Here is a 143503-nt window from a genome sequence, read left to right as displayed (position 1 = left end):
TACCATAAATAAAATGCTATTGGTCTTAAAGGTGCCAGTGAACTTCAGTTTTGTGCTGTTCCTTCAAACCAACACAACTGCCCACCTGAACCTAATGCATTGATTACTGAATTTCCTACTTTGTCAATTGTACTGACTCACTATTTGCAATCCAGCTTGAGCGGACTACAAATAACAAATTTTTAAAAAAATTTAAGGTACCACAGCCTTGTCTTCTTAGCAAGCAGAAGAACATTCAGTGCCCTATACTAAAGGAAATACATGTCTTTCAACAGCAACAGAGAAATGCGTCAGCAAAAGTAGCTTTACATAAATAACACCGCTAAAAAAATAAAACCTCAATTTCTTTACTGGCCAATTCGCCTAAATATCGCAGGCTTCCACTGTATTTGACAACGGAGACAACTTTGTCCATGCGGGGTAAGTGGGGGACGGAATAATTTACATTTAAGTTGCTGAAACTGTTGCTTAACGAGGAAGAAGTTCAGATACCATCGTTCAGATTAGTGCAGCCGTTCTTTATCGGTACCGGAGCGTTAGAGAGTGAAACAAAGAGGGCTTCAAAATTCTAAGTACCTGAGCCCCAAATAAGATCATTTTCTCCTTTGAGGCGCAGGAACAAAACACCCATCACATATAGTCTCTCTGAGCTAGACATCTCTTCGCGCGAAAAATATCCCTCTTCTACTAGAAGCTACAGTCAGCAACGCTTCGACGCCTCTACAACAGCGCACTCGCTTTGCACCCCACATACGCTGCTTTACCCTGGATCTTTCCTTATAGCTACCCAATATAGTTCCCAGGGCGTGACTATCTTCATTACATGACCAGCTACTCTTCCGTTAGTCAAAAAGGGAAAATGGCGACTATCCTTCTTTCCCTCACTGACGCACAAGCGACTCAAACGACGTGATACAAAATGGCGGCTGTAGAGGCCCTGAACCTAGCATAGAATAGACTTTGTATAGCATGGAGGCGGGATCAGTGGCTAACAACCAATAGACAAAAGAACTGGGACCTCAGCTGTCCAATGGCCACGATGAGTGGTTTATAGTTTCTTAGGCTGTCCAATGGAACCTTATACTGGTGCTGATTGCGGGGCCTGCCCGCACGACTGTGGGCGGTACTGGGATAGGCGGGCGGGCGCTTAGACGGCCGTTTCCTGTCCTGGTGCATGGTGGTCGGACGGAGGAATTGTTGGAAAATTTCTCGGCGAGGTTCGTATATAAATGTGTTTTTACCCAGTGTGCCTTATTCTAACCGCCGCCATCTCCGGCTGGGATGCTTCACTTACGGGCACGGCCTGGCCTAGTCCATCCGTGGCACCCCTCGATGGGGGAAAAGAAAAGGGGGGAGCTGTGTCTGCGTCGCTGATCACATTAATAATAAAAGATGAGGCGAGGCGTCGTCGTACCCGCCGCCGCCTTGCACCGTCTCCCCCCCTCCCTCTACATATTCCCGCCTTCTAGGCCTCAGTGGTTCACGCTATTTTCTCGCACGATGCATTCGTCTTCGGGCTGAGACAACTGCCACATAAAATTAATTTTAACAGGTCAGGAAGGCCAGACGGAACGCGGAACATCACAGGCTGTTTTGGGGGCGTAGGAGGGGGGAGCTTCGCTCGGCGACTTTAGTGGCTGCGTCACTGGAAGGGGCTTGTTTCGCTATAGTGGAGCCCTGAGCGGAAATAATTATCGCCGCTGCACCCAGGTGTTGCATTCGCCCTTCCAGAGCTCAGTTCCGAGTGGCCGGGCTGCTAGCCTGAAGTGCTGCCGCGTTCTCTCTGTCTGGCAACGGAGTGTGGCGTGTAGCCTGCTCGGGACCGGGCGCCTGTGGCAAACTGCGCCGGGCTTACTTTGGCTAGAGCTTTAAATTACAATTTAGGTTAGGAGGGGCTCAGATGATGCACATCCCTGTTGCATCAAACCAGAGTCACTCTAGTCTACCATTCTGCTCCTTACTGTCGCCTAGCCGAGTATCCTGCAACCGATGATAAGTGTCTCTGAACATGGAGGTTCTGGTTGATCATGAAGAATAACAGCGACCACAGGACATAGTTCTGACATCTGTTTGTCAACTTGCATTTGTATAAGTTGCTGCCATTCATAGGTCTTACTTTAATCCAGTCTCAGCTGTACTTATTAGCCAGTTACTTATGCATCTTGACTAACTAGCCCTTCCTGGCAACTCACCCCCCCCCATGTAAGGCTTGAGGAAAATTGCAATGTATCTGAAGAAGTGTGGATGCACACAAAAGTTTATACCCAGAATTAAACTTAATTTGGTCTTAAAGGTGCCATTGGACTCAAACTGTATTCTAATTACGTATATGGCGTATGCTGGATGCAGCTCACAGAAGATTACTCCAGATTTAACATGAAGGGTTGTAAGGCTAGTTTATTATTATTCAGGCTATCCACTGACTAAAGTAGATAATGTTTTTGGTAGATAAATATGTAGGTGTATGTACATTTGAGCACACAGTATTAAAATATTTTATTAGATAAATACTTGTATTGCAGAAGGCACTAACTTGGGAAAAACTTTTCCTTTGTGCGTGAGAAGGCGGGATGTGTGTTCTTACACTTTTCTTAATTTTATGAGTACTTTTATTAAAAATCTGCTTAATTAGAGACATCCATTTATTTGATCAAAGTTATTTTAATCACTTAAGCAAATCTATTAATTGACGTTAGGAGGCCTACACTTATTTCACTACTGGTATTTCTTAAGCTTTTCTCCATTGTTCCTGTCTATATCTATGTTAACTTATTGCTGCCAAAGCCGCTAATTTCTGGTAAAAATTGATTTTGATTTTGATGATCGCTAATATGCTGTGGAGTACATGTACTACCACCCTTTAAAAAGACAATTTTGTGCATGTTTTCTGGAAAAACCCAGGTAACAGTGCATAGGATTGCAGCCATACATTCTCCTGCAGTATAATTCTAAACATTTACACCATTCTAAGTCGATCAGTGTTCCATTTCCCAACTGGTTTATTGAAATGCTGCTCATACAGCCTGCCACCTTTCAGATGACAGAAGCATCTTTGCCTAACCTCTGGAGCCCTTGAATGACAGAGTTATCTATCTGGATACAGCTCCTAACCAGTGAGGAAATGCTAATTGCTATTAACGGATCTAATTAATAGCCTTTGTCAAGGTCCCAACTTCTATCAGGTGTCCACTGTAGATAAACAGCATGGTAGGATGCATTCACAGTGACGATACAATGGTTATGATACTGTGGCAGAAATATAAACAATCCTGGGACATTTCTGTATAGCAGTCTGAATAATTCCTCTCTGGTTCTCTTCTCTCATAGAGCTTTGCAGTGTAGCAGATGTGATATTCTTGCAAGCCAGGGTTGACCACTTTCCTAGTGGCCTTGGTGTTCCTATGTACAAGGATTGTTTACATTTTTCTAAGGTTATCATTTCCTTGGTGCCCCTGGGTCTCCAAAATGGGTACTTGATGGCTGCAGATCTAGTTTATCTGCTGAAGGCTTGTAGATTCTCAAAATGTTCCTTGATGTGGTATCTTTGACTCTCAGTCTATCATATAACATCATTTCTTATCTATGGTATGAATTTGGAGTAGAATTGTATTATAGATTTACTTCTGCTAAAATTGTGTTAGCCTTGCATCACCCTTCTTGACTTAACCTATGAGTCCAGAGTATATAAATTGTCAAAGATTTATATCCTTTGGGTTGGCCACCAACAGCTCCTTTTGAGACCTTGGTGACTAATCCATAACATTATATATTTCTGAACAGGTTCATATATGTGCACTAAATCAATATTGGGTTTTTATGGAATTATGATATGCTGAATATTGAAATGTTATGGTTTCTGTCTTCAAAATTTATACTTGATGAAGTGCTTTATGTCCTAAAAACTTGTAATGGAATAAACTAGTTTTTTTAAATACAATTGTCTCTCTCTCTCTACTAAATTCAAGCCCCCTTGCCAGACTCCACCCAACCAATAAAATAACTAATAAAAATATAAGAGAAGTCACATTGGATCATGCCAATGGCCCATCCAGTCCAACTCTCTGTCACACAGTGGCCAAAAAAACCATGTGCCATCAGGAGGTCTATCAGTGGGACCAGGACACTAGAATCTCTCCTACTTTTGCCCTCCCAAGCACCAAGAATACAGAGCATCACTGCCCCAGACAGAGAATTCCATCTATACCCTGTGGCTAATAGCCACTGATGGGCCTCTGCGTCATATGCTTATCCAATCCCCTCTTGAAGCTGTCTATGTTTATAGCCACCGCCGCCTCCTGTGGCAGTGAATTCCATGTGTTAATCACCCTTTGGGTGAAGAAGTACTTCCCTTTATCCATTCTAACCTCATTGCTCAGCAATTTCATTGAGGGTCCACGAGTTCTTGTATCGTGAGAAAGGGAGAAAAGTACTTTATCTTCTCTATCCCATGCATAATCTTGTAAATCTCTATCATGTCACCCCTCAGTCGACATTTCTCCAAGCTAAAGAGCCCCAAGTGTTTTAACCTTTCTTTAGCGGGAAAGTGTTCCAACACTTTAATTATTCTAGTTGCCCTTTTCTGCACTTTTTCCAATGCTGCAATATCTTTTTTGAGTTGCGGTGACCAGAATTGTACACAGTATTTCAAATGAGGCCGCACTATAAATTTATACAGGGACATTATGATACTGGCTGATTGGCTTTTGGTTCCTTTCCTGATAATACCCAGCATGGTGTTGGCCTTTTTTATTGCAATCGCACACTGCCTTGACATTTTCAGTGAGTTATCTACCATGACCCCAAAATCTCTTGGTCAGTCTCTGCCAGTTCACATCCTATCAACTTGTATTTTAACTCAAGGAAATGGTAATATTCCTGGGTTCCAAAATCCCATTAACATAGCTATATTTTATTTATTTATTTTATTGGATTTATATCCTGCCCTCCCCACCGAAGCAGGCTCAGGGCGGCTCACAACACACAACTTACAATAATATTTGCATTAAAAGCATTAAAGAGTTTAAAATAATTTGGTGCTAATTTCTGACAAATTTAAGATGGCATTCAATTATCTTAGCATCCACTGGACCTAGCATCTTGGTGGTGGTCAGCATTTCAGTTAAACGCTAACTGAAACAGTGTCGTCTGACCTCAGGCAGTTGGTTCCACCAATGAGGGGCGGCAAATGAGTAGTCTCTTTCTCGCATTGTTTTCAGTCTTGCCTCTCTCGGCCCAGGGATCAGTAACAAGTTTTATGTTCCCAATCTAAGTACCCTCTGGGGAACGTGGGGAGAGACAGTCCCGAAGGTGAGCAGGTCCTTGGCCATATAGGGCTTTAAAGGTAAATAACCAGCACCTTGTAGCGAATCCAGTATAGCACTGGCAGCCAATGCAGTGTCTGCAGCTCAGGCTGTATGTTCTCCCGGATGGAGAGTCCCAAGAGCAACCTGGCTGCCACATTCTGCACCAACTGCAGTTTCCGGATTTGGGACAAGGGCAGCCCCATGTAGAGGGCATTGCAGTAGTCCAATCTCTAGGTGACTGTAGCATCGACCACAGTTGCCAAGCTCGAGGAAGGGAACCTTACCCACCTAAGCTAGAAAAAAGTGGATTTGGCAGTGGCTGCTATCTGGGTCTTCATTGTTAAGGAAGACTCCAGTAGCACTCCCAGGCTTCTGACCTTGGGTGCCATTGTAAGTGGCACTCTGTCAAAAGCCGGTAAAGGAATTTCCCTGCCAGAACTCAGGCAAAGGACCTCTGTCTTCGCCAGGTTCAGCCTTAGTCAACTCAGCCTAAGCCATCCTGCCACGGCTTGCAATGGCAGGTCCAGATTTTCTGGGACACAGTCAGACTGTCTGTCCATCAGTAGATAGAGCTGGGTGTCATCTGCATACTGATGGCAGCCCAACCCATAACTGGGCAATCTGGGTAAAGGGGCACATGTAGATGTTAAACAACATCGGGGGAAAGCACTACTCCCTGAGGCACACCACAATTAAGCAGATGTCTCTGGGATGACTGTCCCCCAATCGCCACCCTTTGTCCCCGACCTTGAAGGAAAGAGAAAAGCCATTGTAGAGCTAACCCTTGAATTCCTGTGTCAGCTAGGTGGTGGGTCAGTAGCTAATGGTTGACTGTATCAAATGCAGCCGACAGATCTTGATTACTTTAATGAAAGTGCAAGTACCAGTGCCCTTGGTTCCCTGGCTAATGCAAGAGGCCAGGATGTTTTTCCTGTTGCAGCTGCAGTTATTTATTTGTCATAGGAGCAGTGGAGGGCATTTCTTGCAGCACCTTACTTTTTGGCTGATGGTTCTGTCCAGACTGATTTTCTCTGGCCATAATGTTCTTCCTGGGTGGTAGGGGGTACATTTGTCCTAAGAGTTTTAGTCTGTGACTGGTGGCAGAGATCAGATTGACCTCTTCACTACTGAAAACTTACCGTATTTTTCACACCATAAGGCGCTCCGGAGGATAGGACGCACCTTCCTCCTGGGGGGCGATCCGCTGCCTCTTTCTCCGATCCGGCGCTTCCCCCGCGCCTGCCTGCCTGGCTCCATCTTCTTCAGGCAAGCACTGGGATCGCTCCACGTGGCCCCAGCACTTCGCAAGCGCTGGCTGCAGAGGGGGCAGCGTGCTTCCTCCTTGCCTGTGTGCTTGGCTTCAGCTGTGATGTTTAAAGCAAGCGCTGGGATCGGAGGGGGGAAAAGTGCGTCTTATAGTCCGAAAAATGCGGTAATTCAATTTGAATGTGAACTACTGTGGTGAAAGGCATTTAAACAAAGACTTTTGCCTTGACAATTTACTCTTGCATCCTTATCTTCCTAGGTAGGGGCACTTTTGTAAGAGGAAGAAAACTATTGTGATGAGAATTTCTCTTTCTGGTTAAAGTTGTCTTGTAAGAGTTGAACATGAGAGAATTACTTGCACAAAATGCAAATATTGCAGGAAATGCCTGTCTGGCATCAACACGTAACCCAGAAAAGTATTCAGCTTTCAAATTACACAGGTGATAGGCATGAATGTGAACAAAACTGTAAAAACATGTAAACTTGCTGATGTAATAAGTGGGGCACTGAGGAAGAAATTCTTATAGACAGCATTTCTTAAAACAGCAGAGTATTTTTAAAAAGTACAACACAGGAACATCCAGAGCAGGCACTGATGCAGAGCAGATTACCACCTTTGAGGATAGGTAATGTTTATTTCTGTATCTGATGTGATTTGGCATAATAAGGCCAGTTCAGATGAATAGCACAATTACTTCTCCTAGAAGAGGCTAATTGGTAAGAGACACCCTTCCTAGAAACTCAAATAAACCTTTAATGTATTTTGTTTTCATGGCACACTAGTGCATCTTGCAAGTTATTCCACTATACTTTGGGACATAGTTTGAGAATAACTGGTTTACATTTTGTACTGGATTGCCAATCCCAGACTTTGTCTCATACTTAAAAAAATAAAAACAGTTCTTTTTATTGATTCTTCTTTAAGGCACTTGTCTTTCGAGCTTTCCTCTTTAATGACTAGAATCTTTATAAAGAATTAGGGATATAAACATTTTTTAAACCTTTCATTTTACCAAACTTTCAAGCTTATTTTTCGCACGTATGTACAATAAGAGACTTTACGAAAGAAAAGAAAAAAACTGTTTCTTTTCCAAATATTCATAGAAATATTAGGTTAGATCCAGTCAGGGCTTTTATTTGTAGAAAAAGCCCAGCAGGAACTAATTTGCATATTAGGCCACACCCCCTGACAGCACCATTGTTTAGCACAGGATTTTTTTTATAAAAAGCCCAGCATGAATTTATTTGCATATTAGGCCACACCCCCTGATAGCAAGCCAGCTGGGACTGCGTTCCTGCTCAAAACAAGCCCAGTCAGTTCTATCTGTAAAAGGTTCTGGTGGTTAAACATAAGAACATAAGAGAAGCCATGTTGGATCAGGCCAAATGGCTAATCCAGTCACATAGTGGCCATAAATACCAAGTGCCTTCAGGAGGTCCACCAGTGGGACTAGAAGCCCTCCCACTGTGCCCCCCAAACACTAAGAATACAGAGCATCACTGCCCCAGACAGAGAGTTCCTTTTTTATTGCACACCGTCTTGACTTTTTCAGTGAGTTATCTACCACGACCCCAAGATCTCTCTCTTGGTCAGTCTCTGCCAGTTCACACCCCATCAACTTGTATTTATAGCTAGGATTTTTGGCCCCAATGTGCATTACTTTGCACTTGTCCACATTGAACCTCATCTGCCACGCTGACGCCCACTTGCCCAGCCTCGACAGATCCCTTTGGAGTGCCTCACAATCCTCTCTGGTTCTCACCACCCTGAACAATTTAGTGTCATCTGTAAACTTAGCCACATCACTGCTTACTCCCAACTCCAAATCATTAATGTAAGTTAAAAAGCATTGGACCCAGTACTGAGCCCTGCGGCATCCCACTGCTTACCATCCTCCACTTGTTGATCTTTTCCATGTTCTCCTTCTCCCATAGTCCCAATCTCAGGAATGTTGATTCCTGGGGTCACAGGATTCATGTGGGCTAATAACCATACACACAATAGTGTGTGTAAGTGCCATCAAATTGCTTCTGATTAATGATGACCCTATGAATTAACATTCTTCAAAACGTCTAGTTATTAAAAGCCTTGCTCAAGTCTTGCAAATTGAGGGTTGTGGCTTCCTTGACTGAGTCAATCCATCTCATGTTGGGTCTAACTCTTTTCCTGCTGTCTTCAACTTTTCCTAGCATTATTGACTTTTTCAGTGACTCTTGTCTTCTTAGAATGTGACCAAAGTAGTTTAGTCATTTTATCTCTTAGAGACAGTTCAAGCTTGATTTGATCTAGAACCCATTTATTTGTCTTTTTGGCAGTCCACAGTATCCATAAAACTCCTCCAATACCACGTTTCAAATCAATCAGTTTTCTTCCTGTCAGCTTTCTTTGTTGTCCAACTTTCACACCCATACCGAGAAATGGTGAATACTATGGCATGAGTTAATTTGATCTCTGTCACCAGCAACACATCCTTACACTTAAGGATTCTTTTCTAGCTCCTTTGTGGTTGCCCTTCCCAGTTTCCGTCCTTTTCTGATTTCTTGGTTGCAGTCTACCTTCTTTTTGATGATTCAGCCAAGGAATAAAAAATCTTGAACAATTTCAATGTCTTCTTTGCATAAATTGTGTAATTTCTCAGTAGTAATACTTTTGTCTTTTTGTTATTCAGCTGTACTCCTGCTTTGGCACTTTCTGCTTTATCCTTCAGCAGTAGTCATTTCAGGCCTTTATAGTTTTCTTCCAGTAATGTGGTATCATCTGCATATGTCGAATTTATACTCCTCCACCAGTTTGCATTCCACCTTCATAAAAATTTAATTAGTCTTTCCTTATGATATGGTTTAGGTTTTGTTAAATTTATACTCCACCCTCCCTGCTGAGGCAGGGTCAGAGTGACGTACAACAATTTAAAACAATTTAAAAACAGTTGGTGATATGTTGTGTATATAGATTGAAGTGATAGGGAGACACAATGTACCCTTGTCTCACACCTTTGCCAGCTGGAAACCATTCTGTTTCTCCATATTCTGTCCTAACAGTAACCTCTTGTCCAGAGTACAGGCTGTACATCAGAATGGTCAGATGCTGTGGTACACCCATTTTTTTAAAAACCACTTGTAGCTTTTTCTGATCCACACAGTTAAAAGCTTTGCTGTAATCTATGAAATACAAGCTGATTTCTTCTAAATTTCTTTCATATGCTTGAGTAGCAACCATAAATTTGCGATATATCTGGCGCCTCTTCCTTTTCTACTTCCAGCTTGAACATCTGACATTTCTTGTTCCATATGTAGTAACAATCTTTGTTATAAAGTTTTGAGCATCACTTTACCTGTGTGAGAAATTAATGTAATGGTCCAATAGTTGATGCAGTCTTTGACATCTTCTTTTGGGGGGGATTGGGATGTAAATTGAGTATTTCTAGTCTGTGGGCCACTGTTTTGTTTCCCATATTTGTTGGTACAGACTTGTTAAGATTTTGATGGACTATGTTTCTGTAGCTTAGAAGAGCTGTGTTGGTATCTAATCTAGTCCTCGTGATTTGTTTCTCCCAATTGGTCTCTGTGCGGCTTTCACTTCACTTTCTAAAACTGTGGGTTTCTCTTCAAAAGATTCTTCTTGGAAGGAATCTGTCATCCTTTAATCTCTTTTGTATAGTTCTTCATTGGATTGTTGCCATCATTTCTTTATTTTGTCCTGTTCAGTTAATGCTTTTCCATGTTGATCTTTCAGCATGCCTGACCATGCTTTAAATTTCCCTCTGATCTCTTATGGAACAGATCTCTTGTTCTTCCTTTTTTGTTGTTCTCTTCTATTTATTTTCACTGGTTATTATAATACTTTGTCTCTATGTGTGAGTCACTGGAATGCCACATTTAGACTTTTGATTCTGTTTCTGTTATCTTTTGCTTCTCATCTATCTTTAGGTATTTCAAGGGTTTCATCAGCCATCCATTGAGGCTTTTCATTTCTTTTGGCTCCAAGGAATAGTCTTTTAACATTTTTTCTCGATAATATCTCTTGTTTCAACCCATAGTTCTTCTGGCTCACATTCACTTGAAGTTAGCAATGCAAATCTGTTTTTTATATGGTATTTAAACTCCTCAGGAATGTTGTTTAGATTGTATTTCGGCACTATGAATAGGGTTTTTTCCAGCTTTGTTCTCATTTTTATGTTCATTTGTGGTCTGTATCACAGTTGGCTCCTGGTTTTGTTTTAGCAGAGAGAATGGAGTTTCTCCACGTTCTGTTTCCAATTATGTATATGATTTCTGTATTGGCCATCCAGTGTCGCCCATGTATGCAGTCATCTGTTTGGGTGCCTGAACATGTGGAGCCGAGTACAGGAAACTGAATTACTCTGTTTTAATGTTTTTAACTGTTTAACTATTTAACTGTTTTATATTTGAAATTGTTTAATTTTAAGTTTGATTAATTGTTGGAAGCCGCCCTGAGCCATTCGTGGGAAGGGCGGGATATAAATCCCAAATAAATAAATAAATAAATAAATAAATAAATAAATAAATGTGTTTGCAATGAATAAATTGTCTTCACAGAATTCTGTGAGTTGCTCTGCTGCTTGATTTCATGCTCCTAGCCCAAATCTTCCCACAGTATTTGATTCTGCTTTGTTTCCTACTTTTGTGTTCTAATCACCTATGATTATCAGCACTTCTTGTTTAGATATGTGACCAATTTCTTCCTGGAAACTTGCCTAAAAGCTTTCAATTTCTTCCTCATCAGCATCTGTAGTTGGGGCATAAACTTGAGTGATGGTTATATTCAGGGCTCACTTTGTAGCAGGAACTCCTTTGCATAATAGGCCACACTTCCCTGATGTAGCCAATCCTCCAAGTGTCACTCGCTGGGGTGCAGGCAGGGGGAGAGTCCAAGTCCAATCTGGGGTCTGTGTCAAAGAGCAGAACAGGAACCAAGAGAGCAAAGTCCAAGCACAAACTGAGAGTGGGGTCATTCGAAGCCAGAGGTCAAGAAGCTGAGGGATCAGTTTCAAAGTCAAGCCGAGGTGGACACGAGTCACAAGACAGACTTGTTGCTTCCACAGGGGACTTAGCCCGGAGCGGGGAGCTGAATGGCCCACCACTGTTGTTTCCAATTAGCAAACGGCAAGGCTCCTGTTAGAACTCCAGGTTGAGTGAGTGCCTAGCTCTCAACCACACCTCTCTACGTTGGGTCACCAAGTCTTGGCAGTCACTCCCTTACACGAGCCATCTGTGGAGCCGAGTCAGGAGGGCTTTCTGCGTCCAGCTGCTTAGGTGCAGGAAATGTGGGGAATGGTGGCCAACTGTCAGTTTCTGTGCCTTCAGAAGGTCCAGCTGCAGGCTCTGCCACAACTGGCAGCTCCCCTTCATCATCACCCATGACACCAAGAGCTTACAACAGGTCCTGTAAACTCTTGGAGGACTGGCTACATCAGGGGTGTGTTGCCTAATATGCAAAGGAGTTCCTACTACAAAGTGAGCCCTGGTTATATTGATAAGTTTTCCATTAAGTCTGATTGATTTTTTTTTGTCAGACTTTGCATTGTAGCCCCTGACTGCCTGTGCAACATCTCACTTCACTATTAGAGCAACTTAATTTCTTCTGTGTTTGTCTTCCTGTGATTAAAACACTTTGTAACTTTTTGACTGAAAATGTTCTAATCCAGTCTATTTTAGCTCACTCACTTCCAGGATTGCAATGTTTAAACATTCCCGTTCTTATTTTACGATTTTGAGCTTGGTTCGTATTTCTCATGTCCTATGTTCCTGTTATATGCATTGAACAGCTTTGGACTGTCCTTTTGCACCCATTCATATCAATAAGTGAACATCCTTTCAGCTTTAGTCCAATTACGTTGTTAAGAATAGCACTAGTTGTAGTTGACTTCTGCTCTTTCCCCAGAAGCTGATTGAGTGCCATCCAACCTGGTGGCTCCATCTTCCAGCATTATATCATTTCATTTTGGATGATCTCCTCAAAGGTTTAGCAGAAGTGGTTTACTGTTGCTTTCTTCTGCCTAGTACTAACCAGGGTTAGCTGAAGTGGCATTACCATTGTCTATGAAAGATCCTCCACCAGTGTCACCTTCCACAAAAGCCTCTTTTCTTTCTCTTTGCTGAGGCTCCTCCCTCTCCTGGTCCCCTGGGGAAAGAAGGAAAGAGACAACTTCCTTTGCTGAGTTTGCTGGATCCCATGGGAGAAATACAAAGAAAGCACCATTAAGAGCAACTAGTACTAATATTTTAAGCATGTTTTAAGTTTTTTAAATTGTTTAATTGTGTTTGTCTGTCTCCTTTATAAAGTTTATATCTCTGCTACCTAATCTTAAATAGGTACATACATGGCTCAGCCTGACATGGCCCTGCCCAACAAGGTCTCATTTATGTCAGATCCAACCCTTATAACAAATCAGTTTGACACCCCTGAGATAGACCATATGTAGAGCTATTTTTGGAGTGGGTTCTCTCACTAATAATGCAAAGGTCCAGTATCAGAAAGAAGACTCCAGATTTAAATAGTTAAAATGTTTACTTAAAAATATGTGCAGCAATACAGTCACACTTGAGCAATCAAAATATACACACACAAGAGGCTAGGAAAATTAGGGGTGAGGAATAGAGACTTTAAGGGATTATTACAGAGGTGATATGTACCTGTCCAGAAGTGCAGACATCCGTGTAGAGAAAAATGGAGATGGGGACTTGCACAATCAGCGTGACATGTCAAAGCAGACCAATTTCATAGAGTAATGGGCACAGAATTCACATTGGGGCCAACTTTGCCCTCATGTTTTATACTATTTGGAAGGGTGGTCCCTCCTCCTGGAATATGATTGAGTTAACAATAGTTGATGGACTTTCTTGGGTACCCTGAATAGATTCTCAGTTTGAGACAAAAGGTGAGAATGGGTCCCTGATGGGTGTCAGGAAGAGCCATAATGGTTTAATGTTTGAGATTAATTTTATCTCAGCACTCTGGGGAGGAGGCAGGAAGGAAAGGGGGTTTGTACAAGGGATTTGCACATTAGCATAGAACAACGCAATAGGTATCATGGTGGGGTATTGGGAAGCAAGGCAGGATTAGGCATATGTTGCCAGACACCTTTAGAAATGGAGATACTTCACCTGGTAGAACTAATTGATATAGACATTCCACTGCAGGATGGGGAGGGGAGGAAACTGGAATTAGCTTCAGGGATACAGTTTTGTAACATAGGCAGAAATTCCATTTTGAGAGCCTTGGCTGGTTTTTTTTGCACAAGCAGAGTGTGTTCTCACTTGACCTGTTTTTTGCAGGATTTCTGGTTCAAGTAAAAACATGGGGATTCTATTGAGTGTTGGGGTGCTTCCATCGGTCAGGCAGTGCCTCTTGGCTACAGGGAGGAAGTGTAGGAAAGGTCTACAGTCCATGCATCCATAAATCACTGGATCCTAGCCATTTCTTACTGTGAGAAACACTATTTTATTATATTTTTTCTTTACAAAAAAGTTGTTGGCTTGAATCCACCAGAGTATTTCTCTCAGAAGCAGCATTTCAGGGAGCATTTGGGGCTGTCGTGGGTGAGGGCAGGGGGAGCATGACCCCTCCACCCAACCCCCCCAACATGTATGGCCCCTTGTTTTCTCACCATGCAAGCGTTTGATTTGCCCCCCCCCCCCCGCACCACAGTTGTCACACGGGGTGGGGGCAGCACGGGGTGGGGGCGAGCGGAGCACCACAGGGGGCACCTGACTAGAGCGCTATTCACCCTAGAGCTGCTCCTGCCTCCATCCCCGCTGCTGCTCTTGCAGCCCAGCAGCCCCTTCACCAATTTTTTTCCTCTGAGGCCCCTCCACCAGAAATTTTCTGGCTATGGGCCTGGGTGAGGGTAGTGATCCACAGGCAGGAATCATTCTGGCCATAGGAATACTCTTGTAGATCCAAATACTATGCACAATCACAAAACCAAACTTTAGGGGGGAAATCTCTTTGGTAACCCAATGGGGGAAATTGTTTTTAAATTTAAAAAAAGGCATTGTAACTTGTATAGCTTATTTGTTACACATCAATTAAAATTTAAATACAGGGAAACCTGAATAGCAACAGAATCACTTGATTGATCCATAACCTTGAGAAAAACACAGGATTGGATCCTGCCAATTATTTCACCCAAGCTCACCCAATTCTCTTTATGACAGCCCCCATTCCATGTAACTTATATCTGTGCAGCTCCCATGATCCCTTGCATACTCTTTTTGGTGCTCAAAGGGGATTCCATCTTCCCTATCTCACCAGTGGAAAAGTTGGTTGGATCCAGCCCATAAAGTAGTATGTTGTTTTAATTCTAATACATCACAAAAAGTGCCCACTGAGACTTAACACCCACCCTTCTATAATATGTTAATTTGGATATCATTGCTCTGCTTCCAGTCCTTTAAAATCAGTCTGATATACAAGCTTTTTTGTTGTTCAGTCGCACAGTCGAGTCCGACTCTTTGCGACCCCATGGACAAAGTCATGCCAGGCCCTCCTGTCTTCCATCATCCTCTGAAGTCTATTGTCTTCCAAAAGGAGGCAAAATACTAGCAGCAGTAATTATGTTCCAAATGATTTCTCGTTCTTCCTTTATCCTTTGGGTAACTTCAAATAATTAATTTAGGGTCCTCTGTTAAGTTATATCTGGTCATGTCATTAGTTGATTTCAGTATTTCTTTTTAAAAATTGTATTGTTGATGGAGAATATGTAAGACGTCTGCTTTTGATCCCTGGCAGCACCAAGATATATGCAACATTTGATTACATATAAAGGAATACGACTTTGTAAAAACTTACTATTTCTGGGTAGGAATCTACTGGTATGAATTTTAATTTCTCTTTCTTTTTAGGTAGACAATGTTATTAGCTCAGATAAATCGAGATTCTCAGGGAATGACAGAATTTTCTGGAGGAGGGATGGAGGCTCAACATGTTACTCTGTGTTTGACAGAAGCTGTAGCAGTACAAGGTAAGCAGCCAAGTGAATATCCAAATTGTCTTAATTTTGTCATTCCAAAGATCCCATCTTAGTAAACTTACACTGTGCCACATGGATGTTTGAAATGTGCCATAGAAGTTTATATTTCTTTTCCTAGGCCTAGGTCCTACACAGACATGGTTCTTTCCCAGGGTTACCTTGCTTCTAATAACCCCCTGAGACCTCCAAAAAGTTGATAGTGGAGATTGTGGGACTCAGGTATATAAAAAGCCACATGGCCTAAGGGGCTGCTGTGAGGAGGGGGAATCAGCATGGCAGTGCTCCTGTGCCAACAGAATGTCTTGCATTAGTGGAAGCCTGCTGACAGAAGAGGAAGGGGAGCGCAATTTTTCCTGGGCCTCCTCTATACTCCAAACCTTGAGCTGCTTGGCTTATTGACTGTACAATTCCTGCAGTCTCCAGTATCACTACTTTGGAGGTCTCAGAGGGCTGCTACAGGATGTTAGAGTATTTTGCACGCAGCAGAAGAGCTGAAGGAGAGGGACAGGCAAAAACACAGGAATTAATAGACAAGAGAAACAGCTGTATTCAATGGTAGATATATTTACCAGGAAAGTATCCAATATTCAGAGTCGTTGCCAGGCCAAGGTCATACACAGTAATCAGTACACACTTCAGTAGATAACAGTATACAGCAGTAAGTATACACAGCACGATAGATAACAGTATACAGCAGTAAGTATACACAGCATGATCCAAGCACAGTAGCATAGGATCCAACACCAGCAGTGATCGCTGCCACCCAGATAGCGGGCCTCACAGAACCCACAATCCTTACAGGCAGACTGAGCAAGCTCACTGAGCTTCCCTAAGTACACGTACCAATCACCAGGGTTGCATCAGCTCTGTGAGTCAGCACAAAGCCTAATTACAGGTGAGGTCATCCCACCTTACCTCAGTAACAGGTAACAGCTGGATCATGATGCAGCATGACTCAGCATGACATTGCAGAAACAACATTACTATTACTAAGATGGAGTCAGTCAGCCATTTTAGGACTGAGTTCCAACACAGGAAGAAGCTGTGTCATTAGTGTCCCTATTTGAATTCTCCTTCTAATTCAAGCAGTTATGTTTAACTTCTGTTCTCAGCAGTCTATGCATTAGGGCAGAACTGTCAAACTCCTAGCTTGCAGGCTACACAGGACCCAACCAGGACTTCAATCAGGCCCATAGCAGTTCTCTCCCCGCTCCTCCTCCTCCTGTCCTCACCCTTTGAAGCTCTGAGGCTGCTGATGACATTCCTAGCTCCTTCTGCTTTGTCTTTGCTGGCTTCAGCTGGAAGCTCTTTTGGGCTTGCAAAGCTGCAAAGAAAATGCAGAATGGATTTTCCATTAAGGTCTGTGCACCCAGACAGGTTGGTTATCTGGGCCCAGAGACCTTAATGGAAAATCCATTCCATGTTTTCCATGCAACTTTGTGCTGCAATGTATTTCAATGGAGCAGAGCTAAAGCAGTTTCACTCTTGTAGCGTTTATGTCCAGTTGAAGCTCCTTGCAAATAAAGGGTTGATGCTTTAAGCCAGCTTGTCTCTGCTGAATGGACCTGAGAATTGATGCCTAATGTGTACTCTAACCTGCAGCCCACAGCCAAAGGGGGATATTACGCTGGAGAGCCATTGTCAATCTGAGTAGACCCGGGAGAGGATGGGGAAGAAGCTTGTAATGCCCAACCATTTCATGTTTTCCTAGATTTTTCCTATATTTTTAGTTCATATTTTTAGTTTCTGCCATGACCCTTCTGCATTTTCTTGATGTTTTATTATAAAAATTGCATTGCCTTCATGGTCAGGAACTCCATTGCCTCCAAACTCAAAAACCTGCCAACAGGTCACTCAGATCGCATCATGTCCATGCGCCTCCCACTTCAAAACAAGCAGCATGCAACACTCTTCAGTGTGTATGCCCCAACCCTTCAAGCAGATCCTGCAGAAAAGAACAAGTTCTATGCTGATCTACGCAACCTCGTACGGAAGACCCCTACAGAGGACAAGGTGATCATCCTTGGCGACTTCAATGCCAGAGTAGGTAAAGACTCAGAAGCCTGGAAAGGAGTACTTGGCAAACACGGCATTGGCAACTGCAATGATAACGGGCGCCTCCTGCTAGAATTCTGCACGGAGCACCAGTTCACCATCACTAACACTATCTTTCAGCAGAAGAACAGCCTGAAGACAACCTGGATGCACCCACGGTCCAAGCACAGGCACCTTATCGACTACATTCTGATGCGCCAGAGAGACCTTCGAGATGTCTTACACACCCGAGTAATGCCCAGTGCGGAATGTCATACAGATCATCGTCTTGTACGCTGCAATCTCTGTCTTCACTTTAAACCCACACCCAGGAGAGGAGGTATCCCTCAGAGGAAGCTTCAGGTTGGCAGCCTTCAGTCAGCCGAAGTTAAAGCTGCCTTCCAGGCAAAACTCCAGTCAAGAATTGAGGACCCCAGTTGCCCCACAGACCCTTCTCCAGAAGCACTCTGGGAACACCTAAAAACTACCATCCTGTCGAATTCTGAAGAAATCCTCGGGTTCTCCACAAGGAAGAACAAGGACTGGTTTGACGAGAACAATCAAGAGATCCAAGAATTACTAGCGAAAAAGAGATCTGCCTACCAAGCACATCTTGCTCAGCCCTCCTGTCCCGGGAAAAAAGCAATCTTTCGCGCTGCATGTAGCAACCTCCAGCGCAAGCTTCGAGACATTCAGAACGAGTGGTGGACCAAGCTTGCAGAGAGAACCCAGCTGTGTGCAGACACTGGTGATTTAAGAGGGTTCTACGAAGCCCTGAAGGCAGTATATGGCCCATCATATCAGGCTCAGAGTCCCTTGTGTAGTGCAGACGGCCAAGTGCTCCTCACAGACAAGGCATCCATACTGAACCGGTGGTCGGAGTATTTTCAGGTTCTCTTCAGTGCCAACAGCGTAGTTCAAGATTCAGCAATCCACCTCACCCCACTTCAACCAATGAAAACAGAGTTGGATGAGATCTCCACCCTAGAAGAGACTGTTAAAGCCATCAAGCAACTGAAAAGTGGCAAGGCAGCGGGAGTTGATGGAATCCCACCAGAGATCTGGAAGCATGGGGGCACAGTACTACATAGCACACTTCACAAAGTACTTGTCACCTGCTGGGAACAAGGCAAACTACCACAGGACTTTCGCGATGCAATCATCATCACTCTACACAAGAACAAAGGGGAAAAGTCAGACTGCTCCAACTACCGGGGGATAACCCTGCTCTCCATCGCAGGCAAAATCCTTGCCAGAATACTCCTGAACAGACTGGTGCCCACCATTGCAGAAGAACTCCTCCCAGAGAGCCAGTGCGGCTTCAGAGCTAACAGGAGCACCACCGACATGGTATTTGTTCTCAGGCAGCTCCAAGAGAAATGCAGGGAACAGAACAAGGGTCTATATGTGACTTTTGTTGACCTTACCAAAGCTTTCGATACCGTTAGCAGGAAAGGCCTGTGGCAAATCTTGGAACGTTTAGGATGTCCCCCAAGGTTCCTCAGCATGATCATCCAGCTACATGAAGACCAGCGAGGCCAAGTCAGACACTGCAACGACCTCTCAGAATCCTTCCCAATAGGCACAGGTGTAAAGCAAGGTTGCGTTCTCGCGCCAACTCTCTTTACGATCTTCTTTAGCATGATGCTTCAAAGAGCTGCAGTAGATCTAGATGATGACGATGGTGTCTACATCCGCTATCGCACCAATGGCAGCCTGTTCAACCTGAGGCGACTAAAGGCTCACTCCAAGACAATGGAAAAACTTATCCGAGAGCTACTGTTTGCTGATGATGCTGCACTCATCTCCCACTCGGTATCAGCTCTGCAGCATATGACGTCCTGCTTTGCAGAGGCTGCCAAGCTATTCGGCCTAGAAGTTAGTCTGAAGAAGACAGAAGTTCTCCACCAGCCTGCACCCCAGGAAGATTATCACCCTCCTTGCATCACTGTGGGTGAATCAGTTCTGAAGACAGACCAGCAGTTCAGCTACCTGGGGTGCATCATCTCCTCAGATGCCAAGATCAACAAGGAGATTGACAACAGGCTGGCAAAGGCAAACCGTGCATTTGGCCAACTGCACAAAAGAGTGTGGAGCAACAAGCATCTGAAAAAAGGCACAAAGATCAATGTTTACAAAGCGGTTGTGATGACAACCCTCATCTACGGCTCCGAATCGTGGGTTTTATACCGTCATCACCTGCGACTCCTTGAGTGCTTTCATCAGCACTGCCTTCGCACCATCCTCAACATGGAGTGACTTTGTGACCAACACTGAAGTCCTCAAGAGGGCGGAGGTTACAAGCATCGAGACACTGCTGTTGAAGACGCAGCTGCGCTGGGCAGGGCATATTTCTAGGATGGAAAACCACCGCCTTCCCAAGATTGCTCTGTATGGCGAACTTTCCACCGGCCATCGAAATAGAGGGGCACCAAAGAAGAGGTACAAGGACTCCTTGAAGAAATCCCTTGGCACCTGTCGCATCAACCATCACCAGTGGTCTGACCTAGCCTCAGATCGCAAAGCATGGAGGCACACCATCCACCAGGCTGTCTCTTCCTTTGAGAACGCACGCATAGCTGGTCTTGAGGACAAAAGGAGATTGAGGAAGAATTGCACTGCTACAGCACCAATCCCAAATCAGACTTTTCCCTGCAGCCACTGTGGCCGGATCTGCCTGTCCCGCATTGGTCTTGTCAGCCACCAGCGAGCCTGCAGCAGACGTGGACTACTGCACCCTTCTTAAATCTTCGTTCGTGAAGTCAAGCCAAGAGAGAGAGAGCATTGCCAAATCCCACTATTCCTTCACATTTCCATTTTAAACAAGATATCACAAGAGTTTGTATTTCAGGGTTGCCACTTTCTGGAAAGTCAGGGCAATGGAAATTGGTCTGAAGTCAGGGAAAGTCAGGGAAATTGTGATTAAAATATATTCAAGCAGTGGATTTTTGGCCTGCTGCTGCAAGAGCATGATCTGTTCTTGTGGCAACTGGAATAGAGAAGTAGCAGAATACAAGTAAAAGTTAATGATTCCCTTTCCCAGCTCCACCCCCAGCACTCAGCCTAATGTGTTTGTTGAGTGCTGTCCCTGCATGATTTCCAAGGTCTGCCTGTAGCATTTGCAAAGCAAGGCTAGTTTAAACGTTTATCTGTTTTCATCCTACCTGCTAGTATTGCATTTAATTTAAATATAACGATAAGCGTGTTTTTGGGTCATGCTTGTGTATGGAATGGACATGTTCTCTCCTGCTAAACCCAGCACAGAGTTGTAAATGAGTTTTGCTGCTGTTGGATTTCACAGACAACTATGCAAAGTACTTTCTACTCTGCACCATGCATAGTTAATTTTGCAAATGTGATTGCTTGTTCCTGCTGAAGTTTACAGAGTACCAGCTCTCTTATCCTCTTTCCTGACTTCTCCCATGCATAAAGGTTGCAAATGAGGGTTGTCTGCTTCTCTATATTGCAGAAAATCCACCTCCTTTCTTGCTGCTGATCTGCTCATTACACTTTCTGGAACTAGAAACAAATCTGCCAATATCTTGGTGTCAGGCAGGTGGTTCTGTGTATGGCTGTATTTGTAACCACATTTTGAAGATGGCTTCTTAGAGGACAGTTTTTAATATGCAGTGGCTGGATTTCAAAGTTCATCCTGACTTCGTTCCATGGCTATCACCAGTTGCTGGAGACAAATGCAAAGGTTATTGTAAAGTGTGCTACAAAACCGTTGAACTAAGTAATATGGGAATTGTAGCTGTGGAGGCTCATGCACAAGGACCTTTACATCAGAAGAACATGAAAATTAAATCAAGTCAACGGTCCATCACAATATGTTTAGGTTCAAAGCCAAGTACAAGTTCTGATAGTAAAACCAGAGAGGGTGAAGAGACAGCTCCTGCGAAAACTGGGAAACATGATCAGAGTGATTAAAATGGCAAAGAATTACCCAGCACAAAAACAAGTATGGCTGCCTATGTAATCAAGGACTGTGTCGGACAGCAGAGTGCCTGTGGGCTTTGCAAATGGTGATGAAGAAGATGTCATTTAACTCTTGTAATAACATCAGTGAGTTATTCAAGCAAATGTTCTCAGATAGCCAGATAGCTCATAGTTTCATCTCGGAAAAACAAAAGCAATGTATGTTGTTGCTTTTGGCTTGGCACCATATTTCTCTGATCTTTTACAATGCCAAACATTTGTTATCTGTTTTGATGAAGCTTTGAATAAGGTGGTTCAAAAGGGACAGATGGATTTAGTGGTTCATTTTTGGGATGATTACTGTCATAAAGTTTCCACATGATATTTAACGAGTGTTTTTCTTCAAACTGTTACTGTTGAAGACCTTCAGAAGTTTCAAGAAGGCATGTCGTCTTTATCAGTTGCAAAATTATACAAGTACTTATGGATGGGCCAAATGTAAATCACCTTTTTCTGAGAAAACTAAAAGAAGAAAATAAAACCAATCTTGACTGTAAAGAAGAAGGAAAATAATTGATTGACTTTGGAACTTGTAGGTTTCATGTTGTACTTGGGTCTTTTAAAACAGGATTGCAAGCAGTGAAATGGGACCTGAATTCAGTCTTGCGCAACATGTCTTATCTGTTCAAAAATTCCCCAGCTATGAGGACATCATACACTGCTATGACTGGAAGCATGCTATTTCCCTTGAAATTTTGCTCCACTAGGTGGTTGGAGAATGTTAAGTGCCTTGATAGAGCTATGACTGTTTTTGACAACACCAAGAAGTCTGTGGAAGAAGCAAAACTCCCCCACAGTAAACTCATGAAGTGCAAAATGGCTTTCATGAAAACGATTGCTTGAGATTGTGAGCCATTTCTACAAAGGTTTCAAAACCATTAGCACCTTTTTTGTATGAAGAACTCTGTAAGCTAATCAATAAGCTAATGAGTCGTTACATAGAATCAGAAACACGGCAAAATGTGTCTTCTGGTTCCCAGTTGTTATCATTTGACATGAAATTATCTGAAAACTTGCTTGACAGAAGCAAGATCGACATTGGCTTTGTAGCAAAGAAGCTGTTGAAAGAAACTAAATTGAGTGAACATCAAGTGGCCAAGTTTTGCCTAGGATGTTGAAACATGGTAGTAGCTGTCGTTGAAAAGTTGATTGAGAGAAGTCCTTTGAATTTCAAGATGATGCGTGGCCTATCAGCATTAGATCCTACTATCATTTTATACAAGTCAAATCTTGGAATCAGGGGCTGTTATTGAAGCTCTACATGCAGCAAATCAGATCAATGACACTGTAGCGGAAGAATCAAAGCAACAATACACTACTTTAACCACAGCTGCCCACAATGAGTTCAAGGCTCAATGTCAAGCATATGTTGCAAAACAAAATGATGAAGTTGGACTAGACACGTTTTACGGTGGTATTTTGATGTCCAACAAAAGTTTCTTGGACTTGTGGACTGTTGTCAAAATGTGCCTTATCCTGTCTCATGGTAATGCTTCTGTTGAAAGTGGATTTTCAGTTAATAAGAATGTTAATTTAAAGTTTGCATGAAGATACTGTTGTCTGTCAACGTTTACGATGCTGTCTTGAACTGTGGAGGACTTGAATCTGTTGTAATTGATAGGAATCTGTTGCAGTCAGTCAAGCATGCAGAACACTTGGAGGCTAAACCCCATAAGCAACAAGAAGAAATTCAGAAGAAAGAAGAAACTTGGGGACAAATTAACATATTGAAAATGCTAAAAAAAAGACTGAGAGAAGAAGGCAAAATGGAAGAGGAAACGACGAGAAACGAAAAGTTACAAAATAAAAGAGAAAACTGAGAAGTGATAGTTTTATGTCTTAAATCTTCATTCTTTAAAAACAGATTACTTGTATTATAATTTCTAACTTGATTCTTACTGCAATTTCAAAACTATACGTTTCGTAATGCGGCTTCAGAGATAGAATGTTTATATAATTTTTAGTCTACCTTTAAAACAATAACAAAAATGTCATTTGTTAGCATTCAGAGTTTACGTGAATTGAACTTTGTATCTTGGTGTAATTTTTGGTGCAATTGCAAAACAGATGTTGTTGCAGTTACTGTTGAAAGAAGCTGATATTAAATCTCTTACTTTGACAAATATTTTTGCAGTTGAGACTTGTGTAGTTGTAGAGTGGAACATTTAATTAAGTCTTGCATTAATGCAACACGGCCTATTCATTTTTTAACTTGTGGTTATATTTGAACGGTGGTCAAGGAGATTGACAAATGTTGGTCAGGGAAAGTCAGGGAAATTAAAAATAAAATTTTAGTGGCAACCCTGTATTTCAAGTTAAAAATAGTATCTCGAATTGTGTTCATCTGTAATTTATAAATTTTATGTCTCTACTACTTGGTATTACATTTTATGACATGCGTGGCTCGACCCCACAAAGTCCCATTTCTGTCAAATCTGACCCTTGTAACAAATGAGTTTGACACTCCTGCATTAGGGGCTTACTATGTATCAGAAAAACCCAAGCTGGTGTTATCAGGATAGGTTTGGGGTTTTGGATCATGGCTTAGGCTTTTGAGCTAAAGCTCTTCTATCGGGAGGTAGGAAAAATGTATTTGGTAAGAGCCTTACAAACCTAATAAACTTTAAACTAAAATCCTATGGGGGAGTGATGAAAATTCAAAGCCTAGTATGATGCTAATAACTGGAGATAAGAATCCTGAAGTTTTGTGGGGAGTGGCACATATGCTAGGTAACATTAACTTTCAGGTAAGTACAGAAACTAAAGCATCAGGGTTCATAAAAACATAGATTTCAGTGTCTCTGCACTAATGCACAGAGTATGGGAAACAAGCAGGAGGAATCTGAAGGCTTAATACGGAAAGGGGACTATGGGTCAAGCATGGTAAAATTCCATTGGTAATTGATTGTTTTAGGGTCACACTCAAAATGGGAATTTTAGGATTAAGGGGTACAACTTATTAAAAAGGGACAGACAAATAAGGAAGGGTGGATGAGTACCATTATATATGAAGGAGGTATATACTTGTGAGGAAATATGTGCATGTGAGCATGGAAGTTCAGTTGAAAGTCTCCAGGTAAAAATAAAAGGAGTAAGAAATAACAGTGATATTATGGTGGGGGTCTTCTATAGACCACCAAGCCAGGAAGAGGGCTTGAATGAGACTCTCCTAAAACAGATTACAAAGTTCTCAAAGAAATGGGACACAGTGGTAATGGAAGATTTTAGTTACCTGGATATCATTTAGAAGTCCAATTTGGTTAAAAAGGGTCAAATAAATTCCTGACTTGTCTTGCTGACAACTTCATTTTTCAGAGAGTGGAGAGGGAAACAAAGGGATCTGCTATCTTGGACTTGATTCTCACCAACAAGGAAGAACTGGTTGATGAGGTGAAAGTAGTGGGCACCCTGGGTAGTAGTGACCATGTGATTGTGGAATTTACAGTCTTGGGGAATGGAAAAGCTGTTTGTAGTCAGATGTATAGGTTGGACTTCAGGAAAGCAAAGTTTGACAAACTTAAAGTTTTGCTGAGTAGAATCGTATGGTCATAAATGCTTAAGGAGAAGGGAGTTTGAGAGGGATGGAACTTTCTTAAAGACAAAATAGCGAAGCCACAATCACAAACAATTCCTATGAGAAGGAAAAATGAGAGGAGCCTAAAGAAGCCAAGGTGGCTCCGCAAACAGCTCTCTAAAGACTTGAGAGAAAAAAAGACTAATTTAAGAAACGGAAGGAGGGCCTTATAACCAAGGATAAATATAAACAAATAGCCAGTGCTTGTAGAGAGAGAGTTAGGAAAGTTAAAGTTCAGTATGAGTTTAGGCTAGCAAGAGATGCTGAAAACACACAAAAAGGGTTATTTTCTTATGTTCAAAGTAAGAAAAAGAGCAAGTACATGGTAGGCCTATTGCAGGGAGAGGAAAGTGAAACAGGTGGTGAAGAGAGAGAAGAGCTGCTCAATTCCTACTTTTTCCCAGTCTTCTCTTGTGAGGGAAGTGGTGCTCAACATGGCAAAAACAGAACACATTATGAGGGAAGGGAGTTAAAGCTAGCATCGGCATAGGGGTATAAACACCTAGTTTCTTTAAATGAAACTAAGTCCTTGGGGCCAGATGAACTGCACCCAAGGGTACTAAAAGAACTTGTAGATGTAATTTCTGAGTCTCTATCCATTATTTGTGAGAATTCTTGGAGAACAGGTGAGATGCCAGAAGACTGGAGGCAGGCAAATGTTCCCATCTTCAAGAATGGGAAAAAGGAGGATCCAGATAACTACCAACCCATCAGCTTGATATCTGTATCTGGAAAAGTTTTAGAATCATCAAATCATCAGTCAGTCCTTGGCATTTAGAAAGAACAGCTGTGATTACTAAAAGCCATCATGAGTTTCTCAAGAGCAAGTAATGTCAGACTAACTTTATCTATTTTTTTTTAAGTTACTAGCTTGCTGGATCAGGGGAACATTGTAGACATAGTTTATCTTGATTTCAGTAAGGCTTTTGATGAGATTTCACATAGTATTCATGTTGAAAAGTTAATAAAATGTGGTTTGGATCCTATTGCTGTTAGGTAGAGCTGTAACTGGTTGACAGATTGCACCCAAAGAATACTTGTGAATGGTTCCTCATCCTCTTGGAGAGGAGTGACAAGTGAAGTGCCTCAAGGATCTGTGCTGGGAGCTGTTTTGCTTAATATTTTTATAAATGATTTGGATGAAGGAATACAGGGAATGCTTATTAAATTGGCAGATGATACTGAATCGGGAGGGGGAGCAAATATGACAGAAGACAGAGTCAGAATACAAAATGTCCTTGACAGACTGGAAATCTGCGCTAAAACAAAAAAAAAAATGAATTTTAACGGGGATAAATATAAAGTTCTGCATTTAGGTAGGAAAAACCAAATGTATCATTAGAGGATGGGAGAGTCTTGTCTTGGCAATAGTTTGTGCAGAGAGGATCTAGGAGTTTTAGCAGACTGTACACTGAACATGAGTCAATAGTGTGATACAGTAGCTAAAAGGCAAATGTGATTTTGGGCTGTATTAACACGTATATAGTGTCCAGATCACTCGAAGTGATGGTATTGCTTTACTCTGCTCTGGTCACCTACAGTATTGTGTTCAGTTTTGGGCACCACAATTTAAGAAGGATGTTGACAAACTGGAACATGTCCAGAGAAGGGCCACAAAGACGGTGAAGGGTCTGGAGACCAAGTCCTATGAGGAAAGGCTGAAGGAGCTAGGTATGTTTAGCCTGGAGAGGAGATTACTAAGAGGTGATATGATCACCATCTTCAAGTACTTGAAGGGGTGTTATATAGAAAATGGTGCTGAAATGTTTTTTGTTGCCCCAGAAGTTTGGAACAGAACCAATAGGTTGAAATTAAAAGACTTTCCAGCTAAACATTAGGAAGAATTTTGTGACACTTAGAGCAGTTCCTCAGTGGAACAGGCTTCCTTGGGAGGTGGTGGGCTCTCCTTCCTTGGAAGTTTTTGAACAGAGGCTAGATGGCCATCTCACAGCAATGCTGATTCTGTGAATTTAGGCAGATCGTGTGAAGGAGGGCAAGAAGAGCTGCATCAGTGCTTAGTTCTTGTGGCCCTCTCTTACATGTCCAGGGAAATGGTGATCAACACTTTTGGGTCAGGCAGCAATTTTTCTCCACGCCAATTTAGCTAGGGTTTCTGGAGGTTTGCCATCTTCTGGGCATGGAGCAGGGGTCACTGGGTGTATGTGGGGGGGAGGTATTTGTGATTTTCCTGCATTGCAGAGGGGGTTGGACTAGATGACCCTGGAGGTCCCTTCAAACTCTTTGATTCTAAGTAATGATACATGATTTTTTTTTGTTAGATGGAGATAACTTGGACAACATGGAAGGAGTAAGCTTACAAGCAGTTACACTTTCTGATGGTTCCACTGCCTATATACAACATAATTCTAAAGGTATATTGCAAATTTAAAATTACTGCAATAGAAAAGACTTTTAATCGAAAATCAAATAAACTCATAAGTTGGTAATTTGCTATGATGTCTATTTCTGCTGTATTTATAAATGTTGGTAGACAAGGACACACACTATTAGCTTGTACTTATTAATACAAGACAAGTATCAGCCATATGCCCATGTTCATGATTGTTGAAGTCTGGAACGGCTTCTTCATGCATAAACAGATTTTTACTGTCAGTGTATGTGTGTTCTGAAGGTGGCTGAGTTTGATGCCACACCATGTCATACAATTCTACAAGTCCGTTATTGTCACATTCTGCACCTGGACCCCCTTCTTGCAATCTGCCACCCTGCCTGGCAGGCTGCTTGTGTACTAAGGCCTCAGCTCTGGAAAAGGGAGGGAATTAATTTTTCCCAATCTCTTTTCACTTGAATTGATCCTCTGCTGCCTGGAGTGATGACTTGATTCATTCTCCTCAGCTTTTCTCTGGATTTTAAAGGCCAGCCTAAAAGGGGGTGGGTCCATCCATAGGTCCCTGGATCTCACAGTAGACTTTATCCTGAGAGCTGGAGAGGTGATTGGTCAGGTTCATCCTTCTGTACTTTTAACACTATCTCCTCTCATTTGGCAGGCAAAGACTCATCCCTGTCTATCAGCTGGATGGTATCTGTGTTGTTAGTGTTTCACTGAGGTGTGAATGGGGTTCCTATCATTGCTATGAAGTTCTCAACATGGCCATCTGCTAGCTAATTGACTGGTCCTCTGCGGGCTTACTCCCATACCTGATGGGAGTCAGAGGTACCCCCACTGTCACTTGTAGTCCCTGAGCCAAGGTATCAGTGGTCAGTGGATCTGCTGTATTTAAATAGTTATTATAAGATGCAAGAGTGCCAACCCTGTGCCACTATTTCAGTGCAGGAAAAATGGGGCAGAAAAGCACCTAGTACAGACTCATAAGCATCATGGAAAAGGTCTTTTACCTGTTTATGTCATTTGTAGTCCACCTTTTTCACTGAAATTCAAGACATATTACATAAAATGAGTCAATACTGTCAAGAGTTTGAGGAGATATCTAATAAACAATGTAATAGGACTGCGATTTCAGAAATCTGAAACATGGCGTAATGTATTAAAACAGTATGTTAAACAATGCAAGAAAGGTATTGCATGAAGGTATTACAAAATATAATTCAATGAGAGCAAGACAGAAACAGCAGCTGATAATGCATATTAGTATAGTCCACAGTCCCATTCTCTCTATTGACACTTCCTGCTGAATTTTTCTATTACAAAGCAGCCTTCTTCCTTTATAAAAATGCCGTCCTGAACAGTTCTTTTTTACATAGCTTGCAGAAAACCAAAAGCGTTGGAGCCTTTCTGACTTCCTCAGACCTGCCTATCTGTAGGTTGGGGGCCACTACAGAGAATTCACATGTATGGACAGTTGTTGACTTTGCCATTTGCAGGCTGAAGACCTGTGCAGATGAGCCTAGATGTTTTGGTACCAGCAGGGCATGCCTTGCACTGGGGAAAAAATGAGGCAATAAGTGTTTTACAGAGTATGTTTCCCTGCTTAGTCATATATGGGATGTTAGTCTAGCTGCTGTGGTGCATACACAGGGCCAGCGCTAGCGCCTCTAGTGCCCCAGGTCAGTGCCTGCCCTGCTACCTGCCCGCATCTGCCACGCCACTGCGGCAGGGGAGGCCTGGGCAGGCTCTGGTCAAGTGGTGCGTGCGCTCGGAGGCGCTCTGAGAGTGCTCTGCAGAGTGCACATGCACAGCTCGCCCAAAGCCCCCACTCAGCCTTCTCAGGCAGACCCGAGAAGGCTGGGTGAGGGCTGCGGGCAAGCCACACATGCGCTCTCGGAGCACCTCCAAGTGTCTCCGAGAGTACACGCGCTGTCCTCCCCTCTCAGCTTTCATGAGCCTGTGCAGACCTGGGAAGTCTGAGTAGGGGCAGTGGGTGGGTGGCAATGCATATGCTCGGAAGCTGCCTTAAAGAGAGAGCAGCCACTGAGCGCCCTATGGCCAGGTGGCGCGCAAGACATCTGGCCTACCCGGCCTACTCAGATGCACTGGCCATGTGCATACAGCAACTTGAGCTGATTCAGCTGCTATCAAATTTATGATCAAACACATACCTCTTCTGTATTTTAAGTCAAGTTTTTCAAAGCCTTGTGTTCAGCATTATTTATTTAATTAATTTATATTCCGCCCTTTCCTGAAACAGGCTCAGGATGGATGACAACTTAGATAAAATAACAATTAAAACTTACAATTAAAATCAAAACAATGTGAGACAGTACAATAAAACAACAGGCAAGTTCTAAACCATAGATGGTGGTTTCAATCAGGCACATTCTACAATTCCGTGAACTGGTCTAAAAATACAATGGATGAAGGTATAGCAATAAGATGGTATTGCAGCAAAGAAGGCCAGCCGATGGGATAGGATGCCTGTTGCCTCAACCAAAGGCTTGGTGGAATAGCTAGTTAAAATAATTATCTCTTATCTGAATCACTTCATTGAAAATGACAGTTTATTGTTTTGAATGATACTGGATGCAATCCAGAGGAAAATAGATGTGCTTACATCTCTTATGAATCTGGATCGAATTTGACAAAATGTGAGAGGGAAATGCAGGGTCTTGACTTAATTTGTTTTATTGGGAATAGCTGGGGAGGGTGTTCATATGATATGATCAGCAATAGGTTAAGGACAGAGCCTTTTCCATGTAGGGTGGGTTTTTTTTTATAACTGCTTGTTTCCTTGTAGGGGGAAAAAGCCCTATACCTTTTGCCATGCTGAGAGAAAAGCTTATGGAGACTTCTGAATGATCAGAAAGATTGTCTTCAGAGCTCCTCTCCCTGCTGCTGATCTAATCACATTCATAATCATCTATGGATCCATGCCAGTTTTTCTAAAAAGGGATGGGCATTTCTTATGTCTTCCATATCTTGTCTAGTTTGCCCTTGTAGATGTTGCAATATATAACTAAACAATTTAGGGACATTTGCTCTGTCAGAGCTAATCACACCAGTGATCTGCTTTGTTGTGTGTATGGTTTCAGTGCATACACATTCCAGGAGCTGAATTTGTAGACAGTGTACCTAGACCGTGTACATTGTTTGCATTAGGGTTGCCAAGTCTAATTCAGAAAATATCTGGGGACTTTGGGGGTGGAGCCAGGAGACTTTGGGGCAGAGCCAGACTTTCCCATTCCCAAAATAAATACATAAAAATACAGCAGTGCAGTTCACCTGAATAGTCATCATTTCCTCATCGTCCAATAGCTGCAATTCTATTAAATGAAAATGAATACACACAAAGCAGCCAAAATGCACAGAGTTTGCAGGCTTGCATTTCACTGGAGCTTTACTCACAGGAATTGCTGTTCTTCAGGCTAACACTGGCAAACAAAAAGAGAGAGAGGTGGAGTTTTCCTCCATCCCATAAACAGGTTCCTATACAAAGTCTCTGAAAACAATGCAAAACAAGCACAGAGACACACACACACCCTTGCTGTCTCTGCAAAGATTTCTGAAAAGTACAGGGGGCTTCTCTCTCTCTCTCTCTCTCTCACACACACACACACACACACAGAGGTTCCTCCACAAGGAGGTTTGAAAGGTACATGGGTTATGCTTCTATCTCTCTAACACCCACTCACACCCACCCACTTACTTGCTCTGAAACGAAAGCAAAACAAACGGAGGGGCTGTGCTCTGACAGGCTCTGCTACTGACCCTTCCCCATGAAGTACTTCCTGCTTCAGCTCAACTTTAAAGGCACACACACACACACACACACACACACTTTAAAACTGGACCTGTTTGCAGGTTTCTAAAGCTTCCAGAGGTCTAGAGGTACAGGGTGGCTGTGGGGGCGGGGCTTCCAAGTGCCAGCCAGCTGGCTGGAGGCGTGGGGAAGCCTGTAAAACCTGGGGATCTCCCACTGGGACCTGAGGATTGGGAAGCCTAGTTTGCATGGATACTGATATATAAATGAAAACTTGCTTCTGTACACTGATCGTTCTTGCTTGTTTTTGAATTTTAAACATTAATCTTGGTATGCGTATATTCCAGATGGTAAATTAATGGATGGCCAGGTGATTCAGCTGGAAGATGGTTCAGCAGCCTATGTCCAGCATGTTCCCATGTCTAAAAGTAGTAAGTATATTACACAGATACTTAAAAACTACTTTCAAGTTGTTGACTTGGAGACAAAATGATTTAATTATTACTAGTTTTATAAAATGTTGCTATCATTTGAAGTGTTAAAAAAGTGAATCAGTTTCCTGGTCTGTAGACAAAATCAAATCTCATAATTAATAAATGCATTATGTAAGTAAAATAATCTTTTCTTTATCTGGCACAGGAGATAGTCTTCGTCTAGAAGATGGTCAGGCAGTTCAGCTTGAAGATGGAACAACAGCTTTCATTCATCATACTTCAAAAGGTAAAGTACATTTTGACATCGTCTATTTTACACTAACCAAAATAATTTAATTTCCCTTTCAGTATATCAAGTTTGACTATGTTTAGTATATTCTCTTCTGTAGTACCTTGAATAGCCCAAGCTCGCCAGAAGCTAAGCAGGGTCAGCCATAGTTAGTTTTTAGAACTACAGGGAAGACAGGTCGCTATGCAGAGAAAGGCAATGGCAAACCACCTCCCTCTTGCTTTGAAAAGCCCATGGTTCTGGGATTGCCATGAGTCAGTTTTCATTTGATGGCACACAATTATGATTTTAGCCTCTTCTCTCTCCAGTTATCGGTATCCTCTTCTATCTGTACCAGGCTCCTTCTCTTCTGACCCCCTTCCATTCTGATTCTTCCTCTCTGCCACCTATTTCCTCCCCTTGGCAATGCTTGAACTGAGACTCCTGAATCTGGCCCCATCCCTGCCATACACCTGGGGTGGAAATCTGAATCTTGGCCTTACATGTGCCAACATGTCATCAAGGGTATAAAAGGTTTTGAGCACCCTGAAAGGGGTGGAGCAGCTTGGTATGCAGGCCTTGGCTTAACTCTGCACCACAATTTATTGCAATAAATTCTTTTTCCTTCTCACCTGGACTTTGGTTGCATGTGTTTTATTGGGCAAAGCAGTTCAGATTGCAGATTTGTGAAACACTATTGTGGCCCTGGAACACTTTTAACTGGCACCATCCTGGGTGGTCACTCTCTGCCAATCTTACCTTGGCTACTCCCCAACCCATCCTCGCCTGCCAAGCATTGGGCAGCACATCCTGTTCCTCACAAAGACATACCACTAATATTATTTTTCATATCTAGAAAGTTACAGGTTATGCCTCCCAATCCAGAGTAAAATGTCTGGCTGGAGAGTACTGGTCTATGTATGCCCATAAAATAGTCTGCCTTCTTAGGGAACAATGATATCTATAGTAATGACAAAGCTAACAAAATATATACAGTATGTATAAAACCCTATTCAAGGTCCTGTCTAAGATTCTGCACTTTAATTATCATGTAGATTATCTTTATGTAGAACATATTCCCACTTTTCTAGGGCACAATGATTTGAGTCTGTTCAGCTTTTTTCACAAGAGTGAATAAGTTTAAAAAAAAAATGGTCAGGGACCCTGACTCAAGGTATTTCTAGGAAATGTAAAGTGAATTTATGCAAGCCCTTCTTGTTCTAAGTAAAACATGAAGAAATTGTCAAGTTGTTTTTATACTTTAACCAGTGGACAGCATTTAAACTAAATTCAAATTAAAATGAATAGGCAGCTACATCAAAATGCAAACATAATTGGGAAGTGAAAAGAGGTTATGCTCCAGCATGAATTGCTTAATTGTGTCCAAAATTTTAAAGTAATATTCACAGCTTTTTTCCGTGTCTTAATGTTGTTTCTGTATAATTTGCAGACAATTATGACCAGAGTACACTACAGGCAGTGCAGCTGGAAGATGGAACCACTGCCTACATTCACCATACAGTTCAGGTACCCCAGTCAGATACCATCTTAGCAATTCAGGCTGATGGCACAGTGGCAGGTCTTCATACAGGAGATGCTACCATCGACCCAGATACAATCACTGCCTTGGAACAGTATGCAGCAAAGGTATATTTGGAACACACCTGAATTTTGTATAGTATTAGTATTATGTGACATAAGAATCTTAAGATCAAAGTATGTTTTCTTGGTCTGAAAACTGCTGAGATAAATTTGTATTAGGAGAAAATTATTTTTTCACAAAACACTGAAAGCCAGACTATTTGTATTTGAAAAGGAAACACTTTATATAATATTCCCACAATTGTGGGAATTTCTGCCTTCCCTACTTTGCCTAGTGTCCTGATTAAGGGTTACACCTTTAATTATGAATGCTGGCCAGGTTTCTATCATTAACCGTTTGAAGCTGATTGGTAAGCCTGATTAAGAGGGAAAATGGTTAGTGTTAGGGTTAAGGTTGATGCAGACATAGTTGCCAGGAGTTCTTATGTGAGAGTGGAGAGACTTGAGTAATGGAATACAAATTCCTGCAGTCTACTCCTGATTTTCTTAATTAAGTAGTGGATACGTTATGGATGACATATTTATGATGAATTCATAGAGGATCAGCAGCTGCCATGATGGTTCAATGAAACTTCCCTGCTTGGAAGTAGTGTGCCTTTGAATACGAGTTGCTGCAGGTTAACGGTGGGGGAGGACTATTCATGAAGTCTTCATGCCTTGTTTTATTCTTAGAGATTAATGTCTGGCCACTGTAGGAAGCAGGATGCTGGACTACTGGATCTTTGGTCTGATGCAGCAAGGCTGTTCTTGCTTTCCTAAGTCTTCTTATAATGCACTGAGCAGTTGAGATCGTTGCTAAGACACAAGTTCCTGTTAATTTCTATTCATGGTTGCACCATGAAAGACTATAGAACTTATCCATTCTTGAGATAAAAGGAGACCTGGAAGAACATTGTTGAAATAATTTGGAATGTTTTTCAGGAATGGCTTCCAGAGGACATGCTTGTAATTTTGTTGAAGTATGTGGACTAGTGGTGTAGAAGTCACTAGTAAATGCAAACATGTTAACTTGCAAAGCTATCCATGTCATAAAGTTCTGAAGGATCAAGCTGATTCTCTCAATACAATTTTTGTTTTCACAGATTTTGATATTTGAAAAACAAAATTATATTGGCTTAATAGCTGACAGGGGTGGATATTTTTTTCAGATGGAAGAGCAAAGTGAGAGCAACTAACCAATAAATATATTTAGAGTGACTCAATTTTTGTTATTCTTATGAGGTTTGATGGGCTATGGTTTATCATATATTACAATATATATTGTTTGTACATAAACTTCATTTCATTTGGTTCTAATTCAGCTGGAGTGAAACATAAAATATTTCAACATGTGTTTCTGCTTCTTTCTGTCTACTTTTTAGGTGTCTATTGATGGAAGTGACAATGTTAGTAGCACTGGGATGATAGGCGACAGTGAACAAGATAAAAAAATGCAGGTATGTAACATATAGTGTAAGTGATGCTGTAGTTCATACTGTCTTTTTCCTTATTAATTTTCTTGTGAAAGCAGTCACCCCAGAGTCGGAAATGACTGGTGCTTGCACAGGGGACTACCTTTACCTTTTTACTGGATGGAGACCAGGCTGACTAGATCTGAGACCTGGCTATCAAGTAGATTCCTCCAAAGTCTTCTGTTTCCATATTTTTAAAAAACAGAGTATGGAAAATATATTCATGAGTTTTTTTCCTTTTAAAAAAATCATTATACTCAAACCAAATTTTTTAAATAAACTGATATATTTTTTGCATTGGCTTTTGCTGTGAAAAATTAAGTTAACAAAACACAAGGCACTGCGATCTCTACGCAAGACAAAAGCAATGATAAGACCATTCAATTTGCAACAAACATACATATAAGTATATAATAATGTAGAACAGTAAGAAAATATTAATGTAGTTACAGTCCATGAATGGTGAAAAACCTTTTCAGTCCAAACAAGGTGTTCTACAGATGTAGTCCCAGGACCATACGAAGAATGAAACAGAGCAGGGTCTCCCAAACTTTTCTTTCCCGTGACCCGGTTATTTTTACACTTCTCCTTCATGGCCCACTAAAATTCGAGGGTGGAGCCAAGAGACTTTGGGGGTGGAGACAGGAGTTATGTCATTTCCTGTGGTGTCACTTCCAGGTCAAGGGCCAAGTGATGTCACTTCCAGGGCACACTGAACCAAAACTCCACCTTTTCCTGTGATGTCACTTCCAGGGCACTCCCCCAAACCTGCCTCTTCTTCTGAAGTAACTTTGTCTTCAGAAAAATCTCTCTGAAACTCATGCTAAGCCAAAATGGGAGTGGAAAGTGGGTGGTCTGCAACTTTTTCATACATTCCCAGGGTCCTCTCTTTCCACCCTCACACCTGCATGCACCTGTCTGTTTGTGTGTTCTTCTCCAGCTTGCAAGCACTCCTAATGCCCATGTTCAATTGCCTGCACCAGCTACACACCCCTTCCTCAACAGCACTGACCAGTGTATGCAGTTGGAAGTGCTGTTGCCATTGCTATCAGGAATGCCAGTGCTGTGTACCACCCACACTGGGCCCTGGCAGCTGCTGTACCTCAAAATATGCTGACACATTTAGTAGCCCCTTCCTTCAGCTGCTACTAATGGAACCCTGCCTCAAGCTACAACCAAGCTTGCTTGGTTTCAAGAAAATCTTTTGACGGCTATTTTTCATACTTTCCCTTGACTGAAACACTGGGAAATTGCTGTGAAAGAGAATTGTACTGCAATTAATGAATTAATTTCAAGTTATATAAAGTTCATACAAGCTTTTCTGCAGTTATCCCAAAAAGGATATTTATGAGGGGCTTGCAGCTTTTTACTGGCTGTGTTTCCCATGCCTTTAAAAGCAACCTGTTGTGCAGATATTTAGCCAGTGAACTTCTTTCATCCTTTTTAATATCTACAGGAGGAGTTTAATTTTGGTGTCAGACAGCTGTTAAAAGCAGGACCAGTAAAATGGTGCCACGTTCATAGTGCCATCACTTCCAGTGCTGTTGAGATATACAGCAGTAATCTCCAATAATCTCTTTCTGCCCCACACCTCTCACTTTCACTCACTCACACAGAAATCTCATAGAAAGGCCAGCTGGCTACAACTGGTGGTGCCAATTTTTCATTGACGGAGCTCCTATGTCTGCAACAACAGTATGATGAACAGAAAAGTTTCATCCAGTAAAAATGGAATGAAAGATAGGGAAAGAATGAAATTGAAGGAAAAGAAAAGAAAGACATGGAAAGAAAGAACATAAGAGAAGCCATGTTGGATCAGACCAGTGAACCATCCAGTCCAAAATTCTCTCATACAATGCCCAAGAAGCAGCAGAATGTCCACCAGTGGGGCCAGGACACTAGAAGCCCTCCCACTGTTGCTTCCCCCCTGCCCCAGCACCAAGAATACAGGCAGAGCATCCCTTGCAGACGGAAAAAGAAAGAAGGGGGGAAAAAAAGGGGAAAAAAGCCTTACCATCAGATGACCCCAGCCAGCAATAATTCTGCCCAGGGGTCGTTTGGTAAAAAAATAGCTATTGGAATGCCCACTCCCCACCCCTCCCAGCTGAAAAAAAACACCCTTCTTTGCCCCCCAGGCCTCCCGGGAAATCTCCCCAAAGGAACATAATGCAAGGCACATGAAAGCTCATACCTTGAAGAACACTTCATGGATCTAAAGTGCCAGTGGATGCCAGCTTTTCTCTCAAACACTGGGAGAGGGGGGGAAGGAAGGAGAGGCAGCCCAGCTCCTCTCTGAACAACATAGAGAGGGGGAAGGAAGGAAGCCAAATGGAGCTCAGGCTTTGCAGCCTGTGCCTGTGTCAGTCTTCAAGGCTAGCTTTTCTCTGCACAACACAGAGATGGGGGAAGGAAGGAAGCCAAATGGAGCTCAGGCTTTGCAGCCTGTGTCAGTCTTCAAGGCGAACTTTTCTCTGCACAACACAGAGATGGAGGAAGGAAGCAGAGCAGAAGTCATGCTTTGCTGGGGGTGGCGATAGCTTTGGTTTTTCTTGTGACCCGGTAGTGAGGCTTCCGTGGCCCGGTACTGGGTCCCGACCCTGCAAATGGGAAACAGTGGAATAGAGATCTTTCCTCCTTTCTTCCATTAGCCACTGGGACTTTTCTTGAACAAGATACAAGCTTCTAAACAGGAGAAAAGGATCCCTGAGCCTGACTTGCTATTCAAATATAAGCAGTTTTGTGTCTTCTTCAAGATCTCTGTCCTTTCTCATTAGTGTCTCAAACAAGTTTTCTTCTGATGGAACACAGTAGCCTCCAGCAATAACACAAGAGCATAAGCTTCACCAGTTTCCTTGGGCTATTTGTTCTTATATATGTATGTTTGTTGTAAATTGCATGGTCTTATCATTGCTTTTGTTGTGAAAAATTCAGTGACATGTTTTACTTTGAAGACAAACTTAGAGTGTGTCTCTCCAGATACTTGTCTATGGCATGTCTGCCTTAGCACTTTATTATATCCTTTTATCAGAAATTTGGTCTATGGAGTTGGAAGATTTTCTGGTTAGTTCATAAATGAGCATAAAATGCCTTGCAAAAAGTGATAGTCTGTCAGAAAGGATTTACTTAGTTCATTAAAGTTGCTTTTAACAGGAAATGGGACATTTAGATAAAATAATTAAAATGTACCGTATATTTCAGGTAAGATATAGAAGATTGTTGTAAATTGCAACAGAAATCCCCACAGTGAAATACAGGATATTCTCATCATAAGACACTGAATTACATCTTACTAACTACCAGTGAAATATACTCTGGATGTTTCCCACATCTCTCTTCCTCTGTTGACCATTGAAAAGTTTGTGCTGGATGATGCAAGATGACCAGTGGGTCGTGAACCAGCAGTGTGGAGGAAAAATTGTCCTCTAACATGCAGTGCCTGGCTAACACAAACTTAACTTGTTACTAAAAAGATTTTCAGAATCTGTTTACAAGTCCCTTGGTAATTCTTATTAAAATTATGCAAAATAATCAAAGGATAAGAAGTTTTACAAAAAATATATGAAAAAGTGTCTACTCTGAGGGGGGGTTGTATTTTTGTATTTTATTTAATGTATTTATCTTAAAGTGTGTTTGTATGCACACTTGGAAGTCATGGCAGCCTCTGATGACTGACCCCTACTGGGGCATGGAGGATATTGAGGTGACTAAATAAAGCCTGCCTTCATCTCCAGCTCTGGTATTCCAAGGAGGTGTCCCATCCAAGTACTTGCCAGAGTCGACCTTGCTTAGCTTCTGAGATCTGACAAGATCAGGCTTGCCTGGACTATCCAGATTGGAGCTTAAAAAGTGCCTACTTTACTATGGCTGAATAAAATGATGCCCTTTGTGCTTGATCTGCCTACTACAGCTAGCATTTATATTTAACGTTTATTTAATCGGGACGCTATAAAATACAAATGGTACTACTATTGCCGTTGTATTTCACCCACAGATAAACATTTAAAGTGTTTATTAGAGTTACAGATCTTCCCATATTATGTTGAGAGTTGAAATTTGTAAAACTATTACCAATAACATTTGCTCACATCTTTCTCCTAAATTAATTGTTGTTCTATACTAAATTATTTGCTGTTCTATACTAGAAAAAGTATCTTTCTTTTTTATGTTGTTTTTTATCAGCTCTTTCCAAAATAAAGAGACTTCCTAAATGTATATAGGGACTAAGGTTTTGAACTTTGAAATACTGAAACCAAAATGGCATACATCCTTACCATCTAAACCTAATTAATATTGTATGATAAAACTGCCATTTATCATAATACTTCTAAATGCATAAGTATTGGGTTGGATCCCATAGTTATATGAGAGAGACATACACATGGTAGTAAGTCTTTCAAGCTTGCAGCCTTTGAGCAGGGCCAGATCTGGGGGGAGGGGCAGAAGGGGTCACTTGCCCTGGGTGCCACCTGGCGGGGTGCCAAATCGGATGCTTTTGGGAGGAGGAGCAAACCAGCAGCCCTGCAGCCCCGATCTGCCTCCCTCCCCATTTAAAGATCCCAGCTGGCCGGTGCGGTCTTTAAATGGGGAGGGAGGCAGATCTGCTGCTTCTTTCGCTGCCTCTGCACTTCACGAGGCACAGAGGTGGCAAAACAAGTAGCCGCACTTCCCAGATCTACCTCCCCCCACCATTTAAAGGCCCTGCCAGCCACTGGCCAGCATGGTCTTTAAATGGGGAGGGAGGCAAATCTGCTGCTTCTTTCCTCACCTCTCAGCAAAGCGCAGAGGCAGAGCAGCCCCACATTCCAGATCTGCCTCCCGGCCAGGGTCTTTAAACGGGGTGGGGGGCAGATCTCCTGCTTCTTTCCCCACCTCTTTACCTCATGGAGAGGTGGCGAAAGCAGCCTCAGATTCCCAATCTGCCTCCCTCCACATTTAAGGACTCTGACCAGCGAAGTCTTTAAATGAGGGGCAGGCAGATTGGCTGCTTTCATCCCTCTCCACAAGGCAAAGAGATGCGAAAGCAGCCTCAAAGTTCCCCCCTGGGTGGGGGAAGACAACACTCTAGTGCTGATGCTGCTCCCTCCCCCCCATTTGAGTTGGGGCGCAGAACCTATCTACCCCATTAAATTTTGTCATAGGATTTCCACACAATGTAATCTAGTTGCTTCTGGAGTTCTGGATGACTGTCTTGATGCGATGCTTTATTAAATAAACATATTGTGCAGTCTTTAAGAAGACTTCAGATTTTATCTCCATTTTATTATTTTAAGTATATTCAGCCGGCCTTATGTTCATTAAAGTTATATGAGAAAAAACAGATGTCACATTGCTTAGTTGTAGTAATTTCAGCCTCTTCTTTAAGAGAGTTTCGCCCACAGACAAATACAAAAGAGTATTTGTTTAAATACTAAATCTGACCTTCAGTAGTATTTCAGAGAACAAAAGGAAAACTGCATAAATGCATCTCAGGTAGCATAATTCCTTTTCAGAGTAAGCATGGCCATATGCTCATAGCAAAGATAATGGGATATACTTGACAAAATATTGCTGAACAGATTTCTTGCTTTGGGGTCTTTTGCTGTGTTAACTGCTCAAGCTGCAATGTTAGACATTTAACAGAAAATATTTTGATGATATTTATGATTTATAAAGCACAATTCTAGACAGACTTATTGAACATAATGGGACTTGCTTCCAAAGTATACCTACATAGAATTGCAGGTAAATATATGATGTTTCATTGTCAAAATTACATCAAAAATTGATGTCTAGGAAACCAAATAAATAATAGAAATCATTCTAGCAAATCTTAGGAAAATGTTTGCAATCAAGCAAAAGTACAGTCTCCTGATAATTCAGAACTTGGTTTGCCAGGTCTTATCTGGCTGCTGGCAGGTGACGTCAATGCATTGGGCACTTGGCAGCATGCTGGTGCTTTTTGGGAGTGAAGCACCCCAGTTCCATGGCGGTGGGTTGGAGGCCCCATATTGGGGGAAACCCCGTTCCTCGCAGGGGGAATGGGGACCCTTTTCAGAACTGTTATTGTTGTTATATGAAGACTTGTTCCATTGATCAGTGATTGCTCTTCAGAGTGCCCTGTGATGCCAGATGAATTGTCTTCTCTAATTCTATTTAAACTAAGTGTATATGAACAATTACAGTGTTTAACAAGCAGACATGTGGAGGGGGATCTTATTCTCCCCACTATATCCCCTTTCCCTTCCCTGAAAGCTGCTACAGCCTCTCTCTTTTTCCTGTTTCCTTATCTCCTTTCCACCATCCAACCTACCTTTTTCTGCCCCCCTTTCCTTTGTCTCCTTCCCCTGATAGCCAGGAAAACTCTGTCCCTATTGCACAGTGCTGGTCTCCAGGCAGAATTGTGTTGTGGGGTACCCACGTGGACTTGTGGGGGGCACTTCAGTGTCCCCCTTTCCACACTATTTCGACTTTCCTTACTCCTGGCAGCCTTCATATCCTCTCTTCTTTCCCTGCTTCCTGCTCTCCTTTCCATCTACCTTTTATCTGCATATCATATTCAGCTATATTTTTAATTTATTTACATCATTGATACTCCATATAGGGTTGCCAGGTCCAACTCAGAAAAAATCTGGGGAATTCCCTAAAATAAATAAAAATGCAGCAGTGCAGTTCTCCTGAATACAGACTTCATTTTCTCATCCCCCAGCAGCTGAACTTCCACTAAATGAAAGTGAACACACACATACACACTCACAAAGCAGCCAAAATAAATGCAATTTACAAGCACACACTTTTGAGATCTTACATTTTACTCACAGGAGTTGTTGAGTGTAACCATCTGCTATATTTCAACCAACTTCAAACTGACAGGGAAATGAAAAGAGAGCAGCCTAGGGAGTGGAGTTTTCCTTTATTCCATAATCAGGTTCTGTTTTACTCCATTTTAAAGTACACGACTTCTGAAACTAATGCAAAACAGAGGGGCTGCACTGGCTTCTCTTCTTTTCTCATATGGTTCACACACTCACCCACGTGGGAAGAGCGACGTGGCTCTGCTTGCTCACCCCACCCATGCAGCTTTCTTCCAGCTGAGATTTAAAGGCACGCACAGTCCAAAATGTAAGCAGTTTGCAAAGTTCTTTTAAGCCTGTCAAGGTTGAAAGGCACATCATGGCTAGCACAGGAAGGAACCTGAAAAATCAAGGGATCCTCTGCCAGGACCTGGGGGCTGGCAAGCCTAACTCCATCTTTCCCCACCATGGGGATCCAAAGCAGTTTACATGGTTCTTCTCTTATCCATTTTATCCTCACAAGAATCCTGTGAGATAAGTTAGGCTGAGAGTGTGTGACTGACCCAAAGTCACCTAGTAAGCTTCCACAGAGTGGGAATTTGTACTTGGGCCTTCCACATCCTAGTCTGAAACTCTAATCACTACACCACACTGGCTTTCATCGCGGCAGCTGCTGAACAGTAGCAAGCAGCCAGGTTTGGGTGAGTAATGCTAGACACATGGGAGCAAGGATCCTATTGCTAGGCCCTTCCTCAAATGACGGAACAGCTCTGAAAAGGGCCCTGTCCCCCCCCCCCCTTGCCTTTTACTGACAGAAACAGAAGCTTGAAGGCTGGCAGTACTGTTGAGGTTGCATACCAACAACCACAGAGGGCATTTATTTCTTAAAGCTACAGGTACAGCTTCTATGGGGGGGTTAGCCCCCATATATATCTTTAAATTTTCCTGCAAACCTGGGGCTTTCCTCAGGTTTGTAGAAAGAGCTCTCTTGTCTGTTCATGGCCCTCATCCTCTGCATTTAAGTATCCAGATGGGGCCATGTTGAGAATTAGATACATTGATAATGATGTTTTCAGTATCTTTTGATTTGCCAGTTAAATTTAATCACCGCTTTCTTGTCTCTGAATGGCAAGCTGTTACTGATAGAGTCAAAGATAACACAGACATGCTCAGCTCAGAAATTACAGGAGGAAATTATATATAACTTCAGGTGTGATGGCCAATGAGGACACTTACACTAGTCAGAAGATGAGTGGAAATGTATGTTAGCTGAATATTGAATAAGACTAAGTACTTTCTAACAGAATAAGCAGTTTCAATTTGAAACTCATTCCACAGTAAACTTTGGTTTTTAGCATTTTAACATGCACACACACACAAGCACACACACAATACCAAAAACCCCTTTGGAAGGAACCCTTTGTTTTTGGTAACCCAGCTGCTCTTCTCTAACTTGATGCTTCATTTCCTCATAGATTGTTTTGCAAAGCCATAGCACAAGAGTGACAGCTAAATCACAGCCAAGTGGAGACAAGGCTTTTCGATGTGACTATGATGGCTGTGGAAAATTGTACACCACTGCACATCATCTAAAGGTAATCACAAAATAAATAATCTAGTTGTTCTTTGCAATAAGATACTGGGCAGAAAGTACTGGAGATGTATGGAAAAATCAGACAGATGGTAGTTTAAATTTCTAAATTTAATATATGATGTATGTAGCATTTTGTGTGGCCCACGTTCTTCAAGATACACCTTATAATTAACATCATGACTTTTTATATCAGTTCCCATTTCATTGTCAACTAGAAAAGCAGACTTCTAGTTCAAATAGAAGCATGTTAATTAAATTATATTTTCAGAGTGCATGCATCTAGTGATAAAACTTCAGCTAATACACACAATAGCACATAAAGGAGAGCTCCAAGAACTTATAAGGGAAAGGAAATTGCATTCCACCTGCCCTCAGTATGGTCTTTGCTGCTCCTCCTGTGGTTTCATCTCCTGTTTATTTTTCTTTCTTTATTTATTTTTGTTAATTTGTATTCCACCCTTTCCCACAAGCAGGCTCAGAGTGGATCTGGCCTCATTTTTCAGATTTGTTTTAATCCTCAAAGTGGCCAGCCATTGGTTATGAGATGCAAGGAAATATTTCAGCTCAAAGATGCAATTACCATAATGAGACAAAAGCAAGTTGTTGTAACCTTGATGATACACATTTTATTTTTAATGTGATCTGTCCAGAGAAGGTTTCATTCTTGGTTTCAGGCACAGCCAAATTGCATTTTGCTCTCATTTCCCACGCCTCTGTCCATAAGGTACTTGCACTGTATTTATGCAAGCATGTTAGTAATAATAATAAACTTTTATTTATATCCCGCCCTCCCCGCCAAGGCAGGCTCAGGCAAGCTCAGTTCTTTAAGAACCCCACACCTCTCTCTCTCTCTCTCTCTCACACACACACACACACAGAGTCTTCTTCTTTCTCCAGGGCTGCTACTCCTGTTCTGGGGAGGAAGGGAGAGGGAGGAGAGAGGGAGAGAGAGAGGGAGAACACAAAGTTTGGAGTCCCATGGTAGCTTTAAGACCAGTAGCGTTTTATTCCAGGTATAAGTTTTTGTGTGCAAACACACTTTGGCCCTTTTCACATTTACCATTCTAAACCAGAAAGCAATCATTAGTGGGTCATCAGGGAGTAATCTGGTACAGGGATGGGCATTTCAGACAAGAGATTTTCCTTCCGGTCTCTGAAATGTGCCATTTTACATAGTTCCACTTTCCTTTTAGCTTGCAGGAATGATAGTTGTTTTTGTTCCCTTCTTCACTGAGTGGCACATGATCTCTCCTCTTTTTTTTAAATGTTTGTTTAAGAGTGCTATGACACTGAAATGGAACAACAAAACAGTGCAACAGTGCCGCCATTGGGATGCTTGGATCCCATTGAAATGCATGTCCCATTTCAGCATCATAGTGCTCTTAAACGAATATTCCCCCCCCCCCCCCAAAAGAGGAGAGATTGCGCACTGTCTGGCAAAGAACGGCACAAAAATAAACATTGTTCCTGAAAGCGCTATAGGGCATTTCACACAGCTTGTGGTAGTGATTCTGATCTGGAAAGAGGGGTTGAAAACTGGATGGAAGCAGCTTTTGTCAGCAATGCCTTAGGCATGCCTACCCATTGGGACAGCTGCAGGATTGTCTGAAAATGTGAAAGTATTCTGGTAGCAGCGAGTTACTAAAACAGTTCTGTCTGAAATGACAGAAGAAACCCATTACTGGCCAGTTGGCATACCAGAATACTTAGGCTGTATGAAAAAAACTTCTTGGGAGGGAGGGAGTATGGATGGATGGATGGATTCTTCTGAGAAGCACAGTGTACACTGAGGAAATTACTGGCTTATTCTGAAAAGTTGTTTTAAAAAAGATTGGATTTCTCTAGATCTATTTTTTTGCAAAAAGACCTTTAGAAATTAGAATGTTTGGATTGGTCCTTATAATTTGGGGAGTGGAGTGATTTCAGATGACAAATGATAATAGCCCACATTGGTATTGAGTCAGGAAACATAAGTCTCAGTGAAAATCTGGAGGATGCATTGTCTTGAGCTCCATTATCAGTTGCAATTTAGCAACTTTCTAATCTCCCATTGAAATTCCTTTGTAAGAGAACTGCTACTCTTTGGATGTTCTCCCACTGTTTTTTTAATGCTGTGGTTTCTAATATTGGACTTATGTGCATTTATTCTTTGCATCCTCCTTGACTGAATCCTATGGGGTGGAATTGAGACCTAGGTTTCCTATCTCATTACCAGTGCTGGTATCCCATACCTACTACCCCTCTGCATATCACACCTAATTCTATCAAGCCCGCTATTGCCTTTTGACATCTGAAATCTCCTTTATAAAGTTTATATCTCTTGTACTTCATTTTACATTTTATGGCAGACATGACCTGGCCCAACAAAGTGACATTTATGTCAGATCCATCCCTCATAACAAATGAGTTTGACACCTCTGTCTTAACAGGTACATGAAAGATCGCACACAGGAGATCGGCCATACCAGTGTGAACATCCAGGTTGTGGCAAAGCATTTGCAACAGGTAAGACCCTGGAGTTTCTTAATATGTCTTTGTTGTTTTATAAGTATGTACAACCTTCCTCTTTATTGACCATCTTTATATTAATAAAAAGGAATAATAAGAAAAAAATCTGGGATTCCAAGAAGAGGTAACATACTGTTGCACTTCCTCTCTGTTACATTACCTTGCTCTGTCTATTTGCCTAGCTCCATTTGTGGACAAAAAATACGTAAGATGGTATGTATTTGTTCTTGGATAAAGATCTGTGCTGTAAGACTATATTCATTCAACTATGCTGCTGTGCACTTGTAAGGGAAGTATAATTCAAAACAAAAGCCCATTCCAAACAAGAACAGGAGGGGTGCTAGAGAAATAAAGCCATTAAATTTTCAGGGGATGGTTTAACTTATATGTAGCACTATAGTATATTATGGTGGATTGCTCTGGTCTTCAGCTAATGAGATTTGCTGGCAGTAAAGGTTAGGCATGATCCAAGGTCTCAATAGAAAAGTTAAAAGGAGAGAAAAAAGACTCTTATTTATTTTTTGTTGTTTTTACCTTACTGGTTTTAATGTTGTAAGCTGCCACAAGAGCCTTTGGGTGAGGGGCCACTAAAACATCTAATAAAATAATGTGTGAGGATCATACATTCATAATGTTTTGTACAGGTGTATACATTATTTTCAAGCTGGTATAAATCCATGTAAGTAGTGAACCATCATATTTGTTGTTCAGTCGCACAGTCGAGTCCGACTCTTTGTGACCCCATGGACAAAGTCACGCCAGGCCCTCCTGTCTTCCACCATCCTCCAAAGTCTGCTCAAATTCATGTTAGTTACATCAGTAATGCTGTCCAGCCATCTCCTCTTTTGCCGTCCCCTTCTTCTTTTGCCTCCTGTCTTTCCCAGCATCAGGGTCTTCTCCAGTGAGTGCGCCCTTCTCATTTGGCGGCCAAAGTATTTGAGCTTCAGCTTCAGCATCTGACCTTCCAGGGAACAGCCTGGGTTGATTTCCCTTAGGACTGACTGATTTGATCTTCTTGCAGTCCAAGGGACACTCAAGATTCTTCTCCAACACCACATCTCAATAGCATCTATTCTTCTGCGCTCAGACTTCCTTATGGTTCAGCTCTCACAGCCATACATTACTACTGGGAATACGATCGCTTTGACTATACAGACTTTTGTTGGCAGGGTGATGCCTCTACTTTTTATTATACTGCCCAGGTTCGCCATAGCTGTCCTCCCAAGGAGCAAACGTCTTTTAATTTCATGGCTACAGTCACCATCTGCAGTGATCTTGGATCCCAGAAATGTGAAGTCTGTCACTACTTCCATGTCTTCCCCTTCTATTTGCCAAGGTGTGATGGGGCTGGATGCCATGATCTTAGTTTTTTTGATGTTGAGTTTCAAGCCTACTTTTGTGCTCTCCTCTTTCACTCTCAACAAGAGGTTCTTTAGGTCGTCCTCACTTTCTGCCATTAGAGTGGTGTCATCTGCATATCTGAGGTTGTTGATGTTTTTCCCGGCAATCTTAATTCCAGCTTCTGCTTCATCCAGGCCAGCATTCTGCATTATGTACTCTGCATATAAATTACATCCTTGTCGAACGCCTTTTCCTATTCTAAACCAATCAGTTGTTTCATATCCTGTTCTGACAGTTGCTTCTTAACCCTTATACAGGTTTCTCAGGAGACATGTGAGGTGGTCAGGTACTCCCATCTCTTTAAAGACTTGCCACAGTTTGTTGTGATCCACACAATGAAAGGCTTTAGTGTAGTCAATGAAGCAGAAATAGATGTTTTTCTGATACTCCCGTGCTTTCTCCATAATCCATTTAATGTTGACAATTTGATCTCTAGTTCTTCTACCTCTCCAAAACCCAGCTTGAACTTCTGGCAGTTCCCGATCTACATACTGCTGAAGCCTAGCTTGTAGGATCTTTAACATGACCTTGCTGGCATGTGAAAGGAGTGCAATGGTGCAATAGTTCGAACATTCTTTGGCATTACCCTTCTTTGGGATTGGAACCATCATATATGAAGAAGCAATTACACGGTCTTACTTTAGAATATTTACTCAGCCCAGACTTATTTGCAGATCTCATTCCTGTCCCAGTAGGGGGCAGACAGAAAAGGGAAGGGTCAACATCGCACAACCTATGTCATGGTCCAGTCTCAAGAAGACTGAAAGGACAAAAAATGTATCTGAGGGGGAAGAACACTCTAGATCAAGTGTGCAACTCTGAGAGTAATCATAAACAATAGTACTTATTCTTAGAAAGTATTCTTAGGATTGCAGTCTTGTTCCTCATCGAATCATAGAGTTGGAAGGAGCCATACAGACCATCTAGTCCAATCAGGATCAGCCTAAAGCAGGGGTGTCAAACCCATTTGGGCCTGATCTGACATAAATGAGACCTGGTTGGGCTGAGCCATGATGGGCCGAGCCATGTGCTTACCTATTTAAGATTAGGTAGCAGAGATATAAATTTTATAAAGAACACAGACAAACAAAAATATATATTTAAAAAATTTAAAACATGCTTAAAACGTTAGCACTCATTGGTCTTAAAGATGCTTTCTTTGTATTTCTCCCATGGGATCCAGGGAACTTGGCAAAGGAAGCTCTGGCTCTTTCCTTCCTTCCTCAGAGGACCAGGAGGGGAAGGAGCCTCAGCCAATGGAGAAAATAGAGGGTTTGCTCTGTAGCTCCTGTGCAATTGAGCAAGCCTTGCAGAACAAGCTGTTATGCTGAAGGAAGCAAGATATAGGGAAAAGGAAGCAGATGACAGCCAGTTGCTCAGGGGCCTAATAGGAGACCTCTGTAGGCCTGATTCAGCCCCCGAACTGCATGTTTGACACTCCTGGCCTAAAGCATCTCCGACAAATTATCATCCAGCCATGTTTTGAAGACTGGAAATGAAGAATGGGAAAGGGTATAAGAGTCCCAGACTGTTAAGGACTTTAAAGGTTAGCACTAGTACCAGCACCTTAAATTGGATCCAGGACTAGGTGGTAGCCAGTGTAGCTGCTACAGAGCTGATCATGATGTTCCAGTCAGCAACCTGGTAGCTGCGTTCTGGGCTACCTGCAATCTCTGAAGCATTTTCAAGGCTAGCCCTGCATAGAGCAAATTGCAGTAGTCTGGTCTGGAGGTGATTATTGCATGGATCAATGTGGCAGGGTCTGACCCAGAAAACAATAGAGCCAGCTGGTGGGCCTGGCACAGGTGAAAAAATGCTGACCATGCTACCATGGACACTTGTTTATCTAATGATAGCACAGAATTCAACCACACCCTGAGGCTCTTTACAGTGTATACAGTTGTCAGCTGGACACTATTGAGTCTTGGGATGGATCCTTCAGCTAGCATCTCAGTTTTTCCCAGACATGTAACCTCCTACTTGGATAGATTCAGCTTCAGCCAGCAACCATGGGACAATTCCATCCAGGCACTGGGACCTGCCACCAGATGCTTATACAACAGGAGGAAGAGCTGAGTGTCCTTTGCATATTGATGGCACCCAACTCCAAACCTCCAGAGAGAGGATCAGCCACCATTGGATCATACAATTCAGGTCTCATCAGGAAAACCTCTTTTCCCTGATAGCAACCCTCTGAGAGCATCCCTGGAAGAAGAAGGAGAAACAACTAAGGGGAGTGCCTCTTATCCCCAGAGAGGCAAGGCAGTCAATCAGAACTAAGGGTGTGCAAAACAAAAATCAGCACTTTCCAGGTTCAGGTACATTGAACCTGGAAAATACCAGTATTTTCTGATATTCCCGAATCCCAATATTGATATGGCATTGGGATTTGGGAATTTATTTGGAAAACCTGAATTTTTTTTACTCCATTATACCCTAAGGGGGGAGGGAACAATTGTTCTGGGCTGAGAAAAATGAAAAAAACTGGTCAAAGAAAAGTTTAAAAACATATAAGGATCCAATGAAAGCCTTGTTAACAAATACAAATGATATGTACATAAACAACAATTATTGTGACCTATCACATTTCAACCCAATCAGGCATTTTTCAGAGGTCAAACAATATGAGGTACATATAGGCACACATTACAAAGAAATAACAAAGAATATGTCAATACTGGACCAAACAAGAAATGTTCCAAAATGAAATAAATAGACAGAAGACAGGAATGTTTATGAGACCTCTTATGATTAAATCCTTTGTCCAGGGCTTATGCACAGGTGGTAAATGGTGTTACTTTTGTGTATCTTCCAATTGTGGTCCAAAGTAACAATGTTTTAAGAGCCAAATGTCCTCAATGTCGAAGAAAAGGGAATTAACTGGGCCTGCACACCATCATTCTTTGGGATGGAACTGAGATTAGAAGAGCTGAGCATTTCCGTATCTTGCCACCCTTTGTGAAATCTCCCACCACTGTACCTCTTCCTCCCATCTTACACAAATAGCCCAGCCAACAGGATACAACATGGACAGCAAGGAAGCACTCCTAGACACGTGTTTGTTCCCTCACCCAAGGTTCCAAGACAACCAGTGTAATTGTAATTGTGGGAACTTTCCTTGATTTCCACCTTGCAACAGACCTGGTACTCTTTTGGTTTGTGTATCCAACTCTCAGCCTTGGACGGTGCTGTTTTAGTGCCGATCCAACAGGTGAAGAGCTTGGGAGTGATTCTGGATGCCTCTCTTTCTATGAAGGCCCAGGTCACGACAGCTGCCAGGTCAGCCTTCTACCATCTACTGCAGATCAGGCAACTAGCACCATATCTATCCCCCCAAGACATAGCCACAGTGATCCATGCCATGCTCACTTCCAGGCTGGACTACTGTAACTCGCTGTATACTGGCTTGTCCTTGAAGCTGATCCAGAAACTGCAGCGGGTGCAGAATGAGGCAGCTAACCTGCTAACTGCATCATCTGTATGGGTGAGCATACAGCCCACGCTCTGCAGCCTGCACTGGCTGCCAATAGAGTACTGGGTCTGTTTCAAGGTGTTAGTTTTGACTTTTAAAGCCATGTGCGGCCTGGGACCAACATACCTGTGGGACCGTCTCTCCCCATATACACCCCAGAGGTCGTTTTGTTCAGCCTCCTGAGATCTTTTGACTGTCCCCGGCCCAAAAGATGCCCGTCTTGCCTCTACCGGGGCCAGGATCTTTTCGGTCCTGGCCCCGACCTGGTGGAATCAGCTCCTTATGGAGATCCAGGCCTTACCTGGCTTGTTAGCCTTTTGTAGGGACTGTAAAATGGAGCTGTTGCATCAGGCTTTTGGATGAGGCAGTTGGCATCTACTTGTTAGATCGGTTGGCCTCCCCCGCTGTACCATTATGCCGTATCATCTTGCTATACCATCCTGCTGTACTATTAACTAAATATTATAACTGGTTTTTATTGTGTTTTTTTGTGATTCTATTGTGATTTTATTACTACCTATATTGATGTACTCCACTCTGAGCCCCTATGGGGGAATGGGCGGAATATAAATAAACTAATAATGATGATAATAATAATATAGACATATATATTTGCTTAGGTTCCATCCTTCCGAGGTTGGTAAAATGAGTACCCAGTTTGCTGGGGGTAAAGTGTAGATGACTGGGGAAGGCAATGGCAAACCACCCCGTAAAAAGTCTGCAGTGAACACGTCATGATGCGACATCACCCCAGAGTTGGAAACGACTCGTGCTTGCACAGAGGACTACCTTTACCTTTAGGGTTAAAAAAACAGCAACCCTATAATTGTTCTCTAAAACACAACAGAACTTTCCCATGTCTGGTACTTTGAGCTCCTCTTGAGTGGAAGGGGCAGAATGCAAACATACTGATAATAAAAGAAGGTAGATGGAAACCAATGGCTCTGGACATCTAAGAACATAAGTTTACTTGCATAATTATCAGAACATGTCTATTTGGTGAGAAAATAAGTGAGAAAAAGAAAGATTTCCCAATGTAAAATATATTGATTAAAGTGGTTGATAGAAAAAAACAAATAGAAATAGAATAAAGAATACATGTTCTGATATTGTGACAAGATTTATTAATGTTTAAATGTAAAGCTGTTTGTAAAATGTATTTCAAGGTTATGGACTAAAAAGCCATGTCCGAACCCACACTGGAGAGAAGCCATATCGGTGTTCAGAAGAGAACTGCACAAAGTCATTTAAGACTTCAGGAGATCTACAGAAACATATCCGAACACACACAGGTACATTGCATACTTATTGCATCCAGTGCCTATTACGTTTATAGCAATATATTTTGTACAGACAAAGTAGTGTTTTGAAAGGTTCTGTTTGGCTATAGGATGGTTTCTGTTTTTTACTTCATGGTAAGCATTTTCTCCCAAATTTCTACTGTTCCATAACTTACTTTTGAAGCCTGAATTGCTTTTATACATTAATATTTTGAAACTACAGTTATCATCATGTTAATATTAGTTTAATTCCTATTATGTAAGAGAGCACAGTGTCTTCCCATATTAACAAATTATGCCATCTTTTTAGTTCTAATACATGATATGTGTGTAATGCTACCACAGTCACCAGAGAACAATTAATCTCATCTGGGCAAGTCTCAGTGTACTGCTTCCCTTGTGTAGGTAACTCTTTGAGTAACTTTTATTGACTTTCTGCTTAGCAGCTTTCAGGTGCATGAGGCAGCTGGTGTTTGTATCTGACTGTGTAAAATCCAATGCTTCTCCCATACAGTCTTCCCTTTTACCCCCCCCCCCCCTTCTGTCAGGACAAAGAGATCATCATTGCTGGCTAAATTACAGATCACCTAAAGTGTTCTTTTTGTCTTTGAAACACAAAGTGAGAAAGTTGGAGAGACTAGAGTAAGACTGGAGAACCCAAATCACTCAGATAGCCATGTCTGTATTTTTTGGGAGTTGGTAGGGCTGCATTGACATGCAGTGTGTACTCTTTTCTTCTCACTCTGCATTTTATAACACACACTTTCACTCAAATTTCTGTTTTCTTCAGATAACATCTGACCAATTCCCATCTGTTTGTAAATATAAACATGCTCCCAAGTACATCCACTGTCCACCTTTTTTACCAATACTGAGTGAACCTTCATGCATGCATTATGTCACAGCAGTAGTACTAGGCTTGCCAATCCCCAGGTCCCAGCGGGGGTTCTTCCGCTTTCCCAGGCTCCTTCCCACCCCCAGTCATCTGGCCGGCGGGGGGAAGCCCTGCCCCCAAAGCCACCATGTGACTTTCCCCCTCTGGAGGCTCCAGTCTCCAATTGAAAGGCTTCCTCTTGGGATGGGGTGTCTGTGTTACTTGGAAGAAGTTGGCTGCAACTCGTGAGTAGAGAGGCCAATCCCCCTTCAGAGTCGCCAGAAACCGGGGTGGGGGTGGGGGTAAACGTCTGCTGAGCACTTCATTATTCCCTATGTGGAGATCGATTCTCATAGGGTATAATGAGGAATTTATCTGGAGGTTTCGGGGGCTCTGGGGGGGCTGTTTTTTGAGGTAGAGGCACCAAATTTTCAGTATAGTATCTAGTGCCTCTCCCCAAAGTACCCCCCAAGTTTCAAAACAATTGGACGATGGGGGTCCAATTCTATGAGCCCCAACAGAAGGTGCCCCTATCCTTCATTATTTCCTATGGAAGACATTTAAAAAGGTGTGCTGTCCCTTTAAATGTGATGGCCAGAACTCCCTTGGAGTTCTATTTTGCTTTTCACACCCTTGTTCCTGGCTCTGCCCCCAATGTCTCCTGGCTCCACCCCCAAAGTCCCCAGATATTTCTTGAATTGGACTTGACAACCCTAAGTAGTACTCACTGGAAGCTGTCCTTAGTTCCAGCTCCCTAGTGAGTGTAATTGTATAATCATGTGTCTGAAAGCATGCTGATCGTGTTAATACATTACACTTTTATGTTTACTTATAAAACTTTATATAATTGTACCTTAATGCCATGTGACAGTAATACATGTGTGTGCTAGAATGTGGGCCATTCAGGTTTGCCACTTTCTGGAAAGTCAGAGAAATGGAAATTGGTCAGGGAAAGGGAAATTGGTCTGAAGTCAGAGAAAGTGTGATTAAATATATTCATGCAGTGGATTTTTGGCCTGCTGCTGCAAGAGCGTGATCTGTTCTTGTAGCAACTGGAATAGAGAAGTAGCAGAATACAAGTAAAACTTAATGATTCCCTTTCCCAGCTCCACCTTTTTCTCAGCTCCACCCCCAGCAACCAGCCTAATGTGTTTGTTGAGGTCTGTCCCTGCATGATTTCCAAGGTCTGCCTGTAGCATTTGCAAAGCAAGGCTAGTTTAAACATTTAGCAATATACAAACTTTAAACATCAAACTGTTTTCATCCCTACCTGCTAGTTCTGTATTTAACTTACATATAAAGATAAGCATGTTTTTGGGTCATGCTTGTGTATGGAATGGACTTTTGTCTCCTGCTAAACCCAGCACAGAGTTGTAAATGAGTTTTGCCACTATTGGATTTCACAGACGACTAGCACTTTCTACTCTGCACCATGCAAAGTTAATTTTGCAAATGTGATTGCTTGTTCCTGCTGAAGTTTACAGAGTACCAGCTCTCTCGCCCTCTTTTCTGACTTCTCCCATGCATAAGGGTTGCAATTGAGGGTTGTCCGCTTCTCTAGATTGCAGAATTTTGCCTCCTTTCTTGCTGCTGATCTGCTCATTACACTTTCTGGAACCAGACAGTGCAAGTGAAACTTTCCCAGCTTTGGAAAGTTCCTACTTGTTAGCATTCAGAGCTTACTTGAATTGAAGTTTGTATCTTGGTGTAATCATTGGTGCAATTGCAAATCAGATGTTGCTGCAGTTAATGTTGAAAGAAGCTGATATTAAATCTCTTACTTTGACAAATATTTTTTCAGTTGAGACTTGTGTAGTTGTAGAGTGGAACATTTCATTAAGAAGAAGAAGACTGCAGATTTATATCCCACCCTTGCATTAAACCTTTTATTAATGCAACGTGACCTATTCATTTTTTAACTTGTGGTTATACTTGAATGGTGGTCAGGGAAATTGACAAATGTTGGCCAGGGAAAGTTAGGGAAATGAAAAATGAAATTTTAGTGGCAACCCTGTCATTTCCCACCGCCACCCATTGCCATTTTTCTCCCAACAGAGCTTTTGGATTTGGAGCACCACCAGGAAAAAGTGGATTGGCAGAGGGAGTTTTTTTTAAAAGTGGGAAGAGTGAGAATGTTCAAGTACCCCACTACTACTTCTTTTTAAATTTCCCCAAAACAAACAGACACATGCACATATTTTAATCTATTTCAATGTAGTGCAGGACTCTGGTTGAAAACTGGTAGACATTTGAAGCAGTGGAATATCTTTGGCAAGTCCAAGAGGGCTTCTGGTAATGAAAAACATAACTGTGCTTTTCCAGAATCTTGTCTATCTAATGTAAAAAATAACCAGATTCTAGCTATGTGCTTTCTGAAAAAGAAAAAAAGTTAAAACCACTAAGGGTGGAGTTTACAAACAGGTTGTGTGACATTCTTGCAGACATTCCATTCCTTGTGTTTGAATTAAAGACTGGCTTTGAAGAAAGGCTGTTGCTGGGTGGATCCAAGTGCAATTCAGTTATTTTCTGCCAGTAATATGATCATAGAATCAAATAAAGATTATAGAAACTATAGCAACATGCCACTGTAGTTTGTACACTTAAAAACTCATATGTCTTTCTGGCAGAAAACTGACAACTTTGCTAAGGAGTGATTTGCAGTTTCCTTTACTGATAAGCTAATAGTTGCCTGTCTGAAAGATCTGTTTTAAGGAATTTAATTATAATGGTAATGAGCTGTCTAATAAGTAGCTTAGTAATACATTAAATTATAAAAATTCTGCTTTCACCCATCCCTCTTAGGCTTCTCTCTGTGGCATGACAGTATACAGGGACTCGACAGTTCTTAGCAAAAGCAAATGAGAAAATTCAGCACAACAGCATCAGGGTACGCCAGCAATATAACATTAATTGTAGGGTTTTAACTATTGATCCATATAGGTGTATTTAAGATAGTTGTATGCAAGTTAAACCAGGGACAGATATATTTTCTTAACATTACCGCACACATATTTGGTATTCTGTAGTTTACCATTTAGAGATGGATAACTTATTTCCATGGCCACAGTCTGAAGAATTATGCTGTTAACTCAATGTGCCTTTATTAGTGACAAATGTTCCCTCTAAGCTGCAGAGGCTTGTGAGCAAAGATTCTACTTTGTGAGCTACTGGCATTAAAGTTTTGAGCTACTGCATAAATTATTATGCTCTGAGGTCATCATTCCTGAGCTAAGACAAAAATGTGTGAGCTGGAGGCTAAAAATCTGTGAGCTAGCTCACACTAACTCAGCTTAGAGGGAACACTTCAATTTCAGTAGTGACTGCAATTTCTCAAGCAGCAGTTCCTGATTCTGCATGACACACCATGTTTGAACTGTGGGGGGGGGGGAGGTATTCAGAAGTGGGGAAGGGTAAGAGGGTCTACTGATTTAAGAAAAGAAGTCAAAAGTTCTTTTAGGAGTTCTCTAACATGAGCTTACTGCAGTACAGTCCTAAACACAGTTAAACTTGGTTTAAGATTGTACTATTAAAATAGTTCTCTGGGCTGTGGTCCTTATCTTAAAAAATTGCTCCTTGATTTAAGAAGTATACTGAAATAGCAGAAACAACAAAGTCTGCCAAATAGAACATTTATACATTGCATAACATTTAGATGCTTACATGAATGTTTTTTGTTTTCTATTTTTTTAAACAAGGCATATGTGGGTACCAAAATTATTGCTTTTGAGAATTACCTCTTCTGCATCAACCCAATGAACTATATAGTTATGTGTAATTATAAATTAAAAAAAATACATCAGATGGGTAGGAAAAGTCCTTAAAACTATATTGGGTTGGGTCCTGCCAGTTTTTCCACTGGTACAAGCAGGTGTGAAATTCTAGCAGGAGCTTCTTTGCATATTAGGCCACACACCCCTGATGTAGCCAATCCTCCAAGAGCTTACAAGGCTCTTTTTTGTAAGCTCTTGGAGGATTGGCTACATCAGGGTTGTGTGGCCTAATATGCAAAGGATCTCCTGCTAGAATTCTACCCCTGGGTACAAGAGAAGAAGGGCCAGTGTGCCAATTCCCCTTCTTACTGCAGATGGTATCCCATATGACTTTTTGTCTGTGTGGATACTACAGTCTGTAGGAGAGCCCTTTTACTGATCAAAAGGGTCTTTCCTCCTTGTGTTATTAGAAAAACTGGGAGGAGCAAATATTTTTAAATTGTGTTTTTCTCTAGCTTTCCAAACAATTATTATTATTTGTTTAAAATGTAAATAACACTAATATTCAAAACACACATGAAACTGACTTATACTTAGGGTTGCCAGCTCTGGATTGGGAAGTACCTGGAGATTTTGGGGATGGAGCCTGAAGAGAAGAAGGTTCTTAGCAGGGTATAATGCCATGGAGTCCACCTTCCAAAGCAGCCATTTTCTCCAGGGGAACTGATCTTGGTCAGCTGGAGATAAATTGTAATAGTGGGAGATTTCACATCACATGGCCTAGTCCTTTTAACTGGAGTTGCCTGGGATTGAACCTGGGACCTTCTATATACAAAGAAGAAGCTCTTCCACTGACCCGCAACCCCTCGCCTTAAATAATTTCAGAAGAGTTTTGAAAAATACAAATAACATTTCCATTTCAATACAAACATTCCTTGGGAAGTGAATTTTTTTCTAAGCTGAGTTCTGCCTGCTGCTTCTCTCTCTTTCTTTAGCCACAATGCATTGAGGGGAATAACAGACATGCAAGAAATATCCTAGGCATACATTCAGGTTATTCAGTCTGAACTTGTACACAAGCAACTCATTGTATTGAACCTTCAAACCACATTGGAAGTTTCCTGAGTTTCAGCAATATTTTTTTTTGGAAGGGGATGACTTTCAAGATTGAATTGCTGAAGAGTAAGTAGATTCAAAACCCCTCTATGCAGGCTGTTCTGGTGGATAGGTGCCTAAGAATCAAAACATTGATGTTCACCTGCAGTAAATATACCAGCAACGGGCTCCTGTGTTTAGGATTGCAGCTATAATCAGCTTTGTAACTTAGTTTAAATGCAGCCACTAGTTAGGCATTAGAAATGGCAGTTCATCTGACACTAACAGAAGGCTAGTATATTCAGAATAAAAAGAAGAAAGTTGAAGAAATTTGCAAACTTGGTAGCAGAATTGTCGAGTGTAAACCAAGTGATGGAAGTACTGCATCTTAAAATGTGTACTGATTAACCTACCTTTTAAAATTTTCTAGGTGAAAGACCATTCAAATGTCCTTTTGAAGGATGTGGGAGGTCGTTCACAACATCTAATATTAGAAAAGTTCACATCAGGACGCATACAGGAGAAAGACCCTATTATTGTACAGAGCCAGGATGTGGAAGAGCCTTTGCCAGTGCAACTAATTACAAGAACCATGTGAGAATACATACAGGTATTTGAGTTTTGCTTTATAGAATTTTGCTTCTAATAATCAGGTTTTGTCCATCTTCTCCATGGTTTGTGTGAGGTATTATATAAAACAGCTCTGAACAAAGCTGAATTCATTGGAGGCGGGGTGGGGGGTGGGGGAGAGATTCCCACTTAATCTAGCTGTCTTTGGGATAGCCCTGTACTTCTAACAGAGAAATTCCATTTGTATTGTGTTACACTGTAAAGTGCAAGACTTAAAACCCTAAACAGCCATAGTCCTAGTTTTGAACAGAGGTGTTATACTTGCTTGTTATGAGGGCTGGATCTGGCATAAATGTCACATTGTCAGGTCAGGCCACATGTGCCATTAAATGTAACGCCAGGTACCAGAGATATTTTACCACTGACCATGACCCATACTCATGACCCTCAGCAGAGCTCGAAGCCAAACCAGCCTACCACTTATGGTTGCCAACTCTGGGTTTGGCAATCCCTGGAGATCTGGGGGAAGACTCTGAGGAGGGCCTGCATTTGTGGAAGGGATGGATTTCAACAGGGGGTGTAATACTCTAATAAAGGCCCTTCCTTTCCACATTTGAACTGGTTTCCCCCCAGTTGCTTGTGAGCTGGATAACAGCTTTGGACAGGCTGCTCCCTCCCCAGGGCCATATGTTTGACATGTCTGGTTTAAAATATCCTTGCTCAGTTCCTTGTATGCTTTTTAAAACAAAGGTTTTTGAAATAAGGTTCATGTATGAGTTGTGAGCGTGGAGTTTGGGCTCGAACTAATAATCTCATCCATTCTTGTAAGAATGAGCCCACAGTCTCTTGAGTCCTAGTTCCTAGCCACCTTCAACATTTCTGGGGTTCAAGAATATTTCTCCAACTTTGAAGTGGCAGGCAAGCAGCTCAAACATATTTTGTGTTACACTGAGTTAGGGGAATAACATGTGACTGAGAATGAGTACTGAGAACTGCAATTCACAAGTCTGAGGATATGAACCATGCTGTGAAAATATATATATATATACAATTATAATACTGATAATAATTGTCAATGATAATAGAAGTATGTCAGCATGTTTCTACAATCTGAATTGCTATATATATATATATAGCAATAGCATATATATATATATATATATATGCTAATATTTTGTCAGTGACTGATTGGAGCTGAGCTGTCAAAGACTGGGACTCCCATTGGTTAAGGGATCTAAAGGATGCTCATTGTTGTTTGTTGAGCTGTCCTGATTTTATGTTTACTGTTGGTTGAATTGTTCTTACCCTATGAAAAGACAGAGAAGCCAGCAAGTCCTAGAGAAGGAAAGGGTAGAGGAAACCGGGCTCTAAGAAAGGAATGCTGGAAGAGGGTTATTCTAGAAGAGTAGTTTGTGTGGGGAAGGAAAAGAACATGTGTCCTGGAACAGCAGAAGTTAAATAAGTTGAAGTTCACATCTTTTGAAATATTATTTGGCTTTTACTACATTTGAATGTATAATTTCAAGTAAAGAAGGAAGGTTGGTTGCTGTGAATTTTCAAATTGTGACCATCCCACAGCATAGATCCCGAAAGCATCTTTGTTGGTTCTCCTGGTCTCTTGTTGGCTTTAAATAACATTGATCATGGTATTGCCTGGATGAGTTAGGTCTGAATGGCACTGTTTTGCCGTTGCTTAATTCCTTCCTTTAGGATAATTCCCAGAAGGTGATGTTAGAACATGACTGCTTTACTATGTGATCTTTGTCTTAAAGGAATAAATGGCTTATGGCCACAATACCCAGTGATTTGTTCCTCTCTGACTTTCTGCTCTGTAAAATGAGCCCTTTTTTAGATTGTCATCTGGCAGGACATTTCTGTTCTGTCTTTGGAAACTGGATATATGGCACTTCGGCTGTTTCTTAATTTTATTTTGTTTATATATTTTAATCTAATGCAAACTACCCCAAGGATCCATTTCAGGATGAAAGAGCAGGAATAAATACTCTTGATAAATAAATGGCTATTTTTATCAGTTGTCTCTCTTTGTTCCAAGGAATGTAGGAGAGATACCTTGTATTTGCATGTATTGGGGCATATTTGAACCACTGTCATTTTTAATATATAATTTTCCATGATTACAAATCCTACCATACAAAGTAACTGTTACCTGTTAAACAGCTTTTGCACATTATATACAAAGGGCAAAAATAGTCACTGAGACTGCTAAACTAAATTGCACTGTGATTCAGAACAGTTCTTTACAATTATAATACTGATAATAATTTTCAATTATAATAGAAGTATGTCAGCATGTTTCTGCTATCTGAATTGTTAGCACATCACATCCAGTTTTCCTCACTGCCTGTATTTTTCTATCTAGGGGAGAAGCCTTATGTATGTACGGTCCCTGGCTGTGACAAACGCTTTACAGAATATTCCAGTTTATATAAACACCATGTGGTACATACGCATTCCAAACCATATAACTGTAATCACTGTGGAAAAACATATAAACAAATTTCTACACTTGCAATGCACAAGCGGACAGCACACAATGATACAGAGCCAATAGAAGAGGAACAAGAAGCATTTTTTGAGCCACCTCCAGGTATGTAGTTAATGTTTGCTACCCGCTGAATTTTCTATAATATTAGCAACAGGGTTTTGTTTTTTTTGCAGGAACTCCTTTGCATATTAGGCCACATGCCCCTGATGTAGCCAATTCTCCTGAAGCTTACAGTAGGTCCTGTACTAAGAGCCCTGTAAGCTCTTAGAGGATTGGCTACATCAGGCGTGTGTGGCCTAATATGCAAAGGAATTCCTGCTACAACCTCACCTGATTAGCAACCTCACCTATTATATCTTACTGATAAATTAATGTATCTTAACAGTGACAACTAAAGTACCATCCACAGAACCACAGATTAATTAAAATTACTTTATTTGCACTGCCTGACAGTAAGTATAGAGTCCAGTGACTATCAAAGCAGAACATTTGGATATCATATATAATAATTACCTAATAGTGGTGGCCAAATGGAGTACTCCCATTGGCTGACAGGTGCACTCAACAAACCATTGGCCCATCATGCATCAGTCACCACCTTTGGGTTCCTATTGGGTGACTCCCCTGCCCCCACCTACTGCAGGCTCGGGAACACTGAACAAAGCATAAAAAAGTCTTACCTCAGAGACAGACACATCTCCGATGCTTCTCTGTGTCCTCTCCATTAGCCGGTCTCAGAAAGGGCTGCTGCTCTGTGGCCTCATAAAGCATTTCCTCAGAGGCCATGGCAGTTGCCTCTTTCCTTCACTCCCTCCCTCCTCCCCTTAACTTCGCCCCAGGAGCCACTGGGGAAGCTGCTAGACAGAGGCTATTGCTTGGCAACCAAAGATGCTTCTGTCAGTAAAGGGAGAGTTCTCAGCTGAATATAATTCCATAGTGTCCACCCTCCAGAGTAGTTATTTTCTCCAGGGGGAGAGAGATCTGTTGTCTGGAGTTTAGTTGTCATCCCAGGAGATCTTCAGGCTCCACCTGGAAGTTGGCTGCGCTACGCCTGGCAGCATCCTCTGGATAACTTGATGCCACTTGACTTAAATAGGCCTGACTGCTTGCACTTGTTCAGCAGCAGCCACCCTATGACAGCCAGTGTGACTTAGCAGTTGCCAACTCCAGGTTGGAAAATTTATGGAGATTTGAGGGGTAGAGCCTGGAGAGGGTGAGGTTTGAGGAGAGGTGGGACCTCAGACAGGTACAGTGCCATACACTCCACCCTCCAAACCAGCTCTTTCCTCTTGGGGAACCGCTGCTGACAATCTCCAGGTGAGGACTGGAGATCACTCAGAATTACAATTGTTTTCCCTTGAGTGGGTGGGAAGACAGCAAGGGTGGGGGGGCACTCACCCAAAGCCTCTTTCTACAGCCTGTTATATTTTTCTCCATAACTGGCCTTATTCCTAGCAAAGACATAGATCTCCATATAATGATTAGTTTTGTAAACCTCTACCATGTCTCCACAATAATTTTTCCCTAACCTGAAAAAGCCTATTAAAAGGAACATGCTCCAGCACCTTGTCCTTTCCTGACTATTATGTCCTTGTGATGGGGTGATCAGAATTGTACTTATTATTCCAATATAAAAGTATTATACTATCCATTATAAGCTTATATGAGTATTTGTTTAACATGAACATTGCAAAGAAATAAATAAAATAATGAGGACTTTTTTTATCCTGCTGTGCATGAATTTACTGTAGTGAGGAGAAGGGACGTGGCCCATAGCTGATAGAGATGGTATACAATGAAGCCCTTTTAAAGTAAATTGCTAGTTCTAAGGGCTATTTATGAAAGAAAGATTAGGATGAATGTTGAACATTACTTAAGATACTACACTATTTCATCACTATCACACAGTAGGGAGCCTCTTTTTCTTTCAAAGAATGGAGACAGTTGATAAAGAGAAATTTTTCTCCCCCTTCCAAAATACTAGAATTTGAGGGCATCCAATAAAGCTTTTGTTCAAGATAAACAAAAGGAAAGAACACTTTACACAGAGAGGGTGATTAAAATATGGAATTCGCTACTGGAGGATGTAGTGGTGGCCATAGGAATAAACAGCTTTAAAGGGGCAATTTGATAGATTAATGGAGACTATGAGCCATAGTGGCTGAGTGGAACCCCCACATTCAGAGGTACTAATCCTCTGAATCCTAGAACCAGGAGACAACATCAGGGGGAAGACTTCTATGGCCTCTATGACCTGTTGGCCCTCCAGAGGAACTGGTTAGCCACTGTGTGAGACAGGATGCTGGATTAGTTGAAACCATTTTTAATAAGCCATTGATGATGTTTATAGTCAAATGTTAGTAGAAAAAGATTAATAGAAACTAAATTGCAGTTTTCTTTTATTTTAGTTTATAACTTCTACAAACATAGTATGAATATCAGAATATGTATTTTTATACCCATAACATAGTTCCTACATGTAGGATTAATTTTTTCTTTATTAGCATAATTTTGGCTACAAGTAAACTGTTCTTCCTCTAATCAAATAGGTCAAGGTGAAGATGTTCTCAAAGGATCGCAAATAACATATGTAACGGGGGTAGAAGGAGATGATGTTGTTTCTGCACAGGTTGCTACAGTGACTCAAACAGGGCTCAGTCAGCAAGTGGCACTTATTTCCCAAGATGGAACTCAGCATGTAAGTATTCAGTAAGTCAAAGCCATCCCTGCAAAATGGGTTTCAAAATTTGAAATACTGTTTATATTTAGTTATGCCATTTGTTCACATATAGAAATATTGGAATCAATAAAGTTTAGCTTTGCAGGGTCAGAAATAATTACCACTCGCTTGACAAAATCTAACTAATATTGTCGATATTGTCCTGCAGAAAGATAAGTTACATATGCATGGTGGTTCCAAAATTTCTTTTTCCAATTTCTTTCTGCCTACTTACTGCAACTATTAGGATAGACTTTCAGTCGGGTTAGGGAGAAAAGGAGATAAAACCTTAGTTAATGGATCCTAAGGTGCTTTTGCATGAATTGCAATTTCTTCCACTGGTCTGCACTTCTAGTGGATTTCTCATTCAATCTACAGCCCCTCCATGCTGTAGCCCACAATTTTTCTGATAGTCTCCTGATCCTGATGAACTTGGTGCTATAGAGGCTGCATAAATTCCTCCAGTATCTTTTTTTCCCCTTTTGACTATTAGATATTGAATTAGCAGTCAGTATTGCAATAAAGATTTTTAAAACTGTCTAAAATAATACATATGGAACATTTTTAATAAGTAAAACCTCTGCCAGAAGGTTCTTAGTTATGAAACCAGCCTAATATAGAGAGTTTAGTAAAGTTACTTTGAAGTTTTGACTCTTATTTTGTCCTTGTTCTCAAATATCTTCTAACAGCTATTTAGGTTTTTAATATATTTTAGGGTTATCTGTGTTGTTACTTTGATAGTTTAACTGAACATGTGGTGGCTGAAAACAAATAATGGCTTGAATCGAGCAAAGCATTTCCATGAACAAAAGGATTTCCGCTCATGCAGCACAAATCTTTCACCTGTCCTCTCCAGCTGCAGCTTAAAATGCTCCCCCCGTGGGGTACAGGGGGAGACAAGAACATTGAGCTCCATAAGGTGAAATCATTCCATCCCAGCTAGTGTGATAAAAGCCTCGGGCACAAATGTAGTATTTGTTAGACTGATTAACAATTTATGTTCTATTTCAGGTTAACATATCTCAGGCTGACATGCAGGCCATTGGAAATACAATCACTATGGTAACACAAGATGGCACTACCATCACAGTCCCTGCCCATGATGCAGTTATTTCTTCTGCAGGGACACATTCTGTTGCAATGGTTACAGCAGAAGGCACTGAAGGACAGCAGGTAAAAAGCCGGTAAATATATTTGTACATAGAAAAAGCACAAGGTGGTGTTATCTATGTAATCTGTCTCACAGAATATTTAAGAGAATTTTGCAGCTTGTCCAGTTAAATTTGCAAATTTAGTAACTATAATATACTTTTTTAGCTCTGTAGAAATTTAAATTATGAAGCTCCATAAGTGGTGCCAATCCACAGAACTATGATATTATTCTCTCCCTCCCCTCTACCCTTATCTCAAAGTTTCTGTGGTGGCCTACAAACATCAAGCAATAATAAAAACAGCAACAGAATCATAAACATTTGAGTTTGCAAACAATTTGTTATTTTTTATAGTTGGCTGATTTTTTAATAGATTTTCCCACTCTGCTTTGGGTTGGCTAAGAACATCCTCCCGCCCTTGTTGCTGTGAATCATTAAGAGCCTTAAAAATAACCAGCACATTGTTCTCAGAAGGAAATTGCTTCTGGTTTAATTCTTTTGCAACTGGTGATATTGTGTCTTTGGTACTTTATGCCAGTTTGCCATTTCGTTGTCACACATAGCACTCTTTGAAGCTTCTGTATAGTCTTCAAAAACAGCCCCATGACTGGGATAGTCTAATCTGTATGTGACCAGAACATGGACAGAGGAGTGCCACAGAGGAGATCTGAAAATCCATCTACAGATGCAGATCTAATAATACCTACCCCCAAGCTGCAAATCTTTATTTTATTTAATTGTTTAAAACATTTGTATCCTACCATTTTGCATAGTTAAGTCCTGCAAGGCAGAACCTTCTCTTTCAAAGGAAGTGAATCCCCATCCAGAACATGCCAATGATTGTCAACATTATTTATTTATTTATTTATTTATTTCGATTTACTTTAATCTGTATTAAGTTTCAGTTCATTTGTCCTTATCTAGTCCTTTACTGCCTCCCAAAGAATCAGCTCAGAACATCCACAGCTTTGTCCAATTCATCTGAAAAAGAGCTGGATATCATCAGCATATTAATGACGTCTTATTTCAGATCTCTTGGTTTCATGTTGTAGTTAGATCACTATGGGACACCATAGCACAGATTCCATGGATCCAAACAGCTGTCCCATTCCCCCAACCCATGCCACCCTCTGATACATCAGCCAAGTAAGAACAGGACCACCAGAGTGTGGTATGCTGGATACCAATTTTGCCTATCAGTGTAGAAGGATATTCTAGTTGATGGGTATAAAAATGTACTTCTGTGCCTTTTTCATGTTAAAGCTGGTCAATCAGGGAGGCCAAACATATTTCAGAACAAAAGCTGGAACTTCAAGAACTGGCAAAAGGCTGTTGTGACATTTATGTCATGAACAGCTGCCAGGTAGGGAAAAGGAGCCCAGGATCAGTATGGATGTCCCCTTCTGACTGGGGAGGGGCTGTTTGTGGACAGATATGCCAGGTGTACGCCATTCTTGCCAGGTGAGGTAGGCTTACTCCCTTTACGGTAAATCTTATTGCCTCTCTATAGAATATTAATAATGATTCATGGCTGAAATACTTTCAAAGGTTTAGATTTTCAAGATGTAGCTTTGTGTGTTTATTATGAAGGTTGCCATTGTGGCTCAAGATTTAGCAGCCTTCCATAGTGCTTCACCAGAAATTGGACATCAGCAACATGGGCATCATTTAGTTACAGCAGAATCTAGACCTGTTACGTTGCTGGCTACATCCAATGGGACACAGATTGCAGTGCAGGTAAGTAGAACAAGTAGGCTTGGTAGCATGCGATTTCTTAGAAATTCAGCTGTTTCATGTTTTCAATATTTAAATCTGTGCTTCTGCTCCCAGTTATGTATGCTTGATTTGCAATATGATCATGTATATTCCTTTTTGTGTATTGTTATCTGTGTAAACATACATGACATGGTCTATGGGGCTGCACTTTTGCACTTACTGACAACCGCTATAGTCTGTTCTAGTACAGTCTTACAGTTGGGATAAATCTGCTAAAGTCAACTGAGCATCATGTCCCTGTTGTGTTAGGACACTGTGCAATATAGCAGTGAGCTGGCTTTGACTCAAAAGAGGAGCCTGAGGTGCTAGACCATGGCTTGAGGGAGAGTAGGGAACTCCAGGAGACGGCCACATGGTAGATGCCCTGGGCATATAGGTTCCTGAGGCTGAACCTGAGGAGCCTGCAGTTGGAGCTCCTCCATAAGAACTTCTCACTATTTCTAAGGTCCTGGAGCAACTAAGCACCTGCACAGGGCCCAGCCCACAAGCCCAGTAGGGCAGCGGAGACAGTGGGATTGTGCTGAAACAGCCAAGGCAGAGACACAGTGCCAGGCCTGCAGTCTGTGGTCCACCTCCTGAGCCAGACCATTTTATTTAGAATTTAGAACCATGGTTCTGGTTGGGTGTGATCAGGGCTTTTTTTTTATAGAAAAAGCCCAGCAGGAACTCATTTACATATTAGGCCACACCCCCTGATATCAAGCCCTGCATTCCTGCTCAAAAAAAAGCCCTGTATGTGATCCTTTTGCAGAATTCTGGCCCCAGTTAAGCCTGGACAAGATAAGTCCCAAGTGTTGCTTCCAGAGCAGATGAAGTGGCTTCCCTCTCAGCCTATTTAAGCCAGGGGCTGGGAGGGGAGGCTTGCTGGATCAATTGGTCCACCAGCTCCAGCTCTTCAAGCCTGGCCATCTCGAGGGCCAAGGTTCTGGTACCACTCAAGGGAATCTGACTGCAGAGTATAGAACAGCTACTATCTTTATACCATGTACCTATCTTATATCCCCTGCGGGAATCAATGCTGGCTGCTGTTGAGAGAGGAAACGAGAGGTGTATTGTTATTGCATCCGCAGTTGGAGGAGTGGTGAATCAATGGTGGTGTTTGTGCCTTGGTAGAGTGCCTGTAAGGATTCTGAGCAGACCAATGTTTGCAGTATTCTGTAACAGTGTTTGTGCTACTTCTTGGCTGTATGTACAAGGTGTTTGCTTTTTGCACAGCACCATTTCTCTGGAGTTCCATCACCATAAATTCACGTATGTTCAAAGGGTACTTTAACTTTAGCATGTTCTTAAATCAGAGGTTTCCCTATATTGCATTTACCAGTATTTTAAACATTCTAGGCCTAAGGCCAGATAAGGTACATGCCTTGAACACTATCAGTTGAGATATGAGCAGGGCTGTAGCCAGGATTTAAAATTTGGTGGGGCACATAGCAAGGGTTTTTATGGGGGGGCACTGGAGGGAGGCCCAGTTGCAAGGAGAGGCTGCAAGGCTTTGGAGTCCCTCCTTCCCCTGTGCAGTGAGCCAAGGATGGCCACCGAAAAGCCCTCTCCTTGGAAGCCCAGTACCTCATCTTGCCCCCGACCCTCCCAGGTCCCACTTCCTCCAACTAGGGGAAGAGGAACAAGCAGCCAGGGGAAGAGGAACGAGGAACCACGATTGCTACAGCATGCACAGCAGGGGCCATTCCCTTGAGTGGTCCCAAGGAGGCCTGGGCCAGGTCAACAGCAAGTGAGGTGGCTACAATTCAACCTGATGGGCAGCACCTGGGAGAAGGATAGCTATTCTGCTGGGCGAGCTACAGCCAGACACAGCTGCAACTTCTCTCCTGTGCATCAGCCTCCCATCCAACCCCACATCCTCCAGTGGGTGAAAGAAGTTGGAGGAGAGTTGACTTGCCTCTCCCCCTGGCTGGGCTCAAGTGTCAGGCTTCCCCTCCAGGCTACCAATGTGGAGAGGACATGGCGGGGGGAGATGTGGAGGACCAGAAGAAGTTGCAAGGACTGGCAAGGGGAAGCAGAGCCTGTAGGGCTGGCAGCTGCAGAGGTGCCTTTGAAAGAATGGGGAGGGGGTGGCCTGCGAGCACCAGCAGCTCCTTTCCCCATCCCAGCCCCCGTGAGCCTGCCTTCCTGGTGCCCAACGAAGCCTGTGTGTGCAAAGAGAGTGGCTGAGCCAAGGCTTCAGTGTGCATACAAGCACAGGACGGGGGTGGCAGATCAATGGCGCCATGGGGAGTGGCATTGGTGGGCTTGAAGGAGGAGATAACGTGCATCCATGAGGCCACATCCACGGAGCCATCAGGCGGTGGGCAAGAGGGGGGCTGGTGACAGCAGGGGAAGACCAAGGAAGGAGGGGCCAAAAAGATAACAGAGGGGTCTGGACCCCCAGGACTCCACCATAGCTATGGGCCTGGATATGGGCATTCTGAATAGAGTTTATGCAGTGCTCAATTTGGCTGCAGACTTAGTTGGTATCGTAAGTTGCACCATTGCTCTGGAGGCACTCTGTAGGCTCTGTACAAGAGAGCTTGTTTTTCACTCCCATTGAGTATTTAAACTTACAGCAGAATTTTGTCAGCATAACTTTACCCTAGCACTAAAAGCAGGATGCAGGCTGAGGGAGCATAGGGTGCTACATCCCACTTCTTCCCCAATATGCCCATTTATTGCCCCTATAGTGGTACAGCTTTGCTGGCATGGGGGTTACACCAGTGCAGCATTGATGAAATGCTGCACCATCGTATCTCCATGAGATATCAATTTACGGGGTTAGTTATTGTCCTTAGCAGTTTCAAGAGTAACTTTAGGATTGCACCCTAATGGTACCATCCTGAGCAGATAGTTTCATAGGGTAGTCATGTTTGTCTGCAGTAGAACAGCTAGATTTCAGTCTGGTAGTCCTTTTGAAACCAACTAGATTGGGGAGGGGGTATGAACTTTTGAGTGGCAGAGCTTCCTATGTCTGATATCTAAGCAGAGTTGAACAGCCTTATGAGTTCATTGACATTAATAGGCTTAGAAAGATGTGGCACAGTAAGTCAGTACAGTATGTACAAGAATGCTTTTAAAAGTTCTTAAACTTATAACATGGTACTTTAATTTTAGTATGTTCTTAATATAGAGGTTTTCCTGTATTGCAGTTACTAGCATTTTAAACATTCCGGTATTTTAAAAATAATTGTATTCTTATCTGTTTCTTTATGACGGAGTACAACTCATTTCTACTGATAATTGATGACAAAAGTATATTACCCAGTAGCCAAGTAGCCCATGTGGTCTTCCTTTTATCACCTTTCAACCTAATAGATAATGCCTATATTATTTCAGTCCAAAATATGACTGTTACATTCAATCTCCCACAGTTTTCAAAGAATTAGTGACTTGAAATAAGCAACTGGAGAAGATGAATGCATTTCTTTTCTTGGGATCAGTATGTAATCATGTAACATATATGCAGATCATGCATGCTGATCCATCTAATTTGAAGCGAGTCTCTGCCGGATTTATAGTCAGCATTGTCTGATTGCTTAAAGATTGCTACTACTACTAAGAGAAGATATATTGATAATGTCCAGGATCCAGAAAACTGCAAGCACTACAGCTTACTGGAGGGGGCTTTGGATGTGTCTTTCTTAGACAGCAATTAATGCCCCATGCTTTATAGCAAACAGCTTTTGAAACTGATGGGGGTTCAAAAGTCATATTTTAAGAAATAGCCCATGTTGCTCATTTGCTATTATAGCTACATATATAAAAATATGATTAATACATTAATGATTTTCTCCCTTATATGTCCAAGTTAGTTGACTAAATATGGTGCACAAAATGTAATTTACATTATCTGCTTCAAAATAAAACCCAAAAATATATTTCAGCCCATATATTTATAGTATTGTTTTTGTTTGTTTCAGCTTGGAGAACAGCAATCTTTGGAAGAAGCCATTAGAATAGCTTCTAGAATACAACAAGGTGAAACACCAGGAATTGATGATTAACCTGTGCCTAAAAGAATGGTGGAATTAATTATATTTTATTTTCAGTCAACAATGTCTGTGCCAGCCGACATCCATAAAAACTTTAATATGTTCTTGCTCGCTGATACTCTGCACACATTTTATGCAACAGTGAAGAACATTTCATGTCTGTAATATTTGTGTACATGAACACTGGGAAGTAGATGAATACCACCTATCAGACTGATTCTCTATTCAGGAACATGGAGTTAGGATTTCCTGCTTAGATTTCCTTTCCCTATAATTACATCAGATTCCAAACTAGACTACAGGCAAGCTGCATCTGCTTTAGAACTACTGGAATGAATTTAAAGCCACATGAAACCGAATGAAGTCATTACTGAAGATTTCAGATGTTTAAACCAATTACAAAAATCATCATTTCAAAAACCTTTTGCAAACAGAACACTTTTTATTGGTTCCTGATTTACGGAAGAAATTTTGAATTTTGAGACCTTTGTAAATAGTACATTTTGAATTGTGTTTCGTACACAAGTTGAAGATGCATCTTATTTAGCTTTTGCCTCCTATCTCACTGATTGTAAATACAGACTGTTCATGCTGGAATTGCTAAATATATTATCTTTGAATTGGATTATGTACAAAAGAGGAGCTTTGCTTGTTCAATTATTAAAGGAAGTAAATCTAATATTTCTGTTTCATTGTATCTCAACCTACATACTAATAGTGAAGTTGGCCAGATCTTTGTGAATGGGCAAGACAGATTTTTCTACAAACCTGAACGTCCCAGATTTGCAGAAAACTGTGAAATCTATTTTTAAAAACCCCAAAATGATAAAAGTAGTGCCTGTTGCTTTAACCAGTAGATTCCCTCAGTGGTCATTGCTAGGCAACCACAGTATTCCAGGCTGTGTTTTAATGAGTAAAAGGCCAGGGGGAGGGGGCATGGTCCTTTCCAGGCCTTTTGGACTTTGAGGGAGGACTTGTTGGGGCCAGGCCAAACTAGAATTGCAAGCTCTAGGTTGGGAAAGTCCTAGATATTTTGTGGTGGAGTTTGAGAAGGGCAGGGTAAAGGCATCAGCCAAATATAATGCCATACAGTCTCCCCTCCAAAGCATTCATTTTCTCCAGGGGAACAGATCTCTGTTGTTGGAGTTCAGTTGTAATTTTGGAAGATCTTCAGGTCTGACCAGGAGGTTGGTAACCCTAGGCCCAGAAAGAACCTCTGGGTAGCTTGTACTGCTCTATTTGTGTCACTGAACTAAGACTGCTTTCTACTGTTCAACGGCAGCCACCCTGTGAAAGCTAGTGTGATACTGCAGTTAGAGCTTAGACTCCCTCAAGATGTTATCTAGCCATCAAATAACAGAATTGGACTGTGAATTGTAAGAACCATGTCTTAGAATTTTCATAAATTAAGTGTAATTTTTTTACAATAATGTGTTATTTTTTGCATGGAGTCTGTTGACTTTTTCTCCTCTATACCATGCTGCTCATTGCATTGCTTAACCTCCAGGTGTGGGGTTCTTGAGATCACCCAGAATTACAGCTGCTGTCCAGAAGGCAGAGATCAGTTCCTCTAGAGAAAATGACTACTTTGGAGCATGGGCTCTGTAGAGAAACACCATTTTAGGCCTGTGCTTGTCTGGGAGTTGGCTAGAGGAGTCTTAAACTCTAGGCAAGGCTTTGGCCTAGTCTATTCCTCCTTCCCCCTCCCCTCCTGTTTGGAAGCAGCACTTCTGAGGAGGCCTCCTAGAGAGACAGGAAGTCTTTCAGACTGGTCTCCCAGAAGGCTTCGGGAGGGAAAACCAGTTCCTGGGTTTTATATTATAGCTTTTTGGGGGGGGGAAAGGGAGTTTGATTTGAGTCTTGGTGACTGGTGAGTTGGTTCTGGATGTATGGTCAGGGCCAGTTACATATTAGGGAAAGAAGGAGCGTTTTCCCCTAGTTTGATTTATTTCTTCTGTTCACTATTTTATGCCTGTATATAGTTATAACTTTTAAATAAATATGTTGTCTGTTTAAAAAGGTAGTCCCTCTGTACCACATAGGTTCCCCAACCGCCTTAGACCACACTACTGCTACAGGGGAGTCCAGGGAAGGCATACATTTGGCAAGGGTGCCAATCCTCCAGGGGTCTCCCAAAGAAGGACTGTGGTCTCTGTGTTAACCAGGTGCTGGGTTGGCAGAGGACCTTGAGGTCACAGAACTGGCAAGGGGGATTGGTAGTCTTGTTCCTCTCAGTCAGGAAACCCTAAATTGAACAGGTGGTGGCAGCATGCCCTAGTGGTGGGAAGAGGATAAGCTCCCTTCAGGAGTTGGCAACTCAAAAAGGGAGTTGACGGGACTGGGTCTAAAAGCAGAATCGGGCCAGTTCCGTCACAGGCTCTATGGAATTATACTGTGCTGAGGTCATTTCCCTCCCCAAATGACCTCCAAAGAGTCCGCCCCCAAATCTCTAGGAATTTACCAACCTGGAGCTTACAACCCTAAGGGGGAACTGATATCTGTAGTTGGGAGATCCATTCTGATTGCAGGAATCTCCAGCCACCACCTGAAGTTGGCAACCCTGGAACATATGAAGCTGCCTTATACTGAATCAGACCCTTGGTCCATCAAAGTCAGTATTGTCTTCTCAGACTGGCAGTGGCTCTCCAGGGTCTCAAGCTGAGGTTTTTCACACCTATTTTCCTGGACCCTTTTTTAGAGATGCCAGGGATTGAACCTGGGACCTTCTTCCCAAGCAGATGCTCTACCACTGAGCCACCATCCCTCCCCAAGGAAGGAGAGAAGGAAGCAGGAGAGGGGGCCTTTCAGATCATCTGATGGTGGAACAGGCAACACATTCACAAGTAAGGTTGCCAGTCTCCAGGTGGGGCAGGAAAAGGTTATATAGAACCTCTGCAAAGACCAGCCTCAAACAATACGGACAGTAATATTCTATAAAAATATATATGATTTTTCAACAAATAATCACACAATCAAAATTTACAATTTGAACAACCCAAGGAACATCAACTCCCACACCCAAAGTCACTCAAAGTGCAAATAAATGTCATTTTATTTTTATTAGATGAGTACTTATATATGTAAGTAAGTGAATGTAGAGTGTAGGGAAGAAAACTGACCATTCTGGAAGTAATTATGAGCACTAGCAATCTAAACTGTAAAATGTCTTTTGAAGCTCGTAGAAGCAAATATGAAACGTGGGAATAAGTACGACCGCGTCGTGTATAATTCTTGGTGCTTTGCTGTACTGAAGAAGTCATTTGGAGCACAGGTCTCTGTGGAGAACTTTACCATTGGACAAGTCACCTGCACTCATATGGTCATCTGAGGCTGGTCTTTGCGGAACTGTTATATAACCTTTTCCCTGCTCCATTTCCGGCATTGCTCTTTGTTTGGTTGCATAATCCCCAGGTGGGGGCAGGGGATCCCCCAGATTGGAAGCCCTCCCCCTGCTTCAGGGTCATCAGAAAGTGTGTGGGGGAGGGAAATGTCTGCTGGGCACTCCATTATTCCCTATGGAGACTGATTACCACAGGGTATAATGGAGAATTTGGGGGTGGTGGGGGGTGGGCTCCCTCTGGGAATCCTACCCCCCCAGGGAAAGTGCATGCGCAATACATAGCCTCTCCTCTCCCGGTGTAGTGAACGCCGCGTGGTCACTGTCTGGCTATGCCTGGCAGATGGTCACTGCAATGGCCTCTCCTGCATTACTGCATCCGTAGCAACACCTTCTCGCTGGTCCCCCCCGTTTTCACAGAGCTTGCTACGTCATGGTGCGACCGAATTGTCCGGCGGTATAACCGGATGGGCAGGCTGGGCCCACCAACTTCGTCAGCCTAAGAGAAGGAAAACTCTAACATCAAACCCGGGCAGATAGAGCTCGTTAATGTAACACCTACCACCTGGAGGACTCACTGCCGGCGTCCCGGCTTACTGGGCCATGGCAGATGACCCCCAGGTGAAAGGGTGGAGCCAGTACCGCGCACACTGCGCTTCACCTAAAAAATTCCTCTGCGCAGGCCTGAAGGGCATATCCACACACACAACCCACAACGCATCAAGTCCTGCAGCGATAGGCAAGGGGCGAAACGGCAGGTGGAAGGTGCCACTGGAAGCCGCAGTCCCGATCCTGCATGTAGGCGGTTCAGGATATTGGTCGCCTGATGCTAACCCGGAGACGAAAGCATCTTTCGGCAGCACCCTGAATGACCAAGCAGCCTTATCTAGGGACAGCACTGCTTGCTCCACACGGAGAGGGGCCTAGAAAAGGTGGCCTAAACAAAGCTCGTCTCCCCCACCCCAGTTGGCTAGCCGCGGTCAACGGGCATCCTTACTTGCGGTCGAAAAATAACAACAAAGAAAAGGCATGCACCTGCCTCACAAAGTGTGCAAAGACTAAAGCTTGCGTGTTGGAACATCAGAACCATGCTTGACACAGTAGGCAGTGGTCGCCCTGAACGACGCTCTGCTCTAGTTGCCCACGAACTTCTCAGGTTGAATATCGACATAGCAGCTCTCAGTGAGGTCCGTTTCCCTGAGGAAGGTAGTCTTCAAGAACACGGTGCTGGCTATACCCTCTACTGGTCGGGTAAGTCAAAGGCTGAGAGCCGCCTTTCTGGCGTTGGCTTCATGGTCAGGAACTCCATTGCCTCCAAACTCGAAAACCTGCCAACAGGTCACTCAGATCGCATCATGTCCATGCGCCTCCCACTTCAAAACAAGCAGCATGCAACACTCTTCAGTGTGTATGCCCCAACCCTTCAAGAAGATCCTGCAGAAAAGAACAAGTTCTATGCTGATCTACGCAACCTCGTACGGAAGACCCCTACAGAGGACAAGGTGATCATCCTTGGCGACTTCAATGCCAGAGTAGGTAAAGACTCGGAAGCCTGGAAAGGAGTACTTGGCAAACACGGCATTGGCAACTGCAATGACAACGGGCGCCTCCTGCTAGAATTCTGCATGGAGCACCAGCTCACCATCACCAACACTATCTTCCAGCAGAAGAACAGTCTGAAGACAACCTGGATGCACCCACGGTCCAAGCACTGGCACCTTATCGACTACATTCTGGTGCGCCAGAGAGACCTTCGAGATGTCTTACACACCCGAGTAATGCCCAGCGCAGAATGCCATACGGATCATCGTCTTGTACGCTGCAATCTCCGTCTTCACTTTAAACCCACACCCAGGAGAGGAGGTATCCCTCGGAGGAAGTTTCAGGTTGGCAGCCTCCAGTCAGCCGAAGTTAAAGCTGCCTTCCAGGCAAAACTCCAGTCAAGAATTGAGGACCTCAGTTGCCCCACAGACCCTTCTCCAGAAGCACTCTGGGAACACCTAAAAACTACCGTCCTGCAGATCTCTGAAGAAGTCCTCGGGTTCTCCACAAGGAAGAACAAGGACTGGTTTGATGAGAACAATCAAGAGATCCAAGAATTACTGGCAAAAAAGAGATCTGCCTACCAAGCACATCTTGCTCAGCCCTCCTGTCCTGGGAAAAAAGCAACCTTTCGCGCTGCATGTAGCAACCTCCAGCGCAAGCTTCGAGACATTCAGAACGAGTGGTGGACCAAGCTTGCAGAGAGAACCCAGCTGTGTGCAGACACTGGTGATTTAAGAGGGTTCTACGAAGCCCTGAAGGCAGTATATGGTCCATCATATCAGGCTCAGAGTCCCTTGCATAGTGCAGACGGCCAAGTGCTCCTCACAGACAAGGCATCCATACTGAACCGGTGGTCGGAGTATTTTCAGGTTCTCTTCAGTGCCAACCGTGTAGTTCAAGATTCAGCAATCCACCTCACCCCACTTCAACCGGTGAAAACAGAGTTGGATGAGATCCCCACCCTAGAAGAGACTGTTAAAGCCATCAAGCAACTGAAAAGTGGCAAGGCAGCAGGAGTTGATGGAATTCCACCAGAGATCTGGAAGCATGGGGGCACAGTACTACATAGCTCACTTCACAAAGTACTTGTCACCTGCTGGGAACAAGGCAAATTACCACAGGACTTTCGCGATGCAATCATCATCACCCTATACAAGAACAAAGGGGAAAAGTCAGACTGCTCCAACTACCGGGGGATAACCCTGCTCTCCATCGCAGGCAAAATCCTTGCCAGAATACTCCTGAACAGACTGGTGCCCACCATTGCAGAAGAACTCCTCCCAGAGAGCCAGTGTGGCTTCAGAGCTAACAGGAGCACCACCGACATGGTATTTGTTCTCAGGCAGCTCCAAGAGAAATGCAGGGAACAGAACAAGGGTCTGTATGTGACTTTTGTCGACCTTACCAAAGCTTTCGATACCGTTAGCAGGAAAGGCCTGTGGCAAATCTTGGAACGTTTAGGATGTCCCCCAAGGTTCCTCAGCATGATCATCCAGCTACACGAAGACCAGCGAGGCCAAGTCAGACACTGCAACGACCTCTCGGAGCCCTTCCCAATAGGCACAGGTGTAAAGCAAGGCTGCGTTCTCGCGCCAACTCTCTTTACGATCTTCTTTAGCATGATGCTTCAAAGAGCCGCAGTAGATCTAGATGAGGACGATGGTGTCTACATCCGCTATCGCACCGATGGCAGCCTGTTCAACCTGAGGCGACTAAAGGCCCACTCCAAGACAATGGAAAAACTCATCCGAGAGCTACTGTTTGCTGATGATGCTGCACTCGTCTCCCACTCGGTATCAGCTCTGCAGCATATGACGTCCTGCTTTGCAGAGGCTGCCAAGCTATTCGGCCTAGAAGTTAGTCTGAAGAAGACAGAAGTTCTCCACCAGCCTGCACCCCAGGAAGATTATCACCCTCCCTGCATCACTGTGGGTGAATCAGTTCTGAAGACAGTCCAGCAGTTCAGCTACCTGGGGTGCATCATCTCCTCAGATGCCAAGATCGACAAGGAGATTGACAACAGGCTGGCAAAGGCAAACCGCGCATTTGGCCGACTGCACAAAAGAGTGTGGAGCAACAAGCATCTGAAAAAAGGCACAAAGATCAATGTTTACAAAGCGGTTGTGATGACAACCCTCATCTATGGCTCCGAATCGTGGGTTTTATACCGTCATCACCTGCGACTCCTTGAGCGCTTTCATCAGCGCTGCCTTCGCACCATCCTCAACATCCACTGGAGTGACTTTGTGACCAACACTGAAGTCCTCAAGCGGGCAGAGGTTACCAGCATCGAGGCACTGCTGTTGAAGACGCAGCTGCGCTGGGCAGGGCATATTTCTAGGATGGAAAACCACCGCCTTCCCAAGATTGCCCTGTATGGTGAACTCTCCACCGGCCATCGAAATAGAGGGGCACCAAAGAAGAGGTACAAGGACTCCTTGAAGAAATCCCTTAGCACCTGTCACATCAACCATCACCAGTGGTCTGACCTAGCCTCAGATCGCAAAGCATGGAGGCACACCATCCACCAGGCTGTCTCTTCCTTTGAGAACACACGCATAGCTGGTCTTGAGGACAAAAGGAGATTGAGGAAGAATCGCACTGCTACAGGACCAACCCTAAATCAGACTTTTCCCTGCAGCCACTGTGGCCGGACCTGCCTGTCCCGCATTGGTCTTGTCAGCCACCAGCGAGCCTGCAGCAAACGTGGACTATTGCACCCTTCTTAAATCTTCGTTCGCGAAGCCAAGCCGAGATAATAATAATGGAGAATTGATCTGTGGGTATCTGGGGCTCGGGGGGGGCTGTTTTTTGAGGTAGAAGCATCAAATTTTCAACATAGCATTTGGTGCATCTCTTCAAAGCACCCTCCAAGTTTAAAAAAGATTGGACCAGAGGGTCTAATTCTATAAGCCCACAAAGAAGGTGCCCCTATCCTTAATTATTTCCAATGGAGGAAAGGCATTTAAAAGTTGTGCGGTTGCTTTAAATATGATGGCCAGAACTCCCTTTGGAGTTCGGTTATGCTTGTCACCTTATTCCTGGATCAACCCCCAAAGTCCCCAGATATTTCTTGAACTGGACCTGGCAACCCTATGCACAAGGCTACACACAGCAGCGGCTATAGGCTACCCAGTGACCAGTATAGCCAGAGATCATCAGTACCTCCCCCCTCCCCCGCAATGAAGGCCTGCAAAGAAGAAGGAAGCCTAGCTGCCAAGTTGTATGCTTGGTGACAGGACTAGGCCCCCCAAAAGTATTTCTTTGTCTTGTTGACAAAAGGGTACAGGCTGGTGAAATCATAGTAATGTATTTTTTTCATCAGCTTCAGCATTGTAATAGAGGCAAATGGCATTTGTTCTGCCTACCCCAGCGAGAGTTATGTGGTTAAAGTGGTCAATTCCTGACATGGATACAATTTCCTCCCTGTACAAGAGACAAGCCTTTCTCGGGATTTTAACATCCTGTTGACTATAATAGACCAGATTTTTTTGTAGGTTAAATTCATTGTTTTTTTTCTCCATGTGCCAGGAAAGAAACTCTGCTTTCTCACCCTTCATCATGCTATCAACCCCCATAATCCTCCATCCTAGGCATCGGCCCAACATACTCCCAATTAGCAGCGGTGTTAAAGTAATGGGGGAAGAACCCCTTACATCCAGAGAAGCCCATGGCCTGTGGCAATTTGGCCAGCTTCATTGGCAAGAAGTTTAAACTATCCAGAAATCTGATGCATAGTTTCTTAACCATGACGCACATGAGCTTCCCCCCTAGTGTAAGCAGGTCGACTTCCATCTTTTCTACTAATAATTGCCTAATGATAAAGTAATTATCATACCCCTTCGCATTATGCGCTAGAAAGTTATAATTCTTGAATTTCTTGTTGATGAATTTTTTAACAAAGCTTGACACATAGCCCTCTCCTTTGAATTCCCAAGTATCACTTTCCTCTAGCCCCACGGCATAGATATAATTTGGAATATGTATGCCAGTCTTTTATACCGGGTGTATTACATGTGCCTTAAGACCTCCTCTTCATCAACTGCCCCCAACATCACCCGCTTAACTCAGAAATGATCACACAAGGTTATAAAACAAATGTCTTTATTGTAACAGAACTACCTCTTCCTCTTATTATTCATTTTATTCTTTTTCCTGTCGCACTGGGTAACTTTGATACAGAAACATGACACACACGATAGATTCACGTCAACAGGGTTACTGATGTGAAGATTACTGAAAGCCTGGATAAAATTTTCATCAAGCTGTCAAAATAAAATAAAAAGAACAGCTCAGTGAAAAAGTCCATCACCCGCCTTCATTATACACCCATTCACAAACAATGCTTTACCTGATTACCTGTGAGTTTGACACCGCATTCTCTTGTTCCGTGGATTCGTCTAAAACCTCATTTTCACCCCCCTCTGGAGTTTCTTCATCATCTTCAAACTGCTCAGCGGGGTCCTGGTAAACACACCACAGCGGGTTGGGCATTCCCAAGTCCATCTCATCTTCTGGGCGGCTGGAAATTGCCATCCACACATCATGCTGGCTTCTCCATGCAGGCATCATCGTGTTTTCTGTTCTGCCATTTACCTCTGGAGTTACGGAGTGCTTGGGCATCTCCGCAGCCTCATTGGAGACCAGGTAAGTACAGCGCATAGGGACAACTCCGCCAAAGTACATAGTAGATGCAGAAGGGATGTCAAATACCAGCTGCCTGCCAGGAGCGCCAATGTTGTTGAAGTTAGGCCTCCCCAATGGTGGTGGTGTGGTGAATACCTTGGACCTGGCAGTTTCCATGTTCTCAGCAAGAGCCTGCGCATGTGTGTTCAAGCACAAATGGCTTCTTTCCTAAAATAACCTGGTGGGGGTTGGGGTGGGCTCCAGCCCATTTGCTATTGGCCAGGGGTGACTGGGCATGTTGTTAGAGGGGTCACATGGACCTACTCAGGCCTTCTCAGTGACGGCCCCCATTTTCCGGGGTGGGGTGCCACAGGCGGAAGTTCAATGATGCTGCAGTGGGTGGCGCTGGAGAAGGGGGGAGGGGAGGGGGCTATACATGTGATTTGCAGCCTGCTCAATTAATATGCAGGGTTGCTACGTCACAGCAGGGTGGACGTAGACGCTGATTGTCCTGCCTACGCCACGTGGTGTGAGTCAGTAAGGTCATTTCCTGGAGGAGGTGCTTAATTAATTAAATATGCAGGGTAGCTACGTCACAGCGGGGTCGACGTAGATGCTGATTGGCCTGGCTACGTCACGTGGTGTGAATCAGTAAGATCATTTCCCGGAGGAGGTGGTTAATTAATTAAATATGTGGGATAGCTACGTCATAGCGGGGTTGACGTAGGCACTGATTGGCCTGGCTACATCACCTGATGTTAGTAAGGTCATTTCCTGGAGGAGGTGCTTAATTAATTAAATATGCAGGGTAGCTACATCATGGTGGGGCATAGATGGTGATTGGCAGGGCTAGGTCACGTGGGGGTGGGGCTAGGCAGGACACCTCCTGGTGGGAGGTGCTTAATTAAGTTTGTGGGGTGCCTACATCATGGTGATGCCAATATAGGTCACTTCCGTCCTCCATTTGACGGTTTCCGGTCACGTGTCTCTGGGGTCATGACCTGGGTGACGTCATTGGGGTCATGACCCTGATAACGCAGTTTCCTGTGATGTCACCGGAAGTGCCATCACTGGCCACGCCCCCTTCATTAATTATGCATGGGGTTGACAGCTTCTAGTACTTTCACCAGAAGTGACGTCACTGGCCACGCCCTCTTCATTAATTATGCATGGGTGTCTATTAACTGTTGAGGATGTATAGCCCTTCTGGGGGATTTGTGAGAAAACAGATGTAAGGACTAAATGACATTAGAGTATGTATTGAGATAATAACCAATATCCCTGTAAAGTCCTTGGGGTTCTATTGTTCTGAGTGTAGTATTAACTTGCAAATCAGAAGTTTCCCTCTTTGCCCTGTTCCAGACATTCCTTTGCAATTAAACAGCTATTTTGAGGTCACACACTGAATGTCCTGGAAGGTTGAAGTGTTCTCAGGACTGGAATGTATTTCTGTCTGGAAACAGAGGAGATACACTGCACAGCTAATTGTACCACCTTGAAGAATATGATGCCATGCTTCCAAGCTTGTGAGGAGACAGATGAAGAGTGATAATAGGGTATCTATTAATTACTCAGCATTTCAGTTAAGAAGGGTTCACCTGCCCATCAGTCTCCGATTTTGATATATTTATTTCCTTCACTATGTTTTCCCTTGGAATTAAACCCAAAGAAATCGTGATCATATAAACTAATATTGGTATTCCAGTTTGGCCCTTGCATCTGTTAATCACCTAAATTATGCTATATATGATAATTTGCTGCTCACCCTCTACTTATATGTCTGGAGACTGGTAACTTCCATTTCGATGTATATGAAGAAGTGTGTGTCCATACAAAAGCTTATATCTTGAATAAAACTTTGTTGGTCTCAAAAGGTGCCACTGCATTCGACTTTGGTCTGCTGCTGCACACCAACACAGCTACCCAATCTAACGATCCTTTCCTATAAATTTCCCTAAACTCACACCAGAATAGCAGGCTATAATCAGCCAATGATTCTACAGTTTAACTAATTTACTAGTTCTTAAGAAATTTGTATATCTTTTTCCTAAGGTCATAGCAATTTACATAATAATTAAACAGAACCAGTGTTGAATGAGGTTTCCATAGGACCTCAAGATGCATTTAGTACAACAGGGTAAAACTGAAATTTATTTTTAGGATTGAGGCAGGGCAAAAAAGCCTTCGGAAATTTCAGCGGGGGGTGGGGAGAAGGAAGGAAAAAATAATTTGCCCTTTTCACTTAGGCACTCAATATTTTTACATAGTCCTGTTTTATAATTATTGTTTTTAAGGAACGCTTGCATGTGGTTAACAATGGACTCGATGCCGGTATAGTTTTTAAGCAACTAGCTAGCCTTTTGTTCTAAGCTTTTGACTTCATTTGCAAATTCCTCAAACGTGTTACTTGAGAAGAGGCAGGTCCTCTGTAGGAAGTTTATGACCGTAGGCGATTCCTGCTTGGACAGGCTGGGACAGTCTAGTGATTCTTCGCTTAACTTCCGATGAGCTTCCTTTGAGCGGTGTCGGAAAGCCATTCAAAAAGGCAGCGTGACTATTTGTCGGGGCGGTGGCGCTCTGCAAAAAGACGTCATTTTCTTTCAGTCCAACCACAAAAGCGTATGTTGGAATTAAAGGCCGTCGGCTTTTAAGGTGCCACGACACCTTTTTGTGTGTGCCCCAACTGGAGAGAAGCTGATAACCCCACAGGAGCTGCGAACAGAGAAACATGGCGCTCCGTCTTCTTCAAGCGGCCGGAACATCCCATTTCAGCAGCATCACAGCACTCGCCCCAGTGGAGGTTTGATTAGTCCTTGCACTTTGTTGGTCTTACAGGTGCACTTGACTCCTATTTTGTTCTATGCACTCTCGGAATGTAGTTCCATTCATTTAAATAAGAAATAAGTAAGGTTTTAACTACGTGCGCTTCTACCAAGGCGATCTTATCTCAACCAGAGAAAATGTCTGCAGGAACTCTCGCTGGAAGCTGTTGGCGCACCTTTAAAGCCATACAGTTTTGGTCAATTGTAATAACCTTCCTACCTTCGACCAGGCTCGATAAGGCGTAACGGCTCCATAACCAACGTTGCCTTCTCAGCGCCTCTCCTACTGAGAGTAGTTGCTGTCTTTTTTCAATTGCATATGCATGAACGGGATCAAACATTCCCACGGCTCTCATCCTATACAACAACCCAACCACGCCCCCTTTTCAGCCCCGAATTCGCGCCAAATAGGCCCCTGACGTCAGAGCGCGTGACCCCGCCTCCCGTCTCCTATGTTTTCAAACGGAGGGGGCGTGTGTGATTGGCTGGCGTGATCGCCACGTGACTAACGGTCGCGGGAAAGCCGCGGAGTCTGAACGGGCTACTGTGCTGTGTTGTTGGGGTTCTGCGGACGGCTAAGAATAGGAGAACGGAACCGTGTCAGCTCAGCCGTGTGAACGTGGTTGCGAGTGTTTCGCCGTTAAAGTCAGTAGCCGGTCTGTAGAAGGAACACAGAGGTGGTGCAGTTCAGTCTCAACCGGGGTCCGTCATGAGTTCCTTGAGCCGGCAGCAGCAACCGGCCGCAGGGGCGCGGCGACTTTCAGCCCGGCGGGCAATAGCCCCCATCCGACAGAAACTGCTCTTCTCGGGCGGCGGGAGCGACTGCGAGGAAGACGAGGAGGAGGAAGACGAAGAGGGGGAGGAGGAAGGCGGCGGTGGCGGCAACAGCACCGGGGAGGACTCGGCCTTCCAGGAGGCTGACTCGCCCCTCTCGGTTAGCCGCACTCCGGCTCGAGGGGAGCCTCCTCTGCCGCGGACACCGGAGGAGGTGGCAGCGGCGATGGAGCTAGCGCCGCCCGCGATGCCAGGCGACGAGGGCGACTCGTGGGAGGAGGAAGGCTTCGGATCTTCGTCTCCGGTGAAATCTCCAGGCGCCTACTTCATGGCCGGCTCGCCGCCGCTGCAGGCCCCCCGCCGGTACTGTCTTCAGCCGGCGGCGTCGCCTCCACGACCCGATCCCGGCTCTCCTCTGCCCGAATATCCTGGCACTCCGCCGCACAAGACATTCCGCAAACTGCGCCTCTTTGACACTCCGCACACGCCGAAGGTGAGCCAGGCCGGGCGGGCTGACATACGAAGGACAACGGGTAGGGAGGGTGAGAGGCCCTGCAGATAGCGGAGCGGCTGGTGGCTGTCTAGGGTGGGCAAGAGGTGGCCCGCCCAGGGCGCCATCTCGCCCCTTCTGTTACGGTTTTTGTTTCTTATTTACTGCTATGACGCTCTCAAGTCTCTTGTTCGGCTTTCTTTCGTGCAAGCACGTGGGAAACCAGTGCGCCGTAATGGTTTCCCATGAGGGACCAACTCGCGGAGGGTGGTAAAAAGGCCAGTAGGCCTCCTAAGATAGCTCGATCTTTCGGAAGGACTGGCCGCTTGTTTGACGAACGTCAAATCTTAATGTTTGGGGAAATAACGACGTTGAACAAAGATAATGTGACTGGCGGCGTTGTACGAAATAGGTGCCACGCCCCTCTTCCCTTTTGTCAAGTTTTTTTTTAAATGTGCCGACTACTGGAGAGAAAGTGGGGCTGTGTGGCCTGTTCACCGTTTTGTTTGTTCAGAATGAAGGACTGATAGGTGTATGAGAGAGAGGAAGAAGTCACCTCTGAAGTGTTGAGAGGGTTAAGGAGAATTACTTGGAAACAGGATATTTTAGTGATGACGTTTAAGCTGTTAGGTTTCTGTACGTGTGCTGCTTATCACTTTTCCAGCCTGTAGATGGACTTGAGTGTTGTCGGGTTGCATGCAAGACATGGGACACTGGTTTGGGCTTTAAGAAAACTTAGAATTTCTTGAATTTTCATGAGATTTCTACGCAGCTTACATGTGCGTTTCTAGGCATAGTGTTAAAGAATCGCTGCCGCTTAGTATGGTCAGCTGGAGAACTTTTAAACAGGAGTTCCATTCTGCTGTACTTCATTGATCACGGTTTAGGGTGTGGCCAGCTTTTCAAGTGCCAAATCCTTCCATCATGGAATTTATATAAGAAATTGGCTTGCCAGTTACAAGATAGTTGGCATCTTTTAAGTCCTGCCCACACTCTGTCCGTTAAGATTATGTAACTGAAGTCCAAATTCTGCCTAAATAGATCTTACCCACATTGTAAAGTGAGCAGCCAGCTGTTGCAATTGTTTGTTCCACTACAGAGAAAAAATACTCTAGACCTGTGTAACCCTTCCACTTTGCTCAGTGAATCTGGATTGTTTACATTCAGAAGGGCAGTTAAAAGAACACTCCCCTATACACGTAATGGAATCAAGCTGTTCTTGTAATAGCAACTTAACACAGCAGTAGGAAAAAAATCTTTTAAATGCTAGGTTAACAAGTGTATTTTGCAAAAGGCAATTGTTTAAACTTAAAATTTACAGTAATGGAATAATTAAGTATCTGTCAATAGTCCATAAACAAAGGAATAGGTAGGTAGGCTTTGTCCCAAATGCACATGTCCCAAATGTCCCTTAACAGTTTATGCACACTATATATATAGATAGTGTTGTCTAGTACAGTAATTCAGTGCATGATAATGTAAATGGAATATTGGATTAGGCTTTGGTGAGATTTTCACACAAGAAGCTGCCTTATACTGAATCAGATCATTGGTCCATCAAAGTTAGTATTGTCAGTTTAGATCGGCAACGGGTTTCCAGAGCCTAAGGCGGAGATCTTTCACATCACCTCCTGCCTGGTTCAATAACTGGAGATGCTGGGGATTGAACCTGAAACCTTCTGCATACAAATCAGAGGCTCTTCCACTGAACAGCAGCACCCTCAAATTGTTTTCGAATTTTTGCTGTGCTGAAAAGCAAGGTTGGTGAGCAACTAAGCATCAATTTAATGTATCTGTATGAGGTTGTGAGGATAAAATAAGGTAATAAATCTGTATTTTCCTAAGCTCCTTGAAGAATGATACAATGGGTAGCTCAAGGTCATTCAATGAATTTTTCCATGGTGATCGTGGATATTAGGTTGAATCCCCTCAGGCTTAGTTAGTACAATCACTTAAATAGTTCTATTCTTTGTAGACACTCAAGATGATGGGGAGTGCTTTCCTATTGATTTTCATGGACCTCTCAAACAGTTTTAGACTGCTTATCCTTCTAGAGGGATTTGATGTAGGGATGTGCTTCAGTGGTTCTCTTATTTGGCTGATGTATTCCAGAATGTAGTACTGAGGGACTTCTGTTTGACCCCATGGCATTTATGTTGCAAGATCCCACAGGGATCCATTTTAATCCACTATGCTGTTTAATATTATTTATTTAGAAAAATCTTATGCCATCTTTCCAGAAACCTGCTTGAGGTGCTCACAAAAAATAATAAAAAATGAAACATTGAAAGATATTAATTAAAATTCATCATTACCAGGCATAGAAAGATAGATTGTAAAAACAGACAGTTTAAAACAAATTTCCAGAATTAAAAAAAAGTGTTTAAAAATTAAAAGCCTGGATAAACAGAAAAGTTTTGGCTTGGCACCTAGAAGAAAGTAATGTAGACTACCTGAGCCTTAGCAAGAAGTGCATTCCACAACTGAGGTGCTATTACTGGAAAAGGTTTGTCTTTATTTGCAACCCATCTAATCTCTGAATACAGCACAGACAGCAGTGTTTATGAGGCAGCTCTTGACTGGTGGGCTGGACAGTTTGGGAAGTACTCTTTCAAGTACCATGGTCCCAAGCCATTAGAGCTTTAAACAACTAGCACTTTGAATTGTACCTGAAAACAAATGGGCAGCCGGAGCAGTTGTTTCAGCAGTGGGGTGAGATATGATCCCTGTACAATAGTTGTATTTTATTTCCCATTTTATCTGCTCACCTTTTAGGTTCCAAACAAAGCGCTTTTTACCAGCTTTGGCCAATATACCAGCTATGTTGCTTTCTTGAAAAGTGATCTGACCATTGTGATCCTGTCCAGTTAGACTAATGTAATGTGCTTCTTTTGGACTGCCTTTAAAAACTATTCAAACACTACAGTTGGTCCAAAATGCAGCAGCCAGGTTTTTGTCAGAGGCTGGATTACAAGAATCATCCCTATGCAGAAAGATCTGCACTGGCTGTTCATGTGTTTCTGGGTGCAATTCAGTATGTTGGTTCTTTCTTTTATGGTCATAAATGGCTTTGTGTCAGAGTATTTGAAGAGCTGCCTCCTCCTGTAAGTGTCCAGACACTTCAAGTTGAAATTGTCTTTGGAAAGCTTTCTCTGTGCTGACCTCAGAGCTCAGACAGGTTATTCACCTGGGGTGTCCTCCCCTGTGAGCCATATCTGGTATCCACCTTACTTCCCTGTAGGCACAGGCTATAACGTTAATTTTTGTTCAGGCTTTTAAATGTCTTAGTTGTTTCATGGGCTGTTTCTGGCCTGAGAATTGTTGTTATTGACATCATTGTAGGCTGATCACATTCTCAGTTGCACTGGTACTGTGGAAAGGGAATAGTAGCTAGTTTTAATGAATTCATTTTTAGTTGTAGGCTACTTTGAGTACGTCTCTGGGGAGTTAGCATATACATTTTTAAGTGTGTGCATGCAGTCTGTATGCAGAAACAGGAATTCTAATTCTGATAGACTCACCCTAACTGGCCTATGTGATTTGGCTGTAACATCTAAGATTATTGTAAAGCACTCTTCTTGTTACTTATGAAGGCTGTTCAGGAACTTCAGCCTGTGGACAATACAGTTGTGAGGCTGTTAAGTGGACTAAGACTGGTGATGTTCTGCTAATCCGTGAAGCGCCTCCCTGGCCAAACACCCCCCCCCCCCACACACACACACTGATCAGCTGATTGGCGAGGAAGACCACAGTAGCAGTGGCCAGAGACCTGCTGAAAGAGCAGTGCTGTCCTTACCTCCTCACTTAAGGGGCAGCGCCACTCTTTCAGCGGGTCACTGGCTGCCGCCGCCGCAGTTTCCCTACCAATCAGCTGATCGGTGGGGGGATGTCGGCCTGAGAGGTGCTTCACGGCCCCTTCCCTGGCCTTAAAATGATGAAAACGGTGGAGGCAAGGCTGCGTGGGGGGACAAAGGAGGGAGGAGGGGCGGGGACAAGGCTGAATTGGGTGCCCCCACCCTGGGGCCATGGTAGGTGGTCCAGCCCTCAGGCAAAAAGATTGGGGGCCCCTGCTTTAGGGGATGGATCAGCCCCTCAGGCCATACATTTGACATTTTTGCTAGTTAAAATTAACTCAGTAGGGAACAGAACGACTAGTTCCTGAAAGTGCAGTAACAGTGTGTTCCTTTCATTAATAAGAAATTGATTAATTTTGATAACACTTCTACAATTACTGTATGAACATTTTAAAATTGCCATGGTACAAATACCATTAATCCCCTTCCCCCATGGTTTTGTCCTTTTGATTTAGGTAGTGGTTTATATTGGTTTCTCTTTAACATCTCTATCTTCTCAACCCTCTTCTTTCTGTTGTGTACTAAATGCAGCATTTTTAAATTGATTGTCTAGTTTCTGAATTAGATTGCATTTTGAAGCGCAAGGGAGTTAAATTTTGTTAAGACATTGTAAAGTTTCAGTGAAAATGCAGTTTTTAAAATTCCAAAGGTAGGTGATATTGTGGTGGTTAAATTTTGGTGAAGGGTCAGATTTTTGTCAGAGTAAATAATGAATTGAGAATTGAAGCTTGTAGTTCTGAGTTTTACTGGAAATTCTATATACATAATTGTTCAAAGTCTAGTTGTTGAGTGTTTGTATTTGTAATTTATGGCTTCAACCCATTCTTCAGATTTTATAACAGTATCTCCTAGATAAGGTGCTGACCAGACCCACTACTTGAAGATGCCTCGTGACACATAATTCATGTTAATGCATGGCTGATTCCATTTGCCAAGTACCATGCTATCTTGTTTAAAAGCATCAATAAATAACAAGTATAACTAGTTATTATTTACAAAATACTTTGATTATTGTGATAATAATCAGTAAATGGGTTGCATAATGAATGTGAGATGAATATATACCCATAGTTATATGAAGGTGAGATGAATATATACCCATAGTGATACGTGTGTGTTTCAGAGAGAAAGTACAAATGTCTGATTTGAACATTTAATGCATTAGACTGAAACAGTCATTAACTTTGCAGTTGATATAAAAGCCTCTTTGTCATGCTAATGGTCTCTTTTTTTTCAGAGTCTACTTTGTAGAGCTCAAGGAATGGGCTCAAGTTCAACCAAACTTCGTGGTGGCTCTCTCTTTATGAATGTTGGAAAACTAGAGAAACAGGAGGTGGACATGCGACAGGCACCTCATGTGAATATTAATCCCTTCACTCCAGACTCCCTTTTCCTTCAGTCTTCAGTTGGACAGTGTCGCAGGAGAAAAAGAACACATTGGAATGAGTGAGTATCAAAGCTGGGTTTTGCAAAATAATTTTGGACCAAATAATTTTAATAGAAATAAATGTTACAATCTTAGAATTTGAGGAGCTGTACTTTATTAGCATTTTCAAGGTGATATAAATGGTGCAGGTACTTTAAGGTCTGGAAAGTTTCATTATAACCATGCCATGAAATGTGTAGTTGCTTAAAATGGTGAAATAGGTTTTACAGGTTCTGTTTAATGTAAAGGACAAACTACCGTATTCAAAAGAAAGACTAACTGGGTATGAATTTAAGACTTGGATAAGGGAGGGATGAGAGGTTAACCTCACCCAGGGGTACTTGATGATATATCAGCATAGGTCTTGTGATGGGTAGGTGCTGCTGCTGAAGTCTGTAAGCATCTTATCTTCCTAGCATGGTGCCCAATCTAAGCTGAGTTAGTGTGAGCTAGCTCAGTTTTTTAGCCTCCAGTTCACACATTTTTGTCTTAGCACAGGAAGGACGGCCCCAGAGCAAACTAATTTACACAGTAGCCAAATTGCTCGCTCACAATTTGAATGCCAGTAGCTCATGAAGTAGAATTTTTGCTCCCAAGATTCCACAGTGTAGAGGGAGCATTGACCCTAGGTATTACTGGTTTTGAGACTGTGAATCTAATGTTGGGATTGAGAGATAGGTTTGGGATTCTGCCAGTGTACTGCTAAAAGTCTCCCTACCTGTGCTGAAAGAGCTGGTTTCGGGTGGTGTTGAGGACTAGGTTGGTTGTTCTGGGCTACTTCAGCATTCATGCTGAGGCTGTCTTTTGCGAAGTGGCTCAGAATTTCATGGCATCCTTGAAAACCTTGGGCATGTTACAGGTAGTAATTAGTCTTGTTTATTGTGTAGGTCATACTCTTGATTTTGGAGGGGGGGGGAAGGGAGGAGAGGGAATGTGATCTGAGAATAGAGGAATTCATGACAATTCGTTTGTCATGGACAGTTCACTACCTGCTTGGGTTTAGATTTACAGGAATACCCAGACTCTGCAGGAGTGGGAATCCAAATGGCTTTCTATCACTCCCTATTTGTTTCCAGGTACAATTCAAGGTACTGGTACTAACATCTTATATTCTCAATAGACTGATCTCAAAATAGAAAGTATTGTTTCAATTATATAGCGGACAATCAGGATTAAACTGTTAAATCAGAAGATGTTAAAAAAGAAGTCAGGCAAAATATGCTTTTAAAAATGAACCATTAGATATGAAATAATTAGGAAAAGATAGAACACAGTTAAATAGAATTGTAAAATTAAGAGTATATATAAGTAAGTTATAAGATATATATCCTGCCCTTCACTCCGAAGAGTCTCAGAGCGGCTCACAATCTCCTTTACCTTCCTCCCCTACAATAGACACCCTGTAAGGTGGGTGGGGCTGGAGAGGGCTTTCACAGCAGCTGCCCTTTCAAGGACAACCTCTGCCAGGGCTATGGCTGACCCAAGGCCATGCTAGCAGGTGCAAGTGGAGGAGTGGGGAATCAAACCTGGTTCTCCCAGATAAGAGTCCACACACTTAACCACTACACCAAACTGGCTCTCCTGAGTAGTAGTAACAAGCAGATTATTGTATGTTATGTTTGTGTTCTATGTATGTAGCTTATGTTTATGTATGATTTATGTATTGTAGATTATTTAGAAGAAATATGGCTCTGTCTTATGTATCATGGCAGTTGATCATTGTATTGTGGTATATGTTACTGTCTATTTTTGTCATTATTAATTAATAAAATTTTATTTTTTAAAAAGGTACTGGTCAGGACCTTTGAAACCTTATATCAGGGGTGTCAAACTCGTTTGTTATGATCTGACATAAATGAGACCTTGTTGGGCCAGGCCATGTGTGTACCTATTTAAGATTAGGTAGCAGAGATATAAACTTTATAAAAGACATGGACAAACACAAATATTTTTTAAAAAAAACTCAAAATATGCTTAAAACATCAGCACTCGTTGGTCTTAAAGGTGCTTTCTTTGTATTTCTCCCAAGGGATCCAGGGAACTGGGCAGAGGAAGCTCTGACTCTTTCCTTCCTTCCCCAGGGGACCAGGAGGGGAAGGAACCTCAGCTAATAGAAGGAAGAAAGGCTTGGCTCAGTAGCTCTGCCGAGGGATTGAGAGAGCCTGGCAAAGCAAGCTCTGCCACACCCCCTTCCTCCCCAAGGGCGGAGCCTCAGCCAATGGAGAAAATAGAGGTCTTGCTCTGAAGCTCCTGTGCGAATGAGTAAGCCTGGCAAAGCAAGCTGTGATGCGGAAGGAAGCAAAAGAGAAGGAGAAGGAAGCAGATGACAGCCCTATTGCTCAGGGGCAAATTTGGCCCCCAAGCCACATGTTTGACTCCTCTGCCTTATATGGTTTGAGCCTGATGTACCTGAAGAACAACCTTATGAACCTACCTGACAGTCTTCAAGGGTCCTGTTTTGGGTGCCCCTACCTTCTGAGGTTAAGTGGGTGACATTGTGGGAGAGGGACCTTCTTGGTCATGGCAGTAAAGCTCTGGAACTCTCCCTAGAAAGATTTATGTGTCCCCTTCTGTTGCTGTCTTTTTCAAACGGTGAAGACTTTTTCCCTTTGTTTGGCATTCCCTCAGTGATGCTTCCTAACTAATATTTTAATTGCTGTTTTTATGTATTTTAACTCTGTTTTTAGTTCTCTTGATGTGTGTTTGGAGGAGGATGGATATTACTGGTTTTAGAAGGTGGTTTTATGTGTTTTAGGTTGTTAGACATCTTGGTGGTCCTTGTAAGGGTAGAAAGGCAGTATACAGATTTTGTAAATAAGTAAGACACATCCTCTTTTTTCTTTAAGTTTTTTAGATGAATCAGAGAAGCAGTATACAGAACACATGGAGATGATGGATGGATGTTTAGTTCTTTTTGTAGTATCAGTGACAGTTTTCCTTGGCTTCTGAAGACGCAGTGAAATATTTATATCATTGTGTCATCAGAAGTCAAGAGAAACCGCTGGTTGTAAGACGTTTGGGGAAAATGTGGACTGTCATAGCGGATCACAAATGAGTACCTCAGTTTTGCTTGTAGCTGGTAGGGTTGCACACTTATGCAACTGGGAGGTTTTGCAGTTGGTATGCTCCAGGTTCCACTGTAGATCCGATATCTGTTCTGTTTCACATTTATGTTCTTGTCCTTTCCCCCACATTTTTAGGGGTCTCATTCCTTTCTTTGTGCTTGATAAAAGTACGTGCATATCTTACTTTGCTAAGATAAGTTTGCTGTCAACTGATACAATGTATTCAGATGACTTCTCCTGCTCCTTTGAGGTGGCTTGGCTGCCTGTTGCAAACTTTCAGAATTGATGACTATATCCTTACCTTTCTTATTGTGAAACGCCTTCAGCTGGGTGCCTTTCAAGCCACTGGGGACTGGAAGTGACTCGTGCTATTCTTTCCTCTACTTCAACATCAAAACAACCTTATGAGGAAGGTTAGGTTGAGTTTGTGTGGAAGGCCAAGGTCACCCAGTGACTTTTCATGGCAGAATGGGGATTTGTACTCCCAGATCCTATTCCAGTGTTGACATCTAACCGCAGTTGTGAATTCGGAGATACAGATGCTTTGGAGCGTAATGAAGAATCCCTGAGAATGGCAACTGTTTGGCAACAAGAGAAGGGCAATGAAATGTGCCAAGAGTCAGAGAAAACAGGAAAGGAGTTTCAGCTCAGAGTTAATCATTTGGCTTATCTGCCAAGGAAGGAAGATGGATGACTATTGTAAAACATGATCTGTTGTATGGAGTGTGGTGTATATGATATCTAATCTGATTAGGAAAGAGTTTGGGGGTATCTCCCATGAGGACAGGAGCCCTAAATCTGGATTGGGGAAGGGACCCACCTAAGCAACAGAAAGATTAATCATCTGTGCAATTCCACATTTGAGACTACATGCGCAGCCCATCTGGAAGAGAATTTTCTGGCTTTATGGAACAGAAAAGATGTTCCAACTAGGACTTTACTTCCAAGATGGTGCTGAGATGAAAGCTGTAGCAGGATTTCTCTACAAATTAACTGCGGATTAATTGTATTTTATGCTATTTTTATTCCTTTTAATTCTCAAAATTGACACTTTATCTAAAAAATTCAGTTATCCTTTCCAACTGGAAGCCAAGGCAGAGCAAACAATCGTGGGGCTCCTCCCTAAATCTCTCAGAAGCTCCTTGCCAAACCTTAGTTCATTTATCTCTTACTAGGAATAAGACAGGCTCTAGAAAGAACAACAGACTCTAGAAAGAGGCTCCGGGCAAGGGCCCCCCAACCTTGATGTCTTTCCACCCACTCATCCAAGTGAAGGCATTCGCTCCCCCCAACATTGGTGTCTTAGCACCCACTCGAAGTGGCTGTTTTTTGTAGAGGAATTGATCTGACTTCAGCTTTTCATGTCCTCCCTCTCTCTCTGCAGCCTCTGCCTAGGAAAAGTGCAGTCTTTCTCCACAGTGTGGACCAAAGCAGCTGACATCATTCTCCTCTCCCCTTTTTGAACTGCACAATAACCCTGTGAGGTAGGCTAGGCTGAAAGTCTGTGCATGGTCCAAAGTCACAGCGTGGACCAAAGAAGGAGATAAGCAACCTCAGCAGAGTATTATGACACAGAGTCCTTACAAAGCAGTTGCTTTCTCCAGGGGAGCTGATCTCTACCATCTGGAGAACAGTTGTAATTCTGGGTGATTTCCAGCCCTCTGGGAAATGGCTGGTTTGGAGGGTGGCGTCTATGGCATTATACCTGAGATCCCACCCCGCTCCAGGCTCACCCCTCAAATCTACAGGAATTTCCCAATCTGGAGCTGGCAAACCTATCTGCTTACCAGCAGCAGTAGCAAGCAACCAGGTGTAGGGTAGCCAACCTCCAGATGAACTACAAAAATACTGTGAACAAATTCACTAATAAACTATAACCAATATGCTATATACACGCACACATTGTATGTCTGCAGTGATTCATACACACGCACACGCATTGTATGTCTACAATGATTCATACACATATTCATCAGATGTATAACTACATATATATACATATAGTTGGGGAGGGACAGTGGCTCAGTGGTAGAGCATCTGCTTGGTAAGCAGAAGGTCCCAGGTTCAATCCCTGGCATCGCCAACCAAAAAGGGTCCAGACAGGTAGGCATGAAAAACAGCTTGAGACTCTGGAGAGCCGCTGCCAGTCTGAGTAGACAATACTGACTTTGATGGACCAAGGGTCTGATTCAGTATAAGGCAGCTTCATATGTTCATATGTACAACAGTTAATTTCACATGAAAAATTTTTTGTATGTCATTCAGGCTCTCATAAGGGCATTATTGCATTGTCTCAGATGTTCTCATGATGAATTGTTTGAACTATTATTTGTTACCTTTTGTGCTTGAGTAGGCTGCCTGTTCCTTCCATGCACAGGCTCATTCCATCCAGGCCTTTGCTTCATCAGCTGCTTTTCTTTGGGGTGTTCACCCTGACATCTTGCAAAGTGGCAACGTGGTCCTCAGCTGACACCTTCATGCAGCACTATGCTGTGGATATAGACTCCTGTCAAGAATCAGCAATGGAGAAAGTTGTCTTATATTTATTATTTGAGTGTCTGTCATTGGTCTAGCAGCACATCCCCCTCTTCTGGTGAGTGGCTTGTGATATCCCAAATGTGGGACTGCACTGAAGACTGAAGAAGAAAACAGTGTTGCACTTAGCTGTAACTCTTGTGTTTGAAGTTGTCTTCTGCGCAGGCACACATTCCCTCTCTCCTGTCCCTCTGTGAGCTTTCTGATTATTTGAGTTTCAGCAGCTTGGGAGGGGAAATAGTGAGCTTCCTTCACAGCACGTGTTTGGGCAGGAAATCACCACCACATGTGCTGAGGGGAGGAGTGCCCTTTCAGTTCTACAAAGCTGTAAAATTCTCTTGCAGCTGGTCTGTGCATAAGCGTCCCAAATGTGTGCCTGCATAGAAGACAACTCAGTGAACAACAGTTGCAAGTAAGTATAACACTGATTTTAAAAGTTGATGTCTTCCTTTGTTCCTTGGTTCAAATTCTTTGCCCAGATGCTGTAGCCATATCCTTGGACCCAGTCTACTCTGCATAGGGATCAGGAGAGGGGCTGGAATTGTGTGTGTTCCACCAAAAGTACTGTCCTAAAAATATATATTTTATTGAATATTAATAAGTATACAATAGCAAGTCAGTAGAAAGAAAATATTACAAAAAAATTACACTTGGGGAAAATAAACATGTACATAAATAAATGCATTACACGCCTAAATGAGTTGGTCTATATTTTCTTTTTTAAAAGCCGCTTAAATATAGTGTCTTAGTAAATACTGTTAATAACTTCCAACTGTTTGTAACTTGACTAAATTTAATGTTTCTATATTCTTTTTCTTAGATCTGTACTTGATAGACATGACCATTATTTTCTTTGTATGTGGTCTAATTTAATTTGTCTCAATAAATTTGATGTCCTGCTTAAGTAAGCAGCCTGTGATTCAGATTGTACCCACACACCTAGACTGTTCATATACACCAGGGGTGGCCAACGGTAGCTCTCCAGATGTTTTTTGCCTACAACGCCTATCAGCCCCAGCCATTGGCCATGCTGGCTGGGGCTGATGGGAGTTGTAGGCAAAGAACATCTGGAAAGCTACCGTTGGCCACCCCTGATATACACTAAGAACATGGGGGGAAGCTACAGTAATTTAAATGCTCTGCCCCTTGTTACTTGCTCCAAGGCAGCTTTATCAGGTCTCCTATGGCATTAGTTATGTGATAGGATTGGTTTTCTAACTTGGCGTGGGGGCACAAGAAGAGGGAACATGCTTTTACATGCAGGCAAACATGCAGCACGTATGTTAAGAACACATGAACCCAGGGTGGGTTTGTTATGCGGTGTAGAACTGAGACAGATTTAAGGATCTGACACAGTCTGTAGTTTGTATCAGTACACAAACCGTTGAGAAAATAGAACATGGTCCTGGTGGACAGAAGATTTTGATTTTTGGGGACATTTTGGGTAGGGAATTAAGGTAGTGACCAGGAACACATGGGTGAAAACAAACTGAGTCCTGCACAGAAAGACAGAGGAGGCGAGAGAAGCCCGGCTGCTTTTCCTCAGAGCATGAAGAGAATCATGAGTCACAGACAGCATGTATTTGCAGCTGTGGAAACAGAGCCGGCAGGAGAGTGGAGCAACAATTTAAGAGGTAGTGGAGCTGGATTGGCAGAGGGGGGCAGAGACCACATCCCCCATCAACCCAGGGGCAGCCATACTGAAAGCTAAGAAATGAGTGCTGATCCTGATTTGCAGGCCCAAAGGGTCCATGAGGAGAAAATGCAAGTGATGGAAACTGAAATGAGGAAACGACCTTGAGATAGCATGCATGAACAAGGGATGCAGAGAGAGGTTTGAAAAGCTTAGTAAAGAGCTGGAGAGGGGGTTGCAAATGGTTCCTTCCTCCCCCCCAGCTAACCTCGAACTGTTTCTGGTGAGCTTAATACTTAGGAGGAGTAGAGCCTGTCTCTGTCTGTCTGCCTGTCTGTCTGTCTCTCTCTCTCTCTCTCTCTCTCTCTCTCTCTCTCATGTGTAGACACCTCCATGGGTCTGACCATCAGTTGATGTGTTGGAGTCATCACAGCTCTGCACAGACTCTCTCCAATACAAAGAGAGAGAGAAAGAGCCCTCCCCCCCCATCAATCAGTCACTACATACCTCACACACCACATGCTCATTCAGACTCTTATTGCTTTCCAGAATGCACCTGGATCATGCACCTTATATAGACCTGCTGGTCTTTTTCTGGTGCTCAGATTTACATTCTCATGTTGGTTTTGCTTGGGAAAGCGGAGCTAAACAAGATGAATGAGTTCAGAACCAGAGCATATGTTGGGGGCTGTCACCAGGAATGTGCATGCAAACTGTGCGTCAGAGGCAGGCTGGGGAAGCCTGGGGACATTTTGCAATTAGTGCACAGAAGTTGCTGAAGAAATGGCCCAGAGCAGATCCTTTTGTGGAACCTTTTGTGAATCCTGTCTATAAGTTGACTAAGGCAAGGGTTTTGTTTTTATGTAGCGGGTGGAAGAGCTTTTGGGGAGTTGTCCATCAAAGATATCTTTCCCATTTCACCTTGGGTAATAATTTGGAAGGGGAAAGATATCCCCTAAGTTTTGTTAGATATGACCAGCAAGCTGGTGAATGCACACACACTTCTTTCCTCTCTCTTTCTGTTCAGGACCTGTCCTTGAAGGAGGACCAGCCAGAATCCCTGTGTTGCTTGGAGGAGAGCAAGGGAGAAGAGCTGTGTTGCGTTAGTTGAAGCAGAACAGTAGTAATAGGAGAGATGGTCAGGCTACACTGGATTGTTGGCTCAGGGAGAAAGGTGAAAAGAACAAACGGGGCTGGCCCTGATCTGTATAATGAGAGCAGAGGGGTTTGACTGCTATTCAGAGGACTCTGATACAAAAAGGAATGGCACATTTGTTTCAATTTTCTGTGACAATCCCAGAAAGACCACACTAGCTGAGCTTGCTGTTTCAGCAGGAGAGTCTCCCCTGCCCCAGTTACTTCTGTATCTTACAGAGCTACAGGAAAGTTTGTGTAGTGCATGGAGAAAGATCAAACAGATGCTATAATAGGAGGTAACTACTGTATCTGAGAGTTCCTGGAGTTCTCCAGTCCTAGTCAAGAAAGTTTGATGATACGATGCGATTCTCTGTAGATTATAGAAAGCTGAACACTTACTCAGGCAAATGGATATTCTATGCCTGGGATGTGTAACCTTTTAGATCTGGTGGAGGGCCAAGATAAGTAATTTGAATTTATCAAAGGGGTATTGGCAAATTGGGTTGGCGCCCAAAGCACGGGCCAAATAAGCCTGTCCTGCTCACCTTAATCTGTTGCCTTTGGCTTGAAAAATACTTTAATAGCTTTTCAGCACCTAATGAACTGTTTATTAAGAAAGTTGCTGTAGCATATCTGGATGATGTTGCTGTGTTCTCTAGTGGTCCCAGGAGTGGTCCAGTCATTACTTCTGGGATCATAGCTCCTTGTCTCTGAAGGCAGGGCTGACAAACTTGGAACCTGGAGGGGAGGTGCTTGTCCCTTGGATTCCTGTTTGTTCAGCCCTGCCCTTGGAGCAGGACGCCCTACTCAACCAGACCCCCCCTCAGCCAAGAGAACCTCTAAACAAACACAGGGAACATGATAGGGAAGGAGGCGGACTCTCCTCCCAGTTCCCCTAAACAAAGGAGAATAGACCACACATCCTCTAACTCACAGCCTCTCTTTTTCAGACCAGGAGAAGGATTCGGACCTCTCCGACTCCTCGCTTCCTAAAGAAACTGGGAAACTCTCAGAGATGGAAGAAGTAATTGCTACCCCTCGCTCCAAGCTTTCCCCCCAAGGTTGTTAGGTCCCTGCAGTTACAGTATACCCCCTGATTAAAGAGGAAGAGGATGTCGATTTCCCATTGTGGGGGGTGGAAGACATTATTCCCAAATCAGACTACAAACCACTCTGGGTTCCCCTTCCAGCTGGTTTTTACTCCATCATTAAATCTGAGTGGGAACATCTGGCAAAGCCTAAAGCCACCTCATCCACCTTTTCACAGTTTTATTCCTTTATCCTGGAGGCGACCAAATGTCTAAAGATATCAGTGGTGGATGACCCAGTCAACAGCCTGGCCTCCAACTCCCTAAAGGTATCAGCCATGACTTCACTTCTCTGCAGAGTTTCCTACATCTGGCTGTCAGATCTTGCCAAAAGGGACTATCTCCCTTAGGACATTAAGGACTCCCTGAAGAGGATCACTCTGGCAACAGCCTTTGCAGCAGACTTCACTTTGGAAACGGTCCAGCTTTCAGCCAGATCCAAGGTGGCAGCAGTCCCCTTCAAAGAGAGGCTTGTGGAGAAGGTCTGGATAGATTCCTCATAGAGGATAGGGACAAGAAGAAAGTCTTTCCCTCTAAGAGATGGAACAATAGGGCTAAACAGAGTTTCCAGCCCTTTTGTAATAACAGGAGAGACTCTAGACAGACCTTCAAACCCTACAGAGCAAAATGGCAGTCAAAGGCAAGAGACAACAGGCCTTCTTTCTCAGGGAAACAGAGCCAACCTTAGAAGGGGGCGAAGAAACCCACATCTGCCTGACTGGGCCGGGAGATCGGACATTGCAGGGATAGGGGGGCAACTCCAAAAGTTCTCCCACAGATGGCACCAAACAGTAACAGACAGGTGGGTACTGGACACAGTAACCAACGGTTACTCTCTAGAGTTCCACTCAACCCCCTAGGATTGTTTCTTGGAAGTTCCCAGGTCTCAGTCTGATGAGAAACACCAGACCTTGCTTCTAGCCATCTACCATCTCCTGCACATAGCAGCCATTGAACCGGTTCCACAGGTGGAACATTTTCAGGGAGTCTACTCGGTCTGGGTGGGTGAACAAGTGGATTGGGTGGATGAACAAAAAGTTCAGAATGGAGACCCTGAAGTCAATTCTTGCCTCGTTTCAATGGGGGAGGGACTTCATGGCATCAATAGACCTCTCCACATCCCAATGCACCAACACACCGCAAGTTTTTTCAGTTTGCCTATGATGGTTGCCATTTCCAATACCGAGCACTTCCCTTTGGGCTCAAGTCCTGTCCCAGAGTAGTCACCAAAGTCCTGGTGACCCTAGTGGCAGTCCTTTGTCTTCAGGGGGGTGTCCCTATTCCCGTACTTGGACAACATCCTGGCCAAGGCCCCATTACTGGAACAAACCAGTATCCTCACACAGTTTTGTCATCAACACCGAGAAGAGCTCACTTCAGCCAACTCAACTCTTAGTCCACCTGGGAGCCCAAATCAACTCCTTCGGGGACAGAGTCTTCCTGACACAGGAGAGGAGGTCAAAGATAATCAAGTTTCTGACCCAGATCATCCAAAGGAAGAAGGAGAAACTTAAGGTCCTGGCAGAGCTGTTGGGAATGTTGGTGTCGTGCCCAGGAGGTGGTAAAGTGGGCTCACTTCCATACACGGCCCCTACAAATTCTTCTGCGTCCCTTCCAGAAGTAAATCAGCCTCAGGAGATCAATGCTGATTTCAGTCCCAACAAGCCTGAAACAAGCCCTCAAATGGTGGCTTCTTCCTGACTACTTTCTTCTACGGCAGGTGATGAGGGAGCCAAACTGGCTAGTGGTGATGACTGATGTTAGCCTCTTTGGTTGGGGAGCCCACCTGATGGGAGCAGTGACCCAAGGACAGTGGTCCATCCAAGAATCCAAAAAGAGCATAAACCTCTTGGAGCTGAGGGCCATAAGACTGGCCCTCCAAAAGATGGCAAAACGTGTGGAAGGAACACACGTCCTCATCCAGATAAACAACATAACAGCAAAGGCATATGTAAACAGGCATAGGGGCACAAGATTCAAGGCACTTCAATCAGAAGCGGAGCTGCTGTTCCAGTGGGCGGAAGACCATCTTCTTTCTCTCACGGCCACACACATGGATGAAAGGGATAACACGGTTGCAGACTGGCTGAGCCGCCAATCCCTGGACCAGGCAGAATGGTCTCCATCCCAAGGCATTTCTTCAGATATGCAGGTGGTTCGGGACCCTGAAAGGAGACCTGTTTGTGTCAGACCACAATCAGGTGGCCCAGTATATCTCCAGAACAAGGAGCAGAGGGGCCATAGCTATAGACGCCCTCAACATGGACTGGCCTCTGGCTCTACTCTATGCCTTCCCGCCGTTTCAGATCCTTCAACAGTTCCTCCAGAGAGTTCAAGAACAGAAAGCAGAGGTGATAGTAGTGGCCCCATTTTGGCCCAGGAGGACCTGGTTCCAAGAACTTCAAAGACTATCAGTGGGACCACCGTAGAGACTTCCAATGTGACTGGACCTACTCTCTCAAGGAAGTCTGAATCACCCTCAGCCAGAACTGCTCAATCTCACTAGAGATGAAGCTGCAGCAGTCTAGGCTACCCTAAAGCAGTGGTGGACAACATGCTCTCTTCTAGTTTTCAAACGTTTTTATTAGTTTCAGAAAAGTTTAGAAAATAGGGAACAGAAAAAAAGGAGGGGTAAAAGCACAGTACATTCTGGTCTTATTTTTTATAAAATACTTTCCAAAATCAAAAGGATAGTTCTACCATATTTTCTTAACATATGTTACCTCTTGTTATTATTTTTATCTCTCTCTCTCTCTCTCTCTCTCTCTCTCTCTCTCTCTCTATCTATCTATCTATCTCTATCTCTATCTCTATCTCTCTCTCTCTCATTTTAAAGTTATATAATATAAATCTTTAGTTATATTCTAGTAGTTTTCCAATTTTATTCAAAACAAATTTGAAAATTCGATTAAAGATAAATATTATAATATAAGCACAGGGAAAAAAGAAATCAGATCACACCAGAGAATCTTAAAAGTCTTGAGTGTCCAACCAAACATAGAATTTCATCCAGTTTTTTCTTGCTGCTTCTTTAGATTTCCCAGCCATCAACTGAGATAAAAAGTCAAGCTCTGCAGTCTCCAAAACTTTTCCCACCAAATTCATTTTCGAGGGAATTTCCTGACATTTCCATCTCTGCGCCAAAAGGATTTTAGCTGCAGTGTTAAAATGTGCCAACATGTGTCTCATTTCTTTAGAATAGTCCTCTGGAAATATGTTCAATAAAAAAAGTTCTGGTTTAAATGTATATGAGTTTTCCTAATCTTCTGTAACATTTTGTGTACCATTTTCTAGTAGTCTTTCACCATCTCACACGTCCACCACATATGGTAAAAAGTACCAATTTGTTTGGTGCACTTCCAACATTTATTAGACATTAGTGTAGATCTTGCACAGTTTCTGTGGGGTCAAGTACCATCTATAAAACATTTTATAAAGGTTTTCTTTAAAAGTCACTGACCTGGTTAGTTTAACATTGAATTTCCACAATCTTTCCCATTGTTCTAGTGTAATGTTGTAGCGAAAATTTTTCGCCCATTGAACCATGCAGTCCTTTACAACTTCATCTTGTGTCTTCATTTGAAGTAGATATGCATATAGTTTGGAAATTAATTTTTCCTGTGGTCCCAAAAGAATTTTATCAAATAAGTATTGTTCACTAGTGAAGCCTATTGCCTTGTCTTTAGCATATCTGAATTCAACTTGCATTCTCATCCACCAATTCATTTTAATGTCCATGTTTTCTAGTTCTTTAGTTTTCAGTTGATTATCTTTTCCTAACAAATCATCATACCTGTAGTGCTGGTTTGCTTTTAAAAGATTTGGGTGAGTAAATGCTTCTACTGGTGAAACCCATCTTAGAACTTTTGAATAGATTTTAGGCTTTAACCATGACCAGGTATGGTATAAAGATTTCCGAAACCAATGATTCTTAAAATAAGAGTGGTCTTTGATACCACAAGTAAGCATGTCATCCCATAGTCAAATTGTGTCCTTCTAACAACAATTGTCTCTTATCTTTCAACAACATCCAATCTCTTATCCACAACAGTACAGATGCTTTATAGTACAATTGCCAGTCTGGGAGACCCATACCTGCTCTTAATTTGGAATCCTGCAAAGTCTTTAATTATGGATTTTTTTCCTTGCCACACATATTTGACAACCATCTTATTTAGCTCTTGAACAAAATCCACTGTTTAGAAATATTGGAATAGTTTGAAAGAAGAATAATAGTCTTGGTAAAATGTTCATTTTTATCAGAGCTATTCTTCCCATTAAAGATAAGTTCAAGTCATGCCATTTTTCCAAGTCTTTTTGGATTTCTTTATGTAATTTATCATAGTAGTTTGCTTTTAGATTGCTACATCTGTTTGAAATCACCACACCTAAATATTTAATTCTTTTTTCATGAAGAAATCCTGATTTTTGCTGAAAGGCCTGAATTAGTTTTGCTGTCATGTTCTTGGTCAGAAATTTTGTTTTATAGTAATTAATCTTTAATCTTGCCCAAGAACCAAATTGTTTAATCTTGTTTATGGCTTGATGTTCACAGAGCCCTTAGATCTTCTTCATGGTCTCTGTGTTTCACACCCATGGAATAGTGCGCCGTCTCTGTGCTTCACACCCATGGGATAGTGCGCCTGCGCCGATCCCCGAATCGGTACCTGAAAAGCCCGGGATTTTTCCGCGCTTGGCACCAATGTGCGTGCGCCAGCGCGGGGATCCCGCCAGTTCCTTTCTGACCGCCACGCAGAAAGGTTTCCTTTCTCGTGTCCCCAGTCAGTGAGAGTTTTTTGGCCTTTGCCTTTCTCGTTGTACATAGCCCGTTTGTTGTTTTCTTTAGTGTAGTTAGTTAGTTAGTTATTTCAAAAAAAAAATTTCCCGTGTGTGTTTGTCGGACTGCCCTTCGGGGCTTTCCCTCCGTTTCCCCCCAGTTTTTTCCCTCAGAGGACTCTGAGCGGGTTTTTTGGCGGCTGGTGTCTATGGACAGTCGCTGGGGGGTTTTCAAGCTGTGTCGTTCCTGCGGGAAGAAGATTGCCCCCCCAGACGGCCATTCTTTGTGTCTTCTCTGCTTGGGTGAAGTGCACCGTGTGGAGGCCTGCCCACACTGTCTCCACTTCTCCAAGCAAACGCGGAAGAACTGGCCGGCTCGGCTCTCGGCAGCCTTAACTGAGTCAGCACTCCGCCCTCAGAGGTCGGCACCGGGCCTGTTGGTATCGACAATGGCGGACATCCCGGCCCCGGCGGTCACATCGGCCGATGTGACCCCGATTGCGACCAAAGTGCCGGTAGAGCGAGGTTCCTCCACCAAACGGTCCCATGATGGATCGGTGGACACGCCCGCCAAGAAGCGTTGAGATGACTCAGGGATCCGAGCATCTACTTCTAAGAAGGCCAAGTCAAAGGAGAAGCGGAAGAGGCCCCGCATCCATCACCTTCACTAGACACTTCGGCACAGACGACCTCCAAGCCGCCAAGGAAGATCCTGGCTTCCCCGCGCCGTAGCCCATCGACATCGAGAGGCAGTATTCAGCAGCCCCGCCTCTCGACGTTGGAGCAGGAGATCGACCTTACCCAGCAGTCCTCATCATCAGGGTCGCGACGTCGGAGTGGCAGCGAGTTGATCTCAGAGCTGGAGGCATCGGCGCCGATGGACCCGGTTACGCCAATAGGACCCAGAGGCCAACGTGAGTTAGAGCCTCCCTTTGAACCACGCCGTTTCCCACTGCTACCACCGTGAGAGCAGCGTCGTTGGCAGCCGGCCTACTCGTACCCCTACTCTCCATACCAGTGGTACCCACTGAGGGAGTTTTCGGAGTGGGAGCAGCAGTTGGAGGTGTCCTGCATGTCCCGGGTCTCACCATCGGCATCGATCCCTCCGGAGAGGCGCATCGTTCCGATCGAACCTCCTCGGCGGCCATCGATGCCAATTCAGTCACCGTTACGGGAATCGACGCCGATCCTTTCGGAACACTCCGCTCATTGGGAGTCCTTCTTGTCGGACTCGGAGAGTGACGCCCCTGCCTTGGAGCCCTCACCAGGTTCCCAGACGGCCAAAGATCTTCCGATTTTGCCGTCGTAGGATCTGAAGTCTTATGGAGACCTAGTGAGGAGAATGGCTGCCACCCTTGCCCTGCCTGTGACACAGCCCCAACCAGTCGTGGATGATAATGTCTTCGACATTATGCAAAGGGACACATCCACAGCAATCGCTTTGCCGGTCACCAAAATGATTCTACAGACAGTGAAGCAGCCATGGAAGAAGCCATCATCAACACTGGTGTCTTCTAGAAGGCTGGACCACATGTACAGGGTCCAGGAGACGGGGGCTGAGTTCCTTTTCACTCATCCGAAGCCGAACTCAGTAGTCGTCTCGTCTTCATCCAAGGCTCGCAAGGTCCACTCCTCCCCACCGGACAAGGAGAGGAAGAAGCTCGACGGCATGGGAAGGAAGGTGTACTCGGCAGGGGCTCTCGGAGTAAAGGTATCTAACTATGTGGCTTGCATGGCTAGATACCAATACTCCGTATGGGAACAGCTCACCCCTCTCCTTTCCTCCCTGAGTGAGGATAAGAAGGCTGCTGCTAAGAAGCAGCAAAAGGAAGGCTTTGCTGTGGCCAAGCAGCAACTGGCTGCAGCAAAGCACATGGTAGACGTGTCGGCTAAGGCCATCACGTCTGCTGTGTGTGTTCACCGTCACTCGTGGCTGAGGTCGACTGCCCTGCAACAAGATACCAAGGCATTTGTAGAGGACTTGCCTTTTGAGGGAGATGGCCTCTTCAGCACCACCACGTACGGTGCACTGCAGGAGTTCGACAAAAGCCTCAAGACTTCCAGGAACCTGGGTGTGCAGGCCACATCTAGAGCTCTCAGAACCAAGCAGTGGCACAAACCTTGGGCCAAGAAGTCCTACCAAAAGTTTTCGCCAGAGCAGCAATGGCGTCCCCGCTCTACTCAGACCGACAGGCCATCATACTCTGGCAACAACAGGAACCGCTATGGTTTGCAGTCCACGGGCAAGTCCAAGGGTGCCTGCCCTCAGAAGCAAGGCCTATGACTTTCTTGTGGCACGCGTCATCGTCCCTACTGGTTCGTCTATCCGCCTTCGCCCTTTCCTGCCTGCCTGGGAGTTGATCTCAGAAAGGTGGGCTCTGTCCATCATAGAAGAGGGCTACAAAAGAGTTTGTTCAGATTCCGAACCAATCCGTGGTGATCACTACTCCCCCTTCCCCACCTCTGCTGGCAGAGGTGAACAACCTCCTACAGAAACAAGCTATAGAAAAAGTTCCATTGGAGGCCAGGACGGGAGGTTTTTACTCTCGCTACTCCCTGGTCCTTAAGAGGGATGGGGGCTTAAGACCAATTATGGATCTTCGGAATCTGAACAAATTTATTCTGTACCAAAAGTTCAGAATGTCCACACTGCAAACAATCCTGCTCCTCATCAATCAAGGGGACTGAATGGCAACTCTGGACCTCAAGAATGCCTACTTCCATGTCAGCATCCACCCGGCGTTCAGGCGTTTCCTCAGGTTTGCAGTGCGTTCCCAGCACTTCCAGTTCAAAGCCCTTCCGTTCTGATGATGAGCGTTGTGGCTGCCCATCTTCATCTCCAGGGAGTTGTTGTTTTCCCATACATCGATGACTGGTTCCTTGTGGCGAAGTCGAGGGACAGTTTGTCAACACACATTGCCATCACTCTGCGTCTTCTCGACACCCTGGGGTTGCAGATCAATTTGAAGAAATCCCATCTCACTCCGTCAAGGACAGTGCAGTTCATAGGGGCTTTTCTGGATAAAAATCAACATCGTGCATTCCTGCCTTCGCAGAGGGCAAAGGACATTGTCAGTCTGGTACAACTACTTCAAAGGCGAAAGTGGGGCACAGCGCAGCAGTTTCAGCGGATGCTGGGGCTGATGGCGGTGACGACAAGCGTGCTTCTGTTCGCGAAACTGAGGATGAGAGGCCTACAGTTGTGGTTTCTTCGCCAGTTTCGCCTGCTCAGAGACTCGCCTCGGAAGAGGTTCACCATTCCATCCAAGACGCTTCAAACGCTACAGTGGTGGGAGTCGGAGAAAACATCTGCCAAGGGGCTCCTTTCAACCTTCCAACTCCTGCTGTGACCATCACCACAAACGCTTCTTTATGGGGCTGGGGGGCCCACATGGAAGGCTTGTGTGTGGGGGGCCAGTGGCCGCCAAAACTGACTCAGTTCCATATAAACTATCTGGAGCTTCTGGCGGTTCACTTTGCCCTGCATTCTTTCCACCCCCTAGTGGCGGGGAAGACGGTAGCACTGCTCACGGTCAATACCCCTGCCCTGTGCTACATCAACAGGCAGGGTGGGACAGTGTCTCGTTGGCTCTGCACACTGGCGATGGATCTCTGGTCGGAGTGTCTACAGTACGACATCTTCGTAAAGGCGGCACACCTTCCGGGGGTCCTCAACCTCCAGGCAGACTCCCTCAGCGGGGGGGGGGCTTCCCCACACGAGTGGGAACTGCAGTGGCGCTTCCTGAAACCAGTATTTCAGCATTGGGGGTACCCGCAGCTGGATGTCTTCGCCATGGCAGAGAACACGAAGTGCCCCATGTTCTGCTCCGGGGGGGCAGGATCCAGCCTCTCTAGGAGACGGACTCCTGCTTCCTTGGGAGAGTTGGTTCCTCTACATGTTCCCGCCCCTGCCGTTGTTGACGAAGGTGGTCAACAAAATTGCAAGGGAGAGTTCACGCTGCATCCTGGTGACTCCTTGGTGGCCCCGCCAGAACTGGTTCTTGATCCTACTCCAACTGTCGGGGGGGTCTTCTACCAGTTCCCAGCAGAGCCGGATCTTCTGTCAGCTCAGGGAGGGTACGTTCTCCATCACAACGTACGGCACCTGAAGCTGACAGCGTGGTCCATCAACCAGTAGGGTTCTCTGACAGGGTCCAGCAAGTTCTTATGAACAGTAGAAAGCCGTCCACCCGTGCTTCCTATGACAGGAAGTGGTGGAAGTTTACTAAGTTTTTGGTTGACCCTTTAGTCTCGCCTAGTAAGGCGGTTTTGTCGGCCATTTTTGATTTTTTGTTGTCCCTAGTGGATGCAGGCCTGGTTTTCTCCTCCATCAAAGTTTATTTGGCGGCAATATCTGCCTTCCATGATCCGGTGGAGGGGTACTCCGTTTTTCCACACCCTCAGTCCAAGAAATTTTTGAAGGGGTTGTTTAGGCTGCACCCACCATCAAGATCGCCTCCACAGTTATGGGACTTGACTTTGGTGCTGGACAAACTAACCCGTCGCCCCTTTGAGCCGATGGCCACATGCTCTTTGCAGCTCTTGTCATGGAAGACTGCATTTTTGGTTGCCATCACATCAGCACACCGTGTTGGGGAGCTCACGGCGATGCGTTGTGATTACCCTTGTTTTAAGAGAGGCTGGGGTTTCCATGGCTCCGGACATTAGTTTTCTTCCAAAGTTGGTCTCCCAGTTCCACCTCAATTTAGAAGTTTGGTTGCCCATTTTTTACCCTATCCCTTCCTCGGACGAGGAACGTAGGTTGCATGCTCTGGACGTTAAGCGTGCTTTACTGTTTTATTTGAATCGTTCAAGGGTTTTTTGTAAGGACAAGCAGCTTTTTGTTTCGTATGCTGCTCCCAAGTTAGGTTCCAGGATTTCGTCTCAGAGGCTCTCAAAATGGCTCACTGAGACGATTAAACTCTGTTATTTGTTGGCGAAGAAGCCTTTACCTGGGCTTGTACGTGGACACTCCACAAGAGCGATGGCCACGTTGGTGGCGTTCCTGAGAGGTGTGTCCCTTTCCGATGTCTGCAAAGCTGCTACCTGGTCTTCTCCGCATGCCTTCATGAAGCACTACGCGCTGGATGTGCATGCTCAGCAGAGGACTCGGTTGGGAACTGCGGTGCTGCAAGCTGTTTCTTCCGGTTGACCGTCTTCCCGCCTCCAGGTATGCTTTGCTTGCTAGTCCCCCATGGGTGTGAAGCACAGAGACCACGAAGAAGATAGACAGGTTGCTTACCTGTAACTGTAGATCTTCGAGTGGTCATCTGTGCATTTACACTACCCGCCCTCCTTCCCCACTGCTGACGGTCTCCCTCCAGTAGGGGCTTCCAGCGGTCAGGAAGGAACTGGCAGGATCCCCGTGCTGGCACCGGTGAGCATGCGTACTTGGACGCCTGCGCATGCCCATTGGCGCCGAGCGTGGAAAAATCCCGGGCTTTTCAGGTACCGATTTGGGGATCGGCGCAGGCGCACTATCCCATGGGTGTGAATGCACAGATGACCACTTGAAGATCTACAGTTACAGGTAAGCAACCTGTCTTTTTTACCTAGACGGCACCAGGGACTTCTGCAACACAGAATTTCTGTCTCTTCCAGAAATTCAGACAGGGGACACAGGATTTCACCAGTAACCATTAGTAGATGGCTCAGGGGATGTATCATTGAGGCCTACAAGGCAAAGGGGTTAGATCCTCTCCAGGGGGTTACATTCGCTCAGGGGTGCTGCTACTGTGGCAGCCCACCGATCTTTTCCCTCTATAGAGGTAGTTTGCAAAGCAGCCACCTGGAAGTCAGTCCATTCATTTACTAAACACTATATAATTGACAAAGTAGCTTCGGCCAAGACTGCATATGGCAGAAAGGTCCTTCAGCACGCTGTCTATTAAGGAAGCTGAGGAGACTCACCCTGTGACACAGCTTTTTTACGTCCCAAGAGTAAGGACTAGACTACTCCTGGGACCTCTGGAGAACAGAAGATTCTATTCACTTGCCGTGAAGTCCCAGAGTGGTCCAGTCCTACCCACCCTGTCTTGGCGTACCTCAGCTTCTGTCTCTGGTCTGGATTCTGAAGGCCCGTTCCTCTTTTGTCCTTCTGTGTTTGGACTCTTAGATAAAAAGGGGATGATTGAGAGTATTCCGAGTGGTGGTTTGGAAGGAGGGCATTTTCTTGTTTTCTCTCCTATTACTTAGTTTGAGTTATATAGAGGGAGGTATGATGGCTTGAAGACTGATTGGAATCCAAGGGACAAGTACCTCCCCTCCAGGTTCAAGTTTGTCAGCCCTGCCTTTGGACAGGAGGAGCTATGATCCCAGGAGTAAGGACTGGATCACTCTGGGACCACAGAGAAGGAAGACTACATGGCAAGTGAATAGAATCTTCCATTTTCCCGTTCTTGGAAGGAGCATATGGAGGATGCACAGAATGTCTTGCAGCACTTGCAAGAGGCTTGAAAGCTTGCAAGTGTCAGTCTTGCCAGTCAGAAGTTGTGCATTTGGGACACAAAGTAGGCCAGGGTAAAATACAGCCCCTGGTATCCAAAGTAGAAGTGACTGAAAAGTAGCACTCCCAGCCATTAAGTTAAAATCTTTTCTTGGGATGGGAGGATATTACAGATATTTTATGAAGCTGCTGCTCATTTAACTGACTTCTGGAAATGCCAGCCATGCAAGGTAATCTGGACTGACCCAAGTCATCAGAGGATTGAGGGACTTTTAAAGCCAAATTTGTGGCAAAACCTGACTTGCAGGCCCCTGATTTGTAGAAGCCATAGGAGTGATGCTTTGGAAAGAGGCCCCAGGCTGTGTTCTCTTTCAGAAGGGGAGGGGGGAATGAGGACTGCATCCTTTTGCATTTTTGAGTAGGAAGCTGCTGCCATGAGAGCAGAACTATGCTTATAGAGGAGTGTCTTACTATTGTCTGTGCTGTGGAACATCTGTGACCTTATCTGTTTAAGTAACATACAATGGGAGAGAGGTATGCAAGAGTATATAAACAAAGATACACAGTATTATAAATCTTGATTATTGTTTGCATTTTGAATGAATTTTTAATATGAAGAAACTGCATATTGGAGTTCAGTGGGACTTGTTAATTAATATGCTTTGGAATTGGGCACGGCATTGGCCCTTTTTTAAACGTGTTTATGAGGAGTTTCCCATGATTTTGGATGGACTATTGGAGTGAAACACTTTGTGGACTTTTCTGTATGTATTATGGGAAGTCTTTGAACTTAACTGAGAATTTCCTTATGAACCTTGATTAATATTGTTGTTTGTATGTTGAATGGTTTTTTTTTTCACTGTTTAAGTTTGATTAATGGTTTTTGAATTAGTGGGCAGCATTTCTCGCTACAGATAGATAATTCACCTCTAGTGTGGCTGAAACACAAAAAGGACAAAAATCAGAAGCTGATGGTGCTGAGCAGTCACCCTGAAGGATTTTGAATATGAGACTAAACATGTTCCTGGAAATAGGTCAAGGGAATATACCCATTCTTTATTAACTTTATAGTTGCTGAATGTCAGTGTACTCCATAACAAGTTGTTTCTTTATATGATGAAAATGGACTCTGTAGTATGCTCAGGAAATATGTAACCATGTGATTGTATTTTTATGTACTCTGTGGTTTAGAAATCTTGTTTGGGTTCTGAAATGTTTTAGTTGCCTTTATATGTATATTTAGTGGGCCAGTTTTGAGAGAAGCTTTTTCAAATGGCCTGCAGATGCTGCAAAGAGGTCTGTGAAACTGCCAGTGAAAAGCAGGGAGAGGATGTTGTGAATTCAGAGAGAGGCTGGGTTTTCTAACTTGGAGTCATGGCACAAAAAAAGGGAAACATCCTTTTACATGCAGGCAAACATGCAACATACATGAGAACATATAGACTCAGGGAGAACATAAAGAATCAGGGCAGGTTTGTGACGACCACTGCCCCAACATTTGGTTTTCACACCAATTGAGTACACTGAGTACATTTTTGGATAATTAGAAGCTTGCATCTTACTTTACCAAGGTAAGTTAAGATTTCCTGGAATTCCTATTCATTTTTAAAATATGTATGTTGACTTTACAGCTCCTGTGGTGAGGACATGGAAGCAAGTGATGTTGAGCTTGAGGATGAAACTGTCAGACCCGCCAAAGTAAGAAATCCCCATTTACAGCCAATGGTTTAATTCTGCTTAAATTTTATTGTGATTGATTTTTATATACTTAAATATATGGAGATTTTATTTATTTATTTATTTATTTTGCTTTATCTCTGTTTCAGCGAATCAGCATAACAGAAAGTAATATGAAATCACGATATGCAACAGAATTTCATGAATTGGAGAAGATTGGGTCTGGAGAATTTGGTTCAGTATTCAAATGTGTGAAAAGGCTTGATGGTTGCATTTATGCCATAAAACGATCTAAGAAGCCCTTAGCTGGCTCGATTGATGAGTAAGTATTAGTCACAGTTAAATGTTCGCTGTGTCTGTTCTTATATTTTACTTCTCTTATATAACTATTTTTTTAAAAAAATCAAACTTTGTATGAGTATGTTGATGTGTATTTCTTTGCAGGGCTTATTCATGATTCTAGTTGGAAAAAAATATATTCAGTATTTATACCAAAATCTTTGCCCTGCTGGTTATATCCAGAACAAACTTGAGATGCAGCTGGGTCTGCACTGCTACTGTCATAATTCTGTATGCTTTGATTAGAAGCCTGTCTTCAACTTCTTTGGGGGTTTTTTTTAAAGCCACTATAGCTAATTCTACCATGGAACATGCTGGGCAGGTTGTGTTCTCATCTCTTTGAAGAAAAGTATGGATACCCAGTGTAGCATGGGATAGAACTTTCCTATTGCAGCCCACTAAGTTCCTCCTCAATATAACTTTATCCAAGAGTTAGAGGAGCAGTGAGAAGGGGAAATTGGTGGGAACCACCCCGTCATGGAAGGGGTCTTCCGCAGGCAGAAACCAAGGTTTTGGATCTATATCCTGAAGGTCCACTTCATGTCAGCCACAGCTCAGAAACCCGCTTTATGAGCCAGTTGTTAAAATACCAGTATGGTTTGCTAACTTCTTACACTTTATTTAATCTTAAATTAACGTGGTTTCAATATTGCAGGCAAAATGCTCTCAGAGAGGTCTATGCCCATGCAGTTTTGGGACAGCATTCACATGTAGTCAGATACTTCTCAGCTTGGGCAGAAGATGACCATATGCTGATACAGAATGAGTATTGTAATGGTAAGTAAAATACCTATTAAATCTACACAGTTGTGAATATCATTAAAAGTAATTGTAGGAGGAGGATAATTTGCATGAAGAAGATGGGAGGGATTTGCTGCAAATATAAAATTTCAGTATTAAGTACTTAGTGAGGTTTTAGCATGTATGGTAGAACACACTTGCAGCCATAATATTTCATATCAATATAGAATGTGTCAGATAATATGGATGCTCAAAGTACTTTAATTGGTAATCTTAGAATAGGATTAGACTGCAATGCTCTCTAATTATAATATTTTGGGTGAATTACACAACAAGTTGTTGGAGAAGTTTGGCCTACCACTTCAATGCTCAGCCCTTGCCCTTATCTAGCCAAAAGGGTTTGTTGTAATGGCTGCAGGGAGCAGTGAATGATTCATTAAAGCACTGGTCTCCTTGATGGAAGTGTTTGTGAAAAATCTTCTGAAGAAGCCTTCCCTAAACCAAATGATATTGACTACTTTCACCCCATGGCACATGCCCCTCTTTTAGTAAAGGTGCTTGAGTAAGTGGGGGCTGGGCAACTCATGAAATGAATTATCTGAGGCCATTTAGTTTGGTTTCTGGCTTAATTTTGCAGCTGAAATAGCCTTACTGCCATAATAGGTTACCTTTATTGAGAAATGAATGCATCCCTATTATTCCCTTGGACAGCTTTTAGTATTAGTACCCTTGTGCACGGTATCCTTTTGGATTGGTTGATTTATTTCTTTTATCAAAATTGTATCCCGTCCTCCCCTGATGGGCTCAGGGCAGCTAACAGTAAAAAAAAAAACATAAAATATTAAACAGAATAATTTAGATGAAGATTGAGGGTATGCATTGTGGTAATTCTTCTTGTACCTGGTTCACTGATTCCAGACATAAGTGCTGGGGGACAGTTGTTCAGTCCTGTGGCATATAAATTGCTGTGGAGTCCATTCCACCCCCCACCCCCTGCCAGTGCTGTTCAATATGTACATGAAACTGCTGGGGGGAGGTTCATTTGAGAATTTGAACTGAGATGTTTTCAATATGCAGATGACACTGAACTTGCTTTAATCTTTCTACCCGAGTCAAGTGGAACACTGAAAATCCCAACTGCTTTCTGGAGGCGGTGACAGGTTAAACAAGAATTAATAAATTGAAGCTCAGTCTTGCCTGTTCTCAGCAGGACTTTGCAAGGTTCCTAACAAGAATATTTCAGGAAAAAAAATTTAAAAAGATTCTTGGGCATGCCCAGTATGTGGATGTTTTTGCAAAATTCTAGGAACACTTGCCCCTTGCCCTCAGGCCAAAACTGCAGTATGTGGCCTACCAACTGAATTTGGCCCACTAGTTGTGAATTGTGTTCTTTATGTGAACTAAACCAACAACTGAAATGGAAGGGTAATTAAGGCAAACTTCCATACATAAATTAAGACATACTTCCATACATTAAATCTTAGGCTCCCTTTGACTGGTTGGGTCCCAAGCTGTGCAAGTCAACCCAAGGCTTATATGAAGACTTTAGTTTCCCATCTGAAAAAAATGGGGGAATAGAGAAATACTACAGTGTTATTGAGAGCCAGTTTGGTGTAGTGGTTAAGTACGCGGACTCTTATCTGCTCTTAATGTTAAGCAAGTTTGGCCACCTCTGATACAGGCCATCTAGTCCAACCCTCTTCTCAGTGTAGGATCAACCTAGCCCTAGAGCATCCCTGGCAAGTGTTTGTCCAGCCACTGCTTAAAGACTGCCTGTGAGAGGGAGTCCCATGTTTCCAGTGAGCTTTTAGTAATTTAAAAAAATAATAATGAAAAATAGATTTAACTTTTTGCTAAATCAGACTTTAAAATAATGTGAATTCTGCCAAAGCTAGCCTTTTAATACTTTGAACAGTTAGGAGAAAACAAGTTTAAATGTTCAAGTTGTAAATTGTTTATTTATTTAATTTATATCCTGCCCTTCCCACTGAAGGCAGGCTCAGGGCACTCACAGACGAAGGGTCGACACAAGCACATTAGTGTGACCGATGAAATAAGCAACAATAAAAACATAAGAGGCAGGAAATAGAATAATCTTCTTCCTCTTCCATGACCCTGGAGCACCCAGATCTCCTCAGTTTCTTTCCTGCCTCTAAAGGGAGAGCAACTAATTAGCTTAGCTTCTAACAGATCGGAAGCAATTTAGTCTTATTTTTTTTCTATTTCTTATCTAATTCCTCACTTTCAACCTTACACCTCTTTACCTTTAATACTGCTCTATTCTTTACCTTTCACCTTCCCTCATATCTCTTCAGTCAGGGAGGGAGAGACGCTACTGCGGCTGCTTCAAAGCGGCTGATTCCCCCCCGCCCCCTCTGCGGAGCGCCGCAAGAAGCGGCTGATGGAAGTGTTCAGAGATGAATTCCTGGAGGACGCGTCTTCCCTCGGCCCTCACACCGATGCCATAGGAATGGACCCCCAGGACCAGCATGACTTTTCAGCTTGCTGTGGTTCCCGGCAACGTTTCCCACCTTGGTGACTCTAGTCACCGTGGGCTAAAGCGCGCAGGGACAACAAGGGATGGGCTTGATGTTCTTCCTCAGCAGAAGCTCGCAACTGGCGGCAGCCATCTCAAGGAAGATTTTTTGGCATGCTTTTCGCCTGATAGACGCCATGAGCCCTATGCTTCGCCCCATGGGACGGTTGCCAACCTCCCGTCTGGAGCCACTACAGGAGGCCAGCCCCTGTCGAATTAAGCCTCCGCGGTTGACCCAGCCCTGCTACAACAGTGTGGTAATGTACTTCACCCCAAGGGGCCCTTCTCCCAAGAATTTATGTCCATGCTCCAACAAACGATTAGGGCAGAGTTGTTCAATGCTTGCCAATCAGGGGTTATGGGCATGGGGTCAGTGGGGTCCAGATCTCCTTCCCCTCCTCCTCCCTCCTCACGTCGCCCAGAGCAAAACCTGCCCAGAGAGCACACTTGGCCAACTAAGGCAGCCAGAAAAGAGATTACTAACTACATTACTAGAGGAAGATTCAGAGGAGGCTCATTCAGATGTGGAGTCTCAATCCAAAGATCAAGAGAGTTTTATTTCAGATGAGGAGGTGGAGGATGTCTGTGTCCCGGAACAGTCAGCTCGTTGCTTTAAAACTGATGATTACCAATATTTATTAACCAGGGTCATGGCACCACTGGCACTCCAGGATTCTTCCTCTGAGGAGGAGAATCCCAGTACCGATACCAATCCCAGGAACAAAACTACTGGGGATAGGGAGTTTTTTCCAGGGTTATGCACAACGACTAAGGTTTTTCCATTCCCACAACAACTAAAAGCTGAATGGGGAAAACCTAACTTGAATCATCAGTTCCCTGGTTTTGTTAAAAAACTATATGATTTACCTGTTTTTGCAAATGAGATGTTACAGGTTCCAGTGGTAGACGCCCCTGTGACGGCACTTCAGAACCCGGGCTTGGTGTCAGAAGATGGACATGGTTCCATCAGAGACAATTGGGACAAGAAAATTGGCTTTAAAAAGGTCACACGAAGCGGTATCCATGGCAATAAAGGCATGCACAGCATCCTCTATTGTATCTGGAGCAGCTATAGTCTGGGCTAGGAGACTCAACCAACTGTTACCAGAAAATAACAAGAAGTTACGCGAGGGAACCACCAGACTACTTAAAGCAGCAAAATTCACGGCCGATGCTTCGTTAGACGCGCTCAGCTTTTGTTCCAGGGGCAGTAGCCAGAAGAGGCATCTGGCTGAGAGCATGACCTGCAGATAACCATTCCAAACAAATCGTGATATCTTATCTGTTTCAAGGAGAAAAACTTTTTGGTAGTGCCTTAGACAAGATTTTAGTGGAAACTAAAGACAAAAAGAAGGCCATGCCAAAGAACATTCGAAGACCTGATAGAAGAGGTTTTTATTCTCAGCCCTTTTGTTCCTCACACACCTTGGCCAGACCAAGACCATACTCAGATGACAAAAGATCATCTTGGAATCAACCAAGACAACCCTTCAGAAAAGGATTCAACAATCCTAGATTCAGCAAACAGAACTCAGAACGTAGAGACAAACAGGACCGGGAATCAAAGTTTAACAAGGTGTGACTGGACTTCAATTCCGGAAGGGGGAAGACTACAGTATTTTCAAGATGCCTGGAGGCTTCCCAGACAGACTGCTGGACATTAGAGATCGTGTCTTGCGGTTATGCAATAGAATTCAAAAACACCCCACCGGAACGTTTTCTAGTATTCCTGATCCGAAAGAATTCGGCAAAAAGATCAATAACGAATAAGGCCATTACACATCTAGAAATCAATGCCATAGAATATGCACCAACAGAACAGGTGGGTTGAGTTGTGTACTCAATATTCTTCATTGTCCCCAAGAAGAATGGGGATTGGAGTGCAATACTCAACCTAAAGTTTATCAACAGATTCATTCATCTTCAGCATTTTCGTATGGAGACTCTGAAGTAAATTACAGAGGCTCTACAACCGGGAGAGTTCCTCACGTCATTGGATCTCACGGCAGCTTACCTTCACATCCCGATCCGGTTATCACATCGATGGTTCCTTCGATTCTGTGTGGGGCACAGACATTTCCAATTCAGAGCACTTCCCTTTGGCCTAGCCACAGCCCCCAGAGTCTTCGCAAAAGTGATGGTGAACATGTTGGCACATCTCAGGTAACAGGGGATTCATGTTCACCTATACCTAGACGACCTTTTGATGAGGTCAGTGTCCAATCAGAACGCCCTGTCAGATGTCCAAACAACTATTCGGTGTCTACAGGAACATGGTTTTCTCATAAACCTAGCCAAGAGTTCTCTAGAGCCAACACAATGGTTGGAGCAGCTGGGGATGATCATAGACACGTGAAAGAATTCACTCTTTCTTCCGAACGACAAGATCCAGAGAACCAAACAACTCGTGAATCTGGTCATTCGGAATGTCCACACTCCATTATTGACCTTAGCCAAGTTGATGGGTCTACTTATTTCAAACATAGATGCAGTTCAATGGGGCAGACTACATACGAGACCTTTACAAAGCTTATTCCGTCCCCATCAATACCAGATCATGGAAAAACAGAATCCACAGATCAAGGTCACATTAGAAGTCAAGAAATCTCTGATGCGGTGGTCCAAGGATTCCAAACATCGACAAGGGAGAGTTTACTACCTTCCCAAAAAGGTACAACTGTTCACAGATGCCAGTCTGTCAGGATGGGGTGCAACACTCAACAACATTCCAACACAGGGTCGCTGGTCACCATCAGAGACTCAACTCCCGATCAATGTATTAGAGTTACAAGCAATTTATCTAGCCCTATTATTCTTCAGTGATCTAGTGCAGAAACGACACATTCTAGCACGAACAGACAATGTGGCTGCAAAGTCCTACGTGAACCTATCGTCCACTCAACCCCTTCAGTTGGAGATCTCTCCAGTTATGTTGACACAGGGTCCAATTTGGCACCCACACCCAGAATTGCTGCAATTGACGGTGTGGAAATTGAATGGTCTACATTCCTGAAGTTAGGTTACTCTTCAGAGATTACTAACACATTATTGGCCTCCGGAAAGGAGTCCACCACCAGGATTTACAATACTACTTGGAAGGCTTTTCATAGGTGGTGCCGCAGAAAAGCAAGGGATCCACTAAACCCATCAATTCAATACATCTTGGAATTCTTACAAGATGGACTACAATCTGGTCTGAAACCAGCCACTTTACGTAGACAAGTAGCAGCATTATCTTCTGTATTGGGACTGATACAGGGAAAAGATGTCTCCAGGCATGCACACATACAGAGATTCTTAAGGGGGGCCACACTCAGGTGCTCTCCACGGACTCGCAGATTTCCAACGTGGCGTTTACACACTGTTTTGTTTGCACTCACAAAATCACCCTTTGAGCCTATACAGGACATTTCTCTAAGATGGCTACGTTTGAAGACCATTTTCCTGATAGCAATCACATCAGCGAGAAAGGTTTCGGAGATTAATGCATTGTCTATAAAGAGAGAATTCTGTATTTTTCACAAAAACTTCGTACAGATCCTACCTTTCAACCCAAGGTTGTATCTAAGTTTCACAAATCCCAGGAACTGCATTTGCCATCATTCTGCCCAGATCCTAAACATCCCTGGGAGCGAATGTGGCACAACTTAGATGTTAGACGTTGTCTTAAGACATATTTGGTCAGGACTGAACCAAGACTGATCCCATGTTTATCAATGTTACACAACCAAGATTGGGCCAGAAGATGTCAACTTCAGCCATCAGCTGTGCTATTAAGCAATGCATCATTGAAGCATATAGAGCAATGAAACTAGAAGTACCCAGAGGGATTACAGCATTCAGTCAGAAGTGCGGCAACTAATGTGGCCTTTAACAAATATGCTTCAGTAGACGAAGTGTGCAGGGCTGCAACATGGTCTTCTATTTCAACATTTGTTCTTCACTACAAATTAAACACTTACAGTTCAGCAGAAGCAGCATTTGGCAGAAAAGTGTTACAACATGTGTTTCTAGAAGAGAGCGATGCCCCACCCAGTCATTAATCTACTGCTATAGGAGAACCCAAGATGGCCTCTGACTCAGAGGGAGAACGACCAGTGGTACTTACCGTGAGGGGTCATTCTCCTCTGAGTACAGGAGGACATCTTGTCCACCACGTTGCATCGCTCATACTAGGGTCTGTTCTGCCGTATCTATATCTATTTCATTTTTTCTTGCTGCTTTACGGTTTTTTCTGTTATGCTTGTTGCATCTTAACGTGTTGTTATTACTGTTTAATTCTTTGGAGTAAGGTTGATAGTCTAGAAACTGCTTCTCGGAGTATCCCAACTGAGGAGATCTGGGTGCTCCAGGGTCATGGAAGAGGAAGAAGAATTATTCTATTTCCTGCCTCCCTGACAAGATGGTGGAAAGCACCCAAGATGTCCTCCTATACTCAGAGGAGAATGACCCCTCACGGTAAGTACCAATGGTCATTCTGTCAAACGATTTTGCTAAATCAGACTTTAAAATAATGTGAATTCTGCCAAAGCTAGACTTTTAATACTTTTAAACTTGTTTTTTCCTAACTGGTTTTTTTTTTGGTTATAAACAATTTTATTAGTAACATATGGTAGCAAAGTTATATCTATATCTTACAATTTAAAAAAGGAAAAATTTATCTACCCCATATCTTACTTTTCCCCCGCCCCTCCCCCCGTTACTTGACCCCCGCCAGTGTTATTTACTTTAAAAAAAACCCAAATATTAAAGGTACCCTTAACTATTAAAGAAACCAAAAGTTATACTCTTGTTTTAAAAACTTAATCATTATCAAAGATTGTCCAATGTCCCTTTATTTTCCACTGTTTTTCTACGTATCTTCTGAACTTCTTCCACTCCAACTTAAAAAGTTCTAAATCATAGTCTCTTAATATTCTAGTTAATTTGTCCATTTCACTCCATGACATAACTTTTATAATCCAGTCCCATTTCTCTGGTATTTTTTCTTGCTTCCACAACTGTGCATGCAATGTCCTAGCAGCTGAGAGCAAGTACCAAATTAAAGTTCTATTTTCTTTTGGAAATTTTTCCATATGTAGTCCCAACAGAAAAGTCTCTGCAGCTTTATTAAACTCATATCCCAAGATATTAGAAATCTCTTGCTGAATCATCTGCCAAAACGTTTTAGCTCTTTCACAAGTCCACCACATATGGTAGAAAGAACCTTCATGCTTTTTACATTTCCAACACCTGTCTGGCATCTTGTTATTCATCTTTGCTAATTTCTTAGGAGTCATATACCATCTATACATCATCTTAAATAAGTTTTCTTTAATACTTTGACATGTTGCGAGTTTCATAGAGTTCTTCCACAAATATTCCCAAGATTCCATCTTTATTTCTTTATTTACATTAATTGCCCATTTTATCATTTGAGATTTCACTACTTCATCCTCTGTAGACCATTGTAAGAGTAATTTGTATACTTTTGAAATTAATTTCTCATTATCTCCAAGCAGAACTTTTTCCATTTCTGTTTGATCTTCTTCGTGGTCTCTGTGCAGTCCCACACATGGGTCTTGCCGCAGGCAACGGATCCGTACCTCGGAGCTCCAATAGCTCGCCTATAGCGTCTTTTGGCGCGCTTTCCTCCCGCCCTGGGGAGCAGGCAGCGACTGCGCATGCCTGGAGCGGGGGGAGAGCGCCCATTCCACTCAGTTTCTTCCCTACCGCCACCCGGACATCACCTACCTCGCTGTGTTTCCTCCTTAGCTCGCTTTTCTCTTCATCTTTATTTCCATCTGGTATCGTATTTTCGTCCCTTTAAAATATATATATATAAAAAAATCCGTTTTCTGCGCTTCCTTTCCCCTTTTCTTCCCCTCCCTCCCCTCCCTTGTCCGGAGCGCATGGAAGGGAAGGTTACCTTCAAAAAGTGCAGGCGCTGTGGGTCTAAAATCCCCACCACTGACGGCCACAGCCATTGCCTTTTCTGCCTTGGAGAAGCCCACCGGGTCGACTCCTGTGCACATTGTGCGAATTTCGGAAAACAGGCCCGTAAAAATCGCGCAGCAAGGCTCCGGAGCTTTCTGCTTGAATTGTCTTTGCGGGCGATGCCCACATCTTCCTCGCCGCCTCCCCCACCTAGAGCGGGAGATTCGGCCGCTTCGGACGTGCCTCTCTCGCAAAAGCAGACGCACAAGTCCGTAAAGAAACTTTCGAAGCACGCCGGGACCGGCCATAAGTCTTCAAAAAAGTCGCGTCATCCCGGCCCCGAGGGATCGGCGCCGAAAGCACCACGTCATTCGAAAGCGACGGATTCGACTCCGAGGAAGTCGCACTCGACCGAGTCGCACCCAACCTCGCACTCGCATCGGGCCTCAACTTCGGCTCCTGACCCTATGGATGCCTCAACTTCGCAACTCTGGCTCCCGTCGGAACTCTCGGCTCCGTCAGATGTAATCACTGACATGCCGCAGCTCACTCATCAGTCTTCTACGGCCGTAGAAGTTATCCCTATTCAGTCTCGTTCACCGTCGGTCCACAGTGTAGTTCCTTCGGACTTCTTGGAACCCGACCCGTCCGATCCTACTCAACACTACCCGAAGTCTTCACTTCGAATCGGATCTTTCCAGGACGTCGCACTTTCCCCCCTCTTTAGGGATTCAGCGACCCAAAGCTCTACTCATCGACTTCGTTCGCATTCTCCAGAGACCCAACACAAACCGCGTCGGATTCGATCACGTTCCCCGACACCTATGCCTCCTCGGTATCGCTCTCGCTCCCCGCGGGGATACCGCGATTCCGTCTCCTCCGCCTACTATGACCGGTATGACCCGTATGCTCGTCCACGCTACGACTACTCTTCGCAGTCACGATCACCTTCGCCAAGGGTTAGGTCTCGTCATCGCCGATCTCGCTCTCCGTCCTACGAGGGAACTCACCGCTCCAGATATCTAGACCTCGGTCGTGATGTCGTTGCCCCTCGGATCCGCTATGACGACTCTCCTCGAACCCAAGTATACGATCCTCACCGAACCCGAGCATACGGTCGATTCTGTGACCTTCCTCCAATCCGACATTCTCCTCGAACCCGTGACGTCGATCGACAACGAGACCTCTCCGAGCCTCGAGAATCCGATCACCTCCCTCGACAGTTGGCTCTGTCTCCACTGCATGATCGCCCTCGGGACCTCAACAAGCCTGTTACTATCCCCTCCGGAACCTCCACGGCTCCCATCCGGGTTTCTCCGACTCGACCAGCCCAGGACACTCACACTCCCAGGCTTTGGGCTTCGGCTTTGGAGTCGATCGCTCCGCACCACTCACCCAATGCTGACGACTCCCACTCTGATCGGGAATCCTCCCCTTCATTGGATTCGGAGGATCACCCTGCCTCTGTCGCTTCGGAATCTGCACCACAGCTGTGCCTTTCACCATCGGACGCTTCCAAAGCATACCTGAATCTCATCACCACTATGGCTGACGCTCTCCAGATTGCCTTGCCGTCTGACTCTCCTAAAGTTTCAGACATTGTACATGACTTAGTACAGGCTGACTTCCCACCAGGGTCACTCCTTCCGATGCTACCCGTACACCTCGAAGGGTTGCGAGAGGCATGGGACATGCCGGCCTCTGTCCCACCTACCTCCAAACGATTCGACTCTCTCTACAGGGTTCATGCCCCGGATGCTAAATTCTTGGCGACTCACCCAGCGCCCAACTCCATTATAGTTCACTCTGCAACCAAGGCCAAGCCCTCACGGCACCCTACACCACCAGATCGCGAAGGGAGAAAACTGGACACCCTTGCGCGGAAGTTATTCACTCTGGCCTCTACCAATTCCAAGCTCAACAACTACTTGGCTTATTTTTCTGCCTATGTCTTCAATCTAGCCAATCAATTCACACCCTTAATCCCTTCTCTCCCTGAAACCTCTCAGAGAACGGCCTCCAATTTGGTCTCAGAATTGTCCAGAGTCTCCAAACAGCAGATAAACACCGTACGACATGCTGTTTCCTGCTCTTCGAGAGTCTTTGCCTCCTCCGTCGCCTTGCGCCGTCATGCTTGGCTACGTTCTACTAACCTGCAGCCCGACATCAAGCAGAAGATAGAGGACTTGCCCTTCGATGGCCTAGGCCTTTTCCATGCGTCCACGGACGAAGTGTTAATCTCTGTCGATGATGGCCGCAAATGCGCCAAACGCCTGGGAGTTTCCCAACCAAACTCCCAGCAGTTCAATCGAGCAAAAACTTGGAGACCATCATTTCCAAAACGACAACGGTCACCAAAACAAAGTGACTACTGGAGGCGGAAGGGTCCACAACAAAAGCCTCATTTCCAACAGAGACCTAAGCCCCAACAAACTAAGAAGGCCTCTCTCCAGACTAAGCAGTCTCTTTGACTCTTTCACAAATCCACTTGCTCTCCAGACTCCACCGTCCTACAGCACACGTCTCCTTCCGTTCCTTCCCAATTGGAACTCGATCACAACCGACTCCTGGGTGCTGACCATCGTGCGCCTAGGTTACGCAATCGAGTTCATTTCTCCACCTCGCCACCACTACTTCATTTCTACCCCCCCGTCTTCACTCCTCCATCAGGAAATTCTGGACTTGCTCCAGAAAAATGCCATAGAACCCGTTCCTCCTCAACATCGAGGGACAGGCTTCTACTCGAGATACTTTCTGGTCCCCAAGAGGGATGGAGGCAAGCGTCCTATTCTAGATCTGCGAAACCTCAACCGATACATCGAATACAGGAAGTTCAGAATGATTTCCCTGCAGTCCATCTTGCCCCTGATTCCCAGGAATTCCTGGATGGCTTCCCTAGATCTCCAGGACGCTTACTTCCATGTGACCATTCGACCTCAACATCGGAGGTATCTGCGATTCGCCATGGGTCAGGACCACTTCCAATATGTGTCCCTACCATTCGGCCTCTCCACTGCACCCCGCGTTTTCACCAAGTGCATGGCAGTGGTGGCAGCTGCTCTTCGCATCCGGAACATCCCAGTCTTCCCATATATCGACGACTGGCTTTTCATAGCTCCGACTCAACATCAGCTGCAGAGCAACCTCAACATAGCCCTCACCCTTCTGAAATCCCTGGGTCTTCGTGTGAATGCTTCAAAATCTCACCTCACACCTACCCAGGACCTCAAGTTCATAGGGGCCCTTCTGCGCACCTCTCTCCATCGTGCCTTCCTCCCCGAGGATCGGGCACTAACTATCATTGCCTTAGCCAAGTCAGTTCAACAACAGCCTCGTCAGTCTGCATTCACAATCCAACGCCTGCTGGGCCTCATGGCCGCCACAACATCTGTCCTTTACTTTGCCAGGCTTCGGATGCGACAACTACAGCTCTGGTTTGTACGAGCCTACCATCCTCAGGCGCAACCGCAGAGCGTTTTACTCACTGTTCCACAGAGAGCACTTTTATCTCTCACTTGGTGGACTATGCCCGACAACCTGCTCGCAGGCATGCCGTTTCTACCGACTCCTCCGATGACTGTCGTGACAACAGACGCCTCCAAGTGGGGATGGGGAGCCCACTTAGAGGACAAGACCGTCAGGGGGCTTTGGACTCCCTCCGAGAGGGCCATGCACATAAACTGCCTAGAACTGATTGCTGTACACAGGGCCCTCCAATCGTTTCTCCCTCTGATCAGGGACCGACACGTTCAAATTTCCACGGACAATATGGCAACAGTTTACTACATAAACAAACAGGGAGGCACCAGATTCCTCCGCCTGTGCCGCATAGCCGTACTGCTCTGGGAATGGTGTGTCAAGCACAACATCTCCATGACTGCCATTCACCTCCCCGGTGTGGAGAATATTCTGGCCGACTCCCTCAGCAGATTTCGCATAGACGACCACGAATGGTCCATCAATTCGACCTACCTTCGGCGTATCTTCCGATGCTTCGGAACTCCCAAGGTGGACGTTTTTGCTTCCAGGGAGAATGCCAAATGTCCTCATTTTTATTCCAGGAGGGGCAATGATGCGTTCCTTCACAGATGGGCAGGTCCCCTTCACTACTTCTTTCCACCAACCCCCCTTCTGACACGGGTGTTGGTAAAGATAGCGCGAGATGGCACGGACTGCATCCTCATTGCTCCATGGTGGCCTCGGCAACCGTGGTTCACGAGACTTCTCCAAATGTCCCGCCACACTTACCGCCGTCTTCCTCCTGTGGGCGACCTTTTATCCCAGGCCAATGGGCAGGTTCTACATCACAACCCTCGGGTTCTAGCCTTGGCAGCCTGGAGGATACATCCGCCTGCCTCTCCACAGAGGTAGCCAACATCATCCTCAACGCAAGGAAGCCTTCCACTAGACTTTCATACCAATGCAAATGGAAGCGCTTCTGCTCATTCGCGACATCTAACCATCTGCAGCCAGAATCAGCGCCCCTTAACCTGATCCTTCATTATCTACTTTCTCTACAGAAATCAGGACTCTGCTATTCCTCCTTAAAAGTTCACTTATCTGCGGTTTCTGCGTTCCATAACCCTGTTGATGGCAAAACTGTGTTCTCCCATCCCTTGTCCAAGTCCTTTCTTAAGGGCATGTTGCACCTCAATCCACCTGTTAAGCCCTTCGTCCCGACCTGGAGTTTGTCACTAGTTCTTTCCTGCTTGATGAAAGTTCCCTTTGAACCTATGGCTACCATAGACCTTAACCATCTTTCCTGGAAGACAGCATTACTGGTAGCCCTTACCTCAGGCAAACGGGCAAGTGACTTATGCGCCTTTCGCCACGATCCTCCCTACACCATTTTCCACAAGGACAAAGTTGTTCTGCGACCGGACCCTGCGTTCCTTCCGAAGGTTGTCTCCCAGTTCCACTTATCGACTTCAACTTCTCTACCCACGTCTTTCTCCAACCCATCCGACCAGGGACCACGAGCCCTGCATTCTCTGGACGTTAGAAGGGCTTTATCTTTCTACCTTGATCGTACACAACCTTTCCGTAAGGACCCTAATCTGTTTGTGGCCTACGGGAACCCTCACAGGGGACACAAAATCTCTACCCAAAGACTATCTAAATGGGTAGTTAGTGCCATCAGGTTGTGTTACGAACTGGCTAAACAGCCTCTGCCCGAAGGTCTTAAGGCCCACTCTACTAGAGCGGTCTCGACTTCTTCGGCTTTCCTGCAAGGCGTCTCCCTAGAGGACATTTGTGCGGCTGCATCGTGGTCCTCACCATCCACGTTCGTCTCCCACTATGCCTTAGACGTTCGTGCGAGACGTGACGCCTCCTTCGGTCAAGCGGTCCTCAGATCCATCTTCCACTGAAGTCAGGGGTGAGTGCATCCGCTTCCATCTCTATGTTGCATAATATGATCTGACTTGCTTATGTGACTAACTTGCTTCTTTTACCAGCACCCTCCTCCAGGACATTTAGCTGGCTAGTCACCCATGTGTGGGACTGCACAGAGACCACGAAGAAGATAAACAGGTTGCTTACCTGTAACTGATGATCTTCGAGTGGTCATCTGTGCAGTCACACACGCCCACCCAGCCTTCCCCGCTGCTGGCCTCTTGTAATTGTTGCTTAACCTTGTATAGTGTCAGTGCCAACGGTGGCTGGAAGAAACTGAGTGGAATGGGCGCTCTCCCCCCGCTCCAGGCATGCGCAGTCGCTGCCTGCTCCCCAGGGCGGGAGGAAAGCGCGCCAAAAGACGCTATAGGCGAGCTATTGGAGCTCCGAGGTACCGATCCGTTGCCTGCGGCAAGACCCATGTGTGGGACTGCACAGATGACCACTCGAAGATCATCAGTTACAGGTAAGCAACCTGTCTTTCTTTCCTTATTCCTTCAGTTTTGATGTCATTCTCCACCAAACTTTTTATTTGTTGCATTTGAAACCAATCATATTTATGATTCAGTTCTTCAGCAGTTTTCAGTTCTATTTTCCCACTTTGTATTTTTAATAATTGATTATATGACAGCCACTTTTCTTCGCCTATCTTATCCGTTATCTTTATCACTTCAGCTGGCACAATCCATAAAGGTTTTCTCTCATCTCCATATTTCTTATATTTTATCCATGTATTTAATAAATTGCTCCTTATATAATGGTGAGAGAAAAGACCGTCCATCTTCTTTTTTCCATAATACAAATATGCGTGCCAGCCAAATTTATTTCCGTGGCCTTCCAACACTAAAAGTTTTTTGTTTAACAGCATTATCCATTCTTTCATCCATACTAAACAAACTGCTTCATGATATAATTTTAAATCTGGTAGTTGAAATCCGCCTCTCTCTTTTGCATCTGAAAGAATTTTCATTTTAATCCTTGGCTTCTTCCCGGTCCACACAAATTCTGAAATTTTCCTACACCATTTATCAAATTGTTTGGCATCCTTCACAATAGGAATAGTTTGAAACAAATAAATTATCCTTGGTAGAATATTCATTTTTATTGCAGCTATTCTACCAAGCAATGACAAATTAAGCTTGTTCCATTTTAACATCTTCGTCCATTCTATGCCATAACTTCTCATAATTATTTTTAAACAGATCAATGTTTTTCATTGTTACCTCCACCCCTAGGTACTTTACCTTAGAGGTAACTTCACAGGCCGTTAATCTTTGTAATTCTTGTTGTCTATTCAGCTGCATATTCTTACACAAAATTTTTGATTTTTCTCTATTTATAAAAAGTCCCGCCAACTCCCCATATTCTTGTATTTTCATTAACAACAAAGGTGTTACTTGTATGGGGTTTTCATTTATAAACATTATATCATCAGCAAATGCTCTGTATTTATAAGTACATCCTTTTATTCGTAAACCTTCTATATCTTTTTCTTCTTGAATCTGCATCAATAAAATTTCAAGAGTCATTATAAACAACAATGGTGAAAGCGGACAATCTTGTCTAGTACCTTTACTAATTTTCATTTCTTCTGTAAGGTCTGCATTGACACACAACCTTGCCCTTTGTTCAGAGTATATTGCTTGTATCATTCTTATAAAGCTTTCTCCCAACTCCATCTTTTCCATTACCGCAAACATAAAGTCCCAGCTTAAATTGTCAAATGCTTTCTCTGCATCTGCAAAGAATAATGCTACTTCTTTTTCTGGATGTCTTTCATAAATATTCTACAATATTTACAACAGTCCTAATATTGTCTCTTATTTGTCTTTTGGGAAGAACCCTGCTTGATCTTCCTTTACAAAATTTATCAAATATTGTTGAAGCCGTTCTGCCAAGATTCTTGAAAATATTTTATAGTCATTTTTTAATAACGAAATTGGTCTGAAGTTCTTTACATTCGTGGCATCTCTATCTTCTTTAGGTATCAAGGAAATAACAGCTTCTTTCCAAGTATTTGGTACATTCCCTTTTATTCTTATTATATTCATCAGCTTCTGCAATTTTGGTATTAATTCATCTTTAAGAGTTTTAAAATATTTAGCTGTATATCCATCTGGCCCAGGAGCTTTTCCATTTTCCATTGCGTTGATTGCTGCTTCAATTTCTATCTTTTCTACTGGATCATTCAAAACTTTTCTCATATTTTCAGTTAGAGGTTCTATTTTTAACTTTTGTAAACATTCATCCATCTTCTCTTTCTTTATTTTAACACCTTTAAACAGTTTGGCATAGTACTTGAAAAATTCTCTCTTTATTCCCTCTTGGGTAACCACCTCTCTTACATCTACCACAATTCTATTTTCTCTCTTTTTCTTCAATTGCCAAGCCAAATATTTTCCCAGCTTATTTGCTCCCTCAAAGGATTTCTGTTGAAGTCTTTTCAAATTCCATTCCACCTCTTTGTTCAACAAATGTCTCAATTGGGTTTGTAATATTGTAATTTCCCTTAAAATTTTCTTTTTCCCTGGTCTGTTTCTCAGCTCCCCTTCCTTTTTCTTTATTTCATTTTGAATGTCCACTAACTGTTTTTCTTTACTTCTTTTGTCTTTATTATTCAAAGTAATCAACATTCCTCTCATTACTGCTTTGTAAGCATCCCAGACTGTTTGAAAATCAATATCTTCTCTAACATTCACTTGGAAAAAAGCTTTAGTTTCCTTTTCTCAGAATGTCACTGTCTCTTTATTCTGTAGCAAATCTTCATTCAATCTCCATCTTCTTAATTTCTTGGACAATTTTGTAATTTTGGGTTATGATCGGCCCCAATTTTAGGTGAAATCTCTATCTTCCTTGTTATAAAACTTAAGTCTTTAGTTCCCCACAGCATGTCAATTCTAGATAAAGTTTTCTGTCTTGCTGAAAAGAAAGTCCCACACTTCAGGATTAAATTTCCTCCATATATCTTCTAAATTTTCTTGTTTAGCCAATTCAAAGAAGGATTTTGGCAGTTTCCCTTCTTTCCAATAATTTTTTTCCCTCCAGATCTATCCAATGAATTCTTAACTGTTCCATTAAAATCTCCCATTAGCAATACTTAGCAATACACATCAAATTTGCACCATTAGGCGCATATAGTCCCAATAACGTTTTTTTTCCCATTTAATGTTATCTCCACTGCTACAAATCTTCCATCCTTGTCTTTAAATACTAATTTTGGCTCCAATTCTTGTTTAATATATAAAACCACTCCCCTTTTCTTCTCTTCAGCTAGGAAAAAAAATTCTGTTCCCAATTGTTTGTTTCATAAAAATTTGTAATCCTTTTGTTTAATGTGTACTTCTTGCAAACAAATTATATTACAATTTTGCTTTTTAATCCAATGAAATGTTGCCCTTCTTTTTTGTGGAGAATTTAGTCCATTAACATTCCAAGACAATAATTTGTAAGTCATCATGGTGCAAACTCTTTATTTTCTTCAAAAAATCTACGCAACTCCTGCACATTTGTATTTGTGATTCTCTTCCCCTGGAGTTCAAAGCTCAAGCCTTCAGGTATTATCCATAAACTTCGTGCCATTGTCTCTCAATTTTTCTGTCAGCTTTTTATATGTTCTCCTATCATTTATCACTTGCCTTGGCAACTCCTTCATGATTCTCACTTTACTGCCTCCCACTATCAATGTCTTTTCAAAATTTTTATTCATGATCCTTCCCACCATTTCCTTTGTCATATATCTTATAACAATATCACTTGGTAAGTTGTTTTTCTTGGCAAAAAGTGAGTTCACTCTGTACATATAGTCATACATATTTTTGGTCTCATCAGGATCATCTTCTAAGAATTCTGCAATTATTTTTATTATATATCCTTTCAAATCACCATCCTCTACTTCAGGTACTCCTCTCAGACGTATCTGAGTTTCCATCAATTTGCAGTCATGAATTGTCACTTTTTCTTGAATTTTCAACAAGATGGTATCATACACTTTCATTTTTCCTTCTACCTCCTGCACTTTCTTAGCTGTTTCCCCAGTTTCCTTTTTGAGATCTTCCATGTCTTTTTTAATCTCTGCAATAATTTCTTTTGATTCCTCTATTATCTTTCTATCTCCTTTCATTATTCTGGCTTCCACGGCATCCAATTGTTCCTGCATTTTCTCTAATGAAAGAGCCCTTTGTTGGGTCTGCTTGGCTTCAGACATTTAGAGGGGGGGGGGGGGAAATACCAAAAATTTTTATCTCACAAATTTCAAATTTAGCTGTCAGGTTCAAAAGATTTGGGCTTGCGTTTTATGATAAGCTTTATTTCATCTTCCTCTGAGCTTCCTAGGCCAAGATATGAATTTTTTAAAATTTTAAAACGTTCAAAAAATGACGAAATTTTTGACCTCACCAATTTTCAATCTAACAATCAGATTCAAAAGATTAGGACTTGCCCTTTATGGCAAGCCTAATGTCACTGTCCTCTGAGCCCCCGAAGTCCAGATATTTACTTTAAAAGTCTTTAAAATTTCCAAAATGGCGGCCGCGACTTTTTACTACTACTTCAAATTTCTCTTTCCTTTTAAAAATTTCCTAGGAGCCCACCAAAGATATGACCAATAGTACTTATCATCTTACCCCTTTTTCAGTTGATTCCGACAATTTTTAATGTCCCGAATTCTTTTAAAAACAGTATTTTTAGTTTAGCCTCCCAGCAACGGCCGCCGATGTTTCTCTATGGTATATATTGCTAGAGTAGGTTTTTTCTTACTGCTTCCTGTTATTGTTGCCACCAACTCACATGGAGATCTCATGATACTTGACGTACTTCCTGTCTTGCTCAGATGTGCTGCAGGTCTGTTCCAGTGTGACGATGTTGCTTTTATTTCCAAACCGCAGGTAGACAAAACAATAAATTCCTTTTTAGCAATTTTAACACTGTCCTTTGTATTTATAAAATCCAAATTTCACCTCTTCCTTCCCTCTTCTTCCAAGCTTTCTATACTTTCTTTTCCCACCTTTTAATTTTGTCCCTTTAAGCTATAAATAGCTCCGGAATGAAAAAAAACCCTTCTGTACCTTTTCTTCCAATTATCCAAGTTTCCACTGGTCTTTCGAAGCTTTAAATGTTTAGCAATGTCCAAGAAGGTTAGGATCCTGATGAGCTTATGTCAAATAAATGACTCTGGGCACTTCTGCAGACGATGACTATGCAGCTTTCTGAGACCCCTCAAAGAAGACCCCCTTCAGGGCTCCCTTTAAGCCAAGGTAAATCTCTTTTCAAAGTTTTCCGTGCATGTCTTGGACTATTCTCTAACTGAGAAAAGTAGGCAGTAGGCATTAATTTGCCTTCTACTACCCCAAACAGAAGTTCCAGCCTGCTCCCGTTATGAGAGACAGCTCAGCTCGACATTTTCCTCCCCTGGAAGTCTCGTTTTTTCCTAACTGTTCAATGTTCAAGTTGTAAATTGTTTTATTTATTTAATTTATATCCTGCCCTCCTCACTGAAGGCAGGCTCAGGGCGGCTCACAGACCAAGGGTCGACACAAGCACATTAGTGTGACCAATAAAATAAGCAACAATAAAAACATAAGACATAAGAACAATTTCAAAACATTTGCATGTGCTACTGTTATGATTTCAGGTAGCAATTAAATTCTGGTGGTTAGCTGTACTCAGAGGTCTCAGGATCGCCACAGTGTGGTGAGGTGGGCAGTTGGTGGTGTTCTTTTGGGCCAGTCCCGTTGCTGCAGATGTTACCATCATGTAAATGCCTGGTGGAAGAGTGCTGTCTTGCAGCCCCTGTGGAACTGTGAAAGCTCTCGCAAGGCCCTAACCTCCTCCAGCAACTCATTCTACCAGCTATGGGCAGCAACGGAAAAGGCCCTGGCTCTCATTGTTTTAGCCTCCCTTCTCTGATGCTGGGGACTGCCAACAGGTTTTGAGACCCAGACCAAAGTGCTCGCTGGAGCATATGCAGGGAAAGGCGGTCCCTAAGGTATGCAGGACCCTGTTCATAAACATGGAAAGTGTCATTAAATCACAGCTGATTTATGGCAGCCCCATAGGGGTTTCATGGCAAAGAGATATTCAGAGGTGGTTTGCCATTGCCTACCTCAGCATCACAGCTCTGGTATTCCTTGGATAGGAATACCATCCAAATACTAGCCAAGTCTGACCCTGCTTAGCTTCCAAGAACTGATGAGATCAGGCTAGCTTTGGCTATTTAGGTCTGTGTTAGAACAATATTGATTACAGTTTTGCTGTACTACAGCTTGGAGGATGTGAAGATAAGAGCTTGTTAAATCTGACTGGCTGAAATCTGAACAGGGGCTATGCTGCTGATGCTGTTAGTCATTAAACTACACTACCTCCGTAGGGTTGCTTAAATGTTTTACTTAAATAAGAGGACTTGTAGTTAAATCCTGGGTGACTGAATAACCATAACTTGGGTTTGAACAAAGTAGAAATTGAAAAGAAGAGTTTGAAAAGTAGAAATTGTTTGTATCATTCAGTTCTGATGAAATGTAAATGCAGCATGCATTATGGTAGCTTTGAAAGCAAATTACTTTCCTTTTAACATATTTTAACTTGGTTTGTAGGTGGCAGTTTAGCAGATGCCATAAGTGAAAACTATAGGAATATGCGCTACTTCAGTGAATCAGAGCTGAAAGATCTGCTATTACAAGTTGCTCGTGGTTTGAAGTATATTCATTCAATGTCACTAGTACACATGGATATAAAGCCCAGTAAGTATTCGATGACTTGGTATTTTCTAAAGTATTTACTCTTTGTTGACTTAATGTGTGGTAACAGATGTGTTTATCTTTGGCCTTTTTTTGTAGAATTATTACTTTGCTTCTTTCCTGTACAGCTGTTAGTATTTTTGTTGATTAAATGAAGGAACCAGCTGAGAGACATAAATTTTAGTAGCCATGAAGCTAGATCACATTTTGACCTAGATGTGTTTATTCTTTGGCAGGTAATATTTTCATATCTAGGACATCAATTCCAGCTACTATACCAGAAGAAGGTGATGATGATGAATGGTCATCTAGCAAAGTTGTATTTAAAATAGGTAAGGGATCATGGAATTGTGTGTGCCTCTGTGACATTTTTTTTCTTCTGAAAAAATAACTTTTTTTTTACTGCATTATTTTCATGTAGGCGATCTTGGTCATGTGACTAGAATATCCAGTCCACAAGTGGAAGAAGGAGATAGTCGTTTCCTTGCTAATGAAGTTTTACAAGAGGTAGTTGATGCTTTGTTGAGGCTTAAATATTTATTTCATGTGACAGTTCATTTGATGTATGCAGTGCTGGTGTTTTATACATAAAATGAAATTTTTCTTTTGCCTGCAGAATTACAATCACTTGCCAAAAGCGGATATATTTGCTCTTGCACTAACAGTAGTGTGTGCTGCTGGTGCTGAACCATTACCAGCCAATGGGGATCAGTGGCATGAAATTCGACAAGGAAAACTGCCTAGAGTTCCACAAGTTCTTTCTCAAGAGTTTTTAGAGTTATTAAAAGTAAGCTGCTGTCTTATTATTAAGATGATAAATGACTGACTGGACTGGGAAGCATATTCAACAGTTTTAATCTCATCGCTTCTTTTAGGCTATGATAAACCCTGACCCAGAGAAAAGACCCTCAGCAGTTGCCCTGGTCAAGCATTCTGCACTGTTATCTACTGCCAGAAAGAGTGCTGAGCAGCTACGAATAGAACTGAATGCTGAAAAGTTCAAAAACTCATTGTTGCAGAAGTAAGTTAGTTTCAGTATGTCTGGGAGGTGATGTTAAGAACCAAGCACTATAATTGCTACTGTATCTTGAGTATAAAGTGGCCTTTATCATGTAGCCATTGATTCACTTTTGCAGCTTATCTTTATTGAAAAGCTGTATTTCAATTAACATAGTGTGGAAGATTTGAAATACAGCTTCAGGTTGGTTAGTATAGATTCCTGTGTCATAGAGGCAAAGTTATAAAGAGGCCAGCTCTGAGTTGAGGGGGGAGCATGTACATATTGTAACTTCTGGATGGAAAGATGCTTATGCTTCCCAGAGAGGGGATTATTTGCATGCCTGTCAGTTGATGACAAGATTCCCTATCATGTAAGATCAAAAGATGTACAGAGGACATACAAATAAGGTTCTTAGCTCTCAGTGGTATGAATGCCCAGGGCACAGTTCTTAGGCTCTAGTTGACTGGATCATACTAATGTTAAAAAATGTTCATACAGCTGAAGTTAAATAAAATTCAGTATGCATTTCAACTTCAGTTTTGCTGTTTTTCATCAGATGTGCAAAGCAGCTTTTCCCATGGCTTTCAGACACAATGTGAAAGAAGTCAAAATGTTGGTAGTATGGTTTGCGTGCATTTTGCCAAAGGAAAAGGGGTTGCATCCCCTAAACTGGCAAAGTACCTGCAGATTTACAGTTTAAAGGCAGTGTCTCATTTCTTATAAATTTTGCAAGTATTTTGCCAGCTTACTTATCTTTGCCTTTTTTCTTTATTCCCTTAAAAATGTAAAATAAAAATTTAAAAAAGAAAGCATTGCCTTACCTCTAACAGCTAATTTGCTCTCATTTATTTATACTTCCAGTTCTACTAAATGTAACAAAAATGATTTTGTAAAATGTTGAAAATTTTCATTTCAAAACTATAAATAGTATGTGTAACTTTACAGCTTGACCATACTTTTGGTTAATTATATCTTGAATTCATTAGCATCTTTGGAATTATTTGGATGTATTTCCCTTTAGCAATATTAAGTGAAAGGAAAATAGCAGTGTTTTTTTAAACTTTTTCAGAGAGCTGAAGAAAGCACAAATGGCAAAGGCAGCAGCTGAAGAGCGAGCACAGTTTACAGATCGAATGACAACTAGATCTACAACACAGAACAGAACAAGTCGTCTTACTGGAAAGAAAATGAACCGTTCAGTTAGCCTGACCATCTACTAATTTGACACTTCATAAAACTATTAGAGGAGGACTACAGAATATTTTTCAGCTAAATTAGGAGCAAAAGAGGATTCTGTTTCTAGTTTTCAATCACTGTCAGTTTTTATTAAGAAGCCCATATTTTAATTTTGCCATATACAGTTAAATATGTGTTTTTTCCTAATTCCCAAAGAAGCTGGAGGTTAACTTGTAAGCCTTTCAGCAACACTGTATATTACATCATTCAAAGTTAACCACTATAGTGGTGTGCTGCTTTTTAGTTTTAATAGGATGAAAGGTATTTTTCTAGTTGTCTAAAAGGACCTTGTTTGTAAACTGTTGAATTAGACTGGAGGGAATAAATGTAGGAAGATCCTAATGGTCAGCAGGCCAAATATACCTGGTATCAGGTAAACTTTTTTTTATTGTGAATTTTACTCATGTATTCAACTGGGAGCACTTTGTTAGGCATTGCTTAGACCACAGGAAATAAGCCTGTGGCAGCATGCCATGTGAAACTGCTGCTATTTTAGTTCTTGCTGTAAAACTGTAGCATTAAAACAATCATTGTTAGTAGACTTGTTTTGTTTTAAAAAAACAATTATGTGAACAATATTATAGCTGCATTGGCAAAAGCAGCATCCTTCTCTGAAGCTAGTGCATTGTATACAGTCAATGCACCATTCTGTATTTGAATTACATTTGTGTAAATGTCTTTTATAAATCTTTCTAATAACATTCTCAGAGTTGTCTTTCCCCCCTGTTAATATTTTACTGTCTGTTTGAATATTTTTGAGTACTTGTACATAAATGTCCCTGTACTATTTGTGTTTTGATGTTTTTCAGAATGAATGTATATAGCTGTTCTTAGTGTGTACTGTATTGAACGCTACAGTTTAAGGTGCGAGAAAATCCAGCTTGAATTTATATTCCAATTTTAGTTGTGGAAGTAATATAATTGGCAAAATTTTGTTGTGATATTGCTGACATAAGTGCTATCTATTACTCGCTTTTTGGCTTAAACTGTTTCCTCTTTAAGTGTTCAACTTTGTTTTTAATTAGTACTGAATCAGAATATTAAAGGGATATTTGACATTTCCCATTGTCAGTTTTTAAGAAGACCAATTCATTCCTGTGCTTGAACCTCTCCCTGAAACACATTCTTTTCCCAGATTCCTTGCTCCTTTTTGGTCCATCTAAAGCCTCTTTACCCAGTTAGTCCCCACTGAGGAAATTCCTGATGTGTGTGAGTTTTAAGACAGTTTGCTTTGGATACAAAGAATGGTTTAGTGCCTTTCAGTCTGATTACATGGCTCAGTTTAATGTAAGCAAAAACGCATTTTACATTTTAGAAACCAAAAATGTAGTTGTGGAAAATCAGCTGAAGTGTTAAGCCATCATATTGTAGATCATGCCTTAGTCTATAGCCATGCCAGTGCCACAAAGCAGTCGATACGTGGTTTTTTGTAGTGCTGCATATAAATTAAGACATGAACTATAATATGATGGCAATTTTATCTTGTTTCAATGTAAAAATCATATAAATTCATGAGGATCTGTTTTAAATAATCTAGCCCTGATTTTTACCCAGTCCTATGCAAAGTGATCTACTTGTGAGCTGAGCTCTCCATATCAAATTATGGAGAGGGAGGTGTGGCTTAGTGGTAGAGCACCTTCATTTCATGTATGAAACTCCCAAATTAAATCCTAGGCACCTCCAGCCAAAAGATTTTGGTAGTACAGGATGTGAAAAACCATTCAAAATCCCAGAGAACCACCACCAGCCATAATAGACACTGCTGACCCCATAAACTGGTGGTCTGACACATTACATGGCAGAGAACTTGATGGTGCCTGCATGCCCTTAAAACCTGCCACTTTTATTGGCAATAATGTATTACTTGGAGGGGGTTCGAGGTCACCATTATTTTAGAAGACTGTCACAGACTAGAGCAACTAACCCTGCCCCTGGTTTTTTGTGTGTGTGTGATTTGTATTCTATATTTCTACCTTCTCTTGCTTCTCATTTGAAGGATTCTGCTCAAAACCTTAAGAGAGGTCTGTGTGAAATGCCTCTTTTCATTTATTTCTGTGAGCCCACTGCTGGTGGGAAGGAGTGGAAGTTGGTAAATCTTTTTCCCCGCAGGATATAAAAGAGTGCATGCATAGTAGTAGTATCATGAGTCATTGTTTTGTTGGTTGTCACAGGCTTCAAGGGACCGACTTTGTTTTCCCTGGAGATTGAAGTGAGGATTCTAACTAGACCATTGCCATGGTGATGCAAGTGGCAAAACATGCAATGGCAATATGGGCTGCCTCTCTGCTCCCCTGGGCCAGGGCAGCCATTTTGTTTGGACTCCCACTCTCTCTTTTTGAAGTGATTTAGGGACTTCAAAGGCAGCCTTATTATGGAGGAGTAGATAGAGCATGAAGGTGATCTGATGGGGAATGACAATTACTGGTTGGTATTTGAGCCTTGTGTGAGGACGGGTCTCCAGCTGGTGATGTGGAATGAAATTGCCACCTGTACATGTGTATAAGTGTCAGGGGAGGCTTCACTGCCCTGGTTGTGTGTGGGGACAGAACCCAATCTAGCTGACATCTGATGGTTGAGTTTTTAATTTTATTCTAACTCTGCCATAGAGGCTTGCTGGGTGACCTTGAGCCAGTCACTCATACTCTCAAACAAACTTACCTCATAGGTTTGTTGTGAAGATAGCTGCTTTGGGTTCCTGTTGGGGAGAAAGGTGGAGTGTAAATGAAGCTAATAAATTTGTTGTGAATTATGATACCTAGAGTATGCCACTATATGTAAATTCCACTGTGTGTGGACCCTTTTTTAAGCAAGACAGTTGTTGAGTTTTATTCCACTAGTTCATCTTTGGTCTTCTGTGCAGTCCCACACTGGGACTGTGCAGTTACAGGCCAACCATAAGAGGACTTTTTCCAGTTTTTACTTTCCTCTTTAAAGCTAAGGGGAGCCCTTCCCCTTTAGAGTGAGTTAGCTGTTTTCCCACTCGGTCATATGCTTTGAAGGGGGGGGGCTATCCCTGAGTTGGGAATGATAGCCCCCAGAGTGGAATGACAGTCCCTAGCAATAGAATCTGTGCTCTGAGACTGGGATGATAAAGTGTAGAGTGGAATGACTGCACCTAGGAGTAGCAGCAGCATTCAGGGAATGGGTTTTAACTTTGGGGGGCATCATTCAATTCCCAGTGCACTTCTGCTGCTCATAGGGTCCATCATTCTGCTCTGGGGTCTATCATTCTAGTCCCAGAGTAGTCTTATCTGTACCCAGAGACCTTAATGGAAAATCCATTTAGCATTTTCTTTGCAACTTTGTTTATGCTGCAGTGTATTTCAATGGAGAGGAGCTCAAGTAGTTTCACTTTCCAGTGTTTGTATGCTAGCTGAAGCTGTTACTTGCTGGAGTTGTCTCCTTGCAAATACACGGTGTGTTGAGCCAATTTGTCTCTGCTGAATGGATCAGAGAATGGGTGCCTGAGTAAGTACTCTAACCTGGAAACCCGCAGTCAAAGGGGAACATTACACTGGAGATCCACGGCCACTCTGAGTAGACTTGGGGTGGGAGGAGAAGCTTCCAATGCCCAGCTATTTCATGTTTTCCTAGGCTCGGAGCATTTTAATATTTAGTTTCTGCTATGATTTTTGTGCTTTTTAAAAATGGTTTATTTTAAAAATTGCATTGCCAAATCCCTCTAATCTTTGTCATGGTCTCTGTGTTTTACACTCTTGGAATTAGATAGCGCCTGCACTTACTCCAATGGTGATAGCAAGCTCAAGAGCAAGGATTTTTGCGCTGAGTCTCTGGGCATGCTTGGGAACCCCACTGTGCATGCCCAGAGGGAGGGCACTAGGATTCCCACCAGTTTCTGACAATGTGCGACTGGACATTTCTCCTAAGGCTCCAGTCTGTGAATGTTCTTCTCTTCTAGCTCCCAAAAAAGAAAACAGTTTGTAGTTAGTTTTTGTGTAGTTTTAGTTAGGGATCGTATTTAATAAAGATTGTTCTGAGTTATTTTTACATCAGTTCCTCCCCCATTTGCTAGGCCCTCAGCCTATGTGGGGCTCCTTTAAACATTGTTCCTGCTGCAGGAGCAAATTTATCCCCTCTGAAGGACACACTCTGTGCCTTCTTTGTTTAGGACATACACACTCTCTTTGCCAAGAGGCTATCAGTGCCGGATTAAACCCTGTGAAAGTCCCTAGGCAGACAAAATCTTGGGGGGGCCTTGCAAATGCTCTTGGAGTCGGAGTGCCCACCCCACCATCCACGGCCTTCACTGCAGCCTGTAGGCACCTTCAGGGGAGAGGCAGAGAGAGGCAAACTTGGCTACAACACCAGCAGCAGCTGTACCAGGCAAGTTGGGCAAAGAGCAGCTCAGTTGCTGTCTGTGCATGCAGGCTGGAAGAGCTGCAAGCAGGGGAGAAAATGGAGGGGGGGAAGCTGGCCCGGGTCCCTAATGGCATGGGGGCCCATAAGACAGTGCCTACTTGGCCTAATTATTAATACAGCCCCGGAGGCTATGGCCATTTTGGAGTTGGCAGTTACCCTTGGACCTTTGCTGTGGGCTATCCATATAGCCAGGTCTGATGATGATAGAGCCAATACCCTCAGCAGGATGAACTACTTGGATCACAAATGGTCCATCACCTCAGATCACCTTCTACCAATTATTGCTTAATGGGGGATTCCTACAGACCACAACAAAGCATAATGCCAACACCAGGATATTTTGCTCCAGGGACGGGAGTGATCTTTGGTCTATAGGAGATGCCTTCCAACTCACATGGAAGCATACTCTAAGCTTTCCCTGTCTTCCCCTTTATCTCAGAGGTGTTGGCCAAGATCCAGGCAGAGGATACCTGGTGCAGTCTAGTGAGTGACTCCTTTATGGCAAAGGCAAACTTGGTTTCAGACCATTGTAGCATACTGTGGGAAGGTCATACAGTTTTCCAGTAATTACGGACTTACTATATAAGGGTTTGATGTTGTACTCAGGCCTCATTTTGGGCAGGAGCTCACAGGAGTGGAGCTCCGGAACCTCTAAATTTTATTGTGGTTTTTCTTACCTCCCCTCCCCCCAAATAATTGCTTCTGGGCTCCATTGTTTGAACCCCCTGTGAGAATTTTGCTGAACTCTAAGATGTGACAAACTTTTAAATATTTTTCTCCGGTGGTCTGGACAGTGGGTCGGTCCGATTACTGGGTATAGGCTCCTCCTCCTCATTACAGGGTCAGGTTCTTCAAACGATGCGGAGGGGGAGTGGCCTATGCCTCCCAGGACTCGCCAGTTTTCTTCCCGGCCCTGCATTGAGCAGGACGGTTTTCTTCCTTAGCGCTCTCTGAAGAAGCGCAGAAGATCCGGAAGACAAAAGTTGTGGAGGCTGGGAGCGTAGGGGTTGGCCCCAACAAACCCGGCGAGAGGGCAAACGTACAGGACTGCTTGAAAACAGTCCCTGCGCCGACCAGCAAGGCCCTTGGAAGATCCGTTTCCCCGCAGACGCGAGTGGAACGGAGCGGGGGGGAAAAGGCGGCAACTCAAGCGGCAGCGCGGTAAGTCGTCCCGCGGCGGGAAGGGCCTGCGTGGGTGAACTATAGCCCTGGGAAGGGGTCCCTTCCTTTGTAAGTTCCATGCTACGGTCACCTCGAGGTTGGATTACTGCAATGCCCTCTACATGGGGCTGCCCTTGTGCCGGACCCGGAAACTGCAGCTGGTGCAGAATGCCGCGGCCCGGCTGTTATTGGGCCTCCCAAGGTGGGGGCACATTCGGCCGGGTCTTCGGGCCCTGCACTGGCTTCCAATAACATACCGAGTCCGGTACAAGGTGCTGGTTATTACCTTTAAAGCCCTATATGGCCTGGGACCTGCCTACTTGAGGGACCGTCTCTCCCCACATGTTCCCCAGAGGGTACTGAGGTCTGGGACTCAAAACCTTCTCACCATCCCCGGGCCTAAGGAAGTCCGTCTCAAGACAACCAGAGACAGGGCCTTCTCTACAATGGCCCCCACATGGTGGAACCAGCTGCCGGAAGAGGTGAGGGCCCTGCGGGATCTTACTCAGTTCCACAGGGCCTGTAAGACAACCCTCTTCCGGTTAGCCTACGCCTGACTAGATAAAGGTAGCTTATCAGATTTCAGTGAAATATACTGTATAGTTTAATGTTAAGATTTTAAGGTTTTTAGATTTTTAAATGCTTTGACTTTTTAAATGTAATAACTCTGCACTTTGTTTTATTGTTTATCATTTGCTGTGAGCCACCCTGAGCCATTTTATGGGAAGGGCGGGATATAAGTTATATAGAATAAATAAATAAATAAGTTGACCGCATGCCTGGACCCTGAACTGCCTAGCTTTGCATGCATGGCAGAGGGGGAGACCTTGGAAAAGGGTTTTTTCTTAAGGGTTTTGCCTGTAAGACTCCGTAAGACCTGCCAGAGGGCGAAGTTTTTAACTGCTGCCCTCCATTTTGAGTTTTTCCCGCCCTTTTTGCTAGTGCCTTTTCCTCTCACTTCCCTTATAGGGAGTTGGAGTACATCAAAATGGCGGCTAGTTCCCAAAGCAACTCCCCAAGTGAATTCGACTTGCCTCTGCTATCAGGAGCCCTGACCCCTCAACAAGAGGTTCAGAATCTCGACCTTACAGGGGAGGATGCCAAGACTAACTTGCTGCAGTGGCTTAAAAGAGAAATGTTGAAAGAGTTGGGGCAGGACCTCAGTCAGAGGCTGGACTCCCCTTCTTCTTCTCTGACGAAGCAAAAAAGGCCAAGAGGGAAGGAAAAGGGGTAGAGACCCCAGCCCTAGTGACACTCTGGGACGATCTAAGGGCAAGGCTCACCTAGGATTGGATTCCCCTCTCCGAAGTTCGGCTGAAGAGTCGGAGGACTCAGATCAACAGTCTGATAAGGAGGAAGGCGAGCTTTCAGATAAGGAGGAACAACCTGACACTGTGCAGTCTAGGCTTTTCTCTCTTGAATACTACTCTAAGTTGCTCCCCAAGGTTTTGAGGACCCTTAATTTTGTGGCTACACCTAAGGAAAGTTGGATCCTGACCTTCCCACAGGCTCAGGGGAAATGATGCCAAAACTGAGCAGTGCTCAGACGGGGGTTCCCTTACTGGCGGCCTTTTTTGCTCTGGTTAAGGCGGAGTGGGAACGGCCAGCTAAACCTAAGGCCAACCAACAGGTCATCTCCAAACTCTATTCCCTTATCCCACAGGCCACTAAGAGGCTAAAATTGCCAACGGTGGATGACCCTGTGACTAGCCTGATCTCCAATTCAGTCCTACCCATGGATGCAGATGGCTTACCCAGGGATCCATGTGATAGGAGGATTGAGCAGGCTTTACTCAAGGAATTTGAAGCGACAGCATGGGCTATCAAAGCAGCCACAACATCCTCATTGTTCGCTAGAGCAATGTGCACGTGGTCCAATAATTTAGCAGCAGCGGATAGTGGAGCTCCCAAGGAGTTCAAGGATGAGCTTAAAAAGATTGCCCTATCTGCTGCCTTTGTGGCAGATAGTTCATTGGACACCATGCAACTGGCGGCCAGAGCCATGGCATGTGGCGTAGCGGCTAGATGCAACATTTGGCTGCGTAATTGGGAGGTCGATACTGCAGCCCAGGCTAGGGTTGCAGCAGTACCATTTAAAGGATCCTTGTTGTTCGGGGAGGGCCTAGATAGGTATCTCATTGAAAACAAGGATAAAAAGAAGGTTCTACCCTCCAAGGGTAAAGAAACAGCAGAGGAAGCCTTTTCCTTCCTTTCGAGACTCCAAAAAGCCATCCAGATCAGGTCCCTTTCGTTCCTTTAGAGGAAAGTGGCAACAGAAAGGGCGTGATTCCAAATCCTATTATTCTGGGAAGTCAGAGCAGAGTTCTAAACCCTCTTCCAAGAAAGGGGGATCCCAATGACTATGCCCCTTACCAGATGGCAAGAAAAATAGGGGGTCGCCTCTCCCTGTTTGC

At 43.3% G+C, this 143503-nt stretch overlaps 2 protein-coding genes across 2 annotated transcripts; both read left to right on the top strand.

The window, feature by feature from the left end:
• The first annotated feature begins 1079 nt into the window (after positions 1-1079).
• ZNF143 (zinc finger protein 143) lies at positions 1080-71104 on the top strand. The gene is made up of 16 exons (XM_060261693.1): positions 1080-1217; positions 15435-15553; positions 27428-27520; positions 31612-31695; positions 31904-31984; positions 33417-33613; positions 34930-35004; positions 43265-43384; positions 45813-45888; positions 51931-52056; positions 58154-58333; positions 60674-60901; positions 63349-63497; positions 64530-64691; positions 66260-66406; positions 70354-71104. Exons 2-16 carry the CDS (start codon positions 15442-15444, stop codon positions 70435-70437), a joined length of 1914 nt encoding a protein of 637 aa, XP_060117676.1. The 5' UTR covers positions 1080-1217; positions 15435-15441; the 3' UTR covers positions 70438-71104.
• Positions 71105-83238: 12134 nt separating this feature from the next.
• WEE1 (WEE1 G2 checkpoint kinase) lies at positions 83239-136608 on the top strand. Its single transcript, XM_060262132.1, has 11 exons — positions 83239-84022; positions 89111-89319; positions 111610-111676; positions 111805-111977; positions 112650-112771; positions 133169-133315; positions 133549-133644; positions 133734-133819; positions 133929-134099; positions 134188-134333; positions 135382-136608. The coding sequence occupies exons 1-11, from the start codon at positions 83465-83467 to the stop codon at positions 135530-135532; spliced, it is 1926 nt and encodes a 641-aa protein (XP_060118115.1). The 5' UTR covers positions 83239-83464; the 3' UTR covers positions 135533-136608.
• The last annotated feature ends 6895 nt before the right edge of the window (positions 136609-143503 follow it).

This window comes from Heteronotia binoei, chromosome 21, assembly GCF_032191835.1.
Source record: "Heteronotia binoei isolate CCM8104 ecotype False Entrance Well chromosome 21, APGP_CSIRO_Hbin_v1, whole genome shotgun sequence".
In the NCBI taxonomy this organism is placed as follows: Eukaryota; Metazoa; Chordata; class Lepidosauria; order Squamata; family Gekkonidae; genus Heteronotia; species Heteronotia binoei.
This window is presented reverse-complemented; position numbering and strand designations above follow the sequence as displayed.

Coding starts and splice junctions, on each gene's coding strand:
- ZNF143 (XM_060261693.1), top strand. CDS start 15,442: ATGTTATTAGCTCAGATAAATCGAGATTCTCAGGGAATGACAGAATTT. Junction 52,057..58,153: donor ACATATCCGAACACACACAG/GTACATTGCATA, acceptor AAAATTTTCTAG/GTGAAAGACCATTCAAATGT. Junction 63,498..64,529: donor CCCAAGATGGAACTCAGCAT/GTAAGTATTCAG, acceptor GTTCTATTTCAG/GTTAACATATCTCAGGCTGA.
- WEE1 (XM_060262132.1), top strand. CDS start 83,465: ATGAGTTCCTTGAGCCGGCAGCAGCAACCGGCCGCAGGGGCGCGGCGA. Junction 133,820..133,928: donor CTAATGAAGTTTTACAAGAG/GTAGTTGATGCT, acceptor TTTTGCCTGCAG/AATTACAATCACTTGCCAAA. Junction 134,100..134,187: donor AGTTTTTAGAGTTATTAAAA/GTAAGCTGCTGT, acceptor CGCTTCTTTTAG/GCTATGATAAACCCTGACCC.